Source organism: Podarcis pityusensis (genome assembly GCF_964106645.2).
Source record: "Podarcis pityusensis genome assembly, chromosome: 18".
Taxonomy (NCBI): Eukaryota; Metazoa; Chordata; class Lepidosauria; order Squamata; family Lacertidae; genus Podarcis; species Podarcis pityusensis.
The window spans coordinates 1897528-2004269 of record NC_138043.1 but is presented as its reverse complement, the minus strand read 5'-3'; the positions used below and the strand labels follow the sequence as shown (position 1 = coordinate 2004269).

Sequence of the window (106742 nt, the reverse complement as noted above, 5' to 3'; positions counted from 1 at the left end):
CAGTGAGTGGTCAAGCATTGTGGGCAGGGGCGTAGGAAGGGGGGACGGTCCGCCCCAGGTGCCACCATGGAGGGGGGTGACAAATGATCAAGGAACAATTACTGCCCTACCAGGGCGGTTCATAGAGACACGGGTGGCGCTGTGAGTTAAACCACAGAGCCTAGGACTTGCCGATCAGAAGGTCGGCGGTTCAAATCCCCACGACGGGGTGAGCTCCCGTTGCTCGGTCCCTGCTCCTGCCAACTGAGCAGTTCGAAAGAACGCCAAAGTGCAAGTAGATAAATAGGTACCACTCCGGCGGGAAGGTAAACGGCGTTTCCGTGCGCTGCTCTGGTTCGCCAGAAGCGGCTTAGTCCTGCTGGCCACATGACCCAGAAGCTGTACGCCGGCTCCCTCGGCCAATAAAGCGAGATGAGCACGCAACCCCAGAGTCGGTCATGACTGGACCTAACGGTCAGGGGTCCCTTTACCTTTAGGGTGGTTCATAAAAAAAACTTTCTTTTTTAAATGCCTGCTCCAAAGGTCTTATCTTACTACAATAGGGATTATATAGCTCAGGCATAGGCAAACTCCAGCCCTCCAGATGTTTAGGACTACAATTCCCATCGTCCCTGACCACTGGTCTTGTTAGCTAGGGATGATGGGAGTTGTAGTCCCAAACATCTGGAGGGCTGGAATTTGCCTATGCCTGATATAGCTATTTGTCAACCGCGCCATTTCAGCAAATTCTTGTAGTTTATTATTGTCGGGGCTTCTTCTTCCTTCCACCCCTTCGCCACCAAAGGAAATTCCAACGAAATTATCAGGGGAAACTTTCTGGCAGTAAGAGCTATTCAGCCGTGGGATGGAAGTCTTCCTTGGAGGTCTTTTAGCAGAGTTTGAATGACCCTCTGTCAGGGATGCTTTAGCTGAAATTCTTGCATTGCAAAGGGGGTTGGGATGGATGACCCCTGGGGGTCCCTTTGCAACTCTACAGTCCTTTGATTCAGGCCAGATAGCTAACTTGCGATTCTGAGACATCCAAAGGGGGGAAAAGGCGACAAGATGAATGCCTTTTCGCAAACCTGTTTCGCAAACAGACACATTTTGGGTGCATGCTTTCCCCTCAATTAATAATAATAATAATTAATAATAATAATAATAGATTTTTATTAATACCCCGCCCTTCCCGGTTCAAACACCAGGCTCACAACAAATTCAAAACAATTGTAAAAGCAGCATAAAACACAGCATAAAAACATGAATAACGATAAAATTCAAAGCTCAGGAATCAATTTAGGGGGAATCCATCTAATAAGCATTAGATGATCACCAAGGCTAGCTGGCTGAATTGATCCTACTTGGGCCAGCGAGGAGGCCAGGGGAGAATTAGCTGTGGGGTCTCAGAGCGGGTAATTTTCATAAAAGGGAAATAAAAGATTTGACACGTGTTTGGTCGGGTGTCTGAAGAAGCGATCTGTGCGACCTTTTTCTCCCTCTGCAAAATCTTCTGCCTTCGTCAGGCAGGGAGACGAGGGTCAGATCCACTCGTTCGGCCCACAAATCTCTCTTTTCACGCGCGATTCTCCGTGCCGCAGTTGCAATGTCCCAGAGGGCATATATGTGTCTGCGTGTGTTTTGGGGGGGGGTTGCGGGGGGAATTGACTGCAGAGGAGAGGCAGTGCGGAGACTGCGGGTGGCTGGCTAGGAAAGGAGGAGCGCGGAGGGGAACTCGCTCTCGCCAGCCAAGATCTGCTGAATCTGCAAAAAAAAAAAAAAGGAGGGGAGGGAGAAAAGCTTGTTAGACGCAGTAGGAATTATTGCGCAGCCTCTCTCTCCACGCACAAACACCTCCAGCCAAGATGGCTTGCAGGTCATGGAATCGTAGAGTGATAAGGGAACCCCAGGGGCCATCCATTCCAACCCCCTGCAATGCAGGAATCTCAGCTAAAGCCAGGGCCGGATGAGGCCCTAATTTCCTGAAAGGTAATGGGGCCCTTTATATGTCCAGCTGTCCTTTGCCAACAACAAATGGCCGCTGTTTTTTGTGTTGAATAAATGCTATATGGTAATTGGTAAACTGCGTTTCCGTACGCTGCTCTGGTTCGCCAGAAGCGGCTTAGTCCTGCTGGCCACATGACCTGGAAGCTGTACGGCGGCTCCCTCGGCCAGTAAAGCGAGATGAGCACCACAACCCCAGAGTCGGCCACGACTGGACCTAACAGTCAGGGGTCCCTTTACCTTTACCTTTAATTGATGGACCTAATAGGTATCTCAAGCCCTTTGCACATGTGGCCGTGCGACCAGGCCATGCAGAATGTAGGCACCCTATATATAGAAAGGAGCAAACCAGGGATATTTTAGGGAGCAGGCTAGCAGCTGAGGACCATGACTTACATCAGAGGAGCCTCCTTAATACGAAACACTATTGCTGCATGTAGGTTTTATTCTATTTGTTTTTTATCTTATATTTTGGAAATGTACATCCAGTTTTTCCCCCTTTAAACTTTTTGGGGGCCCCCAAGAGAGCGGGGCCCTAAGCTATAGCTTGTTTAGCTTATATGTAAATCTGGCACTGGTTCACAGCTTTTTTTACAGTGCTGGCGCTGTGGGTTAAACACAGAGCCTAGGGCTTGCCGATCAGAAGTTCGGCGGTTCGAATCCCCGCAATGACAGGGTGCGCTCCCGTTGCTCGGTCCCTGCTCCTGCCCACCTAGCAGTTCGAAAGCACGCCAAATTGCAAGTAGATAAATAGGTACCGCTCCGGCGGGAATGTAAACGGCGTTTCCGTGCGCTGCTCTGGTTCGCCAGAAGCGGCTTAGTCCTGCTGGCCACATGACCTGGAAGCTGTACGCCGGCTCCCTCGGCCAGTAAAGTGAGATGAGCGCCGCAACCCCAGAGTCAGTCACGACTGGACCCAATGGTCAGGGGTCCCTTTACCTTTACCTTACCTTGGTTTACAACCATAATCCGTTTGCAAACCAAAACAGGTTGTAACCCTAGGCGCGCTTTCGCCAATGGGGCCTCCAGAAAAAAATTGTCCATAATCCCCAAAGAAATGGGTTATTTAAGCTGAAATTCTCAGGAAAGCGAATGCTGCAACCTGTAGGGACGTAATTTGGTGGTGGTGCAACCCCCATCACTACCACTGGGGAATATATTGAGGACTAGCGACTTGATTTAAAAATAAAAATTTTAAAATGCTGAGTTTCTGGGGAAAGCAGACGCTGGGCTCAGCGCTAAATTTCTACACCTGCTTTTTTCCATCGCAAACACACGCAGAGTGATTATTCCATGCCTGGTTCTTGAGTTTTTTCAGGGAAGTGAAATTGTGGAGGCTTTTGGAGGGGATTCACCAACAGAAATAGTGATGGTCTAAGACTCTTCCTGGTTCTTTTAGCAAAAACCCGCCGCTTATTCCTGCATTGCAGAGGGCTGAAGCAGAATGATCCCCAATATCTCTTTGAAAACTATAATTCTATGTCTGGAATAGCTCTAGCTAGAAACAGAGTCAAAAAGGCTGTGCTGCCACCTGCTGGCTATTTGCAAAAACTACACGCGGGTGGCGCTGTGGGTTAAACCACGGAGCCTAGGACTTGCCGATTAGAAGGTCGGCGGTTCGAATCCCCACGTCGACGGGGTGAGCTCCCGTTGCTCGGTCCCTGCTCCTGCCCACCTAGCAGTTCGAAAGCACGTCAAAGTGCAAGTAGATAAATAGGTACCGCTCCGGCGGGAAGGTAAACGGCGTTTCCGTGCGCTGCTCTGGTTCGCCAGAAGCGGCTTAGTCCTGCTGGCCACATGACCCGGAAGCTGTACGCTGGCTCCCTCGGCCAGTAAAGTGAGATGAGCGCCGCAACCCCAGAGTCGGCCACGACTGGACCTAATGGTCAGGGGTCCCTTTACCTTTAATAGGCAAACCTTACTTTGCAGACGACCGCCAAAGTATCTGGCTAGCACTTTTGTTAGGTTATATTTGTGATAAATGTTGAAAATCAATAAAAAATAATGTGTGGGTTTTTTGGAAAAAAAATAATTTTATCTTCTTTCCCCTTTCTCTTTCTCTCTCCTCTTGCCCTCCAGTCCTGGTATTTAGGTTAACCGCAGCTTACATTTGGACCTTCATCTTCCTCACCCCCCTCACCCCCCCTTCCGGGCTTTGGGCTTCCTCCGAGGAGAACGATTCACCCCCACTCCCGACCCCCCCGGCTCAAACCTTGGTGGCAGCGCGGAGAGAGGGGCGACGGCGGACTTGGCTTCGGGAGTCCTTGGGCGCCACGGGAAGAAGCTCCAAACTTTTGCAAAATGTTTTAAAAAACGAACGAAGCGAAGACTCGCCTGCCCAGCCCGCAACCCCGTCAGACAAGTCTTGGGGGGGGGGGGCCAGAAACAAACACTACTTTGGATAGAGGATGTATCGCGCCTCGTGGCCACCCTGCCAGTTCCGTTCTCAAAAGGGATGTTATATGCAAAATGTTCCTGATCTTTTTTCTCCCCTTGGGAGTGAGGGGTGGAAAAGAGAGAGACTAGAGAGGGGGGGCGTAATTCCTGGCCTGCTGCCGCCCCCTCCAGCACCTCCCCCACCCCGCTCCCCTTTTGTACAACACCTTCCTTCTCCAGAGAAGACAACGGAGCGCCACGCACGACGGATCTCCGCGGCGCATCGAGACGGTGGAGGTAGCAAACTCCTTCTCCCGCGAGGGAGAAAAGCTGGACACCTTTTATGCTGCGTCTGTGGCCCCCAATCCCTCCCCCCCCTACAAAATAACCTGCGCTTTGCTTCCCCGTGGGGAGTGGTCCGCCCGCGACACCCACCGCATGACAGAGTGTTGGCGAGATTTCTTCGGCGGAAGAAGAACGGAGCGCATTTCCGCAACTGCGCTTTTTCCACCCAGCAAGCGGAATGCGCGTAAAAGCGAGTTCGAAAGATGCCATCTTCGGGAAAGGGGGTGGGACGGGTGGGGAGGGGGCCGGAGAAGACAAGGTTGGTCTGGCAAAAGAGGCTGTCAGTTGGGGGGTAGACCCGAGCCGCGTCCGCGCAGGCAGAGCCCAAACGTCGCACGCGCAAAAAACCCCACAACCCTTTGGAAACTTGAAGGGTTGGCAGGGCACGACTTCTTCCAACACCGGGCAGGGGGTTGGATACGGCCGTACGCTGTGTTTAAACAGCACCCCCACCCCAATTTCCCACATGGTACTGGAGGTCTGTCTCAAACCCTTGCCTTAAAGTTGGACGTGAGGCCGAGAGAATGGGTTCCCTGCCCGGCCCACGTGGAAAATTGCCATCCTGCTCTCTTACGGGGAGCGGGTTTGCGGCCAGGGTGGGGGTCCGCGTCTCCCCTCAAGCCTCCACCTTTGCCCACCTTAGCAAAACCCCTTGGGAGGGAGGTTTGGGAAAGGTAACGTGCCGGCGGGTTTGCGTACATTTGAGGACCGCGTCCCCGGCTCGGCGGGCGAAGGGGGCTTGTGGAGGGATGTGAGCGAGCTGGTGGCCTCCCCCCTCCCCGTTCTCCCTGCAAACGCCCCCCCCAGCCCTTCTGTACAAAGAGCTATGCATGTTATAGTTAAACCAGCTATGTCAGGGGGGTGGCGTGGATGGCGGCGAGGCCAGGGACGGGACTGCTACTATGGATTGCACATTATTATTGTTGTAGGAAATGCACTTTGAAAAGGAGAAAGGAAGGTGGGGGCGGGAGGGGGAGTTCGTGGGGGGGGGACAAGGTGAGGAAGGCCGTCTCCCCCTAGTGCTTTTTTGTTATTCTTGGGGGGGGGGGCTGTCAAGAGGAGATCACCAGGGAGGTACAGAACGGGGCCTTATCGGAGCAAGTCTTTCAGGACAAAATAGCTAAATCCAGCAGCGGCGTGGGGAGGCCATACCTTATCCCACAGTTGCCCCCTCCCTATAGAACTCAATTTATCCTTTTCCTCCCCATTCCTGCCCTCCCGCAAGCCCCAGACGGTGGAGCCCAGAAGCCATCTCTGACTGGTACAAGTGCCTACATTTTAACGCGCCAGTCCTCCTCGCCGGGTTACGGAGAAAGCGGCGACCGCGGGCGCAGGCCCCGATCCGAGCTGAACTCGTAGTGCTCCGAGAGAGCATCATTTCAATAACGCCTCGCGCCCCAACCACAACCCTCTTTTCCCAGCGAACACCAAAGCTTTAAAACACCACGGACCTGATCTCCTCCCGTCGTTCGCAGAACCGTAGAATTGCTGAGCTGGGAGGGGGTCGCCCCCTTTTCCCAGGGTCTCTGAGTCCAACCGGCTGCAACGCAGGCATCGCAACAGAAGCATCCACGACAGAGGGCCGTGCAAGAGTCCGTGCGGCGCTGCCGATGCCAGTTTTCTGCAAAGTCTGGGGAGCACCGCCCTCGCCTCTTCAGCAAAAGTGGAGATCCTTCGAAACGGCCCCGGAGAGTTTCCCTCTGTGTGTTCGAAAGCGATCGATTCTGCAAGGAGGGACGTGTGAGGTGCAGACGGCATGCAGCCCTCATCCAGCAGCGGCCCGTCCAAGCAGACCAGCCGGAACGACATGGCGCGCCAAGAAAGGAGAAGGAAGTTTTGGAAGCCGCGGAACCGCAGTCCCTAGTCGCCGGGAGTTTGGGACCATCTGCAAGGCCACATTCTCCCTGCCTGCACTCTCCAAACTATAGTTTCCGGCGTTCGTTGGGGGGGAGAAGCCATGGCGGTTGTCCAACTGGTGGGTATTTCTGCACCCTAGATGTGCCAGGAAGAACCCAGATGACATTTTGATCCAAAATGGCGCTTTCCACCGCCAGCCTCAGAGATGAAATCCATCCTTGGGTGAGTTTCTCCCCAACATACGCGCCAGGCTGGTTTTTAAGCCCCCAGAAGTCTCGAATCTCTTCCCGTCTCTTAGCTTAAAGATCTGAGATGTGAGAGGTGTTGTTTCTGGTTTTTATATGTTTGGGGTTGTTGTTTTTTAACCGCTGAGCCCAAACCGGTTTGTGGCGCACCCGATCTCCTTTGCCCAGAAGTCTGAGCCTTCAGATGTACAAAAAGGAAAAGAAGAAGAAAAGTTGTGAGCTTTTGAGAAAAGGCACGGACTTCTCCGGCGCAGCTCCTTTGGTCGAAACAGCAGCGGTTTTGGGGGACCTTTGACCTGGTCTCGCCCAGGAGGACTTTCCCCCGTTCCCGGGGGTCTTCTGTCTTCAGCCCAGCTTCGCGGCCGGAAAGATTGGGGCTGCGGTGCCTGTCGCCCCTCTGAATGATGCTTCCAACGACGACGTCGCTCGCGACTTATCCTCAGGGGCTGTGGCTTCTCCGCCCACCTGGGGCTTGCGTTTGCATATGCAAAAACCCACCTGCCCCCACCTGCCCCCTCCACTCCCTCCTCCGAGGCCATGGGGGGAGGGGGAGACACTTTGCTAGGTAACCCCAAGGCCCAATGGGCAGCGTTTAGCGGAAAGGGAGCGCAGTTCCTAGCGACTCTTGTTTACATCTCTGCACCTTTATATAACGAGAAATGTTGACGCCAGGTTTAGCCAGTAGTGGGTGGGAGCGCCCCACAACCCCGTCCCGTCCCCCCGGGAAAAAAAAAACATGGGTTTTCTCCAAGCTGAAATTAAACCACAAAGCTGGTTACCTTCCCATGGGGGTCGTTATTATTTTTTAAAACGGAAATCATAAAGCGTATATTTGCAATTGTTGGAGGCGTTTCCGGAAGGAACCAAGAGAGATTTTTTTAAACCCTTTTGCCACTATAGACTGCATGGTGCTTTCGGAACAGGAACTCATGTGACCTAGCTCAACCAATCAGCTGGCTGAGAATGTGTGCATGGCAAGAATACATAAGCCCCGCCCCCTTCTCGCCTTCCCCCCCAAAAAACTTGGCTCCGCCTCTCCGATGAGGAACGAAACGGGGTGGGGGTTGGGAGAAGAAACCCACCGCTCCCACCCCGCCCCCCCTCCCCGCCCGAATTTGCACGAGAGAAAAAAACGAAAAAACGAAAAAAAAGAGAGAAAGATGTTTTATACCACATAATGTGCCTTGCCTTCTACAGAAAAGAAAAATGTATTAACTTTAATGAGATTTAATGCACAGATCTGATTGCATGCTTTTAATGCGTGTATGGGGTAGGGGGAGGTATGCAGGGTGGGTGGGGGGAATTATTGCCTTTTTTAAAAAAATAAAATCAGCATTACGGACGGGGTCGCGCGAGGGCAAATTGCAATGGAGGAAGTGAAGCGAGGGTTTTCGGTTGTTGTTTTTTAATTCTTTCCTTTTTGTGTTGATCCCGAAGTTTCTGAAAGAGGCTGCCGGGTGGCCGAGATGGCTTTGAGGGGGGTTTGGTGTTCTGGGCTTGTGCAAAAAGATGGGGCGCGTTTCGTGCGCACGGGCTCGAATTGGCATGGGTGCCTCTTCTCCCCGTGAGCAAACGCACACGCTCCTTTGTCCCTATAGAGGGTTGCCGCACCCCATAAATGCCCCTGGGTGGAAGGAGAGGGCCAGAGAGGGTCACGCGCGCCCAACCCCACCTCTTCGACTCAAAAGGTTTGGCGGCTTTGTGCCGTTCCCACAACCCGCCTCGCCTGTTTAAGCGGAGGCAACCGTGGCGTCGACAAGGGGGTGAATCGGGACCGCTCTCGAACCGCTCGCGGGCCACACGGTCCCCTCTTAACTCCTGGGATCATTGAGTCAAAGGGGACCCCACGAGGTCATCCAGCCCAGCCCCCCGTAGCGCAGGACTCGAATCCACAACCCTGAGATTCGACGTCTCGCGGTCTGCCGGCGGAGCTCGCTTTGGGCGCTTGTAGCATGTACAGAGCTATGCTGGGACTCCTTTGATTGCCAGCAGTCCGTTTTTTGGGGGGGGGGGTCGCCACACATTTCAAAGCGATTGATTTCGCAGAGGCGGTTAAGGAACCTTTGTGCTGGGAGTCTCCCCAAGTCAGAGTCCAGCGTGTCTTTAAAAAAAACAAACGAACCCCAAGACATAAGAGGCTGTTAGCTGTTTCCCTTTAAGTCCTATTTGCACTGGCTGGGCCTCAACAAATCATAGTATTGTACAGTTGGAAAGGGGACCTCAAAGGTCCTCTATTCCAGCCCCTGCAAGGCAGGGATCACAGCTAATAATAATAATAGTAATAGTAATAGTAATAATAATTTTATAATTTGCACGATGCCCCATCTGGCTGGGTTGCCCCAGCCCCTGCGGCCGGCTCGAAACAAAATATTAAAAACACTATAAAACGTCAAAAACTTTCCACGCAACTTTGATTAAAATACCCTACAAGGAAGAAGAGTCTGTTCCGAGGCCGTTCCCCTGTCTTAACAGCTCTTGCCATTTCTCCGAAAGAAAGTTGGGGGTCTCTGTGCCCGGATGAGACCCAGGGTCTGTCTAGACCAAACTTTTTCCAGGAGGCCGCCCCTTTCATCCCATAATAAGCTCATCTCCAGTGCCTGCCCTATAAAAAAAGCATTCGAATAAGCGATTTGCAGGAGCGTAACAACAGAATAAAATTCAAAACGGTCGCGATTACCGTAATTTTCGCTCTATAAGACGCACCAGACCACAAGACGCACCTAGTTTTTGGAGGAGGAAAACAAGGAAAAAAATATTCTGAATCTCAGAAGCCAGAACAGCAAGAGGGATCGCTGCGCAGTGAAAGCAGCAATCCCTCTTGCTGTTCTGGCTTCTGGGATAGCTGCGCAGCCTGCATTCGCTCCATAAGACGCACACACATTTCCCCTTACTTTTTAGGAGGGAAAAAGTGAGTCTTATAGAGCAAAAAATACGGTAATTCCACACTTACGCCAAATCCAATCGAAACTATTTAGTTTCATTAACTCAGCAAAGCGAACGAACAGTACAGTCATACCTCGAGTTACAGACGCTTCAGGCTGCGTTTTTTTCGGGCAACGGGCCCACCGAAACCCGGAAGTACCGGAACAGGTTACTTCCGGGTTTCCGGGGTCACGCATGCGCAGAAGCACTAAATCGCTCTTTGCGCAGAAGTGCAGAATCGCAACCCGTGCAGACACGCCGCTGCAGGTTGCGAAAGTGCATCCCACACGGATCACGTTCGCAACCCGAGCGTCCACTGTATTGGTTTTTCGGTGCCCCTCAACTTCCCCCTTGCCCCCCTCCAGAATCTCACTGCCCTCCAACAGGGAACTACGAGCTTCGGGGATCGCTGGCCTGTAGCAACCCCCCAAAAAAACTTGTCAACAGCATTTGCCACATTATCACCCCAGATTGTCCCCCCGGGGATCCCAAAAACGGGACCAGCCTGTCTCTTGCTCCTGCCACTGGAGGTTCTGCTTCACCATCACCGTTGCAAAAAAAAACACCTTCAAAAATACGCGGTGGGTGTTTTTTTGGGGGGGGAAGCTGGTGTTCTAAGACTGTAGACATCACCCCACACCCCCCCCCGAGAGACGGACAATGAGAATTTGAATCCTGCGCAACCCATCGGTCAGTGCCAACATGGGGCGGCAGAGGCGATTTCTGCCCTGGCTGCGGTTCCACGTCTTCCAGTTACGAATGCAAATGAAAAAATGGGGAGGGTTTTTTCCCCAATATGCGGCGCCCCCTGTAGGAAATCTCTTAATTATCAGCAGCAATGAAATTAAATCGCCTTGCCTATTGGACGAGTTGGGCTAGGCTTGAATTCTGCAAATCTTGATGACTTCTTTCTAATAGGTCAAAGTTGGCAAGCGTGGCAGAGAAGGACTGGTTGGGGGTTTTTTTGGGGGTGTCCTCTCGCCCCCGCTTGCAAGAAATCCCCGGAGAGCTTATTCCAGCCCCAACTTTCTATTTCCCCTTGCATTCGGCATTCGGTCTCTGGAGTAGATTGAGGGAGGGTCAGACGTAGGTGTGTGGATGTTTTGAAGTGAGGTGCAGGCAAATACCGTGAGGTTCTAGGTTTTTAGGGGGAGTGTTGTTTGTTTCAACAGAAAGCTCTTTGCATGCTGTGGGTTGCAAACTGGCCAGCTAATTCCTCCAGCGTTTGAGAGCAGAAGAGGGAGCTCGCCGCCCCTCTGAGCAATTCTCTGCCGGCTTGGCTGTCTTCCAGTCCCTTGTTGGTGGGGTTGGTCTGTGCCTGCAATACTGCTTTGGCCTGGTGAGAACGGAAGAGGGACGCGCTGGATCGGGCCCCAGCCCTGCTCTCAACTGGCCTGTCCTTGGTGGAAGTGAGGCGATGTCATCCATTCAGAGCCAATTCAATTGGCAGAATTGAATTCTTTCCTAAGGATGAGCCGTGTCTGGTTCAGTGACTCATGCAGAGAGAGAACAGTAGACGCCTCTGAAGACTGCTTTGAGCACCCTGACACTAAACAGCAGAGGGCATGTTTTTTAAGGTGGGTTTTGTTTTGAAAAGTTGATATCAAAAGTAGGGAAGAAGAGATAGCCATATCTGTTGCTACCTCTTGTCGGTGCCTGGGGGAAAGGCAGGGTTTTCGGGGGGGTGCAGCGGGGGGAATTAATGAACAGTGGCAGAATTGTGCCATAGGCACATTTGAACCTAAAGGGGAATCACCATCCCAGCAGACCTATGGAGATGTGTGGTTGTGGCTGATTTGCACCCATTAAATCCGATGGGTCTTCTCTGGGGTTCCAACTCTGTTTTGGGGAATCACCATCCCAGCATACCTATGGAGATGTGTGGTTGTGGCTGATTTGCGCCCATTAAATCCGATGGGTCTTCTCTGGCGTTCCAACTCTGTTTTTCCCCGACGCCAGAATCCTTCCATCCTATATCGCCCACCCCACCATCGTCCCCACAAAATGGGACATTTTCCCCATCTTAAAAAAGGAACTTTATGAGCGTGGGGCGTCGGGCGCGAGAAAAGTTCGTCCTTTTTTAACTCGCCGGCTTTCTGCAATTTCGCTTGCTTTCGTTCGGTTGAGCAGGTGGGATGGTGACTGCGGTTTGAACGCTTTATAAAAAGGGGGGGAAAGAGGAAATTTCCATGGCAGCTGGCTTCCGGGAAAGCTCTGAGCGGTGAGGTCTTTCCCGACATCCCAGAATACTACCTACTCAGGCTGCAAAAGCTAAGAGCACCCTTCGTTGTTTGGAGACGTCAAGAAATTAAAAAATTCTGGAAGGAACACGGTCCAAGACCTGTGGGTCAAATTAGTCCTGCCTGGACTAATTTAGCTCTCTGCAGTAGATACCTATTTACACCCATGAAAATTGGCATGCTGTTGAATCCAAGGGATGGATAAAAAAATTGGTTCAGTTCACATTTAACTGCAGAGCTATCACATTCGCCCTCCCCAAAGGAAAACCGAAACACACCCGCTTTTTGAAATTTGCATCGATCTGAATTTTGCAAGGTGGTTTTCCGGCCAAAGAACATTTGCAAAAAAATAATAATGCATTAAACAAGGAGGGGAACGGCTCGCGAAAATGTGCACGACAGTCAAAAACCGCATGTGGAAAAATGTGTTCGTTGGGAGAAATTTGCATGGAAAAATGCCGGTGAATTTTCGCGAGGGCTTTTTTTTTTTTTTTTTTTTTTTGGTGATTTGCTACGGATTGCGGAGAACTGAATCTAAGACTGGGGAAAAATTTGAAAGAGAGGGAAAGGAAGTTGGCAGATCCTTCCTCGCCAGGGAGCAATAGATGTAGGGTGGAAACGCTGTTTTAAAAAGCCTGACGTTGTCAAGGTAAGACAATTTATTAGCCACGTTGACAACGTCAATGCATTTTCAGGTTAAGAATGTATTCTGTAGGCGTGATAGGCAGCTGGCACGTTTGCAAAGCTAAGCAGGGTCCGGTGTGGTTTCAAACTGGATGGGGGACCGCGTGTTGAGATTCTGGCATTGCAGAGGCCCCTTCTAACTGTAGCAGCCAACTCCTAGGGGCCGAGGTCCCTTCGGGGTCACCAATAAACTGAGGGGACAGCCTCTCCCCAAAAGCTGATGGGCATCTCCGTTCAAATGTTCCGTCTTGCAATCAGTTGTGCGATCGGTTATACTTTCTTGCCCTTCCCCAATATTTTATTCAAGTTGGCACCCCGGATTCTAGCTCTGATTCTGTAATTCTACTGGATCCATCTACACCCACCCCAAAATGCTAAAAAGAAGTTCACCTACTTATTATTATTATTATTATTATTAAGCACTTAATTTAGGTCTGCTGGTTTATTGACCAGCAACTGATGGAAGAGGGATCTAAAAAAAAATAAACGAAAGCACCTTATTTACTGACCACAGGCCAGGCACCCATCCCAGATCTGTGGGGCAGTGTGCTTCGACTTCGTCTCCCAAGGCGACGCCGCTGGAGATGGAACATCCTGCCCCCCAACCTCCCACTGATCTAAACGATTCGCACTCACAGCCCCAGAAAGGACAACTTTGTGTCGCTTGCAGGGACTTGTGGCCACCCAAATGTCTCTGAACTGCAACTCCCGTCTGCCCTGACCATTAGGCCATACTGCCTGGGGGGGGACTGTTGGGAAGTTGGGGGCAATGGAGTCCTTCCATCCTTTGCCACAAATCTACAGGCTGCGAATGGGAGTTTCTCCGCAGAGCAGAGGCTTGGGCGTAAACGCGGAAGCTTCGCAGAGGTGAAGATTTGACCCTTTCCTGGCAGGCCGTGGCCTTTAACCTTTTCCTCCGTGTTTCCTGCTTGGCCGCTGCCCCCAAAAGAATTCATAGGCAAAATGTAAATACAGCTGGAGATTGCCAGGGATTGAACCTGCAACCTTTTGCATGCAAAGCTATTGGCTTCTCCTAAAAACAACGCAATATTCTAGTCCTCATTGTCCTGGGTGAAGGGTTGGTTTAAGTAGAAAGCTGCTTTATACTGAGTTGGGCCCCCTGGGCAGCCTACACTGGCTTGCAGCAGCTGTCCAGTATTTTGGAAAGCTTTTCCCAGCCCTGCTGGAAGCTGCCGTCGGGAATCGAACCCGGAATCTTCTGCAGGCACTGTGCCCCTGAGCTGAAACCCAGAAAACAGGGCCTCTAATCCTGAATAGCCCCACCTCCTGAATTGGCGGAAGAGGGGGAAATTGAGGTGGTTTGCGCTCAGATTCTCCCCGCCTTTTAATAATAATAATGAGGCATTTGGGTGCATTTCGGCGGACACAAATAAAAACCACAGATCAAGAAACTTGCAGCAATCACACCTATGCAACCCCGCCGCAGCTGCTGCGCTTACTGATTTATTTCTGGCACCCCCGTGTGGGTAGAGGCTGTCTTAAGAGAGGAGGACGGATGTGCAATTGTTCCAAGGCAGAAAACTTTTCTCAAAAAGGAGGAGGAGGAAGGGTCGAAGCCGCGGGAACCGTAAACGAAATTGGGAACTAAATTAGGGGGTGCGGAGAGAGGTGTCTCTTTGTAGGACGAGCGGCGTCTCCGGAGGCAATTTCCGACTCGCCCCAGGCGACAATCAGGGAGGCGAGGAAGGAGGGAGGCTGTGGGTTGAAGAGAAGGAAACCCTGGGGTGCTTTGGGGGGGCATCCCATCTTGCTCCCCCCTAAGATGTGTGTGGGGTGCTATGGCCTTCCGAAGCTCCTGAATTGAATTGCACCCTCCATGCCGTCTGGCTAGGGAGGCTGAGGCTGTGAGAGTCCAGCCACAAAAGGAAGTGTGCTGGTCCCGTGGGTTTCCGTGAGGCATGGTCTGAGTCCAGTCCGAGGTCGAGGGAGCAGTATTGAGGCCGTCCGTCAAAGCTGAAGCTGGGTCCAAGGCAGGGAGTTGGGCGTGGTCAGAAGATCCAGCAGGACAGAGTGCAGGCAGGAACTGGCTAGCGACAATGTTGCTCCTGCAACTTGGGGCTGGCTGGCTTTTATCTGCCCCGAGGCATAGGGCGCCCCCGGTCCACAGGTGACTCGCCTCTCCTGGCCTGGAGGCGAGCCCTCCTCCTGCAGGAACTTAGTTCCCTCCGCCTCTCTGCCCTGAGCCTCTGCAGCTCAGGAGAGGCTGGAGGGTTACTGGACCCAGAGGCAACCTCAGCTTCCTCTGACGGGGCTGAGAGTGGAGCACCTGCAGGCAATGGGTCCTCCATCACCTCAGGAGCCAGAGCAGACTCACCTGAGGATCCAGCACAGGTGAGGACCCTTCAGGCTCAGGCCCCAGCCCCAGCTCAGCTGGTTCTGGAGGCGGGGAATCCTGTGCAGGCTGGGATTCCTCAGGTTCAGCCTCCGAGCCCAAATCCCAGGCCATCACAGGAAGGCCCAGTTCTGAAGAAGCACTCCCCTTTCCCGGGAGAGAATGCCTCTTCGGAATAGAGGCATTCCTCCATCTCTTGCGTGCAGCCGGGAAATGTTCCTTAGAGCAGGGACAAGAGGTCCCCTCGCCCTGACCCTCCAGGGACACGCCAAGCTCCCTTCGCCCCCGACCGTCGGCGACGAGAACTTCCCCGTAGCGCCATTCGCACTGTGGACTCTGTGCGAGGAAGTCTACTCCCACTTCTATGCAAGGCACACTTTCCGGGGCGCCCTCCTGCCTTCCTCATGCACTACATATTTTTTATACTTTGGGGGCAGTTGTTTGAAAGGGCCCCACGGGGGCAGAGAAATCATGTACAGAATATTGTATTTACCTTTATGGTGCTATGCCGGAAAGGGGGCGTTCTTGGCGCCTGGGTGACGCGGCGACTCGCGTCCGATGCGTCTCCCTGGGTGTCTCCACCCTCCCACCCAAAATCGCTTCCCGGCCCCCGACAAGGCGATTTCGTTAAAGCGATAGGTCTTTCCCCCTTCTCCCCCTTTTCTTTCTTTTAAATGGGTCTGGCCGGAGGGTCAAAGGGCATGAGTGTCTAAACTGACAATCCTTCCTTGAAAACCAGGATAATTTGCAATTTGGCCGGGGTGGGGAGCACTGTGTATATATATCTATATCTTTTTAAAAAAGAAAAAGAAAACTTCTTTTGCAATATAATTTTATTAAATTGCTGCTTCTCTCTTTTTTGTTTTGGAAAGGAAAACACACACACACAAACACCAGCTTCTTTTAACTTGCACATTTGTGGATTTGAGGTGGGGGCGCTCCCCCCAAGATGGTGGGGGAGAGTGGTTGCCCCGAGGGAAAATTAAGAAGCGGTGGGTTTTGAGTCGATTTAGGGTTTTCCGTTGTCCTCAAAAGGTCTGAGATGGTGTTGTAGCAGGGGGAGACACTGTAAGCGTTCCCCGGAAAAATATTGGCCTGCTGATGGAAGCTGCCGTTTGACGACGGCTTGTAGGATGAGACTATGTTCCAGCAACAACCCCCAGCTTCTGCCCCCCCCCAGTTTATTTCAGAAGAGACCTAGAAGAGCCTTATCCCCAGATTTCTCCCAGCTTTCTTGCAAAACGAGCCGCTTCCGAACTGATTCAGCCTGCGCGTGGAAACCCTCCTTTTCCGTCTCTGACGGAACCGCTCTGAATCCGGTTTAGCCGAGGACGCTGAACAAAAGACGTGGGAGTGGGAGGGAGATGCCGCCATCGCGGTCGAAATCCGGATTGAAACCGGATTAAGCGTGGGCGTGACATTCGCCCCCCCGACGCCAGTCGGAGGAGCGGCTGCTTAACCGCTCTGTCGATCGCTGCATCCGTTTCCCCGAACCCTGAGCGTTTGGGGGAAGTTGTTATTTGTGGGGGCTGCCTTTGGAAATAAGGTTTTTATTGGGATCAGTCGTGGTTTGTTTGCTTTTCCTGGCATCGCCCTTTCTGCTAACACACACAGGCTTCCCTGTCCTGTCTCGAACCTACAAGGTTGTGGCGTGCGCTGTGATTTTCTGGTCCCATAACCTGTCGCCGGACAATAATACGGCAAGGACAATAACTGTATACTCGCGCCAAGGAAACAAAAGCCAGCAGCATTCTGGAATACCAAAAATATAATTTATGCTGTGCCTATGAAATTTACTGCTGGATTGTGTTTCTTTGAGCCCTAATCACCTATTTACCCCGGGTAATTTTTGCTCTTTTAAATCTGTGGCGTTGCTATATTATTATCCCCGCACACACTGGTATGAAAGGGCCCCAAATTCAGTACTGGAAGGAGAGATTTGGCCCCCCTCATTCTACTTCCCTCCTGGCTGATGCAGTGCTGTCAGGATTGGCCGAGGGGTAGATCAAGTGGGCGGGGCTTGGTTGAGGGGAGGAGCCAGGTGGGCGGGGCTAGGTTGGTTGGCACGCCCACTCGCCCCTATTACGAGTTCAGTCTGATTCAGGAAAACTTGCAGAACTTTCCACAAGCAAAGGAATTAAAGGCAATCAGATCCTGCTATAGCTAGATGGCTGACTACAGAAAACGCATCCTAAGAAATCGCACCTATACAAATGAAAGAGTTATTAACTGTCCTTGACTACAAATAAAACAACGATTTGACACGGATGTGATTTGCAGCCGTCGAAGGGACAGGGAAGGGAATTAATTTGGTTCGCTTTTCAATGCGATCAGCCCAACATCCTGGGGTCCTTCGAAATCCGAGCATCCGCAAACTTTGCAGTGCGGTTCTGCAAACGCCGCCCTGCAAACGTTGCCGTATTTCAAGTTGTTGAGCTACTAATTCCGTCATTGGAATCCCAGGGAAATCCTGTAGATATAATGCACTATATTCCAATCAATTGTCTATTAGGGTAAAAAATGCGTGGTTGAGGCAAAATTACCTACAAAGCAACTATAGGGGTACCTCGGTTTAAGAACAGTCCGGTTTAAGAACGATTTGGTTTACAGACTCCGCAAAACCAGAAACAGTGTCTTGGTTTGAGAACTTTACCTTGGTCTAAGAACGGAATCCGAACAGTGGAAGGGCACCGGCGGCAGGAGGCCACATTAGGGAAAGTGCTCCTCAGTTTAAGAACGGTTTCGGTTTAAGAACGGACTTCTGGAACGGATTAAGTTTGTAAACCGAGGTACCACTGTATATTAACGGGAGTGGATTTTTCTGCGGGTTTTTTTAAAGCAAACAGATGCCGGAATCGAACCAAGCAGACTGGATTTAAGATAGGGGGAGTGAGAAACTAAGAGGAAACCAAGACTTGACCAATTTATCGGCCTGTACCGCTTTCTCTGACAGCACTGCACAGCTGGGAAGTTGCCGTCCCCAAGACCTTGAGCCACACTTTTCCGTTTGTGAAGTTTCATCCTTTTGTCTTCATGTTCCCTGTTGTCATTGCGTAGTCTGGAAGAGGAGGAGGAGGAAGAGGAAGGGAACATTGGGGTGGGGTGGAGGGATAACCGAGGCAAGAATGTTTCTCAGAGTTGGGCCAGGATCCAGCTGGCGTCGATTCTCATTTCCTTCAATCTTTTATTTCCCCTGATCCCTTCTTTTCCATATATCTGACCGGAAGTTCGCTTTCTTCCCCCCGACGGTGACGCGCAAACACACTTCTGCCGTTTATATTTTACAGATGTCGCAATAATAGTTTACTCTCTCGCTTGCTGCTTGCTAAGTTAACACACGTATTCGCAGTGTTGTCCACGCCGGGAAAAGTGAACTGAGACCGTTTCCCAGCCAAAGAGGAAATGGATCTGGCCTCAGGGGCGTCCTGTCTACACCGCAGCCTTAAACTGGTTTAGCGGCCGGCCTTTCTCTGCTGGGAACGGTGGGTTGCACAGAACCCGACTCAGAGTAGATGTGTTGGAAAGTTGCATCTGGAACCCTTTGTGTCAAGCCCATCCTTTCGTTCTTCAAGGGGTCTACTCTGAGTGCAACGAACTTTCGAGCCCGGCTCTGTCATGCTGCAAGCAGGGAGCGTCAACCCACAGTTCCCAGGCGCCCGGCTAAACTACAGTTCCCAAGGTTCGTTGGGCGGTTGGGGTTTGTGTGGAGGTGTCGCTATACAGCGTAGACGTACCCAAGGGAACGAAATAATCAGCTGCAACGCAGATCTCGGTCCGCCAACACAGCAATCTGCAATTCATCCCTCTCTCATTTCAGCCGGGCTCACCATGGCCTCCCCATTCACTCACATGCACACACAAGCTTGCTTTTCTCCAGTGCTTTTCACAATATTTGATTCTAGCATTCGTCATACGCGTACTGTTTTTTTTTTTTTTTTTTTTTAGCCAATGCACTTTTCTTCCTTGTTTTTTATTTTAAATGTACCATTATCCGAAAGCCGGCTCTGGTTTTCGTTCCTTTTCTCTCCCCCCCCGGCCCACCCCCCACCCCCTATGCAAAAGGAAAATAAAAAAATAAAATTCCAAAAGGACAATTTAAAAAAAAAAATGAGAAAAAAATAAGAAAAAGGGCGAAAAAAAATAAGAAAAAAGTTGCAAAAAATGAGAAAAAAATGTATAAAAATTAAATAAGCTATGCTTTCAACTCTCTCACAGCCTCTTGTGTCTTTTGTATATGCAAGTCTCTAGGTTTACATTATTATATGCAATTATTATATGCAAATAACTGAGCTTTTCAGCCTTCTAAAAAGAAAAGGGGAAATACTGCATTGCAAAGCAAGCCTCTTGTGTCTTTTGTATATACGGTGTATATATATAGCTTTTACAGAGTTAAAGCCAGCAGGTCCAATTGTGGTCCACTATCTCCATCTGCTGACCAAACAGGGTTAGTGTTTTGCCCTGGCTTTGAAAAGCAAAGAAGGGCTAAAAGTTGGATTTCCACCTGTCAGGCAGCCGCAAAGGAAAAAAAGAGAGATGATAGCCGTTTTCAAACATCTGAAGAACTGTCACGTGGAAGGTGGAACGAGCTCGTTTTCTCCTGCTCCGGAGGGTAGGACTCGAACCCATGGCTTCCACTTACAGAAAAAGGAGATCCTGACTAAACACCAGCCGCTCTGAGAGGCAGCTTTCCACAAACATAAAAATAATAGTATTACACATTAAAAGGCTTCCCTATACAGGGGTTAGCCTCGCGGGTGGCGCTGTGGTCTAAACCACAGAGCCTAGGGCTTGCCGATCGGAAGGTCGGCGGTTCGAATCCCCGCGATGGGGTGAGCTCCCGTTGCTCGGTCCCTGCTCCTGCCAACCTAGCAGTTCGAAAGCACGTCAAAGTGCAAGTAGATAAATAGGTACCGCTCCGGCAGGAAGGAAAAGGGCGTTTCCATGTGCTGCTCTGGTTCGCCAGAAGCGGCTTCGAGAACACTGTCCCACCATCTCGTCCTCTGTCGTCCCCTTCTCCTTGTGCCCCCATCTTTCCCAACATCAGGGTTTTTCCCAGGGAGTTTTCTCTTCTCCTGAGGTGGCCAAAATATTGGAGCCTCAGCTTCAGGATCTGTCCTTCCAGTGAGCACTCAGGGCTGATTTCCTTCAGAATGGAGAGGTTGGATCTTCTTGCAGTCCATGGGACTCTCCAGAGTCTCCTCCAGCACCAGAATTCAAAAGCATCCATTCTTTGGTGATCAGCCTTCTTTATGGTCCAGCTCTCACTTCCATACATCACTACTGGGAAAACCAGAGCTTTGACTATACGAACCTTTGTTGGCAAGGTGATGTCTCTAATTTTTAAGGTTTTAGAGTTTTTTCCTTGGCTCGGGGTGGGGGTGGAATAACTCCATACCCTCCAACGTTTCCCAAAAGAAAATAGGATAAGCAGGATATTCTGGGATCAAATCAGAAACAGGGGTGGTTTCAGTAAATCCGGGACTGTTCCTGGAAAACAGGGACACTTGGAGGGTCTGGGATGAACCGTCGTCCCCCTGTCCAGGATAATGGGGAGTAACTAAGAAAAGAACAGGGACTCATACAGAGACGCACATTTATACTGTGTCAGGCAACTGTCCACCTAGCATTGCCCACACGCAGCGGCTCTCCAGAGAGTCACGCAAACAGTCGTTTCTGGGGATGCCCCTCTGCAAGTGAAACGCTGGAGGGGGGGCTCTTGGGCCTTTCCCCGCGAGAAAATGACTCATGAAGAGGCGCATCGGGCCACCCCTTGCGCGGCGCGGCGCTTGGGGAAGCCTTTCCCCAGCGTGGCAACCGTTTTCTCCCGTGCCGGGCGGAGGAGGCCTCGCTCCACCTCCGGCTCCTCCTGCCGCCCCGTCGTCATTTCCAGTGCGGCTGTCGCTGCTGTCACATCCGCCTCCTCGGGAGGAGGAGCAGGAGGCGCCGAAGGGGAGGCGCAGACGAGCAGCGAGCCAGCGCCAGCCGCGTCTCCAAGTTCCAGGCCCCGGGCGCGTAATGCGGAGCGCGGCGGGGGCCGGTTGCAGCGCCCGGGCGGGGGCCCGGAGGCGGCGGATCGGGGCCTGGCCGGTGCTGGGCGGCTAGATCCGCGCAGCTGCTGCCGGGAGAGGAGGGAGGAAGCCAGCCAGACGGAGGGAGAGAAAGAGAAGAGACGCGCAAGAGACGCCAGCTGCCGTGCGCCAAAGCGCGCTTTGGAGAGACCCCCGTCGGGACTTGGAGAGGGACGCGCGGCGGCGAGGGTGATTATCCGGGCGAGGCGGGGGCGGAGGGGGCGTCACTTGTCCTTAGGATCCCGCGGCGGATAGAGACGGGAGGGTGCAGGGAGGGGAGTCCGTGGCGGCGAGCCCGATCCGGGTTGAGTTTCCTTTCGCTTTGCGCGCGCCTCCCTCCCCGAGGAGTGGAGATTATCGGTGCGCCTTCGGGCCTCCCTTCTCCCCCGAGGTGCGCTGCCTTTAGGGACCTCCTCGCGAGTCGGCCTGGCGGCTCCACCGAGCGCGCTGTTGCCGACGCGGACCGGCAGCGGCTCCCCGGGGTTTCGGGCAAGGAACGTGCTCCCTCTTTCCACCCCACCAGCCCTTCCTGGATGCAAGAACAAGATGCCAGTCCTCAAGGATCTGGGGTAAGGGTAGATTTAAGCCGAGAAGCTGCCTTCTGCAGTGGGCCCCAATCCCTCAGTATTGCCGGAACTGGCTGGCAGCAGCTGTCCAGGGACTTCAAGACTGAACCCGGGAGGTCGCCTTCTTAAATCTTCTCAACGCCGCCTCCCCCTTTTTTTTTTGCAGAGCACCAAGGTGTTAGGCGGTGCTTCGGCACTGGTAAACCCACCGAAAGGTCCATTGATTTCAGTAGGTCTCCGAGGAGGAGGAGAACCTAGTTGGGAACTGTTTGCTTCTCTCGTATTTGGGGGATGTGTGTGTGTTTGTTTTGCAAACTTCGACCCTTTCCAGAGCGCGCACACACACAGTAGAGCAGTCCGGGTGTCTGCACCTTTACCTGTTTACTCTGAAGTCAGCCCCCCTCCCTCCTGAGTTGCGTGCCCCACCTCCCCCCCCCCCCCCCAGAGATACATCTGGCAGAGTTGAATACTTAACGGTGTGTGTTTAGAAGGCAGGCAGCGGCCGATGATGTCATTATTGTTTTTCCATAGCACACCGTTTGACAGGGCTGTTCATCCTGGAAAGGGGAAAAAAACCTTGTCCAATCCACAGATGGCTCTGCAGCGATTATATATATATATATATATATATATATATATATATATATATGGAATTTGTAGTTAAGGGAGTCGGCTTGGCGGCCTCTGCCCTGGACTGCGGAAAACATCTGTGAATACATCTATATACAGTGGTACCTTGGTTCTCAAAGATTTGGTTTCCTGCGCGGAAACCAATGTCCCCGCTGTGGAAGGATGTGTGGATCCAGAATTGGCCTCCACCGTCACTTACAGACTCATTGTTAAAACCGTGTTTATGGAAGACAATCTTACTCGGCTACGAGGGATCGCCAAAGAAGAAGAAGGTTCTCAAACTTAATCCGTTCCAAAACCAAAGTGTTCCAAAACCAAGGCACGCTTCCCCATAGAAAGTCATGCAAAAGGGATTAATCCGTTCCAGACTTTTAAAAACAACCCCTAAAACAGCAATTCAACATGAATTTTACCATCTAACGAGACCACTGATCCATAAAATGAAAGCAATAAACAATGTACTGTACTATAAAATAAATAAGACAGTATTGTAGATGATAAAAATTAAAATTATTTCCCCCCCCCTTTACCTGCACTGATGACAGTCATTGTTTGGATGGGGGGCTTTTATCCATTTCCGTAGTCACACAATCGATCCATCAGTAGTTTAACTGGGTTCCACAGTCACAGAAACAAATGAATCGAAAACCCTTTTATTTCAAATGGGTTCTTTGTGGGGCCTGCCTGGTGTTTTTACACAAGTAGAATGTGTCCTTTTATTTAAAATGCATCTCTGGGTTATTTGCGGGGCATAGGAATTCGTTCATTATTTTCCCCCCAAGAAATATAGTCTGGCCCCCCACAAGGTCTGCGGGACAGTGGACCGGCCCCCTGCTGAAAAAGTTTACTGACCTCTGGTCCAGTCCATCCCTTTGCAGTGCAGGGTGAAATCCGTACCCCGTTAAAACGATGGAGTCCCTGTGGTTGTTTCTAACAGTCCTTTCCTTCTGTTCCCCATTTTTTCTTTCTCTCTTTTTTCCCCAATTTTTTTTTATTGGTTTTCACAATATTATAAACAAACAAACAAACACACAAGACAAACAAACATAAATCATAGCCTTATTGAAAATTACACTTATTGACTTTGTTAAGTGACTTCCTCGCTTCCCATTGGTTGAATTTCATTGCGTGTCCTTTTAACAGTTTCCCAAATCCCAATTCTTACAAAATTTAACTTAAACATTAACATCCTTAAATCTTCACCTTATGGAATTAAACATATTAACTCATCACTTCACAGAAATAAAATCCTAAGCCAATTAAGTATCTGCAAGCTGTTTTCAGTTAACTTAACAAATTTAACTTCTTGTTGTTTAGTCGTTTAGTCGTGTCCTCCTCTTCGTGACCCCCTGGACCAGAGCACGCCAGGCCCTCCTGTCTTCCACTGCCTCCCGCAGTTTGGTCAAACTCATGCTGGTCGCTTCGAGAACACTGTCCCACCATCTCGTCCTCCGTCGTCCCCTTCTCCTTGCGCCCTCCATCTTTCCCAACATCAGGGTCTTTTCCAGGGAGTCTTCTCTTCTCATGAGGTGGCCAAAGTCTTGGAGCCTCAGCTTCAGGATCTGTCCTTCCAGTGAGCACTCAACCACAAATTTAACTAGATAATCATTAAATTTAATCCACTCTCTCTTTTTATTTTTAGGACTCTGCAGAGGGAAACGGATGCTCAGCCAGGAGACATTGGAACGCAGCCGTTGTACGCCGGAATGTGGGAGAACCCTCTCATAGTTCTTCGGAGTGGACATGTCATAAAGGCTTCCTACGTCCGGCGGGAAGCTAAAACATTTCCCTAAGCACCCTTAGCTTCGCTTCTTTCCTCCGGCCCGGGACTTCTGCGAGTGTCCCCCCAAAAAAACCTCATTCCTGCCCTGCCAGCCACCATGAACGGCCTGACGGTCAGCGAACTCTGTTGCCTATTCTGTTGCCCGCCCTGCCCCGGGCGCATCGCCGCCAAACTGGCCTTCCTGCCCCCCGAGCCGACGTACAGCATCGTCCCCGAACCGGATCCCGTTGCGGGAGGGCCCGGCAGCGCCTCCCCCCGAGGAGGAGCCATGACCCGCTGGAAGCTGCACCTGGGGGACCGAGCGGATTTCCAGTATGCCCAGCGGGAACTGGACACCATCGAGGTGTTCCTGACCAAGAGCAGCCGGGGGAACCGCGTGGGGTGCATGTACGTCCGTTGCGTACCTGGCGCCAGGTGAGACGGTTTTGGGCTGCGTTTATTCCACCCTGTTTCGCTTTTCATTTGTTTGCCACCTTTCCGTCTTTCTGCTGTTGCTATTCATTGCGAAACAGACAACACCAGACCGACCAAAACAATACCGCAATGACAACTAATAATAATAATAATAATACAGTGGTACCTCGGGTTACAAGGGACGCGGGTGGTGCTGTGGGTTAAACCACAGAGCCTAGGGCTTGCCGATCAGAAGGTCGGCGGTTCGAATCCCCGCAATGACGGGGTGAGCTCCCGTTGCTCGGTCCCTGCTCCTGCCAACCTAGCAGTTTGAAAGCACGTCAAAGTGCAAGTAGATAAATAGGTATCGCTCTGGTGGGAAGGTAAACGGCGTTTCCATGCGCTGCTCTGGTTCGCCAGAAGTGGCTTAGTCCTGCTGGCCACATGACCCGGAAGCTGTACGTCGGCTCCCTCGTCCAGTAAAGCGAGATGAGCGCCACAACCCCAGAGTCGGTTACAACTGGACCTAATGGTCAGGGGTCCTTTACCTTACCTCGGGTTACATACGCTTCAGGTTACATACGCTTCAGGTTACAGACTCTGCTAACCCAGAAATAGTACCTCGGGTTAATAACTTTGCTTCAGGATGAGAACACAAATTGCACAGCAGCAGCAAGAGGCCCCATTAGCTAAAGAGGTTCTTCAGGTTAAGAACAGTTTCAGGTTAAGAACAGACCTCCGGAACGAATTAAGTACTTAACCCAAGGTACCACTGTAATAAATAAAATTTTATTTATATCCCGCCCTCCCCAGCCGTAGCCGGGGTCAGAGCGGCTAACAACAGTAAAATAATACAGCATTCTAAAAGCAATTCGTTCTAAAATCAGTTTTAAATCAAGTTAATGGCAACCATTAATTTGACTAAACATTAATTGGCTACACATCATCTAACAGAGGGGTCAGCAAACTTTATCAGCAGGGGGCCGGTCCCCTGTCCCTCAGACCTTGTGGGGGGCTGGACTATATTTTTTGGGGGGAAATGAACAATTTCCTATGCCCCACAAATAACCCAGAGATGCATTTTAAATAAAAGCACACATTCTACTCATGTCAAAACACACTGATTCCCAGACCATCCGCGGGCCGGATTGAGAAGGCGATTGGGCCGGATCCGGCCCCCAGGTCTTAGTTTGCCTACCCATGATCTAACATCACACATATTTTTGACTTCCGAATCACCTCATTGTGCTTTCTAAATATTCTTATAATAATTAATAACAATAATTTTATTATTTACACCCCGCCCATCTGGCTGGGCCTCCCCAGCCACTCTGGGCGGCTCCCAACTGAATATTAAAAACACAAAACAGCATTAAACATTAAAAACTTCCCTAAATGGGGCGGCCTTCAGATGTCTTCTAAAAGTAAGATGGTTGCTTATTGCCTTGACATTTGACGGGAGGGCATTCCACAGGGCGGGCGCCACCACTGAAAAGGCCCTCTACGTCCCCCTCTGTTATTTCCTGCCCCCCCAGTGGTCTTCTGGCGGGAGCGAGGTTACAGGGAACCTGGCAGAGGGCCTTCTCGGTGGTGGCGCCCTCCCATCAGATGTCAAGGAGATAAACAACTCTCTGACTTTTAGAAGGCATCTGAAGGCAGCCCTGTTTAGGGAAGCTTTTAATGTTTGAGGTTCTATTCTGTTTTTCTATGTACTGGAAGCTGCCCAAAGTGGCTGATGGGAAAATCAGAGAGCCAGTATGGTTTAGGGGTTAGAGTAACTTACTGGGAACTGAGAGACCCGGGTTCAAATCTCCTCTTGGCCCTGAAGCTCACTGGGGGTGCCTTTGGGCCTGTCGCTGCCTCTCTGCCTGACTTAGTGAGGTTACAGGGAACCAGGCAGAGGGCCTTCTCGGTGGTGGCGCCCTCCCGCCAGATGTCAAGGAAACAAACAACTTTCTGACTTTCAGAAGACATCTGAAGGCAGCCCTGTTTAGGGAAGTTTTTAATGTTTGATCGTGTTTTTAATATTCTGTTGGGAGCCGCAGAAGGGAGGCAGTGTTGCCGTATGGGGGGATTGCCGTAACCTCAGTGGAGATTTTGCCGGCTCGGCCACAGACTGCCTGCTGTGAGAAGAAGGGAGGGCGGCAGCCAGGAAGGAGCCACAAGACAGATGTTAGCACCACAGCTGTTTCCGCTGTGGATGAGGGCGTTTCCCCGGTTTGGAATTTCCTGTCCGCTTTGCAACGGATACCAGGATCCGTTCATCCGGTTTGCTGCAAACGGGTTTGCTGCAAACTGTTAAAAATAAGAGACCTCCTTGCTGGCAAAAGACCTGAATATCACCAGGCCTGCTGCGAAATAACTCTGTTTTATGGTGACAAGGACAAGACGGGCTGTGATGGTCGATGGACGGCTGCTGATTTTAAACTCCAGGACATAGATTTTTAGCGGAAGGAAACACTATTTTTACAACGGAAATGAGTTTATAGGGAGCTTTCTGTTTCTGCAGCCGTGCCAGGAATTTTGGTGCCCCCCCCCCCAAAAAAAAGTTGTTGAGCTTGCTTTTGGGGGGAGAAAGCACCCCCAAAATGTTGTCATCTGTCCTCAGTGCCGGATTTACGTATAAGCTAAACAAGTTATAGCTTAGGGCCCCATTCTCTTGGGGACCCAAAAAAATTTAAAGGGGAAAAAACTGGATGTATATTTCCAAAATATAAGATAGAAAACAAATTAAAAAAACCTACATCCAGCAACAGTGTTTTGTGTTGTGTAGGCTCCTCTGATGTAAGTCATGGGCCCCGCCTGCTAGCCTGCTCCCTAAAATATCCCTGGTTTGCTCCTTTCTAAATATAGGGTGGGGTGTGGGTGGCGCTGTGGGTTAAACCACAGAGCCTAGGACTTGCCAATCCGAAGGTTGGTGGTTCGAATCCCCGCAACAGGGTGAGCTCCCGTTGCTCGGTCCCTGCTCCTGCCAACCTAGCAGTTCAAAAGCACGTCAAAGTGCAAGTAGATAAATAGGTAGCGCTCCGGCGGGAAGGTAAACGGCGTTTCCGTGCGCTGCTCTGGTTCGCCAGAAGCGGCTTAGTCCTGCTGGCCACATGACCCGGAAGCTGTACGCCGGCTCCCTCAGCCAATAAAACGAGATGAGCGCCGCAACCCCAGAGTCGGTCACAACTGGACCTAATGGTCAGGGGTCCCTTTACCTTTACCTTTTATATATAGGGTGCCTACATTCTGCATGTACTGGTTGCAGGGCAACATGGGCAAATGGCTTAAGATACAGATTAGGTCCATAAATGACCATACAGCATCTAGCCAAAGGTAAAGGGACCCCTGACCATTAGGTCCAGTCGTGACCGACTCTGGGGTTGCGGCGCTCATCTCGCTTTACTGGACGAGGGAGCCGGCGTACAGCTTCCGGGTCATGTGGCCAGCAGGACTAAGCCGCTTCTGGCGAACCAGAGCAGCGCACGGAAATGCCGTTTACCTTCCCGCTGGAGCGGTACCTATTTATCTACTTGCACTTTGACGTGCTTTCGAACTGCTAGGTTGGCAGCAGCAGGGACTGAGCAACGGGAGCTCACCCCGTCGTGGGGATTCGAACCGCCGACCTTCTGATCGGCAAGTCCTAGGCTCAGTGGTTTAACCCACAGCGCCACCCGCATCCCCTATACAGCATCTATTCAGCACAAAAAAACAGCGACCATTTGTTGTTGACAAAGGACAGCTGGACATAGAAAGGGCCCCATGACCTTCAGGAGCTGAGGGCCTCATCAAAACGAAATCCAGCCGTGCACATGAAAGACATTCCCTTGCATCTCTCCTTCCCTTGCAGGTTCACGGTCCTGTTTTCACACGGCAACGCTGTGGACCTGGGACAGATGTGCAGCTTCTATATCAGCTTGGGCACCCGCATCAGTTGCAACATCTTCTCCTACGACTACTCCGGGTACGGCGTCAGCACGGGGAAGCCCTCCGAGAAGAATCTGTACGCCGACGTCGACGCTGCTTGGCAAGCACTGCGCACCCGGTGAGCGTGGGAGCGAGGGTGCCCTGTTTAAGTCAGTTGTTAGCTCGCCGAGGCTCTTGGGCTTGCTGATCGGAAGGTCGGCGGTTCGAATCCCCGCAATGACGGGCTGAGCTCCCGTTGCTCGGTCCCTGCTCCTGCCCACCTAGCAGTTCGAAAGCACACCTGCGCAAGTAGATAAATAGGTACCACTCCGGCGGGAAGGTAAACGGTATTTCCGATCAGATGTCAAGGAAATAAACAACTATCTGACTTTTAGAAGACATTTGAAGGCAGCCCTGTTTAGGGAAGCTGTCAATGTTTTGATGTTTTACTATGTTTCTGTATATTATTATTATTATACCTTCTACATCTGGAGGGTTACAGGATATGTTAAAACACCAAATATTAAAAACTTCCAGATGCAGGGTTGCCTAAAGGTGTCTTCTTAAAGTTGTGCAGTTCTTTATCTCCTTGGCATCTGAAGGGAGGGCTTTCCACAGGGCAGGTGCCACCACCGAGAAGGCCCTCTGCGTGGTTATCTCACTTCTCGCAGGGACAGAACTGCCAGAAGGCCCTCGGAGCTGGACATCCATGTCCGGGCTATACAATTGGGGATGGAGACGCTCCTTCAGGGATACAGGGCCGTTTAGGGATTTAAACGTGAGCACCAACACTTTGAATTGTGCTCGGAAACGTACTGGGAGCCAATGTAGGTCTTTCAGAACTGGTGTTATATGGTCTTGGCAGCTGCTCCCAGTCCCCAGTCTGGCTGCCACATTCTGGATTAGTTATAGTTTCTGGGTCACCTTCAAAGGCAGCCCCACGGAGAGCGCATGGCAGTAGTCCAAGCGGGAGATAACCAGAGCATGCACCACTGTGGCCAGACAGTCTGTGGGCAGGGAGGGTCTCATCCTGCGTACCGGATGGAGCTGCCCTGGAAACAGAATTGACCTGCGCCTCCATGGACAGCTGTGAGTCCAAAATGACCCCCAGGCTGCTCACCTGGTCCTTCGGGGGCACAGTTGCCCCATTCAGGAGTGTGCTCAATAATTATTATTGTTGAAACTGAAGTTGGCTTTGCTCTCCTCTCTCCCTCCTTCCCTGCCTACCTTCCAGATACGGGATCAGTCCCGAGAACATCATCTTGTACGGACAGAGCATCGGGACGGTGCCCACTGTCGATCTGGCCTCTCGCTATGAGTGTGCGGCTGTGATCCTGCACTCACCGCTAACTTCGGGGATGCGCGTCGCCTTCCCGGAAACCAAGAAGACCTACTGTTTTGACGCTTTCCCCAAGTAAGGCTGCCAAGGGGGGTCTGTCTCTGGAATTTTGGGTTGGGTTCTTCCATCTGCTGCCAAATTAGGAAGGTGGGTGGGGCCAAGGGGGCCTATCCATCACCGGACATCTCCCTCGCAGTCCCGACCAAGATGAAGCAAATTAGAACAACAGCGCTAGGTTGAAAATGGTTAAAGGTAAGTCTGCGACCAGAAGGAGGAGGAGTATCAGGAAGAGCAGATTAAATTTAATGATTACCATATTTTTCGCTCTATAAGACGCACAAGACGCAAGGAGGAGAACAAGAAAAGAAATACTCTGAATCTCAGAAGCCAGAACAGCAAGAGGGATCGCTGCGCAGCAAAAGCAGCAATCCCTCTTGCTGTTCTGGCTTCTGGGATAGCTGCGCAGCCTGCATTCGCTCCATAAGACGCACACACATTTCCCCTTACTTTTTAGGAGGGGAAAAGTGAGTCTTATAGAGTCTTATAAAGTGAGTCTTATAGAGTTAAATTTGTTAAGTTAAATTAACTGAAAACAGCTTTCAGGTACTTAATTGGCTTAGGATTTTATTTATGTTAAGGGATGAATTAATATGTTTAATTTCATAATGTGAAGATCTAAGGATGTTAATGTTTAAGTTAAATTTTGTAGGAACTGTGATTTGGAAAACCGTTAAAAGGCTATGCAATGAAATTCAACCAAGGGGTTTGTAATTTTCAATAAGGCTATGATTTATGTTTGTTTGTCTTATGTGTTTGTTTTTTTGTTTGTTTGTTTGTTTATAATGTTGTGAAAACCAAAAAAAAAAAAAAATTGAAAAAAAAAAGAAAGTGGTAAAAGGTAAAGGGACCCCTGACCATTGGGTCCAGTCGTGGCCGACTCTGGGGTTACGGCGCTCATCTCGCTTTACTGGCCGAGGGAGCCGGCGTACAGCTTCCGGGTCACGTGGCCAGCAGGACTAAGCCGCTTCTGGCGAACCAGAGCAGCGCACGGAAATGGTGTTTACCTTCCCGCCAGAGCAGTACCTATTGATCTACTTGCACTTTGACGTGCTTTCGAACTGCTAGGTGGGCAGGAGCAGGGACCGAGCAATGGGAGCTCACCCCGTCATTGCGGGGATTTGAACCGCCGACCTCCTGATCGGCAAGTCCTAGGCTTTGTGGTTTAACCCACAGCGCCACCCGCATCTTGAAAATGGTTAAAAAGTCATTAAACTTTAATAGAATTTTTAAAAACTTGAAAAACAAAAAACCAGATGTGTTGAAATAGGAATAGTAAAAAGAGCACTCTTTAAAACGAGCCAGTACCCAAAAGGCTGCTGGGTGGAAGGACGACAAGGAGGGAGCCAGTTTGGCTTCTCTAGGGAGGGAGTTGCAAAGTCTGGGAGCAGCCAGCACTGAAAAGGCCCTGTCCCGCAATCTCACCAGGTGTGCCTGTGTAGCTGGTGGGAGTTTCAGTGGCCTCCTCTGAAGATCACAAAACCAGGGCAGGTTTGTGGGGGGGGGGGGAGATAAAAAATAGCAGGAATCAGGGCCTTGTTTCATCCGGAACTCAGTTTAAAAAAACTATGGTTTAAAAATCCATGTTTTTTTTAAAAAAACCAACACCTATGGTTTAAAAAGCCATGGTTTAAAAACCATGGTTTAAAAACCATGGTTGTTGTTGTTTTTAAAAGCCATGGTTTTAAAAAACCGTATGGTTTAAAAACCATGGTGGTGGTTGTTTTTAAAAAGCCATGGTTTAAAAAAAACATATGGTTTAAAAACCATGGTGTGGTTGTTTTTAAAAAGCCATGGTTTAAAAAAACCATATGGTTTAAAAACCATGGTTGTTGTTGTTGTTTTTAAAAGGCATGGTTTTTAAAAACCATGGTGGTGGTTGTTTTTAAAAAGCCATGGTTTAAAATAACCCACCATGGTTTAAATAACCATGGTTCACAAAAACCCCACAATGGTTTTAAAAAACCATGGTTAATGTTACGGGGTGAACCAGGCCAATAAGTCATGTTCTTTTCCTCTTCCGCAGCATCGACAAAGTCTCCCGGATCACCTCCCCGGTCCTCTTCATCCATGGCACGGAGGACGAGGTCATTGACTTCTCCCACGGCTTGGCCCTCTACGAGCGCTGCCCGAAGGCCGTCGAGCCGCTGTGGGTCGAGGGCGCCGGCCACAACGACATCGAACTATACAGCCAGTACCTAGAGCGCCTGCGCAAGTTCATTTCGCACGACCTGGCCAGCCAGAACAACTGACAACCGCCCGTCTCGTTTCTCGCCCTCTCCTCCGGCCGCGGCGTGCGCACCTCGGTTCGGAGGATGGCGAGGGGCTCGTGGCTTTAGGGCGCTGTTACGGGCATCAGTCCCCTGCCCACCAAAGCGGGAGAGGAGTCCTCCGTTACAGAGGGGTGCCAGTCTCGGGTCTCTCTCGGGGGCAGTTCCTCCGACACCGGGAGCCGCTCGCTCGCCCCCCGCTGCCATCTCTGACGTCGACGCCTCACGCCCCGGCAACGCGCCGAGCCGCCCCTCTCTGCGCCTGCAGACTAGCTGTCTCCGCACATCGCTGCCCTTTTTTTAACAAAAAAATACGTCGACGACGCCTCCATCAAGACTACGCTGCCACCACGACATCCCATTTTCTCGTATCCTTCTTTTCGTAACTCTCGGCGCGTCCCAGAGATAGCAATAAGCCTTGGGGGAAGGGGGAAGGTGGGGCGGCTCTGCCCCGAGGACACAGGGTGGGGTGGGGCGCCAAAATGCATGACGGCCAAAGCGGTCTGCTCTGCCTCCGCTGCCCGTCACACAGCGCCACCTAGAGGCCGGAGGACCTCCGTTACAGATTCTCCTGCGCTGCGGCGGATGGAGTTTTCGCCAGGACACGCCGGAGCGAAGACCCTACTTGTGGAGTACAAGCTGTCTGATCTACGCAGGCCAGGATTAAGCGGGTTGGCAGGAATCAGAGAGACAGCTTGCCCGTTCCGTCCACAAACTCCCGGATCCTATTGTTTGAATATCCCCGCCGTATCCGGATACCCCCATGTGTTTGAGCCAGAATTCATTTAATTCCAAGTAACACAGGGAATCTTTTTCGTGTGTGTGTGTTTTCGGGGGGGGGAGAGGAGGGAGTTTGGGGGAAGCCTCCCACCCATTCGTTTTTGAAAACAAAGAGGAATAAAAGTTTGGAAGACCCAGATATGTCTCCAGAGAAATGTTGTTGGGTGTGTCTTGCGGGGTTCAGGGGTACGGCTGGAACTGGGTGTGTTGGGGTACCTGGAAAAAATTCCACATTCCTCTCTCCTGTAAGATCTGCACCATCTCAAAACACGCTTCGCTACATCTTCTGCGATGGATTGGGTCCAGGAGAGTCGCTTGCCTGTTGCTTGCAAGATGTTGCTAAGAAACTCACCTGCAAGAGAACCGTGTCTTTACGTGCACAACTTCTGCCGTACACTGTTAATAATGATAATTTTATTCTTCGTACTCTATTCAACTGGCTGGGTTTCCCCAGGCAATCTGTGCGGCTTCCAGCATATACAGAAACATATTAAAACATCAACCATTAAAAACTTCCCTAAAGAGCGCTGCCTTCAGATGTCTTCTAAAAGCCAGATTGTTTATTTCCTTGAGATCTGGCGGGAGGGCGCCACCACCGAGAAGGCCCTCTGCCAGGTTCCCTGTAACCTCGCTTCTCGCAGGGAGGGAACCGCCAGAAGGCCCTTGGAGCTGGACATCCGTGTCCGGGCTGAAAGATGGGGATGAAGACGCTCCTTCAGGTATACTGGACCGAGGCCGTTTAGGGTTTTCAAGGTCAGCACCAACACTTTGAATTGTGCTCGGAAACGTCCTGGGAGCCAATGTAGGTCTTTCAGGACTGGGGTTATATGGTCTCTACTCCCAGTCCCCAGTCTAGCTGCCACATTCTGGATTAGTTGTAGTTTCCGCGTCACCTTCAAAGGCAGCCCCACATAGAGTGCATGGCAGTAGTCCAAGCGGGAGATAACCAGAGCATGCACCACTCTGGCGAGGCAGTCTGCGGGTAGGGAGGGTCTCATCCTGCGTCCCAGATTTAGCTGCCCTGGACACAGAATTAACCTGCACCTCCATGGACAGCTGTGAGTCCAGAATGACTCCCAGGCTGCGCACCTGGTCCTTCAGGGGCACAGTTACCCCATTCAGGACCAGGGAGTCCCCCACACCTGCCCGCCTCCTGTCCCCCCAAAATAGTAATTCTGTCATGTCAGGATTCAACCTCAATCCGTTAGCCGCCATACATCTTCCAACCGCCTCCAGACACTCACACAGGACCTTCACTGCCTTCACTGGTTCTGATTTGAAAGAGAGGTAGAGCTGGGTATCATCCGCATACTGGTGAACACCCAGCCCAAACCCCCTGATGATCTCTCCCAGCGGCTTCATATAGATGTTAAAAAGCATGATTGATGGGGAGAAGGAAGAGAGGGATCGGGGGGGGGGGGACAGCCATTTCCCAGCCCCCCCCAAAAATAAGTCCTCTGCCTGGATTTATTTTCAAAACCGCCCCTGCAAAATCTGACCGGAGGAGGAGGCCAATTTTGCGGGGTCAGTCCTCCCCTTCTGTGGCACGCGGTTGTCCCCAGCAGCCTCCGATTAGCAAAGCGGCTGGAACAGCCTGGGGCGGACTTAATCCTATGAGAGAAAACTGTTTGTTTGCGCCAAATATATATCTATCTCTATCTCCTCTTAAGAGCTGTCAACTTCCTGGTGGAGAGAGAGGCAGGAGGGGATCTGTTGTGTGTCTGACGTTTGCAGGAAATTGGGGAAGGCTGAGTAATAGTGGGGGGTGTTGGTTTTCCTAATAATAATAATATTAATTGTTTGTACTCTGCCCATATATGGGACGCGGGTGACGCTGTGGGTTAAACCACAGAACCTAGGACTTGCCGATCAGAAGGTCGGCGCTTCGAATCCCCGCAATGACGGGGTGAGCTCCCGTTGCTCGGTCCCTGCTCCTGCCAACCTAGCAGTTCAAAAGCACATCAAGGTGCAAGTAGATAAATAGGTACTGCTCCAGCGGGAAGGTAAACGGCGTTTCCGTGCACTGCTCTGGTTCACCAGAAGCGGCTTAGTCCTGCTGGCCACATGACCCGGAAGCTGTACGCCGGCTCCCTCGGCCAGTAAAGCGAGATGAGCGCCGCAACCCCAGAGTCGGTCACGACTGGACCTAATGGTCAGGGGTCCCTTTACCTTTACCCTTTTACTCTGCCCATATCACTGGTTTGCCCCAGCCGCTCTGAGCGGCTCCCAACAGAATATTAAAAAGACAATAAAACATCAGATACTAAAAACTTCCCTAAACAGGACTGCTTTCAGATGCTTTCTAAAAGCTTCTGACATAGAAATGTAAAAATAGCTTTCACATGGAAGGAAACCCCAGGGGTGCCATCGTTCTGTCCCTTTGGAGGGGCTCATTTTAAAAAACAGGGCTGTGGATAACTTCGCCCGAGTGGTACCTCGGGTTACATACACTTCAGGTTACAGACTCCGCTAACCCAGAAATAGTGCTTCAGGTTAAGAACTTTGCTTCAGGATGAGAACAGAAATTGTGCAGTGGCAGCAGGAGGCCCCATTAGCTAAAGTGGTGCTTCAGAATTAAGAACAGTTTCAGGTTAAGAACGGACCTCCGGAACGAATTAAGTACTTAACCTGAGGTACCACTGTATGCCTAAATCATCAGCCCCCCTTTTTCATCGCAGAAATGTTGCGGGCTGTCGAGTCAAGGAGATAAGTAACTATACAGCCTTTAGAAGACATCTGAAGGCAGACCTTTCTAGGGAATTTTTGTTTGTTTGTTTGACAAATTTATATATGTTGGAAGCCGCCCAGAGTGGTTGCGGCAATCCAGTCGGATGGGCGGGGTATAAATATTAAAATAATGATGCAATAAGACATCCCTATTTTCATTGGAGAAATGTTGGGAGGGTATAGATTTGAGGGTCTGCCTTTGTGCGTAGCAGTGAACCGGTGGAACTCCCTGCCTCAGGCTACTCTGTTCTGTGGCTTAAGAAATGGCCGGCCAAAGACCTAGCAGTATATAGCTGCTGCTTCTTTGGCAATCCCTCGTAGCCGAGTAAGATTGTCTTCCATAAACACGATTTTAACAATGAGTCCGTAAGGGACTATGGAGGCCAATTCTGGATCCCCACGTCCTTCCACAGTGGGGACATAGGTTTCTGGGCAGGAGTTGATCCCGGTGAGGGTTTGCCTTCCTCTTAGCACGTTTCTCCCTTGCGTCCTGAGTTCGAGTGTCTTCAAATCCCACAACACCTTTGGTCAAGGCTGTTCTCCAACTGGAGCGCTCGCAGGCCAGTGTTTCCCGGTTGTCGTGTTCATACTACATTTTTTAACACTCGCCTTGAGAGAGTCTTTGAACCTCTTTTGTTGACCACCAGCATTACGCTTTCCATTTTTAAGTTCGGAATAGAGTAGTTGCTCTGGAAGACGATCATCAGGCATCTGCACAACATGACCAGTCCAACGAAGTTGATGTTGAAGAATCATCGCTTTGACACTGGCCATCTTTGCTTCTTCCAGGACACTGGCCTTAGTTCGCCTGTCTTCCCAGGTGATGTGTATAAATTTTCGGAGACCCCATTGATGGAATCTTCCGAGGAGTTGGAGATGGCGTTTATAAGTGGTCCACGTTTCACAAGCATAGAGTAAGGTTGGTAGTGCAATAGCTTCGTAAACAAACATTTAGGTTTCCCTGCGAATGTGTCCCGGTATATATAGCAAGGACATGGAGAACTTGCACCCCTCCGCAAGTTGTGGGCCTCTCACACACACTCCCCCCGTCATCTCTGACCACTGGGCATGCTGGCCAGCGCTTTGGGGAGCTGGGAGTCCAAATGCATCCGGGGGGGGGTGATATTCAGGTCCCTGTGTTCCTGTTCTAAGAGGATCAACGGCCCTCGCTTGATGGATAAGTTGCCCAGCTGAGCGGAAGGTCACGGAGGAGAAGAATAGGCCCTTTGAGAAGTTAGGTCTGGTATAATGCAGTCATGAGACCCCTTTTAGCTTGGTCATGGGATCCAGCATCAGCAAGGAGCCCCCCGCCCCGCCACAATTAAGTCCTCTTAAGTCGATTTTCGGTTCCCACTTCCAAGCCCTGTCCGACTCGGGCTTTTCACGTGCTCATCATATGAATGGCGACAGTATAAAACGGACGCCTGGCGGACCATCGGTTCCATCATCTGGAAAGAAGAAGAAGAGGACGACGAGGCGAGGGTCACTGAGCTTTCTCGGGACGGGGAGCCCAGCTGCCACCGGAAAGGAGTCACCCCGAAAAGCGGTGTTGGTAAGGCAGCCGAGAATGGAGAAGACCCCTTTGGTATCAAGGAAGTGGGGCAGATCTTGTTTACAAGAGCGAGGGAAACCTCCTTGGAAGGTTTTTAAGCACAGGTTGGGTGGTCTTGGCTGCTTCAGCCAAGATTCCCCGCATTGCAGGGGTTGGTCTAGAGGACCTTTGGGGGGGTCCCAGCTCGACGGTTCTATAATTCTACGGTGAGCGTTTTGCCACGGACGGGGTACTTGGGTGGGTCCCAAGCTGGTGGCATCCATGCCTTACATTCAAAGCGCGTGGCACCATGACCCTCGGCCAGAATCCTGTTAAGTCTAGTTTGCTAAGGGTGCTGGGAACTAATAATAATAATAATAATAATAATAATAATAATAATAATAATATATTTATACCCCGCCCATCTGGTTGGGTTCCCCCAGCCACCCTGGGCGGCTCCCAGCAGAATACCAACAGCAACAATAAAAAGGCGATAAAATATCAAACACTGAAAATTTCCCTAAACGGGGCTGCCTTCAGATGTCTTCTAAAAGTCAGATAGTTGCTTATTTCCTTCTTTTTTGGGGGGAAATCAAGGGCTTCAACTGTATCCCATGGAGGTGACTATCGAATGAGTGTGGCAGTAAGCTTCCTGAGAATCTCGGTGCTTTCTTTTTATTTAACGTTCCTAGTCCTCATGAGTGTAACGATTTATAGACGGTGGCTTTCATCTCAAAAGCGGGGCGCTCTTACGGCAGCTTATATTCGGAGGCACGCCATACTTTTCCTCCTCCATGAATTTGCCCAGTCCTCTTTGAAAGCCACCCAAATCGGTGGCCATCACTGGCTCTTGTGGCAGGGAGTCCCACAGTCTGGCTACGCTTTTACCCGCTCCGTTTGTGAGGCCAGGCGAACAAAAACCGGGCACGGCATTCCAAGCCCTGTCCTGCCGTAAATTCGCGCGGTGGCTTTGATAAAACTGACAGTTTATTTGCAACTTTCATGGCCACGACAAGCAAGGAGATTTTAGAGTCTCCAATAAAGGTTAAAGAAATGGAAGGAAATGTTTGCTGTATTCCGTGCCAGATTTTTTAATTTTTATTTTTAATCTATATGCTTAGACCATGCAATTTCTGTGCTAGGGAAAGCTGGATTTGGGAACCACCAGAGGAACGTGAAAACCGTCTCTTATTTTGCATGGTTTGTTTTATTCTGCAGTCTTCGCATTTTTTGCACGTATAATAGCTATGTAATTTCTCACGGAGGGGAGATGTGAGACTCTGGATGCTGTCTTCTGGAACTGACCACACCCTGTCGAGGTTTGCAGTCCAGAACTCAACAAAGAGAAAGTATGTGTGCTCCATTGGTATAGCAATAATAATAATAATAATAATAATAATAATAATAATAATAACCACCCGGTGCCCATCTGGCTGGGTTTCCCCAGCCACTCTGGGCAGCTTCCAGCAGAATATAAAAATGTAATAAAACGCCAGACGTCAAAAAATTCCCGATACAGGGCTGCCTTCAGATGCATACTGGATAAAACCAGATTTACCTTCCCATTTATGGGACTTTCGTGACCTCTGGAATAGCGCTGTCTGGCCACGGAATGTGCACAAGCAGTGCTCCTTCTGTCATTTACAACGCACCAAAAATGTTTAAAAGTGGGTTAAAATAAAAATTGACACAGAGGTGACAGTTTTGAGGTCTTAACTCCCCCCCCCCCCCCAGCTCCTTGGGGAGGAGTCAGGGCTGGGATAGAAAAAAATAATAATGAATAAACTAAATAAAAATAAATTAGACGTGCTGGCAAACTTTAGCATGCACTGAAAGCCTCTGTCTCAAGGAACTGATGCTTTAGGTATATTCAAGTTTCTAGTCCTAATTTTTTTTCTTCCCCATTTCCCCTCCCACTTTCGCAGGACGCCGAATCATCTTCCGCTTCCTCGACACGTTCTTCCTTCTTTTATACCTCTCTTTGTCCCCTTCTTTCTTTCTCTCCCCCTCTCGTTCCACTCAATTGTGTCGAAGGCCTTTGGAAGGATGGGGCTTTTCCCCAAAGGATTCCTGCACCCCCACCGCTAGGCTTTGTGGTTTTCCCTTTGTCATCCTATGCCTGGGAGATTCTCTGGAGGCTGGGATAGTAAAGGGAAGCTCACGTAGCTATGGGCCCAGCTCGGGGCAGGAAGATCGGGGAGACACCTTCGAAAAGCGGCAACGTCACCTCTTCCTACTCCATGTAACTGACAGCTGACTCAGGAGGAATGAAATAAATTTAATGATTATTTAGTTAAATTTGTTAAGTTAAAATAACCGGAAACAGCTTGCAGATACTTAATAGGCTTAGGATTTTGTTTATGTTAAGTGATGAATTAATATGCTTAATTATATAAGGTGAAGATTTAAGGATGTTAATGTTTAAGTTAAATTTTATAAAAAATTGGGATTTGGAAAACCGTTAAAAGGACATGCAATGAAATTCAACTAAGGGGAAGCGAGGAAGTCACTTAACAAAGTTAATAACGGTAATTTTCAATAAGGCTATGATTTATATTTGTTATGTTTGTTTGTCTTGTGTGTTTGTTTGTTTATAATAGTGTGAAAACCAATAAAAAATTTTTTTGGGGGAAAAAAAAGTAACTGACAGCTGACACCGGATCCGCACCCGAAAGCTGCTGGACTTCCCTCGTACAGTCTCGGCCACGGCCCTTTTATATACTGAGCTTGAGGGCTAGAAGCTTGACGTCTTTAAAAGGAAAGAATGTAAGCTGGAATTCTCAGGGCAATTGCATGGTCGCTGCTGATATAGAGGCTGTCTTCTAAGGTCCTCAGCAAAGGGAAATTGGAGAGTTTTGCTGGTTACAGCTTGGCGCTGTTGATGCCAAGGTTGAAGGTTTGGTCCTCATATGGGATGGCTGCATATTCCTGAATTGCGGGGGGGTTGGACTAGATGACCCTTAGGTTCCCTTCCAGATTGATGATTCGATCATTCTATGATTCTATTCGTTGCAAGCAAAAAGTAGCAGTCCTCTGGAACTCCTCAGAGAAAGGATGTGGTTTTAAAAATTGTAAGACATTGAGATACACTGTACATTTAGCATTCTCGTTTGTATATAATTATCTCTAACCTGTACATATTTTTTTTGGAAACGGTGGACTATTGTTTTATTAGCCTCTGGGCAACTGTGCATAAATGGGACACTCCTTTTGGGGAGCGGGGGCTGGGGGGGGGCTGAGAATGTAAGCAGAGACACGAACCCCAAAATGTTGCCTTCAGAAACATACTCCTCCAAATTCAATGAGACTGGCTGCCTAGCGGAATAGCTCTAAATTTAAATAAAAATAAAAATAAAAATAAAAATAAAGATTTATTGGCATAAACACATACAGTGGTACCTCGGGTTACATACGCTTCAGGTTACACACTCCGCTAACCCAGAAATAGTGCTTCAGGTTAAGAACTTTGCTTCAGAATGAGAACAGAAATCGGGCTCCGGCAGCGCGGCAGCAGCAAGAGGCCCCATTAGCTAAAGTGGTGCTTCAGGTTAAGAACAGTTTCAGGTTAAGAACGGACCTATGGAACGAATTAAGTACTTAACCCGAGGTACCACTGTACAGAAGAGCTTTCCAAACTTTCATGCTGGCGACACCCTTTACAGACGTGCATCATTTCGCGACGCAGAAATTCGGCTTTACTAGCAAACCTGTTTTACAAACAAGCCCCTTTCCAACATTCGCGCAACGCACATACAAAGTGCAGCTGGCAAACAAACATGTTGCCATGTACGGTTTGGAAGGCTCTGACCTACAGAATATAATAAAAACGACGAAATAAAATAAATGTGAAAGTAGAAAAATAAAACACAGACACAGAGGGTGCTTTTTAAAAAAGCATCAACCAGGAAACGACTGAAAATAAAATACAGAATTCAATTGTCGCGTATAACTAATCCAGATCGCGGCTGCCGGACTGGGAATGGCCGCTGGGACCACATAACACTGGTCCTCAAAGTTCTTCACTGGCTTCCGGTAAGTTTCCAAGCACAATTCAAAGTGTTGGTGCTGACCTTGAAAGCCCTAAATGGCCCAGTAGACCTGAAGGGACGTCTCCACCCTCATCATCCACCCCGGACACCTGGGTCCATCTCCCGAGGGCCTCCTGGCGGTTCCCTCCCTGCAAGAAGTGAGGTTACAGGGAACCAGGCATAGGGCCTTCTCGGTGGTGGCGCCCGTTCTGTGAGGACGAAATGTCTGAATGGTGGGGAGGAACTGAAAAGGCCACCAGGAGCTCCTTAGAGGAGAGGGGGCCTATGACTATAATAATAAATAAATTAAATAATAATCAGCATTCCCTGGTGCATACAAGAAAAGGCAAGAAGGAAACTTCTACTTAAAATAGGCATTCCCTCCTGGGAGTGCCTAATAATAATAATATTTTATTTTATTTTATACCCCGCCCATCTAGCTGGGTTGCCCCAGCCACTCTGGGCGGCTCCCCAAAAATATATTAAAAAGCACAATAAAACAACCACCATTAAAAACTTGCCTGAACAGGGCTGCCTTCGGATGTCTTCTAAAAACCAAATAGTTGTTTATCTTGTTTGTGAGTAACTATATAGCCTTTAGAAGGCATCTGAAGGGAGCCCTGCATAGGGAAGCTTTTTAAAGCTTTTATTATGTTTCTCTGTGTTGGAAGCTGCCCAGAGTGGCGGGTTACAATAATAATAATAATAATATCTGTTTGACATCTGATGGAAGGGCGTTCCACAGTGTGGGTGCCACTACTGAGAAGGCCTTCTTGTCTGGTTCCCTGTAGCTTCACATCTCGTAGGAAAATAGCTCCACTTCTCAGAAGAAAATAGGGACGTCCTATTCCATCCCCTCCAACGTTTCTCCCCTGAAAATAGGGACGTCCTATTTCATCCCCTCCAACGTTTCTCCCCTGAAAATAGGGACGTCCTAGTCCATCCCCTCCAACGTTTCTCCCCTGAAAATAGGGACGCCCTATTCCATCCCTTTCAACGTTTCTCTCATGAAAATAGGGACGTCCTATTCCATCCCCTCCAACGTTTCTCCCCTGAAAATAGGGACGTCCTATTCCATCCCCTCCAACGTTTCTCCCCTGAAAATAGGGACGTCCTATTCCATCCCCTCCAATGTTTCTCCCCTGAAAATAGGGACGTCCTATTCCATCCCCTCCAACGTTTCTCCCCTGAAAATAGGGACGTCCTATTCCACCCCCTCCAACGTTTCTCCCCTGAAAATAGGGACGTCCTATTCCATCCCCTCCAACGTTTCTCCCCTGAAAATAGGGACGTCCTATTCCATCCCCTCCAACGTTTCTCCCCTGAAAATAGGGACGTCCTATTCCATCCCCTCCAACGTTTCTCCCCTGAAAATAGGGACGTCCTATTCCATCCCCTCCAACGTTTCTCCCCTGAAAATAGGGACGTCCTATTCCATCCCCTCCAACATTTCTTTGCTGGAAGTATGGATGCCCTAAGGAAAAGCGGGAGCTTCCGGGATCAGATCAGAAACTGGGACGGCTTCTGTAAATCTGGGACTGTCCCTGGAAAATATAGACACTTGGGAGGGTCTGACCTCATGGTTGCGAGTTCGAATCCTATCTTGGGCAACTGATTCCTGCATTGCAGGGGGTTGGTTGAGATGATCTGGGGGTTCCTTATAATTCTACAATCCCTGGTCAAAGAAGCAACTATCTTTGATAGATTGAAGAACGTCCTATTTAATGGAAGTATCCTCTCCTGCCCACGCACCCACAAAACTCCCCATGAACAGCATCAGTCCAGTATATTTAAAGGAGTGTCTCCACCCCCATCATTCTGCCCGGACACTGAGGTCCAGCGCCGAGGGCCTTCTGGCGGTTCCCTCCCTGAGAGAAGCCAAGTTACAGGGAACCAGGCAGAGGGCCTTCTCGGTGGTGGCTCCCGCCCTGTGGAACGCCCTCCCAGCAGATGTCAAAGACAACAACTACTACAGTGGTACCTCAGGTGACATACGCTTCAGGTTACAGACTCCGCTAACCCAGAAATAGTACCTCGGGTTAAGAATTTTGCTTCAGGATGAGAACAGAAATCGCACAGCAGCAGCGGTAGGCCCCATTAGCTAAAGTGGTGCTTCAGGTTAAGAACAGTTTCAGGTTAAGAATGGACCTCTGGAACGAATTAAGTACCACTGTACCAGATTTTTAGAAGACATCTGAAGGAAGCCCTGTTTAGGGAAGCTTTTAATGTTTGATGCATTACTGTATTTTAATATTTTGTTGGAAGCTGCCCAGAGTGGCTGGGGATGCCCAGCCAGATGGACGGGGTATAAATAATAAATGATGATGATGATGATGATGATGAAGGGGCCGGGCACCTACTAATTTCGGCGCCAAGGCATGGCACCCACGGGTCCAAGGTGGCTCTCTTGAGCGCGGAGAATGACTTTTCTTTGATGGATTTTTGATGGGCGGCGGAAGTTGTTGAGTTTTATGTGGAGAGATCTCACAAAGCGTTGCTGAGCTTTTTTGGGGGAGATGGCTGGGGGGGGGGAGGAAACTCCCACGGGGGCAAACTCGGGAGAAACTCCCCAGCCGCAGTCTGTGGGATTGCGCCCCAGCCTGCGCCGAGAGAGACGCGCCGGCATCGCGTCCCAGCCTGGTTTCTTTGCGCTCCACCCTCTGCGCGCTCCTCCCTCCGACGGCACCCAGGGGTGGAGACTGGCAGGGTAGGAGGGTCAAACCGTCGCAGCCTCAATTGCCCTCGCCCCTGGCGCGTGCACGAGCGCGAGCGCGCGCGCCGCCCAGCCTGGGCGGGGACGGTCGCCGGCGTCCCTCCCCTCCTGCCGTCTCTCCACGTTGCGCCAGGGGCGAGGCGGAGCGGCGGCGGCGGCGGCGGCGCGCAGCCTGTCCATCCGAGGAGGAGGCGAGGAGCCGCCTGGACGGCTTTTTTGGGGAGAGAGGAAGGCGGTGCCATCATGTCGGGCTTGGATTACCTGGCCGCCGAGTGCCTCGTTTCCATCTCCACCGGAGCCCTGTTACACCCGGCCGCCGGAGCCAAGGAGGAGCGCGGGGCGCGCCCCATCGTCGCGGCCCCGCCGGAGGCGGCGGGGGAAGCCCTGGGAGTAACCCCCGACGGCGCAGGCAACCTCTCCGGCGCGGCCAAGAGGCACCGATGCCCGTTCCAGGGCTGCGCAAAAATCTACGGCAAATCTTCCCATCTGAAGGCGCATCTCCGGACGCACACGGGTAAGGGCCGCCCCCCCCCCAGCCCGGGGACAGTCTCTCCCCCCCCCCAACTCCATCTTACACCCCAGGGGGCCGAGGGGGTCTTTGCCCCCCCCTTCATAACATATCCCCAAAAGTGGATAGGCATTCGAACGCGCGCCATGTGATGGATTATGCGGGTTTACTGGGGGCCCCCGATATTTCGTTCAAGGTGGCACCCCCGGAACCCCGAGGCCCCCCTCCCCTCCGGCCGGTTCCCGCCTCGCTTTCCCTCCCCCGCCCCACCCCCGTGGCCTCCACCCACGTGGGGAGACCGCGCCTCGCTCGCTGGCTCTGGGCGGTGTCGACGCACGCGTTTCCTGGATTTGGGCTCGGGTGATTACGCAGCCCACCCACGTCGCGATAGAGACCTCTGCGCCGGTCTCTCTTGCCCGCCCTTACAAGGTGCCGCCGGGGAGCGCCTCCGCCGCCTTACCCCCCCCCCCACGCCCCCGCGCGTGGGCTGAGCGATCCCGGCCCCACGTGCTCCGAAAGCGAAAGCGCGCACGAAGAGCGTAGAGGGTGGGATGCGGAGACTCTCCAGAGTGGGCGGCTTGGGTTTATATCTGTCTCGTATCCTATCGATATGTCTCTTGAGGACCAAAATCCCAGGTTCGGTCGAGCCTCCGGGGCCAGGCGCAGTCTACCTCGGCCGCCGGAGAACAAGCAAACAAGCGTGTTTGTTTGTTTGACTGATCCGGTAGGGCTTTCGCTTGCCAAAGACGGGAGGAGGCGCCGGGTTCTGCTTTACGTCCCTGCCCAGGGGCGTAAGTGGGTGGGGTGGGGGGCTAATCAATACAAATCTGAGGTTCTGCTTCGCCCCCCTCCACCCACCCCAACAAAAGCCTGCCCCGCCCTAGCAAAAATCCTGGCTACGCCCGTGTCCCTGCTCCCTAATTTGAAGAAAAACCTTATGGAAATCTTTTCCCGGCTTCAAATCTCGCCCACTTCTTGTTTGGCAAATGTCTTGCCATGTGGGGCGGAGGGTGTGGCCGGCCTAGGGTGGCCTGATTTGGGAGGGGGGCGGGTGGGAGGGACCTGCTGTGTGGAAATTTCAATTTGGGGAGGGGTTTGGCTGTGGCTTGGTTTCTTGGCTCTCCACCCAGACCTGCTGGGCAAACACAACCATTTACAAACCCGCCCCCCCACCAAAAAAAAAAAAAAACCATCAGAAAGTAAACACCTTAAGAGAGTGGGTGGGAAGGTTGTGGCGAAGTGGGATGGGCACAAAACGGGCAAAGATTGCTTTTGCCAGCCCTGGAGAGACCGGTTACCAACCGAAAACCTGGCCTTTTACAGGAATTTGCAGGCGAGCGAGAGGGAAAATGGCAGTGTGTCCAATTCCGATTTTGTATGAAAAGGGGCGGAACTGTTCGCTGCTAGAAAAGTATGTGGCTTCCCTGGTTCGGATTCTGGACATTTGCACCATGCCAGCAATGTGCTGAGTTAAAAAACTCAGATACAGTGGTACCTCGGGTTAAGTACTTAATTCGTTCTGGAGGTCCGTTCTTAACCTGAAACTGTTCTTAACCTGAAGCACCACTTTAGCTAATGGGGCCTCCTGTGGCTGCCGTGCCGCCGGAGCAAGATTTCTGTTCTCATCCTGAAGCAAAGTTCTTAACCCGAGGTACTATTTCTGGGTTGTGGAGTCTGTAACCTGAAGCGTATGTAACCTGAAGCGTATGTAACCCGAGGTACCACTGTATAGCAGCTAATCGCCAAACGGCGTCTTAAACCAAGGTTACTGTCACCACAACAGAATGTCTGCGTCTTTGTTTTGGCCGTGTGACTTATTACTATAATAATCGTTATTCATTTCTATACTGCGTTTTATTAACAAAGAACAAATCTCGAAGCGGTTTACAACACATTAAAACGCCAAACAAAACCTGGAATAAATAAAAAAACCTCAAGCTTCACAGAGACTTATTTCTTTTCTTTTTTTTCCAAAAAATTTTTTATTGGTTTCCACAACATTATAAACAAACAAACAAACACATAAGACAAACAAACATAAATCATAGCCTTATTGAAAATTACACTTATTAACATTGTTAAGTGACTTCCTCGCATCCCCTTGGTTGAATTCCATTGCATATCCTTTTAACGGTTTTCCAAATCACGGAGACTTATTTCGGATCCTTCTCTATAAGTGAGATTTCGCTTTCCCCATATTTATGGACCTGCTTAATTTAGAGAGCTGCCCACAGCAGAAGGTCTCTAGGAAGGCAGTGTGGTGTATTGGTTACAGCGTCGGGCTAGGATCTGGGAGATGAGGGTTCGAATCCCCGCTGCATCCAGAAACTCACTGGGTGACCTTGGACCCTGGGCCGAGAGAGCAAGGGCCAGGAAACCCATTTTTTCTGCCTGGGCCACATTCCCCAGTTGACAACCCTTTTAGGGGCTGTGGGGAAGGGGTGTGTGTGGAGATACTGCAACAAATATAAGTTTGCCTGTGGACAAAAGGCTACACAAAGAGCCAGGGGTTTCATTACATGAGCAAACACAAGCTCGCTTTCCCCTCTGATCAAGAAAGAGGCTTTATTACAGTCTGCTCCCCACCAAAATGATATTCAGAAGCTCAAAAGGCAACCCTCCCTTCACCGTAACCAAAATGAAGAGCGGCAAGGATTTTTGCACACAAAAAACCCACACCCCACCCCACTCCTGGATTCCGAAGTTCTTGCTTTCCAGGTAGACTGCTCCTTCTCAGGAAGCCCAATATATGAAGATAAACCCGCCATCACACCTATCGCCTTGGTGGAACGTAAACTGGTGTTTGTTTATTTCTCCGAAGAACTCGCTGCTTCGGAACGCTGAATTGGTTTAGTGTCCTGATACACAAATCCAATTCTTTTTCTTTTCTTCCAAAAATTTTATTAGTTTTCACAATATTATAAACAAATAAACAAACACACATAAATCATAGCCTTATTGAAAGTTGTTAACTTTGTAAAGTGACTTCCTCGCTTCCCTTTGGTTGAATTTCATTGCAAGGCCTTTTAACGGTTTTCCAAATCCCAGTTTTTATGAAATTTAACTTAAACATTAACATTCTTATATCTTCACCTTATGGAATTAAACATATAAATTCATCACTTAACATAAATAAAACCCTAAGCCCATTAAGTATCTGCAAGCTATTTTCAGTTAGTTTAACTTAACAAATTTAACTAAATAGTCATTAAATTTATTCCATTCTTCCTGATACTCCTCCTCCTTCTGGTCGCGGACTCTTCCGGTTAGGTCGGCTAGCTCCAAAAAATCCATCATCTTCATCTGCCATTCTTCTATTGTTGGTAATTCTTGGGTTTTCCACTTTTTAGCTAACAAAATACGATCAGCGGTTGTGGCATACAAAAATAATTTAACAAATCCAATTCTTGGCACATATACGCAGAGAGAGAGAGCTCTCAACAAGCTTGGAACAGATAGTTCCTTCGATGGAGAGCTGTTAGTGGTGGTTTCACGGTGTGTTTTAAAGTCCCCATCTTGCAAAGGCACAAGCCAGCCTCAAAAAGCTTTGCCGAGAAAAACAAAGCGTCAGGGCTGCATCTGGGTAAACAGACGCTCCAAAAGGAGAGAGGAGAGGAAAAACCCAAACCCCACGGTATGCAGACTTTTGCTTGTGCAATCCTGACATCTGCCTGCTTGGCTTAGCTTTCCTCCCACGAAGAGATTAAGGGCAGCGAACTCTCATGGGCATAAGCTAGGTTGCAAAGACATCTGCGGCGGCACGCTCCTTTGGCAGAGCAGAGCCCAGTTAATCTAAGTCAACGTTCTAGTCCTCGTGCGGCCCAAATAAGGACTGGTTTACAGTGTGGTGCCTTGGTTCTCAAACTTAGTCCGTTCCAAAACCAAAGCGTTCCAAAACCAAGGCACGCTTTCCCACAGAAAGGAATTCAAAACGGATTGATCCGTTCCAGACTTTTGAAAACAACCCCTAAAACAGCAATTTGACACGAATTTTACTACCTAACGAGACCGATGATCCGTAAAATGAAAGCAGTAATCAATGTACCGTACTATAAAATAAATCAGACAGTATTGTAGATGATAAAAATTGAAATGGATTTTTTTTCCTTACCTGCACTGATGGTGGTCATTGTTTGGATTTTATCCATTTCCTCAGCCACACGATCAATCCATCAGTAGCTGAACTGGGTTCCACACAGTCACGAAAACAAATTAACCGAAAAGGCCTCAAAAACAAAAACGCAAAATAAAGAGCAAAAACAAAAGCGCCAAACTTAATCCGTTCCGGAAATCTACTGGGCCTAGGCCGTTTAGGGCTTGAAAGGTCAGCCCCAACACTTTTGAATTGTGTTCGGAAATGTCCTGGGAGCCAGTGTAGGTCTTTCAGGACCGGTGTTATATGGTCTCCACTCCCAGTCACCAGTCTAGCTGCCGCATTCTGGATTAATTGCATTTTCCAGATCACCTTCAAAGGCAGCCCCACGGAGAGTGCATTGCAGTAGTCCAAGCGGGAGATAACCAGAGCATGCACCACTCTGGCCAGACAGTCTGCGGGCAGGGAGGGTTTCATCCTGCGTACTAGATGGAGCTGGTAAACAGCTGCCCTGGACACAGAATTGACCTGCGCCTCCATGGACAGCTGTGAGTCCAAAATGACCCCCAGGCTGCACACCTATTCCTTCAGGGGCACAGTGACCCCATTCAGGACCAGGGAATCCCCCACACCCTCCTGTCCCCCCAAAACAGTCCTTCTGTCTTGTCAGGATTCAACCTCAATCTGTTAGCCGCCACCCATCCTCCAAGAGTCAAAATTTATGTCTGTATGTTTAGTTTGTATGTTTGTTTTCTTTTCTTTTTTGTAATCTTAAATTGAGAGGTGTATGTTGTTGTTGTTTAGTCATTTAGTCGTGTCCGCCTCTTGGTGACCCCCTGGACCAGAGCACACCAGGCACTCCTGTCTTCCACTGCCTCCCACGGTTTGGTCAAACTCATGCTGGTAGCTTCCAGAACACTGTCCAACCATCTCGTCCTCTGTCGTCCCCTTCTCCTTGGGCCCTCCATCTTTCCCAACATCAGGGTCTTTTCCAGGGAGTCTTCTCTTCTCCTGAGGAGGCCAAAGTCTTGGAGCCTCAGCTTCAGGATCTGTCCTTCCAGTGAGCCCTCAGGGCTGATTTCCTTCCGAATGGAGAGGTTTGATCTTCTTGCAGTCCATGGGACTCTCAAGAGTCTCCTCCAGCACCAGAATTCAAAAGCATCCATTCTTCGGTGATCAGCCTTCTTTATGGTCCAGCTCTCACTTCCATACATCACTACTGGGAAAACCATAGCTTTAACTATACAGTGGCACCTCGGATTACATACGCTTCAGGTTACAGACTCCGCTAACCCAGAAATAGTACCTTGGGTTAAGAACTTTACTTCAGGATGAGAACAGAAATCGTGCTCCGGCGGCGCGGCACAGGAGGAGGCCCCATTAGCTAAAGTGGTGCTTCAGGTTAAGAACAGTTTCAGGTTAAGAACGGACCTCCAGAACGAATTAAGTACGTAACCAGAGGTACCACTGTACGGACCTTTGTTGGCAAGGCGTATGTATCTATGTATGTATGAGGTGTATGTATCTATGTAGAATAAGTTTGTTTCATGTTCTGGTTTGTGTTTGCAAGTCTTGCATTTATCAATAAAAGTTTTAAATAAATAAATAAATAAGGAATAAATCGTATCCACCCTGTTACTCCAGCTTACCGTGAATGACAACACGATTCACGGTAGCGGGTGCGGTTATGAGATTAGAGGTCGGCTGGCAAGCTCTACGGTATGTGGCCTTGAAGACGAAGCTCTGGCTATGGCTCAAGCTTTGTTTTAAACCAGTGGGTATTGCCCCCTTGATATTGAGGGACGATTTCCAATCATCGTGGGAAAGGGAGGTCATTAATGAGGTTCAGTCCTGCGGATTGTCTCTCCTTTACTTCGAGTCTATGATGTACAATCAAGCTAGAGCTGTGATCTCCCGGAGACTGAGTGACATTGCCAGACAAGAGGACATAGCCCAGGTAAAACCAGGGATGTTCCTAGGGGACCAGATTTATCGGACCATACCAGCCCCCTACCTTGCAGAAATCCACTATGTGGAATACCATAGACTTCTTACAGCGGCTAGATTAAATGTCCTTGACTCTGCGATATTGTGGGGAAGGTACAGGGGAGTACCATACGCCCAGAGAACCTGTCATTGTGCCATGGGGGTGGTGGAGTCCACCGAACACATTCTCTTGACTTGCCCTTCTTATGCAGAGCTTAGACAAAATTTTATAGACCCACTCCTATGTCAGTTCAGCTTCCTACCCGGAGAAAACCAGGTTTTACACTTGCTGAATAACTCCACTAGAGCTATACCTTCCCTGGTGGCCAAATTTCTTTTCTTAGCCTTTAAGCGTCGCAAGACTATAATTGACTGTATTGATGTGGGGCTATCTGTTTAGCCCATATTAGTGTTGGCTAAGTTTTAAAATCTTCCTGGATGTTTTTAACTGTGTACAGTGGTGCCTCGCAAGACGAAAAGAATCCGTTCCGCGAGTCTCTTCGTCTTGCGGGTTTTTTCGTCTTGCGAAGCAAGCCCATTAGAGGTTTAGCGGCTTAGCGCTACAGTATTAGCGGCTTAGCCGGCTTAAAGATCAGCTGATAAGCGGCTTAACGATCAGCTGATAAGCGGCTTAAAGATCAGCTGATAAGCGGCTTAGCATCAGCTGATAAGCGGCTTAAAGATCAGCTGATAAGCGGATTAGCATCAGCTGTTAAGCTTAAAGATCAGCTGATAAGCGGCTTAGCCATCAGCTGATAAGCGGTTTAGCGGCTTGGGAAAAAGGGGGGGAAAGGAAAAAAACCCCGCAGGAACTCGCAAGACATTTTCGTCTTGCGAAGCAAGCACATAGGAAATTCGTTTTGCGAAGCTTTCGTCTAGCTGGTTTTCCGTCTTGCGAGGCATTCGTCTTGCGGGGCACCACTGTATTGACAAAATGTACTTTTTTCTGACTGACGGTCGAATAAAAAGGATGATGATGATGATTCGCGCTTTGCTTTTCTCTCTGCGTTGCAGGCGAACGCCCGTTCCCTTGCGGTTGGCCCTCCTGCCAGAAGCGATTCGCCCGTTCCGACGAGCTGGCCCGCCACCTGCGCACCCACACCGGCGAGAAGCGCTTCGCCTGCCCGCTCTGCGAGAAGCGCTTCATGCGCAGCGACCACCTCACCAAGCACGCCCGCCGCCACCCGGCTTTCCGCCCGGATATGGTCCGGAGACCCGAGTGCCACAGCGCCTCTCCCAGTGACTCTGCCGCAAGCAGCTTGGCTGGAAGCCCCGCCCACGACAGCCCCGCCCCCTGAAATGGCCCCGCTGCTACCCACGATGCTTTGCTGGCCCGCCAGGGACCCTCCGCTGGGCGAAGGGGGCCTGTTCCCGGTTGCCAATTTGGGAGCCTCCAGGGAGCGAAGGTCGCCGCTGGCGATTGGAGGAACCGTTCCAGGCAACTTGCTTCGGTCCATTCGATCGCAACTGTCCACCTTCCCCTGCCCCACGCCTGCCGGGGTTTTTCTGGCATCTAGGGTCCCCTCGCAGCCCCTTTGCCTCGGTTTCCCAACGCAAAGGGACGTTCTGGTTTGGGTGTCTCAGATCGTCCCACCCTGCCGTTCCCTATCACTTTCTGGAAAAGTCTGGATTCTCGGCCCCCTTCCCTGGCTCCCCAGTACTCAGGAAAGGATGGGGAAATTAGTCTAGAACGCGCCAAACCTTTCTTCGGCCAGACGGATGGTTTTAGGAAGCTCATTTATATGGTACAATGGGACAGAGATGTCCGAATTGCACATCACCCGGATCTGGTAACCAAAGGTAGACTGCCTCTTGCTGGGGAGGAACGATTGCGGTGAACAGATGACTCCAGGATGCTTAGTAAACAGGGTACGGTATAGTCTGAGCTAATCCGGCGTCATTTGTTCCCGGAACCTGGTCACCAGAGGTATATTCCCCCCTAAATAATATATTCCTTGCTGTCACGGCTGCCTGCAATTAATCGGAACCCAGCCTTAAAAGGGAAAACAAATACCGTATTTTTCGCTCTCTAAGACGCACCAGACCACAAGACACACCTAGTTTTTGGAGGAGGAAAACAAGAAAAAAAAAAAATTCTGAATCTCCAAAGCCAGAACAGCAAGAGGGATCACTGCGCAGTGAAAGGCTTGCTGTTCTGGCTTCTGGGATAGCTGCGCAGCCTGCATTCGCTCCATAAGAAGCACACACAGGAGGGGAAAAGTGAGTCTTAGAGAGCAAAAAATACGGTACGTTTGTGTGTGCTGCACAGAGAGTTGAGGAATGCGTCTTCCTAGCACAGGGATGGGGATGCCTGTATCCTTCCGGGGGCCGGACACCAGCGGCCAGCATGCCCAGTGGGCGGAGGACATGACCATTGGAGTCCAATAGCATCCAAAAGACCCCAGTTTGGGAAACCGCTCTCCTCGCGGTCTGCATCAGAGGCCTGTTTGATTTGCATATCTGTCAATCCTATTCCCTGGGACTTAGCTGCGCATTGCTAGTGGGTACCCTATCCCTAAAATTTGTAAATAATCCCTTCCCCCCAAACCGGGTCCAAATTTTAATATCTGTACATAGAAAATGGAGGACCTGTTTTTATGGGTGTGGCTGTTCTTGTTATTTTTATATCGATATATATATAAACAGTGTAATTTATTTTATTTTTAAATGTAGAATCTGCATCGGTCGGGGGGGGGGATGTTGAACTGGGAGGGGGAAGAAGGCTTAAGGATTTTATCCTCCTCCTCCTCTCTTGCAAACCTGCCTTACAGCCAAGCGGTGGAGCTGGGAATCGCTTTGCCCGCAATCATGAGGATTAAGAACTTGCTTCGGTTTCCGGGGAAGCTGCGCTGCTCGGTGGGCAGCGCTGAGCTAGGTAGACTGCGGAGCCGGCAAGAAGCAGAAGTCTGTGTCGCCCAGAATTTGGGTCCCCGGCTGTTTCTGAACTACAACTCCCATCATGCTTGGTTAGCAGGACCAGGGATGATGGGTTTTGTAGTCCCCAAAAAACCCAACCACACCAGAGCCTGGGCGAGTTTTTGCGAGGGATGTTGGGTACGTTTCAAAGCACTTCCCCCCCCCTTCTTCCCCAGCCGAGCTGTATTTCAGGGTGTGGATAAAGAGAAATAGATATATGTGTGTGTTTTTAACGTGAGTTTCGGTGCCTTGGTGCTTCCAGAGAGCTGGATCGCGGCCTTGAAGGCACCTCTTCCTTCTTCCTTGGTTAAATGCATTTGTGAGGCTTGCTCGCAGGGTGCAGGTATCCCCTCAGCGCAGGAGGGCGGGGTGTTTTGTTTTTTTAATTTGCCAAGCTGGCAATAGCCATATCTGCGATTGCTCAGTCTACGGGTTGGTGCTGGGCAGACCTCGACACCTGTGCGGTGTCGCTGCCTGCCTTGGTTGCGAAGTTGCCTTGCGTCTTCCCTCGGAAAATGCCGTAGAGTCGGAGGAGCAAGTCACGGCGAGCGGCCGCTTTTCCCGCTTCCTCTTGCTTTTCGAGGCTCCCATTTTCACCCCGTCGGATCCGGACTTCCGTCCAGGGTCCTTTGGGAAACCAGAGAAGGGACGTGCGCTTGCACTTTGGGGAGAAAAGCGACGTCTCTGTGCCGGCGCTGGATGATGGGGCAGAGAGTCTGCAAGCCGGTGGAGCGACGTTCGAACGCTTTGTGCAAAACCCCAAGCGCAATCCGGGCTTTGCGCAAAACCCCAAGCGGAATCCGTGCCCCATAAAGCTAGGCCAAGCTCACGGAGCCTTTGAGCCCGGAAAATACTGTGGAACTACAGTTCCCATCATCCCTGGCAGCAGAGGCTGATGGGAGTTGTAGTTCGGCAACACCTGGCACGCCAAAGGTTCCTTGTCCCCAAACTAGATAAACCTCAATGCTTCAGGTCTAGCGATTTAGGCCCTTCCGGGATACTTCCCGGCCTCCATGAGGCCCTGGATTCGAACTCAAGACCTGAAGATGCAGGCTGGGAAGCGCAAGGCATTTTGGGAAGCACACCAGCTGACGAGCAGCTGGAAGCTTTGCCTGCTCAGCTGGGATAATCTTCGTTCCTCCCCCCATCTTAAAATTTCCTGAGTTCTCAGGGACTAATAAGGGAACCATAATTCCCGTGGCCCCCCCCCCCCAAATTCCTGTTATCTGGGGAAATTATATATTTATGATCTCCCTTCCCTCCTCCCTTTGTAATTAAGCAAGAGATATTTTTTAAACGAAAGCAAGTAGATTTATTTATTTTTGGTTAAAAAGAATAGCGTGCGAATTAACGGGAAGCTGCGCGTCGGTTGAGTGTTCAGGGTTGGTTTGGTCTGTTTGCAATGCGGATTAGAATCGCAGTGCAGGTTTTAAGGGGGGGAAATGTTGGTTTTGGTCGGAGGCGCGACGTATTTTTTCCATTACAGCCAAGAAATCAGCACCCACCTGGCGATTTCCACGCGCTGACAGGAGGCTGACTGTGTCCAAAGTCCTAATCCATCCATCTATCCATCTACCGTATTTTTCGCTCTATAAGACGCACCAGACCACAAGATGCACCTAGTTTTTGGAGGAGGAAAACAAGAAAAAGAATATTCTGAATCTCAGAAGCCAGAACAGCAAGAGGGATCGCTGCGCAGCAAAAGCAGCAATCCCTCTTGCTGTTCTGGCTTCTGGGATAGCTGCGCAGCCTGCATTCGCTCCATAAGACGCACACACGTTTCCCCTTACTTTTTAGGAGGGAAAAAGTGAGTCTTATAGAGCAAAAAATACGGTATGTTTATTATGAGAAACAGCGAACACAAATGCCTTCATCGCATTTTCTTTCTAAGGATCTTCTTTGCGTTCTTGTCGGTCAACCCTGCAGATCTTAAAAGGGTTTTGTGGACAGTTCTGTCGGTTCGGAAAACAGGAGCTGGTGAAAGCTAAAACTATTTAATTAAAACTTTTTAGTTTATTATAAGACAAACAAAAAAGCAACAACCCCCAAACCTGAGGTTGCATTCCTTAAAGCCTCTTATTACCCCATTGAATGAAATAGGATTTCTCCCCCTGCGTAGCTGTGGCTGCGTTTGCACTAGTAACATTGAACTGGCCGGTGTTTTTAAAAGTAGGGTTATGTGACCCCAGGCTGCTTCTGAGAAAACGTGAGGAGTTCTTCGACTGCCCTAAATCTTGAGATATCTTCCCCCTCTGAGACCCACACAAAGCCCCATGGCTGTCGTTTTTCTCCCTTGCAAAGCACAAGGTGCCGAAGGAGGAAGTTGGGGGAGAATGCCAATCTTTCAAAGTTCCTTTCTCGTCTCTATGGGGCTTTTTCGAGGCTCTGACTAATCCAACCGGGTCTTTTCTCAAGATCCGTTGGAAACGGAAGAGTTGGGTGTGCGTGCACTTTGTATTTCTGTCTTGGCAGGCAGGGGAGAGACATGGCCAGAAGGTCTGGCCACCCGCTCAGCAGCCGAAAATTTGCCAAAACAGCTGGCAAACCCTGCCGTACGACTTGTGCAAATGGTGGATTACGCAATGTATTTATTTGACAACGTGTTCCCTTCTCCTGGTCTGAAAAAAACCCGTGCATCGTGGTGGGGATGGGGGTGAACGATTTGAGATATTGTCAATATCCCACGCACCCTTTTCCCCTGTTGTTTTTTAAGAAGCACTGAAGCTCGTATGTGTGCGCGTGTGTGTTTTGGGTGTGCCGCTTGAAAAATAAAAACGACAAACTGCTTTACTCGTGTGTCTTGTGTGCTGTTTGTGAAATAGATTTTCTGCATGCTATCATAAATGGCTTGCCGTGTCTTAAGAAGGGCTTCCTTGCTGGTCCGTGTGTTTGGGACGGCGGCTTTGTTTTTAAGAACATCAGAATTTTCTCGGAGAATGGGGAGAGTTGGAGGGCTCCCCAAAGGACATCCAAACCAACCCCCTTTTGGTGTGGGAATCACAGCAGTTCACCGCAAGACTGATCTGGGGTGGGAAAGGGGACTCTTTGTTATGGATTACAGTGGTACCTCGGGTTAAGTACTTAATTCGTTCCGGAGGTCCGTTCTTAACCTGAAACTGTTCTTAACTTGAAGAAACACTTTAGCTAATGTCGCCTCCTGCCGCCGCGCCGCCGGAGCACGATTTCTGTTCTCTTCCTGAAGCAAAGTTCTTAACCCGAGGTACTATTTCTTGGTTAGCGGAATCTGTAACCTGAAGCATATGTAACCCGAGGTACCACTGTACTGTTTTTATAAGCTATCTGCCAAGTTATTTAGGAAGAGGATTGAAGAAGACATGTTGTGCATAACACACACACCCCAAGTGTAGAAAATGCCAAAGGATGTCTCTGCCTTGCTGATATTTGACCTCTTCTTCTTCTTTGGCGATCCCTCGTAGCCGAGTAAAATTGTCTTCCATGAACACGGTTTTCACAGTGAGTCCGTAAGTGACTGAGGAGGCCAATTCTGGATCCACACGTCCTTCCACAGTGGGGACATTGGTTACCGGACGGGAGTTGATCCTGGTGAGGGTTTGCCAAGCGTGCCTTCCTCTTAGCACATTTCTCCCTTGCGTCCTGAGTTCGAGTGTCTTCAAAGCCCACGACACCTTTGGTCAAGGCTGTTCTCCAACTGGAGCGCTCTCAGGCCAGTGTTTCCCAGTTGTCGGTGTTCATACTACATTTTTTAAGATTTTCCTTGAGAGAGTCTTTAAACCTCTTTTGTTGACCACCAGCATTACGCTTCCCATTTTTAAGTTCGGAATAGAGGAGTCGCTTTGGAAGACAATAATTGGGCATCCGCACAACATGACCAGCAAGCAACCATCACAGTTAACCGACGTGTGGATTCATTTAATAATGGAAGAAACACAACCTTCTGCGAATAGGGTTGGAGATCTATAAAAATGATGCAGCGTGGAATTAAATGTAAATAAATAAAACCTTCGTGGAGGGAGAGACCAGCACTTTGCTCTGTAATAATGAGCCACTTTTGACGTGCTCAGAGGCTCTCGGCGCACGGGAACAGGCCCTGCCTTTGATCATACCCAACTTCCAACCCAACACTGCCAAGTTTTGACTATTTGCTTTAGTTTTGCTGCCAACACTTCTCCATGTTCCCTGCAGCAGGGCTCCTGTGCCTACTGTTCCAGTGAGAAAAATGCAATAGATGTCCCCCTATTGTGCATCTTTTTTTTGCGAGGTGAGAGAGGAGGAAAGACACTCAAGACAGGTCGTACTTTTGTAAAAAAATTAATAAAAAAAGTTAAAAAATGCAGTTTTAAGGGCAGAGGAGCCTTTTCTGGGGGGAAAAGTTGGCAGCCAAGAGACTTTTGCTCAGTTCCTTTTTTTCCCCTTTCTCCCCGACTTCCTTCTTTAAATCCCCCTTTCCTCTTTCATACCCGTTCCCCTCTGGCCGTGATTTTACCCCATTTCCCCTTCCTTATTCCAACTTTCCAACAGGCACCTCCTTAGCCACCTCATGTCGTGGAAAGACACTAAAGTGGGCGTTGAAGGACCCTTCTGGCAACGAGCATGCGCTTTGGGGCAACTCTACATCCTCTCGGCCTTTTGCCCTTAGCTAACATGGCGCCGCAGCACGCGAAGCCTCCACCCTTTATGGTTTAAGGAGCATGCGCAGTGGCTGCCCTCCCTCTCCCTGTCCCCGCAACCAGACGGCTTCAATCAAGATGGCCGCCCCCTCGGGGCGCATGCGCGTTGTTGCCCCTCTCGAGCTCCTCCTCTCTTGTCTTGCGAGGGGAAGGCGTGGCTTCCGGCCCGCGCGGCGCAGGCGCGTTGCGGCGCGGCGAAGCCCCCGGCCTTGCCCTCAGCCAAGATGGCGGCGGCCTGACAGAAGAAGAAAGAGCCGGCGGTTGGCCTCGTCCCTTCTCCCCTCATGCCCCGCCGGGATGCTCCGCTCGAGCGGCTTCCTGCGAGGCGTCGACTGCCCCTTCGGCACCGCCTGCCACAGGCCCTACTGCCACCTCCGACACCCGCCGGGCCCGCAGCAGGGCCAGGCCAGGCCCCCCCCGGCCAGGAGCAGCAGGAGGCCCTCCGCCTCGGCGGCAGGTGACGGCGCTCTGCCTATGCTCAGGGGCCAGGCGAGGGGGAGGGGGAGGGAGGGAGCCCCGCCCGCCCGCAGGAGGGAGGGGAAGGCGCTCTGTGTATGCTCAGGGGCCAGTCGAGGGGGAGGGAGGGAGGGAGGGAGGGAGTCACGCCTGCCCTTAGGGGGGGAGGGGAAGGCACTCTGCGTATGCTCAGGGGCCAGGCGAGGGGGAGGGGGAGGGAGGGGGGGAGGGGGAGGGAGGGAGGGAGGGAGCCACGCCCGCCCTCAGGAGGGAGGGGAAGGCGCTCTGCGTATGCTCAGGGGCCAGTCGAGGGGGAGGGAGGGGGGGAGGGAGCCACGCCCGCCCTCAGGAGGGAGGGGAAGGCGCTCTGCCTATGCTCAGGGGCCAGGCGAGGGGGAGGGGGGAAGGGAGGGAGGGAGCCACGCCTGCCCTTAGGGGGGGAGGGGAAGGCGCTCTGCGTATGCTCAGGGGCCAGTCGAGGGGGAGGGGGGAAGGGAGGGAGGGAGCCACGCCTGCCCTTAGGGGGGGAGGGGAAGGCGCTCTGCGTATGCTCAGGGGCCAGTCGAGGGGGAGGGGGAGGGAGGGAGCCACGCCCGCCCTCAGGAGGGAGGGGAAGGCGCTCTGCCTATGCTCAGGGGCCAGTCGAGGGGGAGGGAGGGAGGGAGCCACGCCCGCCCTCAGGGGGAAGGCACTCTGCGTATGCTCAGGAGCCAGTCGAGGGGGAGGGAGGGAGGGAGCCACGCCCGCCCGCCCTCAGGAGGGAGGGCGCTCTGCGTATGCTCAGGGGCCGGGAGGGAGGGGGGAGGGGGAAGGGAGCCACGCCCGCCCGCAGGAGGGAGGCGCTCTGCGTATGCTCAGGAGCCAGTCGAGGGGGAGGGGGGGAAGGGAGCCAAGCCCACCCTCAGGAGGGAGGGGAAGGCGCTCTGCGTATGCTCAGGGGCCGGGAGGGAGGGGGGAGGGGGAAGGGAGTCACGCCCGCCCTCAGGAGGGAGGGCGCTCTGTGTATGCTCAGGGGCTCCTGCGCTCCCGTCTATCTATAGGTATATAGGTATAGAGCGCTCTGCGTATCCTCAGGCGCCAGTCGAGAGGGAGGTAGGGAGGGGGGAAGGGCCCCACGCCCGCCCTCAGGGGGAAGGCGCTCTGCGTATGCTCAGGAGCCAGTCGAGGGGGAGGGGGGAAGGGAGCCACGCCTGCCCTTAGGGGGGGAGGCGAAGGCACTCTGCGTATGCTCCGGGGCTCCTGTGCTCCCATATATCTATAGGTATATAGGTGTAGAGCGCTCTGCATATGCTCAGGGGCAGGGAGGGAGGGGGGAAGGGAGCCACGCCCGCCCTCAGGAGGGAGGGCACTCTGCCTATTCTCAGGGGCTCCTGCGCTCCTGTCTATCTATAGGTATATAGATATAGAGCGCTCTGCGTATGCTCAGGGGTGAGTCGAGAGGAAGGGCACTCTGCCTATGCTCAGGGGTTCCTGCGCTCCCATCTATCTGTCTGTCTGTCTATCTATCTATATATCATTATCTTTCTATCTATCTGTCTATTGTGCTCTGCGTATGCTCAGGGGCTCTGGCACTCCTATCTATCTGTCTTATCTATACTGTAACTAGATATATCAATATATCTTTCTATCTATCTGTCTATTGTGTTCTGTTGTATGCTCAGAGGTACGTCGAGAGGGAGGGAGGGAGGGAGTGAGGCGAGGGAAGGAAACCCCACCCTGCATCAGAGGAGGGGAAGGCACTCTGCATATGCTCAGGGACTCTTGTACTTCTATCTATCTATATATCACTAGGCATATCTGTATATCATTATCTTTCTATCTGTCTGTCTATTGTGCTCTGTGTATGCTCAGGGCCTCTGGCACTCCTGTCTATCTATGTATGTATCTATCTACAGCATAACTAGATACTTCTATATATTGTTATCTATATCTATCTGCCTATCTATCTATCGTGCTCTGTGTAAGCTCAGGGGCTCTTGCACTCCTATCTTTGTATCTATCTTATCTATAACTAGATATTTCAATATTTCTATCTTTATCTGTCTATTGTGCTCTGTGTATGCTCAGGGGCTCTTGCGCTCCCCTCTATCTATAATGAGGTATATTCTATGCGTACGCAAGGGTACGCATACCCCCTGAACATTTTGTGAATCTAAGTTTGGCCTCATTGAGGGGCGGTATTTCAATACGAGTAGGAATATGAGAGTACCCCTAAACATTTTTTTAAAAGAAAAAAAAAGCACTGGCCTTGGCAAATGAATAAGCTTAACGCTTTCAGTTAGGGAATCTCCCAATCTGAAAAAGGTGGGGGGGGGCTTCATGTTTTACCTGCACTGTGGGGTCTCTGGAGGCTCGTGGGAAAGTTAAACATCAGAAAACCTAAAAGAGGGCAGTGTCTCTTTAAAAGCCATGCGAGTCTGCGAAACTGGGACCTGTGACCAGTTTCCTCCACCCTCTGATATATCTCTGCTGCCACAGGAGTTAGGGCAGTCATGACTGCCGACGTCCTCGCCTGCAAAGGAGACGTTAAAATAAGAGTTGAAAGCATGAACAAATACCTCCGTTCCTTGCTAACGCACGAGAGCCCAGGTAAAATATTTTTTTTTAAAAAAAAGATGGAATCCTGCTATCCTTGGTGTTCTTTCTTTGGGGTGCCAGGTAAAAAAAGATTGCTATTATTGGCCGCTCTCTGGAGGTGAGGCACGCTATCTTCCAGGCGAATAGCCTACAATGCGGCTGGTGAATTTGTATGTAGGCTGTGTAACCCTTCGCTCTCTGCTACTTACCTGTGAAGCATTCTTGAAATCCTTTGTTTTCATCTAAGCTTTCCTGTGCTATATATCTAGATCTATATATCTATATCTATATCTGTATCTATATCATCTATATCTATATCTAATCTATATCATCTATATCTATATATATATATCTATATCTATATCATTTATATCTATATCTATATATCTATATCATCTATATCTATATCTATATATCTATATCTATCTATCTATCTATATATATATAGCTGTTGTTGTTTAGTCGTGTCCGCCTCTTCGTGACCCCCTGGACCAGAGCACGCCAGGCATTCCTGTCTTCCACTGTCTCCCGCAGTTTGGTCAAACTCATGCTGGTAGCTTCAAGAACACTGTCCCACCATCTCATCCCCTTCTCCTTGCGCCCTCCATCTTTCCCAACATCAGGTTCTTTTCCAGGGAGTCTTCTCTTCGCATGAGGTGGCCAAAGTCTTGGAGCCTCAGCTTCAGGATCTGTCCTTCCAGTGAGCACTCAGGGCTGATTTCCTTCAGAATGGATATGTTTGATCTTCTTGCAGTCCATGGGACTCTCCAGAGTCTCCTCCAGCACCAGAATTCAAAAGCATCAATTCTTCGGCGATCAGCCTTCTTTATGGTCCAGCGCATTGGGTCAAATACATGCCCACAGAGAGGGTTTTAAACTGGTGGGGGTAGACTGCATTTGATAATTAATCCAGTGTTGACTTAAATCTCCTGGAGGTGTGTTTTTTATTTAAAGTACTGAATGTTTAATGTTCCCTACTCTTAACGGCTGGATTAAGTAGCAATTGCATTGTGAAGTGCAATTTTTCACGCTGTTGGGGTCAACTTGGACCCTTGATACCTGGAAAGAGTATTCTCACCCCCCCCCAGTTCATTTTACCTGGGTCTTAAGTGACCTTTGATCCTTACATAGTGTAATCATCAAAATTTAAAAAAAAAAATTGGGGGTGTGTGCTCGAAACACCATTGAAAAATCAATCCCTTTGTTCGAAGGGGAACCAACGGGAAAGAAAAGCATAGGAATTGTCCTAAAACTATTGGTTTCTTCTTCCGTGGCTCCCTCCCTCAATTTGGTTTTGGACGGGTTACTTTTAAGAGCACGACAACCTGCCTTAAACCATATCGAAATAACAGAGCAGGGAAGCTCGTTCTGTCGGGAGCCGTGTCTTTGCAGGGTCTAGGGCAGAGATCGGGGTCCCTGAGTCATGTGGAAGATAACTTAGTGTGCAAAGCATTGCTTGCAAAGTACCGTATTTTTTGCTCTATAAGACTCACTTTTTCCCTCCTGGAAAGTAAGGGGAACTGTGTGTGCGTCTTATGGAGCGAATGCAGGCTGCGCAGCTATCCCAGAAGCCAGAACAGCGAGAGGGATTGATGCTTTCGCTGCGCAGCGATCCCTCTTGCTGTTCTGGCTTCTGAGATCCAGAATATTTTTTTTTCTTGTTTTCCTCCTCCAAAAACTAGGTGCATCTTGTGGTCTGGTGCGTCTTAGAGAGCGGAAAATATGGTATGTGTTGGTATTATCATGCTGTTTCCTTGAAGGCTTATGTAGGAAGCTTCCTGGTCAGGCTGTTCATCTATTGTCGCCTGTGCTAACTGACAGAACCTCCAAGGTTATTAATATTAAATTTGTATACTACCCTATACCGGCCGGTCTCACAAAAAGGAGCTTTTTTCCCCTACCCAGAGATGCTGGGAATTGAACCCAGAACCTTCTGCACGCTGTCCCACTGAGCTACAGGCTTTCGCCTAAAGAAATGGCTTCTTTAAATATGAATATCGGAAGGTGACTTACGCCACTGATCATCCGGATTAGTGTTGTCTACACGGACTGGCAGCTGCTGTCCAGGTTTTCAGGCAGGGAGTCTGTCCCTGGAGAATCCAGGATTTGAACCTGGCACTTATTTTATTTTAATTTTTTGCGTGGAGAGTGTGTGCTCTTCCCACCAAGCTATTTTTCCTGAATCACCTGTATATGTTGCGCTTTTAACCTGCTGAAGAGGCAGCCTTGAATTACCCAAGTCACGAAGAAAGGTGGGAGAGGAAATTAGCAAACGGCCTTTGCAGTTATCTGTTTCACCGTCTTGCTGGGACGAAGCCGCTGTTCTCCATGTCCTTCATTAGAAAGAAGAGCTTCGTTTTTGTTTTGCTTTTAATTGCCCTTAAATAGGGTGCTGAAATGACTCAGAGCGTTGCGTGGGGGAATTGGCAAATTTTCAAACATCCGTTGCCCGCGATGGTCTCTCCCTGCTAATTATAAGACAAGTTGGGTTAAGCTTTGAACTGCAGGTGTCCAGAAACTCATCGCCTCATTTCTGTCTTTTCTTTCGAGACAAATTTCACAGGGGTGAAACTCTGTTTTGTATGTAAAGGGGGGGGGGCGGAGGTCAAAATAGTCTTTCAGTTCCATTTTTCAGTAATGTTTCCTGAGCTGCTGCAACTTATGATGGTCCCTGACCCCCCCTTTGCAAGATTCAGCGCTGGCCAACACCTCCCACCCCCCAATGTTGCTAGACTGCAAGTCCCACAATTCCTGACCATTGGCCGTGTGGGCTGATGGGAATTGGGAGTCCAAGCATCATCGGGGGGGGGGGGGATAGAAGTTTTCCCTGACCCTCATCTCAGGACAGGAGCACCTCTTGTAAACAGAGGCATCCTCGCGTCTTCTTAGCTTGTTTCCTGATACTCAAGAAAGGAGATTCCGACGAAACATTAGGAAGAGCTTTCTGGCGGCAAGAGTGGAACGGGCTGCTTCGGAAAGTTGGAGGTTTTTAAGCTGCCCGTCACAGGATGCTTCAGCTGTGATCCTGGCATTTTGGGGGGTTCAGCTGGATGGCCCCTGGGAGGCCCCTTTCGCCTCTGCAATTCTGTGAGATCAGAGATGGGGAACCTGTGGCTTTGGGATCGAGTCCGGCAAGCTCTAAAAGGCAGCACAGCAGCGTGGGGAGATCATCTGCGCTACCCTGGCAAAGACACACTCCTTTTCAAAACCTCGAACGCATTTGACATTTCTGTTAGTTCTCGATGAAGAGCCGTTTCCAGGAATAGGTTGACTCCGCAAGTTTGGCCGGAGTGGCTTGTGGTGGCGGGAGATTTATATCTCTTCGTTTCTGGAGTGGCTTCTGTAAGCGAGCTTCACGGAAAGTGGGCTTATCTCTGCTCTTCAGGCGACCGGCTTAAGAAACTGATTAAAAAACAGAGCCTTCTTGGGCAATAGTTCCTTTCCTAGAAGTCTTTGTATTGGGCAATTGTTCTGAAAAGCCTTTCCCCGCCACTTCTAGTTTGGCTAAGGCAAGGTAGTACTTCAGTTTCCTCCTTTTGGTCCCTTTTTCTCAGAGATTATGTCTGCCTAGCTAAGGCAGGGAGGTTATTTCCAGCTAGCAACAGTCCCCACAAAATGGGGGGAGTAGCTGTGATGGGCTCATCGGTAATACCCTGCCAGAACTCTCACCCTCTGGTCCAATACCATCTGTATTATATTGCTCTGAAAAACCAATAAAAACATGTGTTCGTGCTCTGCTTTTTAAATTAAAAGATACATAATCTGTACTGGCTTGACAGCAGTCGCTCTCCGGCAGTCTTTGAAATTTGCCAGGCCCCAGGCTCATTTTGAACCTGGCTATTGGCCACTTGACCACGCGGGTGGCGCTGTGGGTTAAACCACAGAGCCTATGACTTGCTGATCAGAAGGTCGGCGGCTCGAATCCCCGCAATGACGGGGTGAGCTCCCGTTGCTTGATCCCTGCTCCTGCCCACCTAGCAGTTCGAAAGCACGTCAAAGGTGCAAGTAGATAAACAGATACCGCTCTGGTGGGAAGGTAAACGGCGTTTCCATGCGCTGCTCTGGTTCGCCAGAAGCGGCTTAGTCATGCTGGCCACATGACCCGGAAGCTGTACGCCGGCTCCCTCGGCCAGTAAAGCGAGATGAGCGCCGCAACCCCAGAGTCGGCCACGACTGGACCTAATGGTCCCTTTACCTTTACCTTTTATGGGCCAATTGCAACCAAGTGAAGATGCCTGGGGATCGTTGGATCGTGACTGTTTTCACACACTAACGCCTCATCCTGCAGAATTCTGCCAGTTATATTTTACTTGCACAATCGGAATGAATCTCAGGAACCAAAATGCTTTTTCTGGGCAGCCTGAGCAGGAGCAGCGAACGGCGTTATAGCAAATTGTTGTCGCTTGTCTTCGTTTCCTCCCTGCTGACAGTTGTGCGGAATATCCCTACGTTAGGAATGGTCCGTGTCACCATTAAGAAAAAGATGGGAATAGGCCAATATAGATGTCGACTGCCCCTGGATCAAGGGACTTTCCTTCATAAAGTTCTCAGAGCTCTTAAACTAGCTCAGGGTTGTCTTCTGAACTAGCCAGATGAAAATCAAAGTCTGTCCGACTTTTGAGCCTTCTCGCCCCAAAACGACATTCCATTTTGGCCACTATAACCTTGGCTTAAGGAGCCATTTGGCACCTAGCTGATATATACAGCGGTACCTCGGGTTACAGACGCTTCAGGTTACAGACTCCGCTAACCCAGAAATAGTACCTCTGGTTAAGAACTTTGCTTCAGGATGAGAACAGAAATCGGTGCAGTGGCAGCGGGAGGCCCCATTAGCTAAAGTGGTACCTCAGGTTAAGAACAGTTTCAGGTTAAGAACGGACCTCCGGAACGAATTAAGTACCTGAGGTACCACTGTATCTGAGTTTCTAACACAGGGTCCTTGCCATGCCAATGGTTGATGCATCGCTGATGCAGTCTGGTGGATTATACATTTTATTTTTAAAATTAGATGGGAATTATCAGAAAGATGCTAAGTCGTAACTTTTTCCTTTCCTCTTTCCCCCCTGCAGGGTGCGGCTATGACCCTTACAACCCGGAGCTTCCCAAGCCCGTGTTGCAGAGCCGCAATGGCTCCTTGGAGGAGATCGCCGAGGCGGCGCCAGGCATCCTGGAGCTCGAGCTGGTCAACAAGGCCATCGAGGCCGTCAAGAACGAAGTCGAGCGAGAGCAAAAGAAGTACGAGGAGCTCTTGGGGACGGCGAAGGAGTACGGCTCTTCCGAGCCCCCGTCGCTGGTCTCCAAGGCCTCTGGGTCAGCAGCACCCAAGTCATTCGCTGCCTTGGAATATAACCCCGGGGGCTACAGCACGGGCGGCACGGCCGACTACAATCCCACCCCTCTTGCGGTGGCCACTCCTAGCCGCTCCACTAAGTACACCTTAGATTCCTTCGACAAGGCAAAAGGCAAGGGCAGCTCGCTGGAGTACGTCCCCACGGTGGTCACCCAGCCCAAGAAGTACAGTTGCGCCGTGGCCAAGAGCAAGTACACCCTGGACAACTCCAAGCCGTCCACGGACTTGGAATATGACCCTCTTTCGAATTACTCCGCCCGGCTCCTGAGCAAAGCCAAAGAGCAGAGAGGGGCCAAGAGGAAAAGGGAGGCCGACCCAGAGGAGGGGTATTCGCCTTCTCCCAAGAAGCACTGCGACGCAGGGAGCGGCCCCGAGCCGGACGCCAGGTTCTCCGACTCGGAAGAGGAGTGCGAAGCGGCTCCCGTCTTCCCTCCGAAACCGAAAGGGGGTCTGGGAAGCAAGCCCGCAGACGGGAAGGGGTCCCCGCGGGCCGATTCCCGTTCTCGGCAAATGAAGGAGACGGCGGTGCAGTACGATATGGGGGACATCGAGGGCGGCATCAAGGACTCGCCGGAGGAGGGCGAAAGGTTGGCCAAGGTGCCCCCCAAAAGGGACACGAGCGAGGGCAAGGGGGGCCCGAAGGAGAAGGTGAAAAAGAAGGCCGTTGGCGGCCACGCGGCGGACGGCAAGAGGGAGCGTGGCAAGGCTGCGGACAAGGACAAGGCGGAAGCGAAGGCTCAGCGCAGGAATGGAGAGAGGAGTAAGGAGAAGCGCGGCAAGCCCCACGCCGACGGGTGCTCGAGGAAGCAGGACGAACCCCCCAAGGCTGCAAAAGCGGGGAGCTCCGGCACGTGCAAGAAGGTCCCGCAAGGCCCCAGAGCAGAGAAGGTGGGTAGCGGGAAGAAACATGGCAAGCTGAACCCGCCCGGGGTCTTGAGACCCAAGGCCGAGGCTTCGCAGGCTGAACGTAAAGACAAGCAGGGGAAGCGGCCCACCTCGAAGGGTCCCACGGAGAGCCCCGGAGCCAAGTGCAAGGCGAAACGGCGGGCTCTGAGCCACGCTGACCTCTTCGGGGATGAGAGCGGGGACGAGGGGCAAGCGGGGCAGCCTCACCCCATGGCCTTCCCGGACGTCAGCTCGGATTCGGACCGAGACAACGACGGCTGCTTTCTTCCGCCCCGGGACAACGGGGTGGCGAAGCGCCCTAAGGCGCCCAAAGCTGCTCCTCCTCCTCCTTCCTCCTCCTCGTCTTCCTCTTCCGACGAGCTCGACTATTCAGTCCTGGAGAGGGATGTGGACTTCGAGTCCGACCCGATGGAGGAGTGCCTTCGGATTTTTAACGAGTCGACCGACGTCAAGACAGAAGACAAAGGCAGGCTGGGGAAGCGGGTAAGAGGTTTGGGGGTAGGTAGGTTGAGAAGGGTACACGGGTGGCGCTGTGGGTTAAACCAAAGAGCCTAGGACTTGCCAATCAGAAGGTCGGTGGTTCGAATCCCCGGGATGGGGTGAGCTCCCGTTGCTCTGTCACTGCTCCTGCCAACCCAGCGGTTCGAAAGCAAGTCAAAGTGCAAGTAGATAAATAGGTACCACTCCGGCGGGAAGGTAAATGGCGTTTCCGTGCGCTGCTCTGGTTCGCCAGAAGCGGCTTAGTCCTGCTGGCCACATGATCCGGAAGCTGTACGCCGGCTCCCTTGGCCAATAAAGCGAGATGAGCGCCACAACCCCAGAGTCGGCCATGTCTGGACCTAACGGTCAGGGGTCCCTTTACCTTTACCTTTAGGTTGGGAAGAAAGCCCCTCTGGCTCCGCTCCAACTTAACCCAGGTGAGGCTGCTTTGTGGCGGGGTCGCACTCCCTTAATTCTTTTGAGTTTAGCTATTCCGAGTGAAACGTAAAAACGGGAGGTGTTTCTGTGGCCAATACCCATTTGCTCGGACCCTTTTGTAGAATCAGAATCATATAATTTTTAAGAGTTGGAACGGGTCACCAGGGTCACCTAGCTGTACCCCATGCAATGTAGGAATCTTTCGGCCAAGGTGGGATTCAAACTCATTACCCTTGGATTAAGAGTCGCGTGCTGTACTGCCTGAACTACCCACAGCCTTTTCAAGGCTAAGGCTGATTTATCACAGAAATAGTAGCACTGAGCATCATGGTGGATTTGACTTAAATCACTAGTCAGTAAGACTTGATTTAAAACGTTATTTTACAGAGAGACTCATTCTTGCTGGTATCATCTTAATATTTATAACCAGGTGAAGGTTTCAACTGCAACTGCAGGCCAGGAGGTTGCAAGGTGAGGACCGTCCTGCGCGGCGGGGCTTTCTGAGAAAGCAGCTTCCAGTTTGTCACGCAAGGGCATGGGTAGGCAACCTCTGGCCCGGGGGCTGGATCCGGCCCAATTGCCTTCTCAATCTGGCCCTCGGACGGTCCGGGAACCAGCGTGTTTTTACACGAGTAGAATGTGTCCTTTTATTTAAAACATACCTCTGGGTTATTTATGGGGTATAGGAATTCGTTCAATTTTTTCCCCAAAAAATACAGTGGTACCTCAGGTTACATACGCTTCAGGTTACAGACTCCGCTAACCCAGAAATAGTGCTTCAGGTTAAGAACTTTGCTTCAGGATGAGAACAGAAATCGTGCTCCGGCGGCAGCAACGGGAGGCCCCATTAGCTAAAGTGGTGCTTCAGGTTAAGAACAGTTTCAGGTTAAGTACAGACCTCTGGAACATATTACCGTATTTTTCGCCCCATAGGACGCACTTTTTCCCCTCCAAAAATGAAGGGGAAATGTGTGTGCGTCCTATGGGGCGAATGCAGGCTTTCGCTGAAGCCTGGAGAGCGAGAGGCATCGGTGCGCACCGACCCCTCTCGCTCTCCAGGCTTCAGGAAGCTATCAGCAAGCCTTGCAAGCCCGGTGGGAGTTCCCGCCGAGCGCGCGAGGCTTGGGGCGGCAGCCTGTCGCCCGAAGCACGGGGAGCCCTCTGGAGGGTGCCCCGTGCTTCGGGCAGGTGTGCACAAGGCTTGGGGCGGCAGCCGCGGCGGCGGGGGGGGAATAATTTTTTTAAATTCATTTCCCCCCCCAAAAAACGAGGTGCGTCCTATGGGCCGGTGTGCCCTATAGGACGAAAAATACGGTAAGTACTTAACCCGAGGTACCACTGTATAGTCCGGCCCCCCACATGGTCTGAGGGACGGTGGACCGGCCCACAGCTGGAAAAGGTTGCTGATCCCGGTGCAATTGCTTCTGCAAAGTGACTTACCGCCCCACAAATCTTCTTCGTTTCGCTTTCGCTTCTGTTTGCGCTTCCCAGCAAAATATGCAAACGGTGGTGGAGCAGAAAGCAGTCGTTCCCTTTCGTTGACCCTCTCTCTTTTTATCCCCTGCCTCCCTCTCTCTCTCTCTCTCTCTCTCTCCCCACCCCCCATCAGCCGTCGAAAGAGGAAGGGTCCGAGGAAAAGCTGGCCGAAGACTGTCTAACCACGCTCTTTCCTGGCCAGAAGCGAAGGATCTCCCACGCGACGAAGCCAGGGAACGTAAGTGGATAGCAGGGGAGAGCGAGAGCATCAGAAAACCCTTAGCAGCAGCCGGATCATGGCCAAAGATACCGGGTTTACCGTATTGGCCTGAATGTAAACCTCACTCTTCCCACCCCCCTCCAAATTCCGACCGCGAAAAGTCGAAGCTTAAATCCGCCGCCTTACGAAAACGGGCTTTTACGATACCGCTGCTGAAATAGACATACATTTTGGAATTATACATTTTCAGAGTAGTTTTTATGGTTATATCAAGAATTACTGATTTGGCTCTACTGTTAGAAGTACAGATCGTTATGAAATTGTTGTGAGGTTTTTATAAGTTAACTGCTTATATTTGGGCAACTTTTCTGCTGTGCTTTATTGCCAGGAGAAAAACAGATCATTTCCTTAGCAACAGTTTGAACGATTCATTTAACTAAGACAGTAACATCGTAGCATACGTATCCATGTTTGTTAACTGATGTGGTTAAACAATTAAAAACAAAACGAAAAGCTTGGAGGGAGTTTTAGTACACATGAAAAATGGAAAACAAATCCTTATTTCCTTATTGGACTAAAATAGCAAATCTTTAGCAGGATTTTTCCTCCGAAAGCATTTTATTTTAAAAATCTGATTTAAATTTTAAAAATCTGATTTAAATTTTAAAAAATCCGATTTAAATAATTAAAAAATCTGAATTTTCTTTTTCTTTTTAAAAAACAACATTGATTTTTCTCCACCCTGCTCTGAGTATTCAGATTTGCTGGGGTTCTGAATGTCGTCATCGGGTCTCAGACTGCCGTCAGCCTCAGGGCAGCATAGCCCAATGGTCACAGACAACGAGAGAGTCCAGCAATGCGCAGAAGGCCGTAGGTTCCCTTCCTGAGAGAGGGGAACACATCTTCTTAGATCAGGGGTGGGCAGCAAACCTTTGGCCCTCCCGATGTCTTTGGACTCCAAGTCCCATCAGCCCCCAGTGGCCACGGATGCTGGGATTTGTGGTGCAACGACACCCTCGCTACTGTGGAATCTCCATCTGTTTTCTCCTCCCTCCCCGGTTTCTCTTTACTGGAATTTTCCGCTCTGGAGGGCTTTGTTTTTCACCCCGTGAAACGAAATCAGAGAGCTCTTAATGGCCCGATGTTTGCGAGGTGTGAGCTGACCCCTTTTTCTCCCTGCCTTGCCACGAAAGCTTTGTTTTGACAAGTAAGGTCTGGTCAGCGCAAATAATGTCTTGTGCTTTTCGCCCAACCATCCATTAGTCGTCGTCCCCCCCCTCCCCAGATCTAACAGAGAGATAAGGGACAGGGGTGAAATGAGTTGGAAATGGCAAAGCTCAAACATTTCGCTGTTCCTTAGCACCGCTGTACCCGGACTACCTCGCAATGGGCTTGAGGCAGGCCATGGGGAGAGAACAAAGGCGGCCTTGCTGTGTACTGGGTGTAGCCCATGTGGCGCTTGCCGGATCGCATCCCACTACAACAGGGGACAGCAACCTTTTTCAGCCGTGGGCCGGTCCACCGTCCCTCAGACCATGTGGGGGGCTGGACTATATTTTTTTTGGGGGGGAATGAACGAATTCCTATGCCCCACAAATAACCCAGAGATGCATTTTAAATAAAAGGACACATTCTGCTCATGTCAAAACACCAGGCAGGCCCCACAAATAACCCAGAGATGCATTTTAAATAAAAGGACACATTCTGCTCATGTAAAAACACCAGGCAGGCCCCACAAATAACCCAGAGATGCATTTTAAATAAAAGGACACATTCTGCTCATGTAAAAACACCAGGCAGGCCCCACAAACAACCCAGAGATGCATTTTAAATAAAAGCACACATTCTACTCATGTCAAAACACGCTGATTCCCGGACCATCCGCGGGCCGGATTGAGAAGGCGATTGGGCCACATCCGGCCCACAGGCCTTAGGTTGCCTACCCCTGCGTTAAAACATGGACAGGATTTTAACCCCACTTAGGTTGCCTAACCCTGCACTACAAAGCCCATCCTCTGTCCCCAGTGGCTGATGGGAGGTGGAGTCCCCGGACATCTAGAGCCCTGTGCAAATTTAGCCAGGCACATTTTGCATATATAATAATAATAATAATAATAATAATAATAATTTTTATTTATACCCCGCCCTCCCCAGCCAAGGCCGGGCTCAGGGCAGCTAACAAGCAATAATAAAAACAAGTTGAATGAATACAACTTTAAAAAAAGAATAAAATACAACATTAAAATATCGAAACATTAAAATGTTAAAATGCAGCCTCATCACAGGAGGAGAAAGGAAAAAAGAAAGAGGGGGAGGGAATCAAATTGGCTCCAAGCCAAAGGCCAGGCGGAACAACTCTGTCTTACAGGCCCTGCGGAAAGAAATCAGATCCTGCAGAGCCCTGGTCTCATGAGGCAGAGCGTTCCACCAGGCCGGGGCCAGTGTTGAAAAGGCCCTGGCTCTGGTTGAGGCTAATCTGACTTCCTTAGGGCCCGGGACCACTAGGGTGTTGCTATTTATGGACCTTGAGGCTCTCCGTGGGGCATACCAGGAGAGGCGGTCCCGTAGGTACGAGGGTCCTAGGCCGTGAAGGGCTTTAAAGGTCAAAACCAGCACCTTAAATCTGACCCTGTACTCCACCGGGAGCCAGTGCAGTTTGAAAAGCACTGGGTGAATATGCTCCCATGGCAGAGACCCCGTGAGGAGCCTTGCTGCAGCATCCTGCACCCGCTGGAGTTTCTGGGGCAGCTTCAAGGGCAGCCCCGCGTAGAGCGAATTACAGTAGTCAAGCCTGGAGGTGACCGTCGCATGGATCACTCTGGATCATTAAATGGGTGGGGCTGACCTTCCTGCCCCTCCCTTTATAATTGGCTCAAACTCTGGCCTCGGTCTTGTCGGTGCCAACCAACCCCCTTCCTCTCCACGCAGGCTGAGGCCCCGACCAAGCCCGTCTTCCGCCCGTACCGGCCCCCGACGGCCCAAGAGGTGTGCTACCAGCGGATCCAGCTGGCCCAGAAGCAGGCGGCCCAGCTGGCCCGGCAGCTGCCCCCCACGCGGCCGTCTCCGGCACCCCCGAGAGCCTCCGTGGCGATACACAAAGGGGAGAAGAAGAGGATTGCTCACGTGCCCAACCCAGCTCTTCCTGCAGTGTCCAAGTGCGGTAAGCGAGTGCTTCTGCTTCTCTGCTACAAGGGGTGGGGAATCTGCTACAAGCCGGTGCTATACCAGCTGCACTGGCTCCCGGTGGAGTACAGGATCAGGTTTAAGGTGCTGGTTTTAACCTTCAAAGCCTAGGACCCTCGTACCTACGGGACCGCCTCTCCCAGTATGTCCCACGGAGGACCTTACAGTCTTCAAACAAAAACATCCTGAAGGTCCCAGCCCACAGAAAGGTTAGGCTGGCCTCAACCAGAGCCAGGGCTTTTTCAGTGCTGGCCCCGACTTGGTGGAACGCTCTGTCCCAAGAGACCAGGGCCCTGCAGGACTTGACATCTTTCCGCAGGGCCTGCAAGACAGAGCTGTTCCACCAGGCCTTTGGTCAGGGCGCAGCCTGACTCCCTCCTTTGGCAATCTTTACAAAACTTTAGTTTATGGTTGCCATCAATTTTGATTTTAATTAATTTTTATAATGTTTTTATAGTGTTGTTAGCCGCCCTGAGCCCGGCTTTGGCTGGGGAGGGCGGGATATAAATAAAATTTATTATTATTATTATTATTATTATTATTCCTTTCTGAGTGACAGGCCTATTTCAACATCTGGTAGAGCATGGTGTTTTGTTTTTTGTTTGTGTAATGGTCACACATGCTTTGGGAGGACACCCCCATGTTAAGCTTCGAAGTGATGGCGACTGTTCTGTGTTTCCTTAAAATGTGGAGTGCCCTTCAGAGTTAAAGAAAGAGAAGAATGCTGCAAAAAGTATAAAGATAGAGGTAATCTACATTAAGGTAAAGGGACCCCTGACCATTATAATAATAATACAATAATAATAATTTATTATTTGTACCCCGCCCATCTGGCTGGGTTTCCCCAGACACTCTGGGCGGCTTCCATAGAAACCAAAAATACAATACATTAGGTCCAGTCGTGGCCGACTCTGGGGTTGCGGTGCTCATCTCGCTTTACTGGCCGAGGGAGCCGGCGTACAGCTTCCGGGTCATGTGGCCAGCAGGACGGAGCCACTTCTGGCGAGCCAGAGCAGCGCACGGAAACGCTGTTTACCTTCACTGTGGGATAAACCACAGAGCCTAGGACTTGCCGATCAGAAGGTTGGTGGTTCGAATCCCTGCGACGGGGTTACCTCCCGTTGCTTCGTCCCTGCTCCTGTCAACAATCTACATTAGACACAACAATTTAGAAAGAGTAAAAATTTCAAGGTCTTAGAACAAAGGAAGGAAGTCAATATGTGTATACGTACGTAACGATTAGAATGATGATATGGTTTTATTTGTAGATGTGTGTTTTTGTTTTTTGTTTTGTTTTCCTCCCTCATGTTTTGTTTTGCTTGTTTGTACTGTTTTATTTTGGATTCAATGTTTGTGATTTTTGTTGTAATTTTGCCTGTGGGTTAAACCACAGAGCCTAGGGCTTGCCAATCAGAAGGTCGGCGGTTCGAATCCCCGCAATGACGGGGTGAGCTCCCGTTGCTCGGTCCCTGCTCCTGACAACCTAGCAGTTCGAAAGCACGTCAAAGTGCAGGTAGATATAGGTACCGCTCCGGCGGGAAGGTAAACGGCGTTTCCATGCGCTGCTCTGGTTCGCCAGAAGTGGCTTAGTCCTGCTGGCCACATGACCCAGAAGCTGTATGCCGGCTCCCTCGGCCAGTAAAGCGAGATGAGCGCCGCAACCCCAGAGTCGGTCACAACTGGACCTAATGGTCAGGGGTCTCTTTACCTTTTACCTAACACATGTTTTGGGAGGACACCCCCGTCTTAAGATTCAAAGTGATTGCAACTGTTTAATGTTTCCTTAAGAAAATGCGGAGTGCCCTGATGGGATCTGCGGGATCCACTCTAGCTCCACTCTGCCCACCTCAGCCCTGATCTCTCCCAATTGCTCACCCAATAATCGTCCCACTGATGCCAACAATCAGTGGGGTTTTCCGCACTCCCTTTGCCGCGTTGGGTTCTGTTCGTCTTCCCCCTTATCTTGCGCCAGTTTAAGTAAACATTGCATTCCATTCCCACGCTGTTTCCAGTTTCACTTTTACAGCCGACGCCACACGGACAGGACAGAGAGGTAAGAGTAATATAAAACGATTATTATTATTATTTTTTAAGAAGCAGGAGCGACCTCATCCGTGGTGTGAACTTTCGTTAATTACAGAGAAACAGGATAAGCTTTTTTCTTTGCTTTCTTTTTCCTTGCCTGTTAAAATTAACGCCTCGTCTTTACGCCAGCAGCCAATTTGCGTTGCGGGTGAGAATTACCATATTTTTTGCTCTATAAGACTCACTTTTTCCCTCCTAAAAAGTAAGGGGAAATGTGTGTGTGTCTTATGGAGCGAATGCAGGCTGCGCAGCTATCCCAGAAGCCAGAACAGCAAGAGGGATTGCTGCTTTCGCTGCGCAGCGATCCCTCTTGCTGTTCTGGCTTCTGAGATTCAGAATATTTTTTTCCTTGTTTTCCTCCTCCAAAAACTAGGTGCATCTTGTGGTCTGGTGCATTTTATAGGTGAAAAATACGGGAATCTGCAGGGATATCGCTTCAGTTGTAATTAGTTCCAGTCTCAAAAAAAGTTAAAAGGAGGGAGGTTTTGCTGACCTGATGCCCTAAGGGGGCGAACCTTGATGGTTATTTTGCAGTGTCTGTCCGCGATGGCGGTCACTCTCACTATGAGATAGTCCTCCGTATCCGAAAACAGCTTCTGCCTCCGGTGTGACGAACGGCTCCTTGAGAGCATAGGAGGCGAATCCCATTTAATCTCCCTGTCTGAACAGGGAGAGAGTATGTCACCAGGATCTTCGCCCTGGGTATCATAAATCGCTGCGTAGTTATCTCTCTCGGCATGGCAGCCGATAACTAGTCAGGCGCCTCTACTCCCCGAAGGAGACATTATGGAAGTTTCCAAAATTGCAGGGGGGCGGGATGCATAGAGAAAAGTTTTGTGTTCCTCTCTCGTTTTTTATTATTATTTGATTTTAAAAAGTATAATCATAAAACAACAAAAAATTCAAGATCCAACTATCGAGATTGCTCTGAATCTCCTGACTTCCGCACATCTCCCTTCCCTGGGTCCTAACGATAATATTTACAACTTCATATCAACACTTACCCAAATTTTTATCCTTCCAAATTATCCATACTTTACAAGTGTGGTTAAAATCCTGCCCATGTTTTAACCCAGGGGTAGGCAAACTAAGGCCCGTGAGCCGGATGCGGCCCAATCGACTTCTCAATCCGGCCCGTGGTCGATCCAGGAATCAGCATGTTTTTACATGAGTAGAATGTGTCCTTTGATTTAGAATGCATCTCTGGGTTATTTGTGGGGCATAGGAATTCGTTCATTTCCCCCCCCAAAATATAGTCCGGTCCCCCACAAGGTCTGAAGGACGGTGGACCGGCCCACGGCTACCGATGGATTGATTGATTGATTGTGTGACTGCAGTATACTGTTTATTGCTTTCATTTTATGGATCAGTGGTCTGGTTAGATAGTAAAATTCATGCTAAATTGCTGTTTTAGGGGTTGTTTTTAAAAGTCTGGAACGGATTAATCCATTTTGCATTACTTTCAACTGGAAAGCGAGCTTTGGTTTTGGAACGCCTTGGTTTTCGAATGGAATTTGCGGAACGGATTAAGTTTGAGAACCAAGGTACCACTGTATGGGTTTAGCTCTAGATGTTGCCCTGTTAGGTTTATCTTGTTTTCTTCTTGCTTGTCCCCCATCCCCATGTGTTCCCAGCCCTAGGAGGCCTCAAGAAAACGGCTTCGCCCGGGAGCAAGGGGTCTTCCAACGGGGCCGAAGCCCTGTCCCTGAAAGCCCGCACGCTCGCCGGGATGGCGTCCAAGACGACCAACACGAACGTCCCCAAAAGGATAGCCCACGCTCCCACACTGCAGGTACAGATTCTCTCCACTGCCTGCCCCCCCAGAATTGCTTCACAAGGGAGCACGCAGAACGCGGAGGGCAGACTGTTTTCTGTGTCTTGCCCGGGCTTCTGTCAGAGATGGGTTGTGAAATGCGCTGGGTTACATAGAATTGTAGATAGGCATCGTTGGAAGTAGTGAGGTGAGAATAGGGCTTTCAAGGTCAGCACCAACACTTTGAATTGTGCTAGGAAACGTACTGGGAGCCAGTGGAGATCCTTTAGGACCGGTGTTATATGGTCTCGGCAGCCGCTCCCAGTCCCCAGTCTGGCTGCCGCATTCTGGATTAGTTGCAGTTTCCGGGTCACCTTCAAAGGGAGCCCCACGTAGAGCGCATGGCAGTAGTCCAAGCGGGAGATAACCAGAGCATGCACCGCTCTGGCCAGACAGTCTGCGGGCAGGGAGGGTCTCAGATGGAGCTGGGAGACAGCTGCCCTGGACACAGATTTGACCTGCACCTGCATGGACAGCCGGGAGTCCAAAATGACTCCCAGGCTGTGTGACCTCTGCCTGGCTCCCTGCACAACCTCTCTTCTCGCTGGGAGGGGACTGCCAGAAGGCCCTCGGAGCTGGACCCCGTGGTCCGAGTTGAACGGTGAGGGTGGAGATGCTCCTTAGGTCAGGAGAGGGACTGTCTGGCAGCGCTTTCTGAGGTTGCCAAACCACAGTCCCCATCCTCACCTCACCTTTGTCCAGGCTGGAGCCTAGAAGGCAGTTGTTTTTTCAAACCCTGTTGGAAATCACTTTAGCCCTTGTGCGGCAAAGTCCAGTATCTCAACCGTGCCTGTGTGCCTTAATAATAATAATACAGTGGTGCCTCGCAAGACGAAATTAATTCGTTCCGCGAGTTTTGCCGTCTTGCGATTTTTTTCGTCTTGCGAAGCACGGTGTCGGGAAAGTTTTGGAAAAGCTTCAAAAATCACCAAAGTCTTTAAAAACCTCAAAAAAGGCTACCACACCGCGTTCTATGAGTTGCTCCTTGAAGTCAAGTCGCAACTGTATTAACGGCGTTAAGAAAAAGGAAACAAACTTGCAAGACGTTTCCGTCTTGCGAAGCAAGCCCATAGGGAAAATCATCTTGCGAAGCAGCTCAAAAAACAAAAAACCCTATCGTCTAGCGAGTTTTTTTGTCTTGCGAGGCATTCGTCTTGCGAGGTACCACTGTAATAATAATAATTTATTATTTATACCCCGCCCATCTGGCTGGGTTTCTACAGCCACTCTATTTGTTTAATAACCTATTAAACATTAAAAGCTTCCCTAAAGAGGGCTGCCTTCAGATGTCTTCTAAAAGTTTGGTAGTAGTTGTTCTCTTTTACATCTGGTGGGAGGGCGTTCCACAGGGAGGGTGCCACCACCGAGAAGGCCCTCTGCCTGGTTCCCTGTAACTTGGCTTCTCACAGTGAGGGAACTGCCAGAAGGCCCTCGGAGCTGGACCTCAGTGTCCGGGGAGCCTTCAGCTCCCCTTCATTCCACATGTATTTGTTCAGTACATTCGTAGGCCACGGTTCTCCTCCCCGCCCCTTTTTCATCCTCACAACAGCCTTGCGAGGTAGGCTGGGCCCAAGATGACTGCTTAGCCCCCCAAGGTCACCCAACATGACCGAGCGTGAGGATCTGATCCCACGTCTCCCAGTCTCGCGGGCCAGTTGCACATGCCGGAGCCCCACAGATCCCAGTAGCCTGTCGGGAAAAGGGGCGGGCGATGCGTCGGCCGAATTCCTCAGGCGAATCTCTCCTCTTCCCCCTCCTTGTCCCTTCCCCAGAGTGCTACTTTGAAAAGACCAGTGATCCCCACGGAGTTCGGGGCAAAGGTCCCCACCAACATCCGGCAGAGATACCTCAACCTCTTCATCGACGAGTGCCTGAAGTCGTGCAGCTCGCAGCAGAAAGCATTCGACAAGGTTTGTACCTTTGAGGAATAATAATAATAATTTATTATTTATACCCCGCCCATCTGGCTGGGCTTCCCCAGCCACTCGGAGGGGCGGCTTCCAACAAAATATATTAAAATGCAGTAATGCCTCAAACGTTAAAAGCTTCCCTAAAGAGGGCTGCCTTCAGATGTCTTCTAAAAGTCTGGTAGTAGTTGTTCTCTTTGACATCTGACGGGAGGGCGTTCCACAGGGCGGGGGCCACCACCGAGAAGGCCCTCTGTCTGGTTCCCTGCAACCTCACTTCTCGCAGGGAGGGAACCGCCAGAAGGCCCTCGGCGCTGGACCTCAGTGTCCGGGTAGAACGATGGGGGTGGAGACGCTCCTTCAGATATACTGGACCGAGGAGCAGGGGGGTTTATTTGGGGTGGGGTATGGAAAGAATTCTGGATGCTTAATAGCTTGCCGCTCATTTACGGGAAGCCCATCAGCCTCTGCCCAACCGCTGCACCTCTTGAGTGACTTTCTTCTGCATCACAGCTCCCGTCGTTCTCCGCCTTGGCTGTGTTGGCTCAGGCTCATGGGAATTATAGTCCAAATTATCTGTTAAGACCTAGGATTGCTGGGAGGAAGAGCTGGAAACTGAGTGAGCACAATCGACCATCTTTCTTGACATATATTTTTATTTGCCACTTTTTACACCAAAGCGTCTCAAATAGACTTGGGAGTAGAATCACAGAATTGGTAGAGTTGGAAAGGGACCCCCAGGGATCATCCAACCCAACCCCCTTGCAATGCAGGAATCTCAGCTAAAGCATCCATGACAGAGGGCCTTCTGCCCAACCTCTGCCTAAAGGCTTCCAAGGGAGGAGAGTCCACCACCTCCGTCCCACGGTTGAACAGCTCTTACTGCCAGAGAGTTTTCCCAAATAATTTAGTTGGAATCTCCTTCCTTGTGTATCTCGAAGCCACGGGTTCGAGTCCTACCCTCCAGAGCAGGAGAAAACAAGCTTGCCCCCTCTTCCACGCGACAGCCCTTCAGATATCGGAAGGTGGCTCTCCTATCTCCTTCAGGCTAAACGTACCCAGCTCCTTCAACCGTTCCTCATCAGGCTTAGTTTCCAGACCCCTTGACTGCATATTTTAATATCTAGGAAATAATAACAGGAAACAGGAAACATAGGAACATACTACCATATGTGGTGGTCCTGTCTAGAGATACAAAGATTTTGGAACATGATTTATGAAGAGATAAAGAGATTGATAAAAACTACATTTAGCAAGAAACCGGAAGAATTTTTACCAGGAATGGTTTCAGATAATATTCCCAAAAACAAAGCTAGGCTATTTATGTATGCGACGTCAGCAGCAAGGGTTATAGTGGCAAAACACTGGAAAGGTAAAAATACACCCACTAAAGAGGAATGGGTAGTCAAATTGTGCGAGTACTTGGAGCTCGCAATAAGAGATAAACCTAAAAAAATGGTGAAAGAAGAATGGGAATGTTTAAATAATTATTTAGGGGACAAGGGTTCAGCAAGAAAGATCTGGCTATGTTTAGAATGATACCGCATAGAGAAATGTTCCCTGATACCAAGATGAGGGATTCCTTTGGAATGCAGGTAGAGATAATTGATAAGAATAATGATCTGTTGTGAGCTTGACGGAAGTGTACAACAGATGAGCTTTTGTGCTTTGGCTCATCTTCCTTTTTCTTTTTCTTTTTTCCCCTATTTTCCTTTTATCTTTCCCATAGTTGCTTATGTTCCGTGTCATGTACTTTGATATTTTTTTTAGCTTTTTTCATTACTATTAAGGAATTTTCCTTTGTAATTTTGGTTGTCTATATTTATATGTACCTGTTTAAAGCAAAATAAAAGTTAAAACAACAACAACAACAACAGGAAACAAAACCAGAAGTAAGCACTAGAGAACATAAAGAACATAAAAATCCTCACCCGTGGAGATACGTAGAAAGGTGAAGTCCTTCCACTTCACCAGCAAACAGATGAGCTTTCTGGCCCTTGCGGCTCCCTTTCTTTGCACCTTCCCTTGAGTGTTTTTTGCCTGGCTGGCAATGTTCCCTGGCTGGAGGAGAGAGAGAGAAGGAGAGAGTCTGGGTTCGTGTTTGAGCGAGCCACCTGCAGAAACGAAGCCCGTTTTGCAGAGGGCGGTATTTATTCAGTGTGGTGTAGTGGTTAAGAGCGGTGGACTCGTAATCTGGTGAACCGGGTTCGCTTCCCCGCTCCTCCACATGCAGCTGCTGGGTGACCTTGGGCCAGTCACGCTTCTCTGAAGTCTCTCAGCCCCACTCACCTCACAGAGTGTTTGTTGTGGGGGAGGAAGGGAAAGGAGATTGTTAGCCGCTTTGAGACTCCTTAGGGTAGTGATAAAGCGGGATATCAAATCCAAACTCCTCTTCTTATTCATTCATTTCTCCTGCCAACGATGTCCTGTCCGCAGGCCCTGGCGGAGGAGAAGGTGGTCTACGACCGCAGCACCAGCCGCAACATCTACCTGAACGTGGCGGTGAATACCCTGAAGAAGCTGCGCAGCGCCCTTCCCAGCCCCGCGCACGATGCTCGCAGTGTGTATCTTTTCTTGCTTGCTTCTTTTGTAAGATTATTATTATTAAGGTAAAGGGACCCCTGACCATTAGGTCCAGTCGCGGACGACTCTGGGGTTGCGGCGCTCATCTCACTTTACTGGCCGAGGGAGCCGGCGTACAGCTTCCGGGTCATGTGGCCAGCAGGACTAAGCCGCTTCTGGTGAACCAGAGCAGCGCATGGAAACGGCATTTACCTTCCCGCCAGAGTGGTACCTATTGATCTACTTGCACTTTGACGTGCTTTCGAACTGCTAGGTTGGCAGGAGCAGGGACCGAGCAACGGGAGCTCACTCCGTCATTGCGGGGATTCAAACCGCCGACCTTTTGATCGGCAAGTCCTAGGCTCTGTGGTTTAACCCACAGCGCCCCCCGTGTCCCTTTTTATTATTTATTTATTTATTCATTCATTCATTCATACATACATACATGCCCCACCTATCTGGCTGGGTTTCCCCAGCCACTCTGGGCAGCTTCCAACAAAATACTAAAATACAATAATTCATCAAATGTTAGAAGCTTCCCTAAACAGGGCTGCCTTCAGATGTCTTCTAAAAGTCAGATAGCTGTTTATTTCCTTGACATCTGATGGGAGGGTGTTCCACAGGGCGGGCACCACCACCAAGAAGGCCCTCTGCCTGGTTCCCTGTAACCTCGCTTCTTGCAGGGAGGGAGCCGCCAGAAGGCCCTGGGAGCTGGACCCCGGTGTCCGGGCCATTGGGAAACAACAGACCTAACTTAGCCGTGCTCATTCATTTCAGTGGGCCTGCTCTGAGCTACGGCCTGCTAACTGCATCCGATCCACGGGTTGTTGCGCAGAAATTTGCGGACTCGAGCGTCCCTGGCTGGAGCCTGCTTTCAGAAACACTCACTAACGTGCCCATTTCGTACCCGGCTCCTTTTCCCCCTTCCCAGGGATTGGCAACCGGAAGCTGGTGTCTCACGAGGCCATGCTGGGAGGCAAACTGGCTGCCAAGACCAGCTTCACCTTGAACCGCTCTGCGGCCGCTCAGTTGCGGGCAGAGGACCTGAAAGGTAGGCTCCTCTTTGTGTCTTCTCTGTGTGTGTGTCTGTGTCTGCGACCCCTTCCTTTCTTCCTTATGAGGACCTCGGGGCATTTAATCCCTAAATCCAGAGTGAGGTAAAAAGATAAAGGGACCTCTGACCATTAGGTCCAGTCGTGGATGACTGGGGTTGCGGCGCTCATCTCGCTTTACTGGCTGAGGGAGCCGGCGTCCAGCTTCCAGGTCGTGTGGCCAGCAGGACTAAGCCGCTTCTGGCGAACCAGAGCAGCGCCCAGAAACGCTGTTTACCTTCCCGCCGGAGCGGTACCTATTTATCTACTTGCACTGGTGTGCTTTCGAACTGCTAGGTTGGCAGGAGCAAGGACTGAGCAACGGGAGCTCACCCCGTCATTGCGGGGATTCGAACCGCCGACCTTTTGATCGGCAAGTCCTAGGCTCTGTGGTTTAACCCACAGCGCCACCCGCGTCCCTAAAGGTAAAGGTACCCCCTGACCATTAGGTCCAGTCGTGGCCGACTCTGGGGTTGCGGCGCTCATCTCGTTTTACTGGCTGAGGGAGCGTCCAGCTTCCAGGTCATGTGGCCAGCAGGACTAAGCCGCTTCTGGCGAACCAGAGCAGCGCACGGAAACGCCGTTTACCTTCCCGCCGGAGCGGTACCTATTGATCTACTTGCACTTTGACGTGCTTTCGAACTGCTAGGTTGGCAGGAGCAGGGACCGAGCAGAACACCGCAAAACCTTTGCGATCCCTCTGAAACCGGGAGAGCAGGGGCTAACGTCTCTGCTCAGCCAGTTTTATTTGAGCCAGCTGATCTCTTTGCAACCCTCAGGGGCCTCCCTCTACCGCCGGCTCAAGGAGTACGTGTTGACGGAGGAGGACCTGAAGGAGCACGGGTACCCCCTGCCGTGCCCTGAGACGTCGGGCCGCGCCGTCGTCTTCAATGCGGAGGAGAAGAAAACGACCGACGGTAAGCTCCGCAGGGAGAGGGGAGAGGCCCACGAGGGCTTCTGGCTTGGCGATCCTCATATAGTACCGATCCGTTGCATTTATAACCCCTCCTGTGTCGTTTTCCACCTCCCTGCTTTATCGCCAGCGACAACCCTGGGAGGTAGGTTGGGCTGAGAGCCAGTGACCAGCCCCCAGGTTCACCCACTGAGCGGGGATTTGAAGCCCATAAAAACAGGGGTTTTTTTCCCCTTTGCAAAGTGAGCTCAACAACTTTGAGCTGATTCTCAAAAAAACCCGAGGCTTTTCCCCTTTGCAAAAGAAGCTGCACAACTTTGAGCTGATCGTCAAAAAAACTGGACTTTTCATCTTTGCAAAAGAAGCTACACAACTGTGAGCTGATTTCCCCCAGAAAACAGGGCTTTCCCCCTTTCTTCCTGTAAAAACTAGATGCGTCTTATGGTCAGGTGCGTCTTAATGGCACAAAAAATACGGCAGTTCATTGAATTTCTCTCTTTCTTTCTCCCTCCCCCAAATTTCTAGGCTCTTGCAGAGTTTGCTGCCGCTGCGGCACTGAGTACATGGTGACTCCGTCTGGGAACTGCGTCCGCAAGGAGGAATGCGTCCACCACTGGGGGAAGTTGCGCAAGCAGAGAGGTAGAGCGTTGCATTTGACTTCCTTTTCCCCCCGCAACTCATCCTTCCTCCGCAGCAGCTCAAAAGAAGTGGGTGTTTGCGGCGGTTTGCATCTTCTGTGCGCGCTCGGCCTCCCTGTGCCACTCCGTCTTCGCAACAACCTGTGAGAATTGCGCAGAGCTGCTGCTTCTCGTGGCTTGGGAGTGGGGACCCTGAGGGTCATCCAGCCCAACCCCCCCTCGCAATGCAGGAATCTCAAAGCATCCACGACGGACCCAACCTCCGCTTATAAACCTCCGAGGAAGGAGAGTCCACAACCTCCCGTATTTCGTAGAATTTCTACACCGCCTTGGTTGTAAAAGCCGTTCTACCCCCCCCCCCAAAAAAAAACCCCTCAAAGGGGTTTCCGAAGAGAATAGAACAGGCATAGCCAAACTTGGCCCTCCAGTTGTTTTGGGGACTACAACTCCCATCATCCCTAACTAACAGGACCAGTGGTCAGGGATGATGGGAATTGTAGTCTCAAAATATCTGGCGTTTGCCTATGCCTGGAACAGAATAACCAAGTTATTGGTCAAAAACAAAAAGGCTGTTTTGAACATTCAGTGAAACGAAATGAAATCAGCAACAGGTTAAAGCAGGCATTGACATTCTGCGTGTCTGGACAGACTCGCCTGAACGAAAATGTTTTTCGCAGGCACCGAAAAGAATTCAGCGAACTGTTTCCGCCTTGATCAACAGGCAGGCAGGCAGAGGGTTTGGATCCCTCCGCAGACCCTGAAACTTGCCAAGTCGCATTCTCTGAGGGTGGCCTACCGGGTAGGGCTGTTGTACAAGGCTGAAAACGGTTTGGTGTGGGGAAAGAATATATGGGCTTTGAGTGTTTTGAGACACTGAGGGGATAGAGAAAATATTTGTTGTTGTTTCGTCGTGTCCGACTCTTCGTGACCCCCTGGACCAGAGCACGCCAGGCCCTCCTGTCTTCCACTGCCTCCCCCAGTTTGGTCAAACTCATGCTGGTCGCTTCCAGAACACTGTCCCACCATCTCGTCCTCTGTCATCCCCTTCTCCTTGTGCCCTCAATCTTCCCCAACATCAGGGTCTGTTCCAGGGAGTCTTCTCTTCTCCTGAGGTGGCCAAAGTCTTGGAGCCTCGGCTTCAGGATCTGTCCTTCCAGTGAGCACTCAGGGCTGATTTCCTTCAGAATGGATTGGTTTGATCTTCTTGCAGTCCATGGGACTCTCAAGAGTCTCCTCCAGCACCAGAATGTACCGGACCAATTCAATTCCCTGACCTAGTCATTATGCAGCTTCGACAAAGAGCCACGCTTTGAGCGTTGCTGTTTCCTCTTCCCTCCCTGGCGCCTTCCCCTTATTTATCTCAACCCTTTGGTTGTAAACAATCATCATCGTTATTATTATTAATTTAAAACCTTTAGCGCTTGAGAGAAAGGCAGGATGTAAATATTGCAAGTAAGGACAGCCTCTGCGTATCGTTCAGCTGGTACCTTCTGGGAAATGCCCTTCTGCTGATTCCTAAGCCACAGTGTCCTCCTTACTCAACCTTTTCTCTCCCTTTCAGTTCCTGGTGGCTGGGAAACCCATTACAACTGCTGTTCAGGAGCTGTGGGTTCCCCCGGGTGCCAAGTCGCAAAAGTAAGTACTTTCAAATTTCCTTGGTTTCCTTTTATCTCGCCCATCCTCCGTCACGGAGCCCCAGGGGGTAGAAGCGTGGTTGCTAGATCTAGGCGCAGGTCGTAGTTCACTGGTAGAGCCCCTGCCTTGCAGGCAGAAGGTCCCAGGCTCAGTCCTGCCCCCCTCCCAATCCCCAGGTAGGACTGGGAATGCTTGAAACCTTGGGGAGCCCTGCCGGTCCGTGTGAACGTCAGCTAGACCAGGTTGCTCACCGGAGCAAGACGGTTTGAGCATCTTACTCCGATCCCGGTCCGACTGCACTGGCTACCAATTCGTTTCCGGGCCCAATTCAAAGTGCTGGTTTCGACCTATAAAGCCTTAAATGGCTCAGGACCGCAATACCTCAAGGACCGCCTCTTCCCATATGAACCTAACCAGATCATCTTCTGAGGCCCTCCTTCGTGTGCCTCCTCCTCGAGAGGTCCAGAGGGTGGCAACCCAAGAACGGGGCCTTCTCTGCAGTGGCTCCCCGTTTGTGGGAATGCTCTCCACAGGGAGGTTCGCCTGGTGCCTTCATTATACACCTTGAGGCGCCAGGCAAAAACGTTCCTTTTTAACCAGGCCTTTGGTTGATCTGTTTTGCATCCTATGCCCTTTTAAAATGTGGGGTTTTTTTGGGGGGGGGCGTTATTGGGTTGTTAGGGACGCAGGTGGCGCTGTGGGTTAAACCACAGAGCCTAGGACTTGCCGATCGGAAGGTCGGCGGTTCGAATCCCCGCAATGACGGGGTGAGCTCCCGTTGCTCGGTCCCTGCTCCTGCCAACCTATCAATTTGAAAGCACGTCAAAGTGCAAGTAGATAAATAGGTACCACTCTGGCGGGAAGGTAAACGGCGTTTCCGTGCACTGCTCTGGTTCACCAGAAGCGGCTTAGTCCTGCTGGCCACATGACCCGGAAGCTGTACACTGGCTCCCTCGGCCAGTAAAGCGAGATGAGCGCCGCAACCCCAGAGTCGGCCACGACTGGACCTAATGGTCAGGGGTCCCTTTACCTTTACTTTATTGGGTTGTTGTTTTTATTTTTATTAGGTATTTTGTGTTTTTATATCTTGATTTTATTCTCTGAACTGCCCTGAGTATAGGGCGGTATATAAATTCTAATAAAATGATGATGATGATGATGATGATAGACTGCCTTTAAGCCAGGAGGCTTCTCCATGAATTTTTCCTGACCCCTCTTTCAAAGCCATTGTCCTCCTAAAGCCAGGCGAGGTGAAATAAGCCGTCTTCCTTCTCTCTTCGCCCCTCTAATTTCCTCCCCCCTCTTTCAGCAACACGTTCACGACGGCAGGAAGGAGAGCTTGGAGGGTTTCGTGAAGACCTTTGAGAAGGTGCCCAGCGCAGACGGAAACCCGGGCATCTACGCCTTAGACTGCGAAATGGTTGGTGGAGCGTTCGATTGGGGCGAACTGGGGCGGTTTCGAAAAACAATAAAATCATCGGCTTAGGCAGCTCGAAATAGGCTGCTTCTTTCAGCTTCGAACGTGTCTCTGTCTGTCTGCCTGTCGTGTCTGTTTTGAAAAAAGTTAACTAAAACCGTAGCTCTGTTCCTAAACGGCTGGAACCTCGGAAGCCGAACACCTTTGAACTCGAACGTTTCGGCTCCCGAGTGGTCGAAACCCGGAAGTGAGTGTTCCGGTTTTCGAACGATTTTCAGAAGCCAAATGTCCGGCGCGGCTTCCAATTGACCGTAGGACGGTTCCAGGAGTCAAACGCATTCTGTATTCCGTTCGATAACCAAGGCACGACTCAATCTATCTACCTATTTATCTATCTATCTGTCTGCCTGACTATCTGTCTAGTTATATATCTGTCTATCTGTCTATCTATCTATCTATCTATCTATCTATCTATCTATCTATCTATCTATCTATCATCTATCTGTCTGTCTATCTATCTATCTATCTATCTATCTATCTATCTATCTATCTGTCTATCTATCCATATATCTACTCTATCTATCTATCTATCTATCTATCTATCTATCTATCTATCTATCTATCATCTCTCTCTCTCTCTCTCTCTGTCTGTCTGTCTATCCATATATCTACTCTCTCTCTCTCTCACTCTCTCTCTCTCTGTCTGTCATCTGTCTATCATCTATCTATCTGTCTGTCTATCTATCTGTTTATCTGTCTATCTATCTATCTATCATCTGTCTATCTATCTATCTATCATCTATCTATCTATCTATCTATCTATCATCTATCATCTATCATCTATCATCTATCATCTATCATCTATCATCTATCTCTCTATCATCTATCTATCTATCTATCTATCTATCTATCTATCTATATCTATATCTATCTATCATCACCTGTCTGTTTATCTACTATCATCTATCTATCTATCATCTATCTGTCTATCTATCATTCATCTATCTATCATGTCTGTTCTGAAAAAAGATAACTAAAATCGTAGCTCTCTTCCTTAACCGCTGGGAAACAGTCGGCCGAAAGAAGCAGCCTTGAAAGTTGTCAGAAATCTCTCCCTGCACCCCCCTTGATTTCTGCCTCTCTGGACCCCAAATTGGTTTAATCTCTGGGTCGTTGAGTCAGACGAGGGTTTGGCAAATCGGGGATCAGGGCTGCCTGCGGAAAGGGAGGCTTCCTGAGACACCCACCCCCCTCCAATATCTCTCTCTTCTTCTTCGGCTCCCGCAGTGTTACACCAAGCAAGGCCTGGAGCTGACTCGCGTCACGGTGATCAACTCGGAGCTGAAAGTCGTCTACGACACCTTCGTCAAGCCTGACCACAAAGTCGTGGACTACAACACTCGGTGAGGGTAATCAGAGGCCTGGTCCACCACGCCTTAATGCTTTCCTTTTTCCTTTCTCCTTCTGTGCTGGAACTCCTATTTGGGGACTTCCCTGGCTTTTTCCCGGCCCACGTAGGACCAGTCTGGATAGTTGGCCTTGGTGAAGATTTGACGTTTTCATCCCCCAAAAGTTTTTGATTTGAATTTCCACTGAAATGAGGCTGCATTTTAATGTTGTACAGTGGTACCTCGGGTTAAGTACTTAATTCGTTCCGGAGGCCCGTTCTTAACCTGAAACTGCTCTTAACCTAAAGCACCACTTTAGCTAATGGGGCCTCCCGTTGCTGCTGCCGGAGCACAATTTCTGTTCTCATCCTGAAGCAAAGTTCTTAACCTGAAGCACTATTTCTGGGTTAGCAGAGTGTGTAACCTGCAGCGTATGTAACCCGAGGTACCACTGTATTTTAATCTAGTTTTTAAGTTGTATTTCAATCCATTGTTTTTCTACCTGGTGTTAGCAGCCCTGAGCCCGGTCTTGGCTGGGGAGGGCAGGGTATAAATAAAATTTATTAAGCATTAGGTGTGGTTCCTCTGCTCCAAAATGAAATGGGGCAAATTCTTTCTTCCTTCCTTCCTTCCTTCCTTCCTTTCCTTTCCTTTCCTTTCCTTTCCTTTCCTTTCCTTTCCTTTCCTTTCCTTTCCTTTTTCCTTCCTCCTCCTTCCTTCCTTCCTTCCTTCCTTCCCTCCCTCCCTCCCTTCCTTCCCTTCCTTCCCTTCCTTCCTTCCTTCCTTCCTTCCTTCCTTCCTTCCTTCCTCCCTTCCTCCCTCCCTCCTTCCTTCCTTCCTTCCTTCCTTCCTTCCTTCCTTTCTTTCTTTCTCTCTCTCTCTCTCTTTCTTTCTTTCTTTTACGTATTTGTTTATTTCCTTCCTTTTTCTCAGCCTGAGACCCAAGGCCAGCTTATGCAGATAAAATGGGAGGGAAAAGCTAAAAACATAGAAAATACGAGAGGTTTGTATGAGGGCATACGGTCTTTCAAATAGCCTGTACGTTCTGGGGACACTGCCAAAATTACATATAGTCAAAACACACACTGGGTTCAATGTCAGGCAGGATTGTCTCTCTCTCTCTCTCTCTCCCCCCCCCCCTTCCGCTCTCTTTTCAATGATTATCTATTTTGCCAAACGCTTAAAGCTGAATGCTCACAAGTCAAATGCGAGTAAGTTGCAGGTTTACAAAAAGGGAGAGCTGGAGACTAGCCTATAACTCTTAAAAGTGGGTATTTTTCCGTTTGTTTTCATACATATATTGCATTGTCGTTTTCAAATTTGACAATAATCATCATTGGTTGACATTTACGTAACGTACTTGTTTTGACTTCCCTCCCCCCCCTTGGTTTCTCGTAAAAAGCATTTTCAAAACTTGCGTCCTCCCCTTAAATCATTTTGTTTGTCGCTCTCTACATTTCTTCCAAAGCCAGCTTTTAACTGCTTGCTTTTAAATTAATCCTGCTAATGTGTTTAATTGTTCGCAGTAATTTTTTAGGTAATCCACGCATCTCCCCCATTCATTCTTCTTTCTTTCAAATCTTTTTTTATTGAGTTTTACGTTGCAAATTTAAATTCAAACATTAAACATCAACATTATCATTTAGGATTCCCTGAACCCTTCAATTCCCCTCTGCCCTTTCATAGTTAACATTTTTATCAATCTTTTTTCCAACTGCTTCACTTATTTTCTCTATTTTTCTTAAATAATCCATTTTTTTAACCTTAATTCTGAATACATTACAAGCATTCATCAAACCCTGCCAAAGAATTTTTCCCATTCCTTCTTAAAGTTTTAGAAGACATCTGAAGGCGGCCCTGTTCAGGGAAGCTTTTAATGTTTAATAGGTTACTGTATTTTAGTGTTCTGTTGGAAGCTGCCCAAAATGGCTGGGGAAACCCAGCCAGATGGGCGGGGTATAAATAATAAAAATAATAAAAATAAAAATTCTTCTTGGTTTCTTAATCTTCCCGCGAGTATTGCTGTTTCCGCAGAGCCCCTTAACATTGTCGCAATTCCTCTTCCTTCGTCGGGGGGGACGGACAGCGTCCTCTTTCCATCTCTGCTCAAAAGAGCTGCCGGGAGATGCCTTGTTGTTGTTGTTTAGTCGTTTAGTCATTTAGTCGTGTCCGACTCTTCGTGACCCCCTGGACCAGAGCACGCCAGGCACTTCTGTCTTCCACTGCCTCCTGCAGTTTGGTCAAACTCATGCTGGTAGCTTGGAGAACACTGTCCCACCATCTCGTCCTCCGTCGTCCCCTTCTCCTTGTGCCCTGCATCTCTCCCAACATCAGGGTCTTTTCCAGGGCGTCTTCTCTTCTCATGAGGTGGCCAAAGTCTTGGAGCCTCAGCTTCAGGATCTGTCCTTCCAGTGAGCACTCAGGGCTTATTTCCTTCCGAATGGAGAGGTTTGATCTTCTTGCAGTCCATGGGACTCTCAAGAGTCTCCTCCAGCACCAGAATTCAAACGCATCAACGCCTTGCTCAAGCGGCAATTTTGTACGACTGCCTTCGCAAGGGCGAGTATTCCCATCCGTTTGACGGCGCTGATCTTTGCCTTCGCAGGTTTTCGGGCGTGACGGAGGCGGACCTGGAGAACGCCTCCATCACCCTGCGGGACGTCCAAGCCGTCCTCCTAAGCATGTTCAGCTCGGACACGATCCTGATCGGGCACAGCCTGGAAAGCGACCTGTTTGCGCTGAAGGTAACGGGACAGTTCCGGTGGGGCAGTTCTGCGTTCTGCTTGCTCTGGGGAAAGCCAGGCAGCGATGTATCAGCCGCAGGGTGGGCTGGGGTCGTTTCCCCCCTTTGAGCGGCTTAACAGAGGAGTCTCTGCCTCCCACCCCATCCAGACTGAAGCAGTTGAGCAGCGCTAGATCAGGCAGGTATTCCCCATACCCATCGCCGTCCTCCACCCCCCAGTCCTACGGACAAACCCCAAACCCGTCACCATATCCTCCATCCTGGTTTCTTCCCAGAGCTAAAACTCTCCAAAGCATAGCTTCTATCTCCCTGGTTTGCAACACACATGCCCCACAGGGGGGCAATCTGATTTTTAGAGAGGGGGCCAATTCGAGAATGAGTTATTAGCAGTGAATGGCCTTTTAGGCTTCCTCCACATGAATAGGAGCTCACTTTTTGAATAATAAGAATTACCGTATTTTTCTGTCTATAAGATGCCCCCTATTTTGGGGGAGGGGACGCGGGTGGCGCTGTGGGTTAAACCACAGAGCCTAGGACTTGCTGATCAGAAGGTCGGCGGTTCGAATCCCCGCGACGGGGTGAGCTCCCGTTGCTTGGTCCCTGCTCCTGCCAACCTAGCAGTTTGAAAGCACGTCAAAGTGCAAGTAGATAAATAGGTACCGCTCCGGCGGGAAGGTAAACGGCGTTTCCGTGCGCTGCTCTGGTTCCCCAGAAGCAGCTTAGTCCTGCTGGCCACATGACCTGGAAGCTGGACGCTGGCTCACTCGGCCAGTAAAGGGAGATGAGCACCGCAACCCCAGAGTCCGCCACGACTGGACCTAATAGTCAGGGGTCCCTTTACCTTTACTAGTTTGGGGTATTTAAGAAAATCGGGGGGAGATGGCCTCCGTGTATAAGACGCCCCCCACATTTTTGACTTTATTTTTAAGGGGAAAAACAGTCTTATACATGGGAAAATATTGTATATGTTGGGGGGGGGGATCAGGATTTTAGAGATGCTTACAAATTGGTTTCGAACCACTGCTGTATCTATCTGAAAGGGTGGGAACAGCTTTTAAATTTAAAGGCCAAGGGGTGAGGGTGGGGGGGTCTAGGGCTGGGGAATATGTCGTCCGAAACCGTTCTGATGTACATATCGCGAAATCAGGTTTCATCACTTCTGGCCTGGCGATATATCGCAAATCGTGATGTTTGAATGTGCTATGCACAGTGCTTTCTTTAAAAAAAAATATTGTTTAGGGGTACTCTCTTTTCCCTACTCCTATGAGGCCAAACTTAGATTCAGAAAAGGTTTAGGGGTATGCGTACCCCTTTGTCCACCCGTCCCCCAGAAAAAAGCCCTGGCTATGCAAAAATCACGCCACGGGGAAAACCACGAAGCCAGCCGATGCCTCTGCATAGCCTGGTCCTTATTTCGGGCCTCGCAATCTATCAGTCTACTGCGATGTTTAGCCAGCGATGATATCGCAAAGTTGACAGCCAGATCATTGCCCGGCCCAAGTGGGGGGTCCGAAGACGCGTTCCTGGTGGCGCGAGGGTTTCCACCAGTGCAGAAGAACATAGCGGAAGTACTTGGGGGGAAAGGGAAACCCTTTGACCCCGTCTGCGTCCGTCTCTCCCGGCAGCTCATCCACGGGACTGTGGTGGACACGGCTGTCGTCTTCCCTCACCGCCTGGGCTTGCCTTACAAGCGGGCGCTGCGCACCTTGATGGCCGACTACCTCAAGCGCATCATCCAGGACAGCGGTGAGATTTCGGCGCCTGGAGGGGGGCGGGATGGGGAGCAAGGGAGAATCCGTGGGGTGGCACCTCGGGGTCTTCAGTCCGCCTTCCGCCCTCTCCGCTCCTGAGCTGCAAAGCCCTGACCGCCAAACACCAGCCTCTCTAAAGTCCTACAGCTCCAATTCCACACACCCCAGTGCCCTTCCTTCCCATAAAGGAACAGCCTTACAGTCCCGCTTGGACTACTGCCATGCGCTCTACATGGGGCTGCCTTTGAAGGTGACCCGGAAACTGCAACTAATCCAGAATGCAGCAGCTAGGCTGGGGACTGAGAACGGTCACCGAGACCATATAACACCGGTCCAGAAAGACCTCCATTGGCTCTCAAGACGTCCCTGAGCACAATTCAAAGTGCTGGTGCTGACCTTGAAAGCCCTAAACGGCCTCAGCCAAGTATACGTGAAGGAGCCTCTCCAACCCCAGTGTTCAGCCCGGACACCTGGGTCCAGCTCCAAGGGCCTTCTGGCGGTCCACTCCCTGCGAGAAGAGAGGTTGTGCAGGGAGCCAGGAAGATGTCGCACAGCCTGGGAGTCATTTTGGACTCCTGGCTATCCATGGACGGGCAGGTCAATTCTGTGTCCAGGGCAGCTCCATCTGGTACGCAGGATGAGACCCTGCCTGCCTGCAGACTGTCTGGCCAGAGTGATGCATGCTCTGGTTATCTCCCGCTTGGACTACTGCCATGCGCTCTCCATGGGGCTACCTTTGAAGGTGACCCGGAAACTATAACTAATCCAGAATGCGGCAGCCAGACTGGGGACTGGGAGTCGCCACCGAGACCACATAACACCGGTCCTGAAAGACCTACATTGGCTCCCAGGACATTTCTGAGCACAATTCAAAGTGTTGGTGCTCATCTAGAAAGCCCTAAATGGCCTCGGCCCAATATACCTAAAGGAGCGTCTCCACCCCCATTGTTCAGCCTGGACACAGGTCCCAGAGCCAAGGGCCAAGATTGATTGATTGATTGACTGAATTTATATACCGCCCTATACCCAGAGGTCTCAAGGTGGTTCACAGAAAACATCACAATATGTAAAATCAAAATAAGAACAATAACCCAATAGAGCCACATTTTAAAAGGGTATAGGATGTCGTTGAGGTCAACCAAAGGCCTGGTTAAAAAGGAACGTTCTTGCCTGGCAACTAAAGGTGTATAATGAAGGCGCAAGGCGAACGTCCCTGGGGAGAGCATTCCACAGACGAGGGGCCACTGCAGAGAAGGCCCCGTTCTCGTGTTGCCACCCTCCGTACCTCTCGAGGAGGAGGCACACGAAGGAGGGCCTCAGAAGATGATCTCAGCGTCCGGGTAGGTCCATATGGAAAGAGGCGGTCCTTGAGGTATTGCTGTCCTGATCCGCCCCACCCCAATTCCTTCCCATCTTTCCAAGTCCCTCTTTGATCTCCCCAAGGCAGCGGTGACCAAACTCAGCCCTCTAGCTGTTTTGGGACTACAGCTCCCATCATCCCTAGCTAACAGGACCAGCGGTCAGGGATGATGGGAATTGTAGTCCCAAAACAGCTGGAGGGCCGAGTTTGACCACCACTTCCCCAGAAGATGAGTCACAACCTCCTGCATTCTCTCTTTGTTTTTCTTCCCGGCAGTGGAAGGCCACGACTCGAGCGAGGACGCCCGGGCGTGCATGGAACTGATGATCTGGAAGATCAAAGAAGACGCGAAAGTGAAGCGGTGATAGAGGAGGGGCCGCCGCCGTTCTCCCTCCTTCGCCTCTTCCGCTTTTACTGGTGCAGTGCAATAATGATAATAATAATAACAATAATAGCCTCTTGGGAGCCTGGACCTACCCCCCCTTCTGTGTTCGCAGGTATCCCTGCGTAGCTGCTGCTGGTGGCACCGCCACTCCTCTGCAGTCACACTGAGAAAGCGTGTGACCTCGCGAGTCTGGCCGCAACCTCCCGTCCCCCCCGACCTGTGGCGCGGTAGGCCCACCAGAGAACTCCAGGATAAAATCTGGGCGGCGCCTAACTCCCTGAAACCCCGTCCCGTTCGCGAACCTCGAAAAACGGAAATCTAGCTTCTCCTTTGGGGACTTAACGTGGGGTCCCCTGTGCGCCGCCGCATGCCGGGAAGTCGGCTGTGGCGACTCGGGCAAGCTGCAGAGGCTCCGATCCGGCAGCGGGCTGCCTCCAAACCTGCAACCCTAGGGGAGAAGGCGGAGGCGGCGTGCGGTTGGCAGGGCAGCAGAACTGCTGGCATGGATATACGTTTGAGTCCCGGCCGTGGGTACGGCAGGGCGTTGCGCTCGCACCAGGAGCACTGGGGCCTTCGGTGCAGCTGACCCACAGGAAATGGGCCCCCCTGCAAAGAGGGGGTTCCCCTCACCCCATCTCCCAGCGCAACGGCCCCCCCCCCGGTCTCTGCTGTCTGCATCGTCGGACTCCTTCCCGAGGCAGAGAATTGCCCCGGATAAGGGGCTGGCAGCCGTTCCCACGACGGGTTCGCCACCTGAGACCCTGCATCGGCAGTTGCGCAAGTCCTCCAGGGTGGAAAACGGGGCGTGAGCGTGGCAGAGTCGCTGCAGGGACTCTTACGATTCGTCCGCCTTCGCAACTGCAAGTCCAGGGAACTCCACCCTTCAGAGTATATCGCACATAACCTCCAAGCTCAGCCACGACTTTTTAAAAAACACTAGGAAACGCTTCTTCCTAATAATTGCTAATCGCTGCTCTGTGAACGCCCCGTGGGGAAACTTAACCCAGCTCGCTTTGGGGGGGGGAGATGCAGGTGGAAATATTTGCCTTGGCGTAAAACAGAAAGTGGGGTGATGGTTGAATCCACCTTTTCAAATTCACAAGCGCTCAGTTATCCGTGAGTGTAAATAACAATGTTCTAGGAACAGAGCAAGTTAGAAGACAGGGTGGGGCGGGGGGGGTGTTGGTTATCTATTTAAAACAAGAGGACGATTCTGCACTACAAGCTATTTTAGCTGACAAAACACTTCCCTCCTCTGTCCCCCGAATTTTCATTTAAGGAGAGAGCCTAAAGAGTTCAAATGTTTCCCAACGCCGTCGGAACCCGTTCATTCCCTTTAAATACCAGTTCCATGTTTCTTGCAGCTCCCAATCTGCCCTCTTCCTCCCTCCCTTCAAGGGTAATAAGAGGAGAAAGCAAGTCTCCTCTGCCCCTGGGGGGAAAAAAACCCTATTATTATTATTAATAATAATAATAACCTTAGCACAGGTCGACCACCTCTGCAGCTGACCCAGATCTCCTTTGTTTTGTTAACACTGTACAGTTGATTAAAAAAAACGGGCGCTGTAGACTTTGTATATGCAGAACTGGTAAAAACCTGTTAACACTATTTTGTAAATGGTTTTTTTTTAAATAAATAAAAAATCCTGGCTATTTATGGTGAGCACGATTGGTTATTTTAGAGATTATCTGTGTGTGTGTGTTATTCTGCTTACTGGAGAGTGTGTCAGGGATAAAGGGGTGTGTGTGTGTGGATAATTCTGAGATTTTATTTTTGAAAGGCCACAACTTTGCCGAATGTTTCACCTGCGAAAAGCCAGAAACCTTCAAGTTTAAATCAGAGAGGGTCTTGGGTTTCCTCAATACTTGGTCTAAGTACCAGCTCTGCGTGCAAGAACTTGGAAGAACGCAGTCTCTCTTGAGACAGCCGAATGCTTCTTCTTAGATAGGGGATATATATCCCAGATAACCACAGGAGGGAGGTTTATCTTATTAAGAGGAGCCATTTCCCTCCTGAGAGTCTACAAGGCAGTTTCCTGTCTTCATTCTCCTACACCGTTGGATGAGCATTCTATGATGTCACGACAGGCGAACCAATCGGTGGTGCAGGCTTCAACCCCACGCTGAAAATGCATTCACTTTTTGCATTCTCTCGCAGGAGTTCCATTGTTGTTGTTTAGTCGTGTCCGCCTCTTCATGACCCCCTGGACCAGAGCACGCCAGGCCCTCCTGTCTTCCACTGCCTCCCACAGTTTGGTCAAACTCATGCTGGTCTCTTCGAGAACACTGTCCCACCATCTCGTCCTCTGTCATCCCCTTCTCCTTGTGCCCTCCATCTTTCCCAGCATCAGGGTCTTTTCCAGGGAGTCTTCTCTTCTCATGAGGTGGCCAAAGTCTTGGAGCCTCAGCTTCAGGATCTGTCCTTCCAGTGAGCACTCAGGGCTGATTTCCTTCAGAATGGAAAGGAGTGCCATAGTTTGGACTATTTGCATTCTCTCGCTCCGGCATAGTTTGCACGGCGCGAAGAAGCCCTTTCGTTTCCCCTGCATCCCCCAGCTTCCAGCTCCATCACATCTTCACAAGTTCCGGCGTTGGGAGGAAAGCTGCTCTCTTAACGGGCGCGGTTTTGGAAACCCGGCGCGTCGCCTCCCAACTCGCTCGAGGAGCCCGGATCTCGAAACCCACTGGGCCGTCGACTCTGGCATCTCGCCTGCGGGAGGTGGGGGTCAGAGGTCAGGCAGAGCCAGCCGGCTCTTTTTGCGATGGAGACGTTGCTGCGTTAAACATGCCTATTTTAAGCCTGTTTGCACCCCTGGCTGGGTTCCTCGTGGGGGTCAGCCCCCGATCGCCACCCCTACGCCAGAGCCTCCCATTGTCCACGCTATCGATCACGGTGCTGAGCCTCATTAAAACCCCTTCTCCGGTTAATTTTCCTCTTGTAAGCTCCTTTTGGCCGGCAAATGTGGGATGGACAGTCACAGAAGCAGGGAGGGTGGCTGGCTGAGAGTCTCCCGCTGAGATATCGACGGACCTGTCACAACCCGTTTGCCCCTCGTGACGTCTGAAGGGGGCTGCGTTGCAAAGAAATGTCCCTGAGTCGAAAGCTCCTCACTGAATCGACCACCGGTTCAGTGGTTTTTTTTGGGGGGGTGGTGGTTTCAGCATCCCATTTCATCTCCCCATCCCCTCTTCCAGCTACAAGTTTGGAATCACCATCAAAGCGTCCTTAGTTTGCCGGTTCCGTGGCTGCATTTGAAGATTGCTTCAGTTTGCAGCCAGGAACTTCGGACGCTCATCTCCAATCAGGTGATATTTGGCTAATAACAATAATTACTATTCTATAATAAAAAATAAAAAAAATTGTCCAGTAGCACCTTAGAGACCAACATGCACATGAAAGCTTATACCAAGAACAGACTTAGTTGGTCTCATAAGGTGCTACTGGACACTTTTTTAATTTTTATATATATTTCGACTGCGTCAGACCAACACGGCTACCTACCTGAATCTAGTACTATTACAGTGGTACCTCTGGTTACGTACTTAATTCGTTCCGGAGGTCCGTTCTTAACCTGAAACTGTTCTTAACCTGAAGCACCACTTTAGCTAATGGGGCCTCCTGCTGCTGCCACGCCGCCGGAGCACGATTTCTGTTCTCATCCTGAACCAAAGTTCTTAACCCGAGGTACTATTTCTGGGTTAGCAGAGTCTGTAACCTGAAGCGTATGTAACCCAAGGTACCACTGTATTATATTATTATTATTCTTTGGCGATTCCTCGTAGCTGAGTAAGATTGTCTTCGATAAACACAGTTTTAACAATGAGTCTGTAAGTGACTGTGGAGGCCGATTCTGGATCCACACGTCCTTCCACAGTGGGGACATTGGTTTCCAGGTGGGAGCTGATCCCGGTGTGGATTTGCCAAGCGTGCCTTCCTCTTAGCATGTTTCTCCCTTGCGTCCTGAGTTCGAGTGTCTTCAAAGCCCATGACACCTTTGGGAAAGGCTGTTCTCCAACTGGAGCGCTCGCAGGCCAGTGTTTCCCAGTTGTCGGTGTTTATACTACATTTTTAAAGATTTGCCTTGAGAGAGTCTGAACCTCTTTTGCTGACCACCAGCATTACGCTTTTCATTCTTAAGTTCGGAATAAACTTTGGGAACCTCTGAACTTGATGATCCTCCATTGCAGGGGGTTACACTTGACGACCCTCTACGATTCTGCGATCCTTAGGATCCCTCCCTACGATTCTGCGATTCTTTCGTCTGGCCTGGACCGTCCAGCAGTTCAGCCTCGTTGGATAGTCTGCGAGTTTTAGTGTTAGGAGAGGGGGAGAAAAGCCCTTTTCTGTAGCTACTTGGCGGTGCATCCTTTTTATAAACCGCTTCGTCCTTGCCTTTCCACCAAACTTAAAAAAGCCCCAAGCCCCACAGCCCTTCTACATAAGGGAATCACTATGTCCCCACCAGGACTGTAGAAAGCCGTGTTGATTCACAGAAGGCTAGCAGTTGGGAAGGGGGCAATCTCTCAGCTCCACCGTCCCAGTGGTGTGGGGTTTTTTAGAGGGGAACCCCCGCTGCGAAGCATTCAGACCCCTTTCGTTCAGCTTAACCCCCTCCGCGCAGCCACGAGGCCGTTGGGGTCAGGGGTGATCGGGAGTGATCGATCCCACCTTTTGAAAGGCAATTTCATTCCTATAAAACTACGTTTTGTTCCCGGACAGCCGGAGCAAATTGTAGGGGAGGGCGGGGGGGGGGGGGTTGCACGGTCAGCCAAAAGCATGGGGCACGTGAAGAAGGGTTTTTTGGGGGTGGGGTGGGGGAGCTTAGTGAGCCAACAGATCGATCAGGAATCGGGAAGCTGGTTAGAGGACGGAGGTAAGCTCTTTAGCGAGTGACGTCCGAAGGGTGCAAAGCCATTGATCTCCTGAGCACATCTGTGCTCTTCTTAACTAATTTTTTTTTTTGGGCAGTTTTTACTATTTGCACCCGGGGCCGATGTTTGCTTGTTTCAATGCGCACGTCTTGAATCCACTGTTTCCGGACCAGATCTGTGAGCCCCAAAGCTCAGTTCTCCCTCGAAGTTAGTTCTCCACCCAAAGAACATGTGCAAAGGTCCTTTTCTGGGCCAAACCACATACCAAAAAAAGCCATGAAAAATGAACGCATGGCCTGCTTCGATGGCACTATCCGGACATGGAAGTTAGTGTGGCAAAATCAGCCGCTGATGTTCACATTTTTGGCTTGCCACTTGCCTAAATTCATTTCTTTATTGGCACCTGTGCATCTTGTAGCTTATTTTGGAGAGGTTTACAAAAAGAAAGAAAAATCAATTCCTAAGATGCTCCCAGGCCTCAAGTTCACAATCGAAAGAAAACGATGCAACACACAAGAAACTTGGGATAGAGAGGGAGGGAGAAAGCAAGCTGATAGGCACATAGAATTTTATGATGATAATAATGATTTATTATTTATACCCCACCCATCTGGCTGGGTTTCCCCAGCCACTCTGGGCGGCTCCCAACAGAATGTTAAAAACACCAAACATTGAAAACTACTAAAATACAATAATTCATCAAATATTAAAAGCTTCCCTAAACAGGGCAGCCTTCAGATGTCTTCTAAAAGTCAGATAGTTGTTTATTTCCCTGACATCTGATGGGAGGGTGTTCCATCCCCTGAGAAGGCCTTCTGCCTGGTTTCCTGTAACTTTGCTTCTCGCAGGGAGGGAACTGCCAAAAGGCCCTTGGAACTGGACCTCAGTGTCTGGGCTGAATGATGGGGATAGAGATGCTCCTTCAGGTCTACTGGGCCATTTAGGACTTTCAAGGTCAGCACCAACACTTTGAATTGTGTTCGGAAACCAATGGGAGCCAATGCAGGTCTTTCAGGACTGGTGTTAGGTGGTCTCCACTCCCAGTCCCTAGTCTGGCTGCCGCATTCTGGATTAGTTGCAGTTTCCAGGTCACCTTCCAAGGTAGCCCCACCGAGAGCGCATGGCAGTAGTCCAAGTGGGAGATAACCAGAGCATGCACCACTCTGGCCAGACAGTTTGTGGACAGGGAGGGTCTCAGCCTGTGTACAGATGGAGCTGCCCTGGACACAGAATTGACCTGCGCCTCCATGGACAGCAGTGAGTCCAAAATGACTCCCAGGCTGTACGACCTCTGCCTGGCTCCCTGTACAATCACTCTTCACTCAGTGAAGGGGCCTCCAGAAGGCCCTCGGAGCTGGACCCCAGTGTCTGGGCTGGACAATGGGGGTGGAGACACTACTTCAGTTTTACTGGGCCTTTGAGGCCATTTAGGGCTTTCAAGGTCAGCACCAACCCTTTGAATTGTGCTCGGAAACGTCCTGGGAGCCAATGTAGGTCTTTCAGGACCGGTGTTATATGGTCTCCACTCCCAGTCCCCAGTCTGGCTGCCACATTCTGGATTAGTTGTAGTTTCTGGGTCACCTTCCAAGGCAGCCCCACGGAGAGCGCATGGCAGTAGTCGAAGCGGGAGATAACCGGAGCATGCACCACTCTGGCCAGTCTGCAGGCAGTGTCCTCTCCGTCCTAAGCATCATCGCACAGAACAGGGAGGTGTTCTTTGCGAACCCTCCACCGAAACCGGGTGGTTTCCCCAATTGCTTGCACATCTGTGGGCTTCCACATCTCCCGGTGCCTTGGTGGCATTTTGACCATCCCATGCTGGCTTAGGAGGAAATCGTCTCTTCAAGCCCTCTCCACGCTTGTCAGACCTTGTTAGTGTCCCCAGCAAAGAAGTCATCTCTTTTTCTGCCCCTGTACCCCCCAGCCGCCGAATGCAAAATCCCTCAGCAAAGAGGGTGAGCCAGGATTAGGGGCCCTGAGGTTTTGCTGTCCTGGCTTTGCCTAAACTCAAATCCCCCCCGGTCTAATATCCCTAGCGCTGCAAGATCCCAAAAGCACCTGGACCAAAATGGTCTATCAGAAACTTCACTCTTGTGGTTTATCACCACAGCAGCTACTCACTTTGGGTTTTAGTAAAGCAAACCGTTTAATTTGTCAGTGCCGGGACGCGGGTGGCGCTGTGGGTTAAACCACAGAGCCTAGGACTTGCCGATCAGAAGGTCGGTGGTTCGAATCCCCGCAATGACGGGGTGAGCTCCCGTTGCTCGGTCCCTGCTCCTGCCAACCTAGCAGTTCGAAAGCACGTCAAAGCGCAAGTAGATAAATAGGTCCCGCTCCGGCGGAAAGGTAACCGGCGTTTCCGTGCGCTGCTCTGGTTCGCCAGAAGCGGCTTAGTCCTGCTGGCCACATGACCCGGAAGCTGTACGCTGGCTCCCTCGGCCAGTAAAGCGAGATGAGCGCCGCAACCCCAGAGTCGGCCACGACTGGACCTAATGGTCAGGGGTCCCTTTATCTTTACCTAAATGATATCGAGCGTCAGAACAGCGTGGCCACAATAAGGAAATTTTGCCCATGGCATGACTATTTTTCTTCCCATTTCCACTCTCTGGCACCCGATCTGCATAACCGAGCAATTCTAAAATATAGACGTGCTTTTACTCTCGCAAGATGCCCTCGTCTGGACTTGAGGGACGATTCCAACAGACCCCACACGAAAAACGTCCCTGTGGAGACGGCAGTCCCGAATCGGTGGCGCATGCCCTTCTGCCTTGCCCTCTTGATAAAGACTTGAGGAATGAGAATATCACCCCTCTTTTATCGTCCATTCCCGGTCGCCCAGCCACTGCCCCAGTGTCCTTTCCCTTGGCAGATCAAGATGAGCAGGTGACAGCAAAGGTGGCAAGGTTTGTCGCTGGGGCAATCAGAATAAGATCCACTATTGATTCAAAGCCCTAAAATGTATTGTATATAACTGACTTTTTATTTCTATTCTTCGTATGTCATATTGTTGTTTTATTGCTGCGGCTGATGGCTGACGCAAATGTAGATCCATTCATTCATACCTGTCCAGTGACTCTTCTTTTTAAAATGGACAGGAGAGAGGTGGTGGTGATGGTGATCTTTTTACATGCTCAGAGAACCTTACTCCTTGGAAAGCCTAAAGACCGCTCTGAGCCAGTAGTTATGTCAAAAGTAGAAAAAAGACACTCACGGAACCGAGAAATTACATAAAACAAATCAAATACCGTGAAAATCCCTGAAACGAGAAGTAATTGAATAGTTCAGTGAAACGAGGTTTGTAGACGGTGTCCCGTTAAGTCTTTGTACACTTCTACGTTTTTCTAATTTTTTCCTTAAACCTTTTGATTTTTTATTATTTACTTTATTTCTATAAGATAATATAAGAATGGAAAATATTTAAGGAATATGTAAGACTGCATTGCAAGAATAACACCGCCTTAGCAGAGCTGGAATGACACTTGCGAACGCTAAATACTATTTACATGTTGTACTATTTTATTCTTGTTAGCTGCCCTGAGCCCAGCTTTGGCTGGGGAGGGCGGGAAATAAATAAAATTTATTATTATTAAATAAATGTAACAAATATCTTAGTAGGAAAAGGATACAAAATAAAGCTGTGCGATAATACCATGACGGTAGAAAAAGTATAATGAGAACGATTGGAAGTTTCTTGTAAAAAAAAAAAAAATTTATTTGAAGGACATGATGTATAAATCTTTGGTTTTCTTTTCATTATTTTTTTCTTTTTTCTCTGTTTCCTTTTTTCATATGTTTTTCTTGCTTTTAGGTCGTGAAGTTTCCCCCCCTATTTTTATTTAACCTTGTTATACCTACCCTAGTTGTATGTTTGTATTTTAAACCAATATAAATATAAATATAAATATAAATATAAATATAAATATAAATATAAATATAAATATGTATGTAGGTGTGTGTATATATATATATATATCGGTATACACACACACACACACACACACACACACACACACACACACATATATATATATATATATATATATATATATATATATATATAAATTTGGCTGAGCTCTGGTTAAGTTCCTACTAGATTTGGGGAGGGGTGCAGGAGGAAAGTTGGGGGGGAGAGGTCGGTGTTTGACACGTGCCCCTCGCTTACAACCCCCCCTTCCCCCAAATCCCGCAAGCTGTTAAATAGCAGAGGATGAGCAGAAGCTGGGAGTTAGAGCCATGAAGGCGCGAGAGCGAAGAAGGAAGAGAGAACGAGAGAGAGAGAGATTGGGACTTGGTGAGTGATTTATGTGGGGTGTAAACCTGGAAGGAAGTTCGCAAACCCGGTTTGCGAACTTTTTCCGGAAGCTGAACATGCTCCGTTTTGAATGTAATGCTGAGGTCTGTCTTTTTTCCCTATTTATTTTGCGTTTTTGTTTTTGTGGCTCTTTTTCATTTTGTTTTTGCGACTGCGTGAAACCCAGTCCAGCTACTGATGGATCGATTGTGTGACTGCAGTACATTGTTCATTGCTTTCATTTTGTGGATCAACGGTCTCGTTCGAAAGCAAAATCCATGTTTAATTGCTGTTTTAGGGGTTGTTTTTAAAAGTCTGGAACGGATGAATCCGTTTTGCATTCCTTTCTATGGGAAAGCAGCAAGCCTTTCTTTTGGAACGCTTTGGTTTTGGAACGGAATTTCCGGAACAGATTAAGTTTGAGAACCAAGGTACCACCAAGGTGTGTGTGTGTGTGTGTGTGTGTGTGTCTGTTTGTGTGTGATCCTAAAGGAAAATTATTATTATTATTATTATTATTATTATTATTATTATTACAGTGGTACCTCTGGTTCCAAACGGGATCTGTTCTGGAGGCCCATTTGCAACCTGAACAGAACGCAACCTGCGTCTGCGCATGCTCGATTCGCCGCTTCTGCGCATGCGTATGACGTCATTTTGCGCATCTGCACATGCGCGAGCGGTGAGACCCAGAAGTAACCCGTTCCGTTACTTCTGGGTTGCCGCAGGATGCAACCTGAACACGCTCAACCTGAAGCAAACATAACATGAGGTATGACTGTATTATTATTTTATTTGAAGAAGACCTACTCCATCTGAAAGGGATGCAGGTGGCGCTGTGGGTTAAACCACAGAGCCTAGGGCTTGCCGATCAGGTCGGCAGTTCGAATCCCCGTGACGGGGTGAGTTCCCATTGCTCGGTCCCTGCTCCTGCCAACCTAGCAGTTCAAAAGCACCTCAAAGTGCAAGTGGATAAAGAGGTACCGCTCCGGCGGGAAGGTAAACGGCATTTCCGTGCGCTGCTCTGGTTCGCCAGAAGCGGCTTAGTCTTGCTGGCCACATGACCCGGAAGCTGTACGCCGGCTCCCTCAGCCAGTAAAGCGAGATGAGCGCCGCAACCCCAGAGTCGGCCACGACTGGACCTAATGGTCAGGGGTCCCTTTACCTTTACATTACTCCCTCTGAAGCTACCTCTTTGCCAGGTTCCTTGGCTGATACATTTGCCTCCCTCTCTTCTTCTAGACAAAAGAGGGCCATGTACCATATAACTGGCAGCGTCGCTTTCCCGCTGATGACCTCTCCGTCGCTCCTGTACACAGTGCCACCCCATCTTCCGCTGGCTCCGGGAGGGTGCTGCTCCTCCTTTCTGCCAGCACCCTCGACTCATCTCACGCCTTTCTGCGCCGTCCCTGCAATGGATCACCTGGCAGGTAAAGGGGGCTGGTCTGCAAAACGGGGCTGTCGGGCGGTTGAATTGTGCTTGGAAACGTCCTGGGAGCCAATGTAGGTCTTTCAAGACCGGTGTTATGTGGTCTCGTCGGCCGCTCCCAGTCCCCAGTCTGGCTGCCGCATTCTGGATTAGTTGCAGTTTCCGCGTCACCTTCAAAGGCAGCCCCACGTAGAGCACATGCCAGTAGTCTAAGGGGGAGATAACCAGAGCATGCACCACTCTGGAGAAACTGTGCGCATGCAGGTAGGGTCCAATCCTGCGTACCAGATGGAGCTGCCCTGGACACAGAATTGACCTGCGCCTCCATGGACGGCTGTGAGTCCAAAATGACCCCCAGGCTGCACACCTGGTCCTTCAGGGGCACAGTTTGCCCCATTCAGGACCAGGGAGTCCCCCATATCCGCGGGCCGGATTGAGAAGGCGATTGGGCCGCTTCCGGCCCCCGGTCCTTCGTTTGCCTACCCACGCCTTAGCTTAATACTAGACGGACCAGGTTTTCCCATGACGGTCCAGCCTTTCCTTTCCTTCCCTCTCGTTCCACTCCTTCCTCCACAAATAATAATAATAAAAACCTTTTGCACGTGCACAGAAATCTTCCTGGACCTGCACTACGGCCTACCGCAGAGGCGCCGACGGAGCCGGACCATCTTCACGGCGCAGCAGAGAGAGGCTTTGGAGAACGCCTTTGAGCGGACCCATTACCCAGACGTGGGCACCCGGGAGAGGCTGTCTGCCTTCGCCAACCTGCCCGAGGCTCGCGTTCAGGTAATTTCGGGGGCGCACCCTCCGTGGGGAAATTCGGCTAGCTTTCCCCAGCACCCGTCGACGTGCTGCAGCGGAGACAGGTGTTTCTCAAGCCTGCCTCTGGGGCAGACCCGCGTTGTCTGGGTTGCTGGCGGTGAAATATTTCAAAAGGGAACAGTTAGGGCCAGAGGCGTCAACTTGCAAGGGTGATGGAGGAGGAGACCAACGCTGCACACATGACCTTATGATGTCCCGGTTTTTTCTCCTTCATATAATCCTTTTTATTAAAGGTAAAGGTAAAGGGACCCCTGACCATTAGGTCCAGTCGTGACCGACTCTGGGGTTGCGGCGCTCATCTCGCTTTATTGGCCGAGGGAGCCGGCGTACAGCTTCTGGGTCATGTGGCCAGCAGGACTAAGCCGCTTCTGGCGAACCAGAGCAGCGCACGGAAACGCTGTTTACCTTCCCACTGAAGCGGTACCTATTTATCTACTTGCACTGTCGTCCCCTTCTCCTTGTTCCATCCATCTTTCCCAGCATCAGGGTCTTTTCCAGGGAGTCTTCTTTTCTCCTGAGGTGGCCAAAGTCTTGGAGCCTCAGCTTCAGGATCTGTCCTTCCAGTGAGCACTCAGGGCTGATTTCCTTCCGAATGGAGAGGTTGGATCTTCTTGCAGTCCATGG

General features: G+C 50.3%; 4 protein-coding genes and 2 long non-coding RNA genes across 7 annotated transcripts in view; all 6 read left to right on the top strand.

The window, feature by feature from the left end:
- LOC308467560 overlaps positions 1-10744 on the top strand; it is a 212134-nt gene extending 201390 nt beyond the window's left edge. The window contains exon 2 of the long non-coding RNA XR_013981216.1: positions 8402-10744. This is a non-coding gene — a long non-coding RNA (uncharacterized lncRNA). The remainder of the gene's footprint in view (positions 1-8401) is intronic.
- Positions 10745-20947: 10203 nt separating this feature from the next.
- Positions 20948-32916, top strand: ABHD17A (abhydrolase domain containing 17A, depalmitoylase). Its single transcript, XM_080989170.1, has 5 exons — positions 20948-21259; positions 23909-24463; positions 28278-28472; positions 29568-29747; positions 31756-32916. The coding sequence occupies exons 2-5, from the start codon at positions 24147-24149 to the stop codon at positions 31979-31981; spliced, it is 918 nt and encodes a 305-aa protein (XP_080845296.1). The 5' UTR covers positions 20948-21259; positions 23909-24146; the 3' UTR covers positions 31982-32916.
- A 4007-nt stretch (positions 32917-36923) lies between these two features.
- On the top strand, positions 36924-40142 carry LOC308467581. Its single transcript, XR_013981237.1, has 2 exons — positions 36924-37058; positions 38963-40142. It is a non-coding gene; the product is annotated as an uncharacterized lncRNA (long non-coding RNA).
- A 3729-nt stretch (positions 40143-43871) lies between these two features.
- Positions 43872-56071, top strand: KLF16 (KLF transcription factor 16). Its single transcript, XM_080989291.1, has 2 exons — positions 43872-44292; positions 51380-56071. Exons 1-2 carry the CDS (start codon positions 44022-44024, stop codon positions 51661-51663), a joined length of 555 nt encoding a protein of 184 aa, XP_080845417.1. The 5' UTR covers positions 43872-44021; the 3' UTR covers positions 51664-56071.
- A 1922-nt stretch (positions 56072-57993) lies between these two features.
- REXO1 (RNA exonuclease 1 homolog) lies at positions 57994-96141 on the top strand. Of its 2 annotated transcripts, none has more exons than XM_080988748.1 (16): positions 57994-58387; positions 66033-67702; positions 69747-69851; positions 72762-72993; positions 76736-76893; positions 78687-78824; positions 81258-81381; positions 82315-82434; positions 83254-83391; positions 83913-84026; positions 85587-85660; positions 86970-87080; positions 88365-88480; positions 91071-91209; positions 92834-92954; positions 94596-96141. In XM_080988748.1, the coding sequence occupies exons 1-16, from the start codon at positions 58009-58011 to the stop codon at positions 94682-94684; spliced, it is 3828 nt and encodes a 1275-aa protein (XP_080844874.1). In that variant the 5' UTR covers positions 57994-58008; the 3' UTR covers positions 94685-96141. The 2 variants fall into 2 exon arrangements, with proteins under 2 accessions (XP_080844874.1, XP_080844875.1); XM_080988749.1 differs by lacking the exon at positions 57994-58387 and adding an exon at positions 60864-60975.
- Positions 96142-105094: 8953 nt separating this feature from the next.
- The window catches only part of RAX2 (retina and anterior neural fold homeobox 2), a gene marked incomplete at its 3' end in the record, with an annotated part of 3503 nt that continues 1855 nt past the window's right edge, over positions 105095-106742 (top strand). The window contains exons 1-2 of the mRNA XM_080988689.1: positions 105095-105297; positions 105907-106082. Of these exons, the coding sequence (XP_080844815.1) occupies positions 105123-105297; positions 105907-106082 (351 nt within the window). The 5' untranslated portion in view covers positions 105095-105122. The remainder of the gene's footprint in view (positions 105298-105906; positions 106083-106742) is intronic.

Coding starts and splice junctions, on each gene's coding strand:
- ABHD17A (XM_080989170.1), top strand. CDS start 24,147: ATGAACGGCCTGACGGTCAGCGAACTCTGTTGCCTATTCTGTTGCCCG. Junction 28,473..29,567: donor TGGCAAGCACTGCGCACCCG/GTGAGCGTGGGA, acceptor CCTACCTTCCAG/ATACGGGATCAGTCCCGAGA. Junction 29,748..31,755: donor TGTTTTGACGCTTTCCCCAA/GTAAGGCTGCCA, acceptor CCTCTTCCGCAG/CATCGACAAAGTCTCCCGGA.
- KLF16 (XM_080989291.1), top strand. CDS start 44,022: ATGTCGGGCTTGGATTACCTGGCCGCCGAGTGCCTCGTTTCCATCTCC. Junction 44,293..51,379: donor GCATCTCCGGACGCACACGG/GTAAGGGCCGCC, acceptor TCTGCGTTGCAG/GCGAACGCCCGTTCCCTTGC.
- REXO1 (XM_080988748.1), top strand. CDS start 58,009: ATGGCCGCCCCCTCGGGGCGCATGCGCGTTGTTGCCCCTCTCGAGCTC. Junction 67,703..69,746: donor AAGGCAGGCTGGGGAAGCGG/GTAAGAGGTTTG, acceptor ACCCCCCATCAG/CCGTCGAAAGAGGAAGGGTC. Junction 76,894..78,686: donor CCCACGCTCCCACACTGCAG/GTACAGATTCTC, acceptor TCCCTTCCCCAG/AGTGCTACTTTGAAAAGACC.